Source organism: Nelumbo nucifera, chromosome 2 (genome assembly GCF_055504915.1).
Source record: "Nelumbo nucifera cultivar China Antique chromosome 2, China Antique-T2T, whole genome shotgun sequence".
NCBI classification, from domain to species: domain Eukaryota; kingdom Viridiplantae; phylum Streptophyta; class Magnoliopsida; order Proteales; family Nelumbonaceae; genus Nelumbo; species Nelumbo nucifera.
Window position 1 is genome coordinate 5678509 of NC_142650.1, and position 137481 is coordinate 5815989.

General features: G+C 38.2%; 4 protein-coding genes and 1 long non-coding RNA gene across 6 annotated transcripts; 1 reads left to right on the plus strand and 4 right to left on the minus strand.

Moving 5' to 3' along the window:
* Positions 1 to 9672: 9672 nt before the first annotated feature.
* Positions 9673 to 19026, minus strand: ELP6 (elongator protein 6). 2 transcript variants are annotated; one of them, XM_088898991.1, is made up of 7 exons: positions 18688 to 19026; positions 13732 to 14059; positions 13461 to 13533; positions 12659 to 12870; positions 12404 to 12550; positions 10610 to 10758; positions 9673 to 10444 (listed from the first exon to the last, which is right to left on the minus strand). In XM_088898991.1, the coding sequence occupies exons 2-6, from the start codon at positions 13957 to 13959 to the stop codon at positions 10636 to 10638; spliced, it is 783 nt and encodes a 260-aa protein (XP_088755117.1). In that variant the 5' UTR covers positions 13960 to 14059; positions 18688 to 19026; the 3' UTR covers positions 9673 to 10444; positions 10610 to 10635. The 2 variants fall into 2 exon arrangements, with proteins under 2 accessions (XP_088755117.1, XP_010253457.1); XM_010255155.3 differs by lacking the exon at positions 9673 to 10444 and having other exon boundaries at positions 10481 to 10758; positions 18688 to 19025.
* Positions 19027 to 26043: 7017 nt separating this feature from the next.
* LOC104594719 (two-component response regulator-like PRR37) lies at positions 26044 to 64872 on the minus strand. The gene is made up of 9 exons (XM_010255156.3): positions 64575 to 64872; positions 63654 to 64265; positions 43543 to 43704; positions 43271 to 43404; positions 42802 to 42963; positions 33646 to 33829; positions 33098 to 33548; positions 32198 to 33005; positions 26044 to 26471 (listed from the first exon to the last, which is right to left on the minus strand). The coding sequence occupies exons 2-9, from the start codon at positions 64006 to 64008 to the stop codon at positions 26364 to 26366; spliced, it is 2364 nt and encodes a 787-aa protein (XP_010253458.1). The 5' UTR covers positions 64009 to 64265; positions 64575 to 64872; the 3' UTR covers positions 26044 to 26363.
* Positions 33752 to 42426, plus strand: LOC148801896 (uncharacterized). The gene is made up of 2 exons (XR_016082251.1): positions 33752 to 33886; positions 42312 to 42426. It is a non-coding gene; the product is annotated as an uncharacterized LOC148801896 (long non-coding RNA).
* Positions 64873 to 93850: 28978 nt separating the features above from the next.
* On the minus strand, positions 93851 to 115945 carry LOC104594720 (adenylate kinase 1, chloroplastic). The gene is made up of 4 exons (XM_010255157.3): positions 115485 to 115945; positions 104865 to 105005; positions 104265 to 104537; positions 93851 to 94336 (listed from the first exon to the last, which is right to left on the minus strand). The coding sequence occupies exons 1-4, from the start codon at positions 115800 to 115802 to the stop codon at positions 94193 to 94195; spliced, it is 876 nt and encodes a 291-aa protein (XP_010253459.1). The 5' UTR covers positions 115803 to 115945; the 3' UTR covers positions 93851 to 94192.
* Positions 115946 to 118045: 2100 nt separating this feature from the next.
* On the minus strand, positions 118046 to 129173 carry LOC104594721 (protein TONNEAU 1a-like). Its single transcript, XM_010255158.3, has 8 exons — positions 128951 to 129173; positions 127606 to 127738; positions 125518 to 125606; positions 125272 to 125394; positions 119688 to 119827; positions 119541 to 119566; positions 119300 to 119456; positions 118046 to 118314 (listed from the first exon to the last, which is right to left on the minus strand). Exons 1-8 carry the CDS (start codon positions 129035 to 129037, stop codon positions 118263 to 118265), a joined length of 807 nt encoding a protein of 268 aa, XP_010253460.1. The 5' UTR covers positions 129038 to 129173; the 3' UTR covers positions 118046 to 118262.
* Positions 129174 to 137481: the final 8308 nt, after the last annotated feature.

Here is a 137481-nt window from a genome sequence, read left to right on the forward strand (position 1 = left end):
AAAATAAATAATCTATCTGATGGAGGAAGATTTGACCCGACCCCTTGGCCATGTGACACGTGGAAGCAACCGAGAATGACCTGGTAGAAGCGCCAGCTCGGCACGGCAGCAGGCCCACAAACCCGAGCTCCAAACTAAAGAGTCCTGAGCTCCCTCAAGGAACCTACGACCCGAGCTCCGAACTAAAGAGTCCCGAGCTCCCGGAACCTACGTCCCGAGCTCCGAACTAAAGAGTCCCGATCTCCCTCGAAGAACCTACGACCCGAGCTCTGAACTAAAGAGTCCCGAGCTCCCTCAAGGAACCTATGACCCAAGCTCCGAACTAAAGAGTCTCGAGCTCCCTCAAAGAACCTATGACCCGAGCTCCGAACTAAAGAGTCTCGAGCTCCCTCGAAGAACCTATGACCCGAGCTCCCTCGAAGAATCTACTACTCGAGCTCCAAACTAAAGAGTCCCGAGCTCCCCAAGAAAGGAACCCGAGCTCTCCCTTCGAGGTCCTGAGCCTTGTAGGGAGCACAAAAGGCAAAAGACCCAAACTGCCCACCCAGGGGCAGTTCAGGCCATACTTCTGTCTGAACTCAAGACTTCGCCTCGCACACCACTTCGGCTCCAAGCCGCCTGGCTGAACAACCGTACCTGACGCCCAGGAGACCGTACATGGAGACGGCGCACTTAACTGATTAGGGGACTGACACATGACAACCGCCATCCAACGGCCACCTGCCACCGTCATCCCAGACGAACAGAGGCAGCCCTGGCGACTAGTAGTGGAGGCTATGACACCCGAACTGACGATTGGCAGTGGAGGCTATGACACCCGAACTGACGATTGGCAGTGGAGGCTATGACACCCAAACTGACGATTGGCAGAAGAGATGACACTCGAGCTGGCAGAGGTAATGATGCCCGAACTGGCAAAGGCATGGAAGTGAGTGTACAGGGTGATCATAAAGGGCCCCCATTTCACAAAGAAGAGGGTATGTGATTCTTGCGTTTTCTGGTCTTAGAATTCCTCATTTCCCTTGCCTTCTGAAGAACACTAACTTGAGCTTTGGAGTGTCCCAACCGGGTTCCTCCCTGGAAATCTCCATTTTTTTCCCTGTTTCAGGCACCTCCGATCTCGTCAGAAGCGAGGTAACCGGCAACTAAGACAGACTGGATCGCGCATCATCACTATCAATTTTATATTTGTATCAAAAATTGATTTTTTTACTTAATAAATCTATACAAATAAAAATATTAATAATAAAATAATTATTTTAGTACTTAAAATTCATATAAAATATCATTTTAAATATATTTTTATAAATTATTAATTGATAGTTAAATTTACACTAAATAAAAAATATTTATTATTTATAAAAATAAAAATTTTGTTTACAAAATATTCAAGCATAGAATATTATATTGAATCTATTAAATACACTAATTTAAATTTATATAAAAAATATTATTTCAGAAAAAGTTATTGAAATAAAAGTGTTAATAGTGGAATAATCATTTTAGTAATTAAAAATTATGAATTTGCAATATTATAGGCTTTTAAAAATTTTAATATATAGATATAAAATATTTTAAGTTAACATTATATATTTTATAAATTATCAATTGATACTTTGATTTACATTTAATAACATATTTATTATTTAGAAAAATAAATATATTGTCTATCAAACATTTCAAAATTTAATATTTGGTTGACATTTTTCTGTTAATGTTGAAAAGTAAAAATATTAAAATAGAAAATAATTGATATAGTAATTAAAATATAATAACATTTGCTTTTGTATTGGAATTAAATAGAATATAACATAATAATGGTTTTATGCATGCGTTAATTTGTAAAGATTTATATAATATGAGTCATAGACTCCTGATTCATGGATTATCAATAACGTTGTATAATATCCATGCATTCTATAATATTAATTGTAATATATTTGTTTATATATACTATTAAAATATACATTTCTTATGTATTTATATCTTATTTGTGGCTATTTTGACCTTTAAGCTAGTGTAATTGATGTATTTACAAAATTTGTATCTATTTTCATAGTGTATCCATGTGTTTTTATATCTTTCATTTGTATCCATGCATTTTCAAAGCCTATATGTATCCAAGGTGTCCGATATGATACCCCATACCGATACTTTGATCATTGGTTATAGTTTTCAATGTTTTTTTTTTTTATAATTTCGGTTTTTTTTACATTTTTCTATTTCCTACAATCTATAATTTTTCATGTATTTTTTGTTATTTATTTGCAATTTCTGTGTTTTCTATAATTTTTATTTTTGATTTTGTTTTTCTATTTCTATAGTTTTTATAATTTGAAAATAATGTTTTATTTTATTTGCAATTTTTATAATTTTTTATATTTTTTAAAATTTCTGTATTTATACGTATTTTATATTTGAGAATATTTTTTTGAACTTTTTTTCTTTTTTTTCGTGTCTAATTATTAAAATATATGTATATATTTTATATTTTTCTATGAAAGTTAAAATGATAATATATTAACACCCGTTAGTTTATTTAACATCAAGTTAGTGACACAGTGAATTTTAGATATTTTGAAAAGTTGTGGTGAGTTCAAGAGAAATGCTGAAAACTCAGGGTAAATTTTAGACAATTTCCCAAATTTATAAAGTGAGAAAATCAATAAAACTCCTTTACTCCTGCCAAGCCCCGGTAAGATGTATGCACCTTACCCGAAGCACATACGTAGATTGTTTACGTATGGCTTAATTTAACAATGTGACTCATGCTAGCAGCCTAGTAGAATGTCATTTAAGTGGAGAGAGAGGTTGAAACTTGAAAGGGAATAGGAGAGGCTAGAGAACTCAGCCAACCCACCCCACTATAAAAGGACACATACCATAAATCTAGATATACACCAACCCACATTAACACTACAGCCGCACACCGAGATATGTAAGATGTTTCCGATGTATGGCTGTGGTGTCCCGTGAGTAAGATATCCGGACGGACTCTGGAAAGCAGTATAAGTATTTCAGTTTTCATCAACAAGCGGTTGGACTTTGGATTTAACTATTTTGGAAGATAAAGATGTGGCAAGCAAACGCAATTAAATATTAAATTAATTCATTTGCGGGTGACTTCCAATCAACCAGACCGGGCAGCGGGCACACAACCATTTTGTCCACCGGTTCCACGGTCAAACAGTCTGACCATCCATTTCGAATGAACGGCCCGTTTTGATTTAAAAGAATAAAAAAATAATTAAAATACAAAATGACAAAAAACCATTGTCCAAATCAATGGGTCGCTGACCAAATCAACAGTTTTGGGTGATATGAAACCAATTACTTGACCTGTTCTTGGGTCAACTGGTCCAAGCATCCAATCTGGTCCAGTTTTCAAAACCATGCTTCCAATCGCTCCATACCTGCCTGGGCCATTCCTAATGGTGAAACTCACAATTTATGAGCTCAGAACCAAGGGGCAACTTATTGCAATATGGGCCATGGTTTTCAAAATCAGACTCGAAAATCCAAGAACCATCAGGTAGCCAATTCCGTTTCACCCTAAAAGGCTAAAACCACTTTTTGGCCAAAAACCATTGATTTGATCAGCAACCAGCTGACCTGGGCAGTCGAACTGTCAAACTGTTGACCCAAACAACAAATTTTGGCCATTTTTTATTTTTATTTTTTAAGTCAGAATGGGCCACCCATTCGAACCAGACAGTCAGATCGTTCAACCCGGGAACTGGTCCTGTCTGGTCCGGTTTTAAAAACCTTAATATGGACGATGAGAGGCTATGGTGGTATACTATTCTATTATAATGAAACCGCCTGGAGAGAACATAGAACATAAATGGTGAATTGGTGATCAGGGTCGCGGTACTTTTTGGACCATCGTTATAATAGAGTCAGCAATGCTAATACTTGTTCCTGAAGTTGATGTTAGTGACTTGAGTCTGCGGAGGCTTGGGCGATCAAAGAAGCACTCCTGTTGAACCTGGAGCCTGAGGGGGCTTAAAGGACAGAATATTATTACTTTATTAGGACTGCGTTCTGTGTGGGGGGATTCGGGGTTAGATTGCTCCTTTGGAAATGCAGATGCAAGATGCTTTGTGAAAAGACAACCTGAGTAGCATTATCAGATGCTTTAGTGAAAATACATCACAGCATAAAGGTCGTTTGATAGCTGGTGAACTGAATTGGTTATTGATTTGCCCTTTATTTTTGGTAGAAATATTGATTTGTCCTTTAGTGCATAAAATAGCTGCTGAACTGAATTGGTTATTGATTTGTCCTTTATTTTTGGTAGAAATATTGATTTGTCCTTCAGTGCATAAAATAGCTGCTGAACTGAAATGCGTTGACTGCATGCATCAAGCTGTCTAGCCAACGCACTGTAATGTCACAACTCGGGGTGACAAGGTCGAGTCCCCCACTGCTTACAGGGATGGGGGCTCTCCTTCCTGTAAGGCATAAGTTATGTTGAAGAAAATGAATTCTAGTTCCTTTAGTAGAATAAGCGAATGGCATTTTGACCCATAAACTGATAAACAAGGGAAACAAACAAAACAGCATGGATGACCAAGACAACAAAGTCTTCACTCTCCCTACTACAATGTCCAGTATTGACCAAAATACCCTTGAACAGATTTTACTTGAGTGTCATTCTTGGTATTTTGATCAGCGTCTGTTTCAACTATCAAGTATTAACCATGGACAGGTTTTAATCGACATCAATATTCAGTAGTACAAGGAATTGTTGCGGAAGCAAAATTAACTTTTCTAAAGTGTTCCTAACTAGGATTTCAAGCATTTATTGGTAAGGTCAGTCATCATCAGTTGAAAAAGAAACTTTTGGGTGCCCTTAAGTTGCCAAATGGCTTCTTGGTTGTCTAAACTACTGTATATATCTTTGAGAAACTTAATGGGGTAGGCCAAATTGTCAAACAGCCTCCTAAGGCCTGCTTTTAACAATTGGATTGGTTTCAACCAGTATCACAAACAGGGTTCATAACATAGCCTAAAATGTTTCTATTACCTCTTATATATATATATATATATATATGAGACTTTTTTTTTATAAATGATACATATATATAAGAGACTTTTACACCTATTATTTGTAGAATCCAAACTTTTACCTCCATTAACCCTTTTACATTTGTCCTACTCCCTTTCATGCCCCTCACTTTCTGTTCTAATCCCAGTTCTCAATTTAACCAGCAACATTGTGTCATCATACAAGAGTTACTTTTTGTCATCAGATTGGAATTACTAATACCCACCCAAACCCCATTTTGTATTGACACAAGTTCCTATATGACAAGAAGCGTTTAACCAGAATGGTTGAGAAGGAAGTGTGGTGAGATACCGCTCACCTCGGAAGCCCCTTCGAGGGTGGCTTAACCTCCTGAAACAGAAAATGGAGAGGAAGAAGAGAAGGGAAGGTAGGAAAAGAGGGATTCAGTGAGAGAAAAAACAGGGGATATTCATTCATTCCTTCTTTAAAAGAGTATGGCCTTATATATCTGGCCTACAGGTGTAATCATAGAGGGAATATCCTCTGATTGGCAGAATAACTAACTGATAACAAACTCTGGGAAATATCATGGAGGGAATATCTTCTGTCGACAGAATCACCCTCTCTGTGTGTAACTAATTCTGAGGCTCTGTCGCCTGTCTTTTCTTCTTCCTTGAGTACTGCTGATGGGTAGTGGCCTGCTCGGTTTGGGGAAGGTATTTGGGTCCCAACAATTCCTCCCTCCTTAGCATTGACCTTGCCCTCAAGGTCTAGGTTCAGGAACCTTTCATTCAGCCTTAGATAAGGTTCCCAAGTGGCATCTTCTGGGGGCAGCCCGGCCCATTCTACTTTGGCTTCTGGTACAACCTGCCCACCTCGTCGGACCCATCGAAAATCCACAATTTTGATGGGCTCTATGTAAATGTCCCCTTCTTCAGTGAATTGGGGTAAGCTAGATGAGATAGGAGTATGATTTCCCATAGCCTTCTTGAGAAGAGAGATGTGAAACACTGGATGAAGCTTCGAGGTAGTAGGGAGGTCCAATCTGTAAGCAACAAGGCCCACTCTTTCCAGCACCTTGTAGGGCCCATAATACCTGGGAGCTAGCTTGTGCCAAGCCCGTCTTACCACTAAGACCTGGCGGTAAGGTTGGAGCTTAAGGTAGACAAAATCACCCACCTGAAACTCTAATGGGCGGTGGTGAGAGTCATAGCTGATCTTCATTCGTTGTTGGGCCTTTGTCAAATTGGCCTTGAGCAGTCTAAGAATCTCGTCTCTTTCCAGTAGGCGAGTCTCTACTTCTGCCACCTTGGACAACCCATATTCATAGGGTAATATGGGAGGGGGTTCTCTGCCATATAGGGCCTTGAAAGGTGCCATCCCTGCAATTGACTGATAAGTTGAGTTGTACCAATATTCTGCCCACGGAAGCCAGTGAGCCCATTGTCTAGGCTTCTCCCCTATGAAGCATCTAAGGTAGGCTTCTAAGCATCGATTAATGACTTCAGTCTGTCCATCAGTTTGCGGGTGATAGCTGGTGGATGGGTGTAGTCGGGTTCCTTGCAATCTAAAGTACTCCTTCCAAAATGAACTTAGGAAGGCAGGGTCACGGTCCGAGACAATGAATCTTGGTGTTCCATGCAGTTTCGCCACGTCCCGTATGAAAATGTCGGCCACCATTGCTGCAGTGTAAGGGTGAGGCAAAGCAGAGAAATGGCTATACTTGGTGAGGCGGTCAACCACTACCATGATGACCTCTTTTCCTGCAGAACGAGGGAGTCCCGTGATGAAATCCATGGAGAGGTCTTCCCACACTTGCTCTGGAATCTTGAGGGGTTGTAGAAGGCCCGCAGGTGACTGTGAGGAGTATTTCTGTTGTTGGCAAGTTGGGCATTCTGATACATAGTGCAACACATCCTTGCGCATTCCTACCCAATGGTAGTGGCTGCTGAGTCTTTTTAGGGTCCGTAGCACCCCTGAATGTCCTCCCAATGCGGAATCATGAAACAACCTTAGCAGTTCAATTTTGTGGGTGGAATTTGGAGCAACCACAAACCTACCCTTGAAGAAAAGATCAGGCCCCACAATTTGGTAACCCGGAACCTGAGAAGGGTCACTTTTCCACCTTTCCCTAATGTCTTGCAGCTGTGGATCAGATCTGACTTCTTACCGTATAGCTTCAAATAAGGGAAAACTGGGCTGAGAGCAGGTTAGTTGGGTCAGCTCTTCTACCTGCGATAAGGCATCAGCTACTCTGTTGGCAGGTCCAGGTTTATACTCGATGTGGTAGTCGAATCCCATTAGTTTACTAAGCCATTTTTGCTGCTCCGGGGTGTGCACCCTTCGTTCTGCTATGCACTTCAAACTTCTTTGGTCTGTCCTTATGATAAATTGGCGTCCCAATAGGTATGCACGCCATTTCTGTACTGCCATTACCACGGCCATCATTTCCTTGACATAGGTGGACTGATTTTGGTAAGCTGCTGAGAGAGCTTTGCTGAAATAAGCAATGGGTTGCCCCTTCTGCATCAGAACGGCCCCCACTCCGACACCCGATGCATCACACTCTATCTCGAAGGGTTGAGAGAAATCCGGAAGAGTGAGGACTGGAGAGCTAGAAACTGCTGTCTTCAAGTCTTCAAAGGCCCGTTGGGCATCATCAGCCTACCCAAAGGAATCCTTCTTTAACAGGCGTGTTAGAGGGGCGGCCATAAGCCCATACCCCTTAGAGAAGCGCCTATAATAACCGGTAAGCCCAAGAAAACCCCTGAGAGCCTTTACAGTGGTGGGCTTGGGCCATTTTTGGATGGCACCTATCTTTTCTGGGTCTGCCATGACCTGGCCTGCAGCAACCACATGGCCTAAGTACTGAATCTGTCTTTGTCCAAAGGAGCACTTTGCCAATTTAGCATGCAACTGGTGCTCTCTTAGAATTGTGAGGGTAAGTTTAAGATGTTTCATATGGGTGCCCCAATCCTTGCTGTAAACCAAGATGTCATCGAAAAATACCAGAATAAATTGCCTTAAGAAAGGCCTGAAGATGTCATTCATGAGGGCCTGAAAGGTGGAGGGGGCGTTGGTAAGACCAAACGGCATAACTAGAAACTCATAATGGCCATCGTGGGTCCTAAAGGCTGTCTTGTGGATATCAACCTGGTGAACCCGGATCTGATGATACCCGGACCGTAGGTCCAGTTTGGAGAACACTTGTGCTTCCTCTAACTCGTCCAGCAGTTCATCAATGAGAGGTATTGGGAACTTGTCCTTCATTGTAATCTGATTCAGGGCCCGGTAATCTACGCAAAACCGCCAACTACCATCCTTCTTCTTCACTAGGAGTACGGGGGATGAAAACGGGCTGGTGCTGGTCTGTATATGCCCCTTGTCCAGTAGCTCTTTTGCTGCCTTCTCAATTTCCAGCTTTTGGAAATAAGGGTATCTCTATGGCCTCACATTGGCTGGTTTGGATTCGGGTAAGAGGGGTATCTGATGGTCATGGGCCTGGGGTGGAGGTAACTGGTTTGGTTCCTTGAATATGTCACCAAACTGATCGAGGATCGATCTTAGGCTCTGGTGTTGGGCTTCAGTAGGTTGGTCACAGTCCTGATTGTTTAAAATTGGAACTGTGGGCAGAATGCCTAAATACATAAACAAGGGTTGTCCAGTATCCTTGGAGGCCCGTATTATAGAGGCTAAGGTATCACCTCGGGGACTAGGGGGCCGCACCCCTTGCAAATGGCAGGTCTGTCCATTTTGGCAAAAATCCATTGTCATTCTGGCCCAATCACACAGTGCAGGACCTAGGCCACGTAACCAATGGATTCCCAAAATAATATCAGCCCCCGAGAATTCCAATGGGTGGAGATCTACCACGAAATTATGGCCCTGTACAAGGATCCTTTCCTTCTTACATACACCATCACACAACATATGATTCCCATTAGCCACATGGATTGAAAAGAGAGGAGTGGGGTGTATAGTCATACCTAGTTGCTTTGCCAAACGGCAAGTGATGAAATTCAAAGTAGAGCCACTGTCAATCAAAACCATCACAGATCGGCCACCCAATCTTCCTTCTACTCACATGGACTGAAGAGGGTTGAGGCCCATGAGAGCATGTAGAGAGATCTCGACTCCAACCGGTTCTGGTTCGCCTGATATCAGCTCACAGTCTTCGAGGTGCTCTGGTTCTGTCCCCTCCGGTTCTCCCTCTGTTTGAAGGAGAAATACTCGCCGGACCCGACACTTATGGCCCGGCCCAAACTTATCATCACAGTTGTAACAGAGGCCCTTCTCGCGTCGGACCTGCATCTCAGCCCACAAGAGGCGCTTGAAAGGCACAGTGGGCCTGAGCAAAATAGGCGTCGGCCCCTGTTGGCTGACTGGTCTCGCCGGACTGTTGTTGGGAGGCGAGGTTAGAGATGACCACCTTGAGATCCCTGAGTTCGTTCAGTACTTGGTGGAACCCAATCTCAAGTTGGTCGACTCTGTCTCCCATGGTAGAGGATCTTGTCTGCGGCATAGCTGGTCTACAACCTTGCTCTGATACCAACTTGGTGAGATACCGCTCACCTCGGAAGCCCCTTCGAGGGTGGCTTAACCTCCTGAAACAGAAAATGGAGAGGAAGAAGAGAAGGGAAGGTAGGAAAAGAGGGATTCAGTGAGAGAGAAAACAGGGGATATTCATTCATTCCTTCTTTAAAAGAGTATGGCCTAATATATCTGGCCTACAGGTGTAATCATAGAGGGAATATCCTCTGATTGGCAGAATAACTAACTGATAACAAACTCTGGGAAATATCATGGAGGGAATATCTTCTGTCGACAGAATCACCCTCTCAGTGTGTAACTAATTCTGAGGCTCTGTCGCCTGTCCCTGAGGCTCTGTCGCCTGTCTTTTCTGCTTCCTTGAGTACTGCTGATGGGTAGTGGCCTGCTCCACTCCCTGTGTTGGGTTTGGGGAAGGTATTTGGGTCCCAACAAAGTGCAAGTACAGAAGAACTGGGGTTGTTCTTTTTGGGGGAGAGGACTTTTGATTGAAAGGTATTTATGGAGTTATAAGAAAGAGAAAGAAGCAGATATTCTAAAAGTAATTTTGAAGAGGGTGCTAGTGGTAGTTTCGGATGGTTCAAAAATCAGATTTTTTTTTTATAAAAATTAATATATCTAAATAGGGAGCTTATTCTTTAGGAAGGTTGGTTGGTCAGGATGTTTAGATGAGTGAAATTGGGATATCGTAACATGGATACTTGTGGATTCTATCATGTTCCTGGATTATATATGGGATTCACAAAATCATGGATTACTAGTTCCCATCACTTTGTGAATTTGAGAAGTAGACCTCCTTAACATCTTCATATTTTAGAAAGATGCCATTTGTTGCCTACGCATTTGAAAAGGAAATGCAGATGAGCAAGTAATAAGGATCAAAACCTGCTCAACATGTTCAAAGAAAACGAGATAAGTATGTAGAAAATCAGTAAATGTTCTCACCTTACTTGGCACTTGGAAACCCCCGGATACTATGACCATTGTACATTTACATAGGTGTAAGCTTTCTTATCAAGAAAATATATATAGGAACGAGATCACTCATACCTCTAGTTTCAAATTGTCAAGCTTCATTAAGACTGGCTACCAGGATAAAAGTACTCAACACTGTTTTCCTTGACCTTGAAATGGAAATTTCTTAACTTGGTTCTCAAAGTACCATTTTCATCAATAATTCCCTTGTTCACAACCATCAACTGCAACATACAAGGAGGAAAATAGGAATTAGTAGATTGAAGGGAAAGATTTGTGTTGATGTTAACACCCTAAAAAAACGCAAATCTGTAGTTGGATGCAACTTGAAGTGATGGGTGAAAGAATATTTCACTGATCATAGCATGACAATCAGTGAAACATATTTTCAAATTTCAAGTCACTTAGATTTTAGGTTCTCCGGTAAAGAGTGTTTCATTGGTTATTGATAAAAAAGAATATTTCATTGATCAAACAATTAAAAAGTTAGATAGTTCACATCAACAAATTCAAACCTGGTTGTATTTTTTTTATAGTAAAAATAAAATTCATTAAAAAGAAAAAACGATTACAACCTGGAGAGGTGTGGAGGGAACACCTCCAAATAAAACTAAGGACCAACAATCTCCCAAACACTTTCTTTGAAAACTTTACACCCATATCCATCACATCAACCCCACAAAACTCTTACTAAACCAAACACCCCAAAAGAAACATAAAACTAAAACCCAAAATTTGAAACTGTCACATTAACATACAGACAAAATCCAGGGTCCAAAAACATAACAACCACAGCTACGCAATTCCCCTCCCCTTTCACCCACAACTTGAACCTCTGAGTAAGATGCACTGCAGCTTGAAGGCAACAAAACAGAAGAAAACTCCCACCTCCCCCCGTCAGACCCAAGCCTTCTACATCCTCAAACAGAACCTCCTTCCCGAAATTATTCAAATTTAGTTGTATGACAGATAGTTCAGATCAACAAATTCAGATTTGATTGTATGATCCAGTGTAAATATCCCTTAGACTAATTACTAGAGCAACTCAGTATCAGATGTCAAATTTCTTGATCAAGAAATGCTTTTTCTTCCAAATTGTAGAAAGCAAAAGACAAAGATGATGTGATGAAAACATATGGGGCACCAATAACCAGAGCATAGTTGTCAAGGCGTCGCCTAGGCGCCCTTGGCTGGGCGCCTCACCCAAACGCCTTGACTTTTAGCAACTAGGCGCCCTTCTAGGCGACAAAAATGACAAGGTGGGTGCCTTTTATAATATCATTTATATTGCTGTATCTTATTAATGCATGTGCTAATATATTTTATTATATGCTATATATATCAATTATACTTTGTTTTAATGTTTTACTATTGAAATTTAAAAGATCAAAGGGTTTTGAGAAGAGAAAAAGAAAGAATAGAAGAATATTCTTTTTTCTATTCTCTCTCTCTAATTAAATAAAGCTGAAACTCCATCCTTGTTTTTTTTTCTATTTTACTTTCCATTTTGAATATTTATCATATAAAGTTAATAACCTTCTTTAGCTACTAATTAATATGAATTTGCTCTATTAAATACTTATTATAGTAGCATTATTTTTGAAAAAGAAAGAAATTAATATATGTAAAAGTTTTGTATCTTTTAGATGTGATGATTTGCCACATTTTTAGAGGAAATTTAATGTTCTTAATAAAGAGAATTGTTATTTCCTCGATTAACATACATGCTGAATGGGTATATAAAACTAGGAAACTAGCCAAAAGTAAGTTTTTTTTTTATATTATAATTTTTTATCACCTAGGGCCAGTGTGGGCCAGTGTGGCCCAGAATTGTCTAGACGCCTTGAAAACTATGAACCAGAGTGATACCTGTCCATGCACATCAGAAGCCAAACCAGTTGCTAGAGGCTCTGCTTTTATCACAATGTCTGCAATATATTCCATTTCCAGAATAAGTGTAGGTCCTGTCAAGCTTGAATAAATGTCCTCATGATTTAGTACAACTAGTGAGCAGCCCTAATACAAGAAGAAAGTAAAGAAAAATAGAGTTATGAAAAGGAATCAGATGCAATACAAAATTAAAGTGCTACAAAGAACTAATAGAAAGTTGTCCATGAGTCTTACAGGTCCTAAGGTGAGAGTGTGACAGTAATGCAGAAAGTCTAAGACATGATTTGAAGAACCATGAGCAGCAACCTCCATAAGAGATATATCATCTATCATAATTGTAATAGGATTCTTGCTTTGATCAGGTAATGCATCAGTTTCTATAGTTTTTTGGATCTTCCCATACAATTCAAGCAGTTGACCTTCAATGATTTTTCCTCCATCTCCATCTAATCATGAATCCAGTGGAAAAAGAATTACTGTTATGTAATGAACTAATGCAATAAATATATCCGACTAAAAAATAATGCAATAAATATATTCACGTTATTCTAAGATGACAATTAGGGCTGGATATGAATTTAGGAAGATAAGTAGTTCCGTTTTTCAGCTAATATTCACTTGATTGGTTATTTTGCAAGAAGCCAAGTTGGTTACAAGTTGTTTTCTCATGCGTAGATGGAACATCTAAAGAACAAGAAAATGTGGAACTCCACCAATCTATGGGATTGGAAGATTGCTGACATAGACAGAAGTGCTTGTTTTATTGCTTATGTTGCAAGCTCAAACACCATTGATGGTGGTACTCATTATGCTACGACTTGAAGGACCATGTGCTATGTTCAGACTAACAACTTTGATACTTGGTTGTTTCACATTGTTTTTTTTTTTTTTTGATAAATTAGTTGTTTCACATTGTGTACCAAAATCTGCAGATAATTAAAAGTTGATGATTGCTAGTATTCATTGGAATTACAACAATATATAAAAAATGTGATGTAGATGCCAAGGAATGACCAATTTTACTTTGTTTCCTCACCTAGACAGCCCAGCTTAAGCATGTCGAAGAAAAATAATCTGTTATTGTCTCTCTGTGCAACCAAGTTGCAACCCTGTTTAGAAGAAACATATGAATAATTTAACAAGAATCGTGAATTGAGAAGATCATTCAGTGTCTCTAGAGCATATGAATCCTATTACATAAGTCATAAAAAAAAAATAAGTTATGCCACTAATGAGTTAACAATTAATATGTTTGACACTATGCCCCCCAAAAAAATTATGATAGAACCAAGATCGAAGCATCTTACAAGTTTTCTTAAGATGCGGTCATAATGAGAAAATGGTTGTGCGAGGGCAACAAAGAGCACGATACCAGAGCAGTTGAGGGAGAGAGCATGTTTCATGAGGTGGTGAAGAACAAATGAGCCACTGGTCTCAACACTGTCCTCAATGAGCACAACTCGACCTGAAGGTGAAACCCTAGCTTTGCTATTAAATCCCAAAGCTTCGTCGAGCAGATTTGAATGGTTATCCATGTTTCTACTGTTCAGTGATGATGGCAAATTTGAGGTTTTCCAAAAATGGCCTAATGGTTTCTAAGTTTGAACTTTGAACTCAAGCATCAATTTCCTGCTCCTGGAAATGAAAACACTGAAACTTGTCAGTGTTTAAAAGCAAACAGTACCAAACATCTGGGCAGAGTTGAATCAATTTTGATTTGGTTGGGTTTGTTCAAATCTGACCCAAATGACAATAAACCATAAAAGCTGGGTGGGGTTCCAAGAAGGTGCTTTGGTTGAGCACTTAACTATAGGGATTTGTTTGTTTACAATTTGCTTAAGTTGCATATACGTTTGGTAAAATGTGCTAGCTATTGAAAAGCCCAATAGAATGTCTTATTTCACAAAATGCCCCTGTTGAACTCTCATATTATTTGCGATTGGTTATTGTTACCTGGTTTTTTTCAGTGACTGGTTGGAAAAGAAAAACCCTAATAGAATTTAGATCAAATAACCCAATTCCATAGTTGTCAAGGCGACAAGGCGCCCTTTGAGACTCACCTCGCCTAATCGCCTAACAGTTTTTTGCTTCCTACTATAAAATACTTTTTTATTCATTCTTTTTTGAGATTATAATTATAAAATAGACATTATTAGACTAAAATAATCATTTTGTGTGTTTATATACTAATTTCTTTTTATTATTTTCTTATTTATTAGGGTTTAATCAACACAAACATTGCTAAATGCTGTATTGAACCCTCAAAGACTTAAAAACCTGAACCAATAAGTAAGGAAGAACTAAAAATTTTATCTAATCAGCACATTTTCCTCTTCCATATATTCTTTTTTTTTTTGAGAAAAGTTAACAATTTTATTGAAGAAAGGAGATGTACACAAGAGTGTGTACAAATACAAAAGAGGGGCGAGACCCCTGAGAATTACACAGGAGGGCAGGAATCACAGTACAGAGACTCTAGAATAACTCCTAATTTTGCTAGACCATCTGCCATTACATTTAGTTCCCTTGGGATCCAGGTTAGAGAAACATTCAAAGGAGCCAGGAGGTCCCTTGCCTCTGATAGGAAGTGACCAAGTCTCCAAGGTCCAGTTTCCTGTTGCTCCAACCATCTTATAGTATTGGCTGAGTCACCTTCAATTGAGAAGCTTTGGATACCCACTTTGCTGACTAGGTGAATCCCTGTTAGAACTGCTAACACTTCTGCCTTTGTTGAGTCAGCTATCCCAATCGGATCACTATAAACCCAGCATGTGTGGCCATTCTCATCTCTTAGAATTCTTCCAATGCCGGCAGCTCCGGGGTTACCATAAGCACTTTTCCACCACGGGTTCCCAAAAGCTTGAAGTTTTTGGGTTACCTCCTAGTGGCATGCCCAAATAAGAAAGGGGGAGATTTTCCACTCGACAATTCAGAGTTTCCTTGAAACTTTCCATCTCTTCTTCTTCTACTACTACTACCAATACTTTTTATTTTCTTCTTTTCCTATAACAAAAATAAGGGTTCAGCCCCTATATTTTTTGAATTTATTTTCCTTCTTCCTTTTCTTCTCATGAATATGTTGATTTTCTATACTTTAATATGAAATTTATACTTTTCTTATGAAAATCATGAATAATTATTAAAGAAATATAGTTATGGTACCTAGGGAACTACCCTAGGATCTATGTTTTTAACATAAAAAATCCATCGCCTAGGCGCCCCCCAGTCGCCTAGCCTCACCTTGGCGCCTTGAAAACTATGCCCAATTCATGATGATTCATCTATAAATCATCATCGTCTAAACCTTATCCAACTATGGATTTGGCTAAATGAATTCTGTTTCACCATTCCCTTCTATTTAGTGCCATATACATTGTTAAATGATTCATCTATAAATGTGGTCTTAAAGAAGAGTAGTTGTGGTGGCCTGGAAGGTAGTCAAAAAAGGAAATTAAACAGCAGGACATGATATATCATTCAGGTTGATTACTTGATTATGGTGGAAACTTTGCTTTTATTTTCAGTGTGGCTTTGTAATATAATTATAAGATAGGTTATGCAAATTGTAATACAATTAAGTGGGTGTAAGCGTGTAAAGAAATGATCCATTTCTCCTCTCAGATCTTTTTCTTTTTGTGTTTGTGTGTGTGTATTTTGTTTTCCAATAAAAAAGTTGGCATAAACTTTAAGTAGAGGGAAAAAAGAAGCAAATTGACATCAGGGCAATTTATTGATAATATATTTGTTTTAGGAAATTCACGGAATAACTGCTGAGCACTTATTGGTACTAACAAATAATACCACATTATCCACCTGTAGTACCATGTATCATAACAAAATAAAGATCTATGTATAAAGAAGAGAAACAAAAAGAAATAGGGATAAAAATGATTCATTTGAGAAGTCCTTAAAGCACTCTGTAAGTACAACATAGAACTCTCCCAGATGGACACTAATTCGAAAATCGTATGAACCCCTTCAACAATAGTTTGGCTTTTAGATTTGCTACTTACCCATAAATTTGACCAGCATCCCAAAATACATTAGTATATACATGTTTATGTTGAGAGGTAGGAAGAAACTAGCGTCATTGTATACTTAATCTACATTTTTAATCCTCTAGTAATTGTTGAAATGGATAGCTTCTACATCAAACTACATTGACTTTATCATCATAGATTTAAAGGTAGAAGATTTTTCAAATCTGTCTGTGTAAGAGGGAATATTTAGGAGAAGATTGTTGTTAGAAGTGTTATGAAATGGGTCACTGATGGGTTGGTGAGTTGATGCTCCCAAGCCCAACCTGCCCAAACCTCCCTAATTGCCACCTCTACTAGTCCTCACCATGAGATTAGGATAGTTAAGCTCGTCACTATGAGATTATTGTTAGACATACATCACATACAACAAAATTCACTCATGCAAAGAATAAAGAAAAAAAAAAGGTTTTTTGCTGAAAAATCCTTCATGTGGCATGTTTTGTTGTAAGCCGATTTCCCATTCTTACACAAACATCAACTCAAATCAACTACTGGTCCCAACTATAATGGAGCATTCTTATATGAACATAAAATAGGAAGAAAAAAAGAATTAAGTTTTTTGCTGAAAATCTAGAAATTCTCACCACCTATGAGATGAGAGATCTAAAGGATAAAGAACTGGATTGGAGATGTGATTAAACAAGACTGGCATGGAGGGAAAAGAAAGAGAGAGAAGAATCCATCTGGCAACCTGAACTAAACCCACAACAATAGTTGTTATCTGATTCCACAACTATTTTGGGCAGGTTCATCCTTTTTGCTAAACAAGCCCATTTTGGTTTGCTTCCGCTTGGATTGGAGAGGAAACCTGGATCAAATGAGTTTATCCAACCTGATTGTGACCATGGCAGCATGGACATGGGATGTAATTTTGTTTTTTGCTGAAATTGGTGTGTTCTGAGTAAAGGGGTTGAACTGACAAATTCTGACACGTGGCAGCATAGAAGCATATTGGATATTGTTTTGTTTAATTGATGATTCATGGGTGAATGAGTTAGCCCAACCTGCTTTGGTCTTGTGGCTGCATGTAATTGCTTGCTTTAGATAAGCACTAAGCAGGCCAGTGTGGGTGGGTGGGTAAGCGTGAGGGTCAGGGTGGGTTGTTACCCACAGCCCACTGACAAGAAATTAATATGGTCACTAGTGGGTTGTGGGTCATTAATGGGTGGGCTGGCGCTAGGGGTGGTGTTCGCCATCCAGCCTGGTGCGGTTTTGAAAAGATCTTGGACCAAACCATTACAATATGGTCTGAGAAACCATTTTGGCATGGGAACCAACCATTTTGATATGGTTTCGTGCAACTTCTTTTCTAATACGGTTTCCAGTGGGAACACTTACAAAATCTTATAGCTTGGATTTTTTTTTTTACAAGAGATAGAATCAGAAAGTCATTTTAGTCAGCTGAATCTTATTGCTGTGTTTGGTATAATAGAAAATAATTAAAAAATTGTGGGTTAAGAACTTTACCTCATTTTTTCTGTTTCTCTTTTATCTACCAACCCAAACATAGCCTAAGGTGTCCTATACTGCTATAATCCTATATTTCTAATACTGAAGTCTTCTATGCTGAAATTATGATTATGACCTGAGACCTGACCCATCTTACTTCTTTTAATTTTTAAACTATGGTTTCCTAATCAGTTCAAGTACGGAATTTCCCTATACAAAATGCTGGATTTCTGCAAATCATTCACCATCACCAAGCAGAAGACCCTCTGGATTGAATATATGTTTAATCTTATGGTTCACATCAATGCTGTTTTCCCACCTTGTATTGATAAGGATCATTACCCAATTGAGTATTGATGGTTTTACTCAATTAATAGAATATTAGCAATTCGATGTTTTTTTCAATCTAACTGTGAGTCAGTGTTAGCAATTTTTGCATTTAAAATAGTTCACATGTAAATGAAAATTGACTTGGCCAGGAGTCAAAGGAGTATTGCTTAGACCTGGGTCATATCTAAAGCGGCATTCAAGACGGCTAGTAGGGGAGAGCGAAAGAAGAAAACTCCGTGTTTGGAGAAATCTCTGTTAATTGAATCATGAATTGAAGTCTATGTTCAGTCAAGGAACTAAAAACTACTCTTATTTTGCAGAAAAAAAAAGGAGTGAAGTCTCTGTGTTTGGAAAACCAGATATGGCGCGACTTGACTACAATTCATCTTATTCTACAGCAAAAAAAAAAAGGAAACCGAATAAAACCAGTAGCTCGGATGTCACCTGAAATCGTGCTAGAGCATGTGTCTCAATATCTGGGATTCTGGGTTCAACAACGATGGAGGACAGGAGGACTGGAGAGACAGAAGGCGAGGCGGAGAGCCGATGCAGAGTTGCAGATCGTGTAGTGAATGGACGAGACAATGGTGCCAGCTTCTGGGTTCGGGCCGTTCCGCGATGACGGAGGAATAGCCGGAGTCCGGAGAGGTGAGTGATGAGTGGTGACTGGTGAGCCACTTTAGACTTTAGAGTTCGAGTTCGACAGTATGTTTTAGGGCTTCGACGATTGAGAAACGAATTAGGATTTGCTCCTAACAGAGCGAAATCCACACAACGCGTCTCACGGGACCAACCTCACATCACATTAGCCGCGCATTGGGAGCATCTCCCATGAGTTAAATGTGTAATATTACTTGTTTTTATTTTAATAAAATACTAACACATTAATTATTCAATAATACTTTAATTTTAAAAATAATAAACAAAATAATAAAAAATTCATAAAATAATATATTATTCATAAAATATAATAATAAAATAGTAAAATACTCATAAATTAATAATAAATACTAAGATGTTAATTATTAAATAATAATAATAATAATAATAAAGTATTAATAAAATAATAATTATATATTCACAAAAATCTCCCCTTAACTTTTTGACAATCATAAAAACCTCTCCTATAGTTTCACTTTAGCAAAAACTTCTCGCTATTTTTAAAAAATTTGACAAAAACCTCTCTTCCATCAATAATCATGACGAAAAATGTTAAACCAATGATCAAATCTTTCCAAAAACCTATTTTACCCTTTTGCATATTAATTTGTACATGTTTTTATTAAAATACGCCTGTCGACATATTGTCATCTTTCCCTTTCCCATTTACACATGTTTGTTGACATATTATCTAACAGTTGGAGTTCTGATCTTTGCCTTGGAAAACCGGTGCTGAGGTCTCTCTCGAACTCTGCCACCACTGGCAATGCATTGTTGGTGCTCGAGAGTTCATGCAAGAACTATCTTAGCCTATGGAGCTGTGATCACTCATCAAAGCCCAAGGTTGACTTCGAAGATTGTCAATGTGTTGGGAAGATTTGCATGGTTGATGTTATTTGCTTCTTTGTAAAGAGAACCTTGTGTGTCATTCTTCTGCGCTTAAATCCCTGATCTCTGTTCTTCCCAAAGCCGTAGGGATTGTGAGGCATGTTGAGTCACATTTAAGATTAAAAAAAAAAACATTAGCCTCTATTCAGACTTGAATATATATTTTTCCACGTCAGAAATTTGTAGGGTGTACTTCTTTGACTGATTGTTTTTTTCGCTACTTAATATATATATATATATATATATATATATATATATATATTCATGAAAATCCTCTGCCAATGGCCAATTCTTTTCAACTAAAATTTCATTTGTTTTTCCTTCGTTCCGGATTGCTTCATGAATTTTGTTCTACCATTTTATTGATCTTCTCATATCAAAATTTGTCACTTATCATAAATGCAGACACGTCTATTTCTTGAGATTTATTTATAATTAAATATCTCTCTCTTTTCTTTTTTACTTTTACTATCAAACTTGTAAAAATTTCCAAGTAAAATAATCAAACAATTAATTTCTGTTCTTCGTTTTTCTCATTTTTCAGCTTATTAGATGTGATTCTTCTCATTCTCGAAGGAGCCCAGAACCAGATCGTTCCAATAGAGAAGCATCAGCAATAATTCAAGGAAAAAGCTCCTCCAGAAATCTTCGTTCGGTACTCCACAACGGTCGGGAGTTCTGCTGGCAGATACCATTAGAAGTATCTTTTGCTCTTTCTTTATATTTTTCAAGCCAAGCCACCAAGAAGATTCCTATAATGGCTAGAGACTGGAATTGATAAACTTTTGAAAATATAGGTGCTCGGAAAAGAATAATTCTGAATCGCCTTAACGGTATCCAAAAGTTCCTCGAGTCAACACCTTTTTTGATAAAACCAAGAGTGGCTACACTTATGGTACCAAAATATAGTGGATAGGTAAGGGGGACCTTAATACACGATTTTTTCATTTGACTACCATCCGGTAAGGGTGTTCATGAAAAACCGAAAAAACAAATCGAATTGAGAAAATCGAACTGCAAAATGTGGTTAAATGAATCGATCGGTTTGGAATTTTTGAAAAACCAAATGATCGATTTGGTTTTCGGTTAACCCTATAAAAAAACCGACGGTTAACCGAACCGACTGGTATATATATTTATATGTATATTTTATAAATATTTTAAATATATGTCACATATTTTCTATGTATTTTATATTATATTTATAATGATCTATTTACAAATATATTATATATTTTTAAAATATTTATAATATATTATATATCATTTATTATTTATAATATTATATTCTATAATATATATTATAAATATAAAAAACTAAAAAACTGAATCGATAAAAAATCGAAACCGATGAACCGGTTGACTGATGGTACTAGTTTGATTTCGATTTGACAAAATGAAAAAACCGACACTAACAGTTCGATTTACAAAAAGAAACTATAATTCAGTTAACCGAATCATGAACACGCCTACCATCCGGCACAGGACTTCTTACCGATAGGAAGGGTTATCGTCTCCGATGAATAATGCGCTCCTTACAAAGAGTGCCTGGAGTCTAATGAGCAATCAAGATTCTCTCGGCCCAAACTCTAATGGGGAAATATGGGAGTCTAATGACCAATCTGAAATACATCATCTGTCCAAAGGATTGAATTGATTAAAAGGATAGGGGATGGTCAAAGCTAATTACATATCTTTGGGAAGACAAATGGGTCAGTACCACTCCTCTTTCATTGTTGCGTCTGCCGGGCCCATTGAACTCTAAATAGTCCTACGGTCCTACCCGAGTCCTTGACTGTATCTTCAATTAACCCTTGGAACATACAAGCAGAGTCCATTCTTCTCGAAAATGTGTCTCAAGCTGCTGCTACCCATCTCCCTACAACATTCAGCGAGATCAAGACTAGAAGCATAGCCCCGAGAGGACCATGTGAAAGTTGGGAGCAAAAATGAAAACTCACAAATTAACTGGATGGCCCACAACATGTGAAAGTTGTTCATAAAAAAAAAAGAAAATACATGTGGAAAAATATTATCAACGAGTCAACTAGAGTACTTACGTGGACCTTTTATCTCATCCACGTGGAGAGATGATCAAACGAATACTGACCATCCATCAAATAAAGATAATCTGAATGTGCCACGTGGCCCCTTTCAGATGATTTTTGCCTACGAACCACTTTTTAAATGAAGTCTTCCCAAGTCATACAACTGCTAGATGAGCAGATGTTAAAAAAAGCTTAAGCTCTGTTTGCAATAAAACATGCGTATCGGGCCTAGAGATTTAATTTTAACAGATATTAATCACTAGTCCGACAAGCTAATGATTGATTGGAATAAAAAAAAGGAGAAATTTTCATGCGATTTAAGACCGTCAATTATGTATATCAGGTGACCTCATATGGGATTTAAAACTTTTGAAAATGTTAAAATTATCATCTTTTTTTTCAAGAAAATGAAACAAAACTCAAACCCAAACTCTTTACAGTTTATTTTTTAAAACCCAAACTTCTATCAAAGTCCAGATCTGCTATATTTATCAAAAAAAAAAAACTATCTATGCTGCAAACTTATAAAGAAGCAAATGGAAAGAACACAGATGAGAAATAGTTCATCTTAGAACGTAGAAGACAAATTTGACTGTTTTTCAAAAAAAAAAAAAAAGAATTTTGAACCATAGAATTCAATTACACATATTTGAAGCACTTTGAATCTGGGCCCCCTTCCTCCTCTTTCTTGGACGATTTCGCATTTCTGTGGGGTCACACTACAGATGGCTGCCGGTCGCGAACAGGCAAAACCGGCGACGTTGCCTCTGTTTGATCAAATGGAAAGAACACAGATGAGAAATAGTTCATCTTAGAACGTAGAAGACATATTTGACTGTTTTTCAAAAAAAAAAAAAAGAATTTTGAACCATAGAATTCAATTACACATATTTGAAGCACTTTGAATCTGGGCCCCCTTCCTCCTCTTTCTTGGACGATTTCGCATTTCTGTGGGGTCACACTACAGATGGCTGCCGGTCGCGAACAGGCAAAACCGGCGACGTTGCCTCTGTTTGATTATAGGTGAAGAAAGAAGAGTTATTTCTCTCTCTCTCTCATATCTCTAGTTCTACTCAAGAAAAATAGAGATTTTTGCTGCACATATCTTCGTCTCCAAGCTCTGAAAATCTCTACAGATTCATGCATCTAATCAATCTTCCTCTGTTATCATCATCACCATTATGGGATTATCTCAGCGATAGCTAGGTCTTGGAAGTCGAATTTGTTCATCTAAGAGGTATCGAGCCAGTTCTTGTCTATCTACTCTTGTTTCCAATCTCCGATAAGTTCTGGTTGAATTAGCTGATCCCGATGCATTATAAATTTGGATTTGTTCTAAAACCTTCAATACGGTACAAATTATTCTATATGTGTTGAATTTCCGCTTTACAGAGTTGAATTGTTGTTGAAATTCTTCTTTTGGTTAATTATTTTGCTTTTGAGCTTTAAAGGATGCATCTTCATTGGATTTTTTTTCTTAGATTTTTCCCCTCTTGGACTGTTGATTGGAATTGCACGAACGCCAGTTGCCGGTGACGGAGAAGACAACCAAGAGAACTAGTCATTTCTCAATACCTGACCCCCCATTTCTCCCCCAATCCCCATCAGAACGCCCAAAACACAACAGAACCGATAAATGTGACAGAGTACATCCTGAAAAACCAAGAACAGGTTGGAGAATGGGCAATTAAGTACAGACAAGAAACAAATCAAGTTCTATATAATCCTGCTGGGGAGAATGACCAGATCAGAATTTTATAGCTCCAAAGTATAAGGGAAATGCATCTGACCGTGAATTAATGACAAATTCACGGGTAGGATGTGGTTTATAGGGGGAGAGGGCTAATAGTAGAGGGCTGGAATTCAGAATTCTCTGTGTATCCGTACTTGTCCGTTCCTGTTGTTGCATCATCCTTATCTTGTCAAGTTCACAGAAAAATGTTTTCCAACATATTAAAAAATTAGAAAAAAAAGAATCCCAAAACCAAGAACTTACCTTAAAAAAATTCTAACGGCGGCAAATTCTCTTGTTCTGGCAATATTTTTCCAAATAGATGGAGAATATCATTATCTTTTTCTGGCATCATATTCCACTTATCAACACCGACGGGGAGAATTGATCTTCATTACCATCTCTACCAGCACCGGAACGGCCAAAGTGTGGGTCCTCAGCTCCGCAGCTCCCTTTGAGACCGTAGATAGCAATTCCAGTGCAGCTAGTGCCCGCTCTGCCGCCGATCCTTCTAGCTCAGTCACTGTTTCCACCACCTCTGCAACCGCTCCCACCTTTACAGCTAAGTGGTGATTGCATTCTGTCAGGCGTAATGTCAGTAGAACTTTTGTTGCAGGATTGGCACCTGCTAGGTCTTTCGGAAATCTTATCACCCCATTCATTACCGACGGCGGGCAGGTGGTGTCTCGGCTTCCACCTGCTGGGACTCTCACTGTTACATTGAAGATCTGGTTCTCATATTGACGTGAGAATTTGAATGCCAATGGCTGAACGACAATCCATATGCCTACAGGAGCAAGCACAGTGGCTGTGTACTTTGCACTTCTACAGGGCTATTGTCGACGTTGGTGACTGTCCTTCAATACACAGCCTCTGACGGTTTCTTCCGGTCACGAACGGGAAATAGAATGCTAGGGCAGTTGAAGTCATTTCTGCCACTTGATGGAGTGTACAGACTGTTGTTTACAGGCAAAGAAGCAGTGCAGCATTGCATAACTTATTAAAAAAGAAGGTTGATAAAAAAAATTAGATAAGACTGGAAGGGCATTTATGTCTTTTCCCATGATACTTAACGGTGAATTAAATTGTCACAAAATAAAAGTTTGGATATTAGATTATCACATTTTAAAGTTCGGGTGTACAGTGTATTTATCAGGAATTTTTCCTAAAAATAAAAAAAAGCTTTCAATCAGAATATTTAAAAAAGCTGAAGCTCTGTTTGGGAATAGTGCAGATACAAATATGTAGAGTGCATTTTGATTCATGCAAATTTTGCTCACTTTGGATGAAAATCTGTAGAGGCTGTCGCTTTCGGTATATAAATGCATTCTTATTTCTGATTTCTTAGTTCTTACAGAGCTGAATCAGAATATGTATAAAGAATGAACCGACATTTGCATCTTCCCAAACGGAGCCTTATGAAAAAGGGCTAACCGTACTGTTAATTATTATCTGAAAATTGCCAACTAAGCTGCCACATGGAAGATAACAGATGGCTGGCTCAAAATAGCACTTTCGATTTATACGCTCGTTCGTTGACGGATCCTTAAAAAGAAACAGTAAATAAACACTACACTTGATCCGTATAAAAGCGCACTGCCCACTCTCCACCTAATGATTTTAAGGATAACTTGACGACACGGCTACAATTCTTTTTCTTTTTCAAAAATCAAAACACAAAACTGCTGCTTTCTTCCTTTCACTTCTTCTCGGTTTGCTTCTTTACGGAGACAATCGATTGAAAGTTCTTAGAGATTTCTGATTCTCTCGCAACGGTCAGTTTCTCTATTTTCTATTCGTTTGGCATAAGCTCCGCCTGCTATTCGCAAGGTTTGCATCATCTTATCTTTGTTTTTTTTTTTCCTTCTCTGTTTTCTTCTTCTTCTTCTTTCTTTTCATTAATTGCTTTTTCTGTTCAGTTCACGAGTCATTTAATGCAAGTGATCTGTCCTGATGTCCTATTTTGGATGCTCACGAATGAATGATGTGATAGACCTGAATAGTTTATATATATATTTTTTCGTTTTGATAACTAAATTTAATTACCTTAACCTGAAAGAGCAAATATATTAGAGTCCAAAGCACCAGATGACCAGCCATCGAGTCATTAACTCAGCCTGTGTGGCCCTATGACTGTATCAGTTAAAAAAAGCTTCGCCTCTTGGACGGTTATATGAGCTGCTTGCCAGATTGCACGCGGCTCATAGAAACAACCATTTCAGATCAAATGGCTTTGACCATCTGATATATTTTTCGACTTCCAAAGAGTAAGCTTTCACAACCAGACATATCCACTTGTATCTGTTAGCATGCAGTATGTCCAAATGAGGCGGTAAAATTCAAATCAAATGACAAGAAATTTATCATACCCATATATGACTAAGTATCGTCTGTTATAAAAACCAGCTACCAAAAATCTTAAAACAAAAAGACTAAAATCATGTAAGTGTCCTATCAAAAGAACGGGGGAAGTATGAGTCAGAACCACTAAGGTTTGAATGAAATAGAAACGACAAACTTCAATTATTCTACATGATAAGTTTTCCTTTTTCAAGGATGATGGAAGTCCATGCTGTGCTGGTTTATCAAATTTCACAAACCATACAATACAGTCCAATGTGTCTTTCACCTTCAGTTTTCACATCAAGGTCTTGCTTTTTGCACTCACTATAATTTAGCTACAAATTGTTCTCACACCCACGCATCCCCCAGCAGAAATCCTCCCTACATACACTGCTAGTGCTAATCTCATGTAAATAATTCCACATACACCACAAGGTTCAGGGGGATGGTTAGCAGTTCGTATCCTGATTTGTGTTTCCAAACGCTGCCTGCCGTACAAATTGCCCTCGAACTCGCGGTCTCTGTTCAGCCAATCTTTTCCTGCTTTGATATCGTACCTGATAACCAATGTACAAAAGAGTTCCACCTGATTCTTGTTTTTTAAATAGTAGATATAAACAATCACAAAGGGAAGATAGAAAAACCATGTGAAAGCATAGAATGCAAATCACTAGTTCTGGAATATGATTTAGCCGACTTTGGCCATACCAAATTGATGGCTGCATGAACTTTTCAAAGGTAGCAAAGTAAATGAAAATATTAGCTGTGCCAGCTCTGTGGTGGGTGATCAAGGTTGGATCAGACATACCTAAACCAAACCTGAAACCAGGCTACATTGTAAAGGGAAGTTGATCATTTTTAAACCAATGCAGAGTTTTCATATCTATTCCTATCATACAAAATCCATGGTGATTCTTGATATATTCATGTGGGCAGACATGAAAATAGGAATATTTTGCAGTGTAACCCATTATGTAAAATCTCAGTAGGCTTGTGCACTGTTGTTCGTTGTTCTTTCTAACTCATGAATCTCTAAGTTGTGAAAATTGAGTACCAATGCTTTTTAATAACTTAACAGTTGGAGTTGATAGGGAACTAAGAAATCAAATGATATCATTTTATTTTTCCATTGTGCTTGAGTGTAGCATGTAAATGGAGTCATTATGGGAATGTTAATAAAATAGGAATGAGACAACTCAAGATTCAGGGCCATTGGTTTGTGTGATGTTAAAACTTTGGGTAACAAACATGAGAATCTCAATTGTAGTCTGAGAGTGGCCACTTTGTGCAAAAAATGCCAACAGCTAAGTCCATATCCAGTCAACCCTCAAAGATCCTGAATGGCTCGGGCTAGGGATGATCAAGGTTGGGCCTGGGTTGGGCTTGCCCCCTAATACAGGGGTCTTCATACAAGCTTGGGCTTGGCTCTAAGCCGGACTGGGCTTTGAGGCTGACCATCCCTAATTGAAAGATGGGAAATTTCATCAATGCTGAAAAGAAGACAAGGGAGAGGTTCCCTCGATACAACCTCATTGGATCTAACAAACAAAGCAAAACAGCATTACAGCATTTCAGATAACAAAGCAAAGTTTTCATCCCATATGATGCTGCCCCAATGAATTTAGAAATGGTTATACTTTAAAACCCCCCAAAAGACTGTTAATAGATGCCCACTTCCACCAATATTCTTTCACCTTTACCACAGTTTCTTGACTAGCATGGCTTGATTCTGAAAGGACCTGTCATTCCTTTCTTTCCAAACTGACCAGCATATTGCCCTAGGCACCTTGCTCCAAAGGACCTTGCCCCTCTTTGACAAACCTTCCATTTTCCAAGAAGAAAAATTAATGTCTCTACATCTGGAGGTCCTACCCATGTAACATCAAACAGGTTAAACATGAGACCAAACTGCATAAAATAGCCTGCAATGTAGTAATGTGTGGTGTACATTCTCCGCTGCCATTTCACACAAACAACAATAGTTGACAACATACATTCCTTTGGATTGCAAGACATTAGTAGTTTGAATCCTGCCTTTAATAGCTAGCCATAGGAAGAAGATTATTTTGGATGGTATCTTCGACTTCCAAATCCAGGCCCACCCAACTCTCTGGTCAGAGAGTGCAGCCAAGCACCTGAACATTGATTTCACTGTGATAGCAAGAAGCAGTGCTGAAGCTGAATATAGGGCCATGGCTCATACTACATGTGAACTAGTGTAAGCTGGACTTGGAAAAGGCTTATGACTTGGTGGACTGGGAGTTCTTGAGGAAAGTTTTAACCAAATTCGGGTTTGGGGCTAGATGGTGTAAGTGGATCATGGGCTGTGTCCGGAATTGTCATTATTCAGTGCTAGTGAATGGGACAGTGGTAGATTTCTTTCCAGCCAGTAGGGGTATAAGACAAGGAGACCCCCTTTCTCCTTTCTTGTTCATTTTAATTGCGGAGGTTTTGGGGAAATTGATTCACAGAACAGATTCTAGGGGGCTCATTAGAGGCTGGAGGGTTGGGAGGATGGAAACCCCCCTCACACATTTACAGTTTGCTGATGACACAATTCTGTTTTGTGAAGGTGGTAATGTGAGGTTTATCAGGAATTTAAAGTCGGTGATACAACTGTTTGAGCAACTGTCCAACTTGAAGGTTAACCTTGGGAAAAGCTGTGTAGTGGGGGTGAATTTGGAGGAGGGAGAGATCAGGGAGAGTGCTGAAGTGCTGGGGTGTGAAGTCACGGGGTGGCCTCTGAACTATTTAGGATTACCATTAGGTGATAATCCCAAGAGAGAGAGCTTCTGGAACCCGGTGATGGAAAGGTTTGAAAATAGATTGGTATCCTGGAAAAAGAATTACCTCTCTCTTGGCGGGAGAATTACATTAATTAAGGCCACGCTTGCTAACTTACCCATCTTCTTCATGTCGGTGTTTAAAATCCCAGTGAAGATTGCTAATAGATTAGAGAAGTTAATGAGAGATTTCCTGTGGGAGCCGGGAGAAGAGAAGAGGGATCATAGAGTTAGCTGGGAAATAGTGTGCAGGAGTAAGTCGTGTGGTGGTTTGGGGCTTGGGAGTATTAGGAGAAGGAATATGACTCTGCTGGGAAAGTGTTTGTGGAGGTTTCCTATGGAGAAGGAGAAGCTATGGGCTAGAATAGTGGCAAGTATTCATGGGCTGGAGCACAACGGATGGGACGCTGGAATCAGAGCTAGGATCACAAGCAATTCTCCTTGGAAAGCCATTCATGACCTGCTACCAGTTTTCATTCCTAATATCAGGTATGACTTGAACTCCGGTAATTTCATAAAATTTTGGGAACAAACCTGGGTGGGGAGCGCCCCTCTAAAGGATCAGTTTCCGTCTTTGTACCCTCTTTCTGATTTGAAAAATGAGCCGATCTCGTCTTTCACCACCCCGTCCTCTTCCACTTCTGGGATTGGGTGGAACTTGGGTCTAAGAAGGGATTTGAGGGATTTAGACTTCGACTATATTTCGAGCCTTCTTGCAATTCTTGATAACGTTGTCTTAGACCCCACTAGAGCGGATTCTAGAATTTGGACACCTAACCCCAATGGCATTTTCTCTTGTGCTTCTTTCTTCAAAGTCTTAAGTTAGTCCACCAGTCCAACCCTGTCCCCTTTTCCTATTGGTGAGGTTTAGTGCAGAGCTATACCTCCTAGGGTTGGTAGTTTTTGTTGGGAAGCCTATCTGGAAAGAATCAACACTGGTGATCTACTCCAAAAGAAGAGACCCAATACTTGCTTGTCACCTCAGTGGTGTGTTCTGTGCAAAGCAGATGGGGAGACTGGTTTTCACCTAATGGTGTTGTGCCACTTCGCGAGGTTGTTGTGGGATTGGGCTTTCTCCTTGTTTGGATGCAGCTGGAATCCCCCATCAGACATGCAAGGCCTTTTCGCCCCCTCCTTCTTCAGGTGGCGGTTAAAAAGGGGAAGGACAATGTGGAGAAGACTAAGGGCTGCAATATGTTGGACACTGTGGGAAGAAAGGAACTCCAGGATATTCTCAGAAACTCAGAGAGGGACAACAGATTTGAGGACTATCATACAGTTTAGGGCGATACAGTGGCTGAAATCTCTGGAAATATTCACAGATTACACTGTGGATGACATGTTGAGGAAGTGGGGTGAAATTGCAAGTTGCACACAGACCAAGTCAGTACTGAGTGTGGCTTGGACCCCCCCACCTAGTGGATTCTTGAAATTAAACTTTGATGGATGCAGTAGGGGAAACCCGAGACAATCAGTGATCGGGGGTGTTTTTAGAGATGAAAATGGGGTCATCTCTGCTATGTTCTCAGGCTCAATTGGAGTGGGTGACTCCCTTAGAGCTGAGATATGTGCAGTTATGGAAGGAGCCCGGAAAGCTAAGGAATTGAACATTAAGAAACTTATAATTGAAGGGGATTCAGAGGTGGTGATAGGGTGGCTGACCAAAGAACAAAATGATCTTTGGAAGTATAACAATGAGAAGAGGAAATTCAAATGGCTGGTGCGGGAGATGGAAGTTAAGACATGTTGGATTAAGAGATCAGCTAATTCCCTAGCTAACGGTTTAGCAAAACAAGGGGCAGAAAGGGATTCCTTGTTTTGGGCTAAGTTGTAATGTTAGTGTCCTTGTATCTTTGTATTTTCTTCTTTCCTTTCTTGAAGTTCTTTGTGACTCTTGGAAGATAAGTGTGTTTGTCTTCCACTTGTAAATTTTCTACTGATGAATTAATGAAAGTGTTATTGATCAAAAAAAAAAAAAAGTGTAGCTAAAAAATCTTTTGTAGGAGATGGGGTTCTCAGTTGATAGACCCATGAGGTTGTACTGTGATAACCAAGCTGTAGTCCACATATCTTCTAATCCAGTATTTCACGAAAGAACAAAACATATTGAAGTTGACTGCCACTTTGTAAGAGAAAAGGTGATCAATGGAATGATAAATACAATTCATATGAGTTCAGGAAATTAGTGGGTAGATTTGTTTACAAAAGGGTAGAGTCGGGGAAGAGTGGATTACATGTGTAACAAGCAGGGACTATATGATAAAGACTCTCCAGCTTGAGGGGAGTGCTAGAATCGACAGTACAAGGGTAGTTTGGTCATTTGTCTATTTAATTAAGGTTGAGTTGTCTATTTTGTCTAGGTTTAAGTTGTGTGTCCCATATTTAATGAGGGACAGATTTGTCTTTTGTAATCTAATACAAAGAGATAAATATAAGGTGGGTCGGCTGAGAGGGTGAGACTTTTCCTTCCTTCTTAGACCAAACCTTTTCTTCTTCTCCTCTCTTCTTCTTCTTCTTCTTACTTATCTCAGACCAAGGACTGAACTAGTGTTAATCGAATCATTCACACATGCATACATGCATATATGCATATCTTTTTTTAATAAACTATACATATATGCATACATGCATGCATATACACACATGTATATCAATTTTTAGTGGGGGCTAATTTACCAACCCAAGCCCGGATCGGATCCAAGCTCAACTTGGGTGTATCAAATTTTAGTGTGGGTTGGGCTCGGGCTGAATAGTTCGGGGTTGATCTCGGGCTCGGGCTTTAAGCCCAATTCTTAGGGTTAGGCCAGGAGCTAAAACCCTGCCCAGCCTGACCAACTTGCACCCATACTCCGTATGTCCAAATTGGGCTTCAAGCTTTATCTAAGAGCTGGGCTCAGGGTCAGGCCTGGGCATTTTCTGTTAAAAAGAGGCAAAGGCCAACCTGAACTTGGCCCAATCTAGCCCATGAACAAGTCTAGTTCTCAGGTACTTGAAGAAACATCTAGGAAGAGGTATTCTCTTCTCTAAGCATGGATACATGGAAACTGAAATTTACATTGATGCAAATTGGGCCGGATCCACGATCATTATAGGTCTTCCTAAGTTATTGTACTTCTATTGAGGGTAACTTGCTGACATGGAGAAGCAAAAGACAGTCTGTTGTGGCCAGATCTAGTGCTGAAGCTGAATATTGTGCCATAGTACATGGTGTAGATGACTTAGAGGGTAACTTGCTAACTAAAGATTTCAAGATACTATTTCTTATTTTTCATTTATAGTTTGGTAATGCCTCCATCTTATGACTTATACTCATCCTGTGACCATTTTAAGATATGATGTTTGCTCTCTTGGTGAGTATTAGTAGGCAATAAATGACTTGAGGATTCAATGCTTTAGAGCAGGATCTGTGTAGTTTACACAATATAGTGGGGATAAGACAACTGAATTGATTTGTTGTTGCCATGTCATAAATGTAAATTTGCATCTGCAAGGATGGTTACCTTCTTTTCAAAGCATCTTTCTTTCCTCTTCTGGCGGAATTTGGTCAAGGCAGCAACTCTTTGTGCAAAGCGGTTCTGATCCACTCCACTCCCAGTCCCGCTACCAACACTATCACCAGCTCCTTTCTTTCCAGATACCCTATTATCATTTTCCACATTCATCACACAAGTGTTTACAGCAGTGCTGCTCCCATTCTGCCCATTGCTACCATGGTTGCTTCCTGAAGCATTTCCATTCAGGCTGTAGTTCCCAACATTGCCTTCAGTTGGACCACCAAACACATTGGACGACCCACACAGTGGAGCATCTGCTGCCATATTATTTAATGACAGATCATCATGCTCTGGTACTGGCTGCTTTTGCTTGACATTGTGGACATGGTGGTGATGGTGGTGGTAGTGGTGATGGTGGTGCTGGACTTGAACCTGCTGGACTGAGCCTTTCGATTGAGGTAGCTCAACATCCCAAGTTGCATTATCGGCCTTGTTGGATATGTCTTGCTGAGATGGACATATGCATGCATTCTGCATGGGATGAAGGACAGAGGGGTGCAGACATTTGGCTGTTGATGTGGATGCTAATTTTTCAACAACAGCTTTTGGCTTGGTGAAGATGCTTTTTGTGGTTGAGCCCATATCATTGTTGCTTCTACTTCCATTGGACTGCTGATTGGGAGGGCTATTTGACTGAGATTGAATATTGTACACTGAACCTGTTTTCACTGCATCTGAACTATTGTCAGGTGGAACAGAACAACTTCCTATATTCCCAGTGGGAGCCTGATTAGCAGTAGAAGCAGTGTTATACCTACAGAGCAACATACAAATAGCAAGTTTATTTACGATTCCACTTACAACATGGAAATTAAGTAATTTCATGTCAACTGGTTCTCTCCATACCTTGAGAATGCTGAAAGATCTGAATGTTTCAAAACATTGCGATCATCATGGGCAGTTGTCCCAACATCTCCAACTCCTCTTAGCCTCTTTAGACTCAACTCTAGTGATGGTAATCCTTTAGCATCAGAGATCCTCTTATCTTTGATTTGTGTTATTTTGGAGAGGTCATTTGGAGCCTCAGATTCTCCTATTTCCACCTGACTATCATTACAACTAGCTATCGTACCTAGATCAGGAGCTTGGAACTTCAGTTCGTTAATTGGCTTCTCAGTGTTGAATTCCGGCTTTCCTTTATCTAATTGTTTGCTGTCATTCTTGTGGTTTGGTTCAGATGATTTGTCCAGCTTTGTGCACGTTAGGTTGGTGGAAACTTTCTCGTTTGGATATTTAAGTTGTAAATCAGGATTTGTAGGTACTCCAATCTCTAAGTCCTTGCCCATTGCAATACTATCTGAAGAATGAAATTACATTTCATATAAGAATAGTACAATTCAATGACAACCACTTGCACATAAAGCCACAGATCAATAAATACAACCAAAGTATACCAAGTTGTTCATCTTCTTTTTGGGATTCAATTGTTGCAGTTACAGGCAGCCACTCATTTCCATATTCTTCAGGCTTTGGATGGATAACCTGGGCACAAGTGCTATCTGGAGGATCAGCTACTTGATCCCATGGTGACATTGGTGGTGGACTGTCAACTTCTACTGCCTGCTTTGTCCAGGAGCTCTGCAAAATGAGATAGCAATATTCTCAACTGTGCTAGTTTTATTTATTTTTTAATTGGTAAGGTATTGCATTATATTGATGTGATTATCAGGCTTATCAGCATATACTCATGTGGTTGGACACCATGACATTCCTGCCATCACTAGGAAGAATGAAGAGTAGTTACACACTTGTACTGCATTTTTTTTTTCTTGTATGTATTTCTCTTATGATTCTTGTACTTTATGTGCTTATTCTTTGGTCCCTTGGAAGGGCCTTTTTGTAATTGTACATAATTTGGCCCTAGTAATATATTGGCCTTAGGGCTGGGGTCATTCGCTAATTCAGTTTGAAACACATGTACAATATGTGTTATTTTCCCTTGTTTTCTTCTGCCCATTGACTAGAAGGAATAACCTAGAACTGTCTAGTTTTCACATTGAAAATCTACTACAACTCTGTTTCATCTTCTGGACCATTGCTGGTTTGTTGGAGAACCTAAGATCATATTGATTTCAGGCCCGGACATTAAAAAATTACAGGTGCAGGTTCTGTCCACACAGAATGCTGCATCATTTAGTTTGGGAAATCAAGAGTATCAAGAGTAAGGGGAGTATTTAAGGATCATGAGGAGTAGAGAAATCAATATTCTTAGGGCCATACAACAAAGGAATTCCATAGAGGCTGAATTTCTGGCAATAATGCAAGGATTAGATTTAGGAAGGCCACTGGGATTCAGAATTTTTATTGTTGAAGGTAACTATGGAAAAGTAATAGGTTACCTGAACCAAGACATTCTGGTTCTTTGGAGACATAGACACTTGATGAGAGAAGGAATAAACATAGAAAGGGAGCTGAGAACAACATTCACTTGGGTGCATGGGTCAGTAAATGGGATGGCTGACATATTAGCAAGATAGGGGACTAGTAGCTTGTCATTGTTTCTGGTAAATACATATACAAGGGGGAGAATGATGTAATATAGAGAGGGATTTAATGAATTAGTGGGTAAAAGGGTACCTCCCTTTACCTATTGTAAGCATTTTTCAAAATTAATAAAATGTTGATCAGTTACCAATAAAATAAGTTATTTGGAGAAGTAAAAAACAGTTGTGACTAGGTCTCGTGTAGAAGCAGAATACCAAGTGATGGAACAGAGTATCTAAGCTTCTGTGAATGAAGCATGTGTTGTTTGACTTTGGGAGTTCGTTTTTACTTATCTTTATTGTTTACTCTTTGAATTTTTACTATTTAGTCTTCACTCTTTATTGTTTACTCTTTGAATTGTTAAATGTTCTCACTTTTTCATTTTATATTTGGAATTTTAAGGTTAATTCCTTTAATTTTGGCATATTTCATGTATTTATTCTTTATTTTTAAATTTTAATTATTTTTTGGGATGACCCAAATTGACCCATGGGTCAACCTTAATCCGAACATTTAGGGTTAGGGTCTAGCATTTGGCAACCCAACCCGAAATTCAACCCGACCCAAAATCAACCCAAAGTGTCTTGACCAAACCCGAACCCGACCCACCCAACCCAAATGCCAGGCCTAAGAAAAAGAGTCCACCGTAATCTCTCTCCAGCCCCAATCACTTTTATTAAACCTGAATAGAAACATTGGGGGAATTACATGAATACCCTTAATAGGACTACTTATAAACTTACAAAAAAAAGATTAATAAGCCCATGAGTATAACACTGAGCATAGATGTCAATCATGCCTAGCTTGCTTGCATATTGCTGCAATTTAGCTTTAGGAATTCCCTTGGTAAGTAAATCAGCTAGTTGCTCTTCAGATAAAGGGTAGGCAAACTTCCATAGTTGCCACCCTCTCTCTAATTCCAACAACCATAGTACAATGCCTAGATGTAAACAAGACAAGGTAGGAAGTTGTCATCACTGCATCACCCCAAAATCTCACTAGAACATGGGAAGCAAAAAGGATGCTCTTGGCTACTTCAACAACATGTCGATTCTTTCTCCATGCTACCCCATTCTGTTATGGAGTACGAGGACAAGAACTTTGATGTATAACCCTAAACTTCTCAAAGTATGAAACAAGATCCTTCTCAAAATATTCCTTAGCATTATCTAATCGGAATATCTTGATGCGGGTATCAAATTGGGTAAGCACAAATTCATGAATCTTTTTTACAAATTTGGGTACTTTAGCACAAGAACACATAAGATAAAGTCAAGTGTAACGAGAAAAATCATCAATAAACAGAACAATATTTATAACCACCCATGCAAGGTAAACGGTATGGGCCCCACACGTCAGAGTGAACAATATGAAAAGGAACTGTAGTTCTTTTATTACTTGCAGAATAAGAGTTTCTACAATGCTTTGACAACTCGCATGACTTACAATGTAGACTTGACAAAGTTTCTTTAAATAAAGCTGGAAACAAAAGACTCAACAAAGAAAAAGAAATATGACCCAAACGAGAATGATATAACATAATACGACTAACTGACTCTGACACATTTGAACCAAAAGCTGCTCTCGGAGGTGATACTGGACTTTGTCCAGGCATGCCCAACAGGTATATCCCATTCACCTCATGGCCACTCCAAGTCACCTTCTAAGAGTCTATGTCCTAAAAAACACAATAAGAAGGGAAAAGTGTCACACTGCAATTCAAAGATTTTGTCAAATTACTAACTAAAAGCAAATTAGTGTTTAATTCAGGAACATGAAGAACTGAGGATAAGGTAAGGGTGTCTGAAGATTTGATGTTTCCCTTGCCAGAGATAGGAACAAGAGAGCCATTAACAAGGGTGATCTTATCTCAGCCAGATAAAAGTTGGTAAGTAGAAAATAAATGGAACACGACAAATGAAGAGGGAATTGTCTCTAATGAAGTAGCTACTGTAGCAGTAGACTCCAGGCGACTAATCATTCGTCCATACGTCTCACCACTATGCCTCTGTTCACTCTGTGAGGAGATGGCTACATTTGCATTTCCACCTTTCACATTCTCATTCCTTTTTCCATTGTTTGTATTCTCGAGTCTGGTAGGTATAAGCTTTGGATGTAGCTTCCAACAGGTGTCTTTAATATGTTTAGACTTCTTATAGTATTCATAAACAACATCTTTCTTCCCAATACTGACGTTCGACTTCATCCCGACATTAGCATAGTGATTCATCTGTGGCTCTATAGACTAAACTTTTCTTGCTCTCCTCACTACTCACCATAGCATAAGCCTGAGATAAAGTCGCTTCATACTTCACCAAAACATTCTGTCTCAATGTCATACCCCGGGTTGAGTCTGATAAGGAACTCAAAAACCTGATTTCTTTCCACTAGCTTCCTATTTATCTTAGATTGTACACCCCCAAACCACAGTCTCCATCAAATCAATCTCCTACCAAAGAGATTTTAGCATGGAGAAGTAAATAGCTAAGGGCTTCTCCCCCTATCTTAGATTATTAACATCATTCTTTAATTTGTAAGCCTGGGCAACATTCAATTTTTAGAAATAGGTCTCCGTGACATTGTCCCACACCTCCTTTGTAGTTTCCATCCAAAAGTATGTTGGCTAATATGTGGCTGCCTAGAATTCACTAACCAACCAACTACTATGTAATTCTCCTGCATCCACCTCTCATAGGTAGGTCATCCTCCCCTAGTTTCTTCTTGCTCTGGGTGATATAACCCTATTTCCCTCTACTACACACATGTATCTTAATAGACTGAGACCAGGCTAAATAATTGGTCCCGTCCAGCTTCACAGTGGTCACTACCCCAAAAAGATTCTCCATTAAGCCCCTATGTCCAAACCCAGAATCTATGGGATATTTGGTTTCTCCTCCAGTTTGCTCCATTGAGTTAAATGAAGACCAAAATAAGTCTCAACTGAACAAGAATTGCTATACCAAGCAAAAAACTACTCTTCAAACAGCCAAATCTAGAGTTCCACAGGACCCGCTCGAAGGAGAGAAGAGGAGAAAGTTCAACCGCTCCGACCAGAGGTTCTAGAACTCCGCCCAACTCAAATCACCCTTAATGAAAACCAAAAGGCTACCCTTTGATCTCCAAGCGCTAGCTTCAAAGTGTCTCTAGGACCTGTAACTAGTTTTCTCTAGATGTCTACGGTTTTCGGGAAAAAACTCCAAGAACCTGCCTTAGGCTTCAACCAGGAATGAAAAACTTCACAAAACCTCTCCAAAAACCCTCCCAACTGGACTACATAAGCTGCTCCCTAATCAGCTGATCAATTCTCCATATATAGTGTATAGGCAAGGAGAGAAAAAAGAAAAGAAGGTGATAACCTTGTCTGTACCAAGTTGTAAATCACACCTGCAATACTCTTAATTAAAAAAAAAAGAAACAGGAGAAAAGAATGAAATTGAAGAAAGAAGTGATGGAAGAAAAGGAAGAAGAAGAGAGAGTTGTTCTAAACCTCTCTTCAGCCCCCAATGTTCTCTTTTATTTTTGTTGTAAAAAATAAGGACAATTACATGAGTGCCCGTAGTAGGGTGTCCATCACTAAAGACAACAACAAAAAACAAGAAAACAGGCCCACAACTAAGGCCCACTACCTACTAACACAAGTCATAAACATAACTTAAAGAAAAACAAAGAAACTAAGGCTCATTTGGCCCATAATCTCTACAGATCTGAAGCTCCAGAATTTATAATCCAAGGGATTCTACGATTAACTGAGGTAGTTGCATGGTTGGAATATACCTAAATGTGCAAACATAGTGTAAGTTGAATTTCCTAAAGCTGTGTTTGGTTGCAATAAAAATAAATTTGCACTGATGCAAAACTATGGCAGTGTAAATGATTCGAGTGTAAATCCTGACCTATTTTTGTTTCAAATTTTAGCTTATTTTGTTTGATTGCATTAGAAATGAAGTAAATTAAGACATGAAAGAGAATCCAAAACAAAATTAAATGAGAATTTGCACTTTTTTTTTTCATTTACACTCCCATGCATTTGTACCAAACACAGCCTAAAGGATTAGAAACTATTGCAAATGTGCTCTCAAGGTGATTAATCATCCTCCCATGCTTCTCAAATTCTGCCTTTACTGTTGCCAACTACTCAATAGTAGTTTTCTCCTCATTAGAACCCTTGCCACTATCGAGAACCATGGCTGCATTGGCATTCCCAATCTTTCCATTTCTAGCTTTCTTACTATTATTAGGATTCCTAAGATGAGCCAGCAAAAGGTGTGGGTGTAACTTCCAACAAGTATCCTTCGTGTGCTTTGGCTTTTTGCAATATTCACATTTAACATCTGTTTTTATTTTTTTCCTCAGCTCCCTTGGTTTCACATTAGCAAAGTGTTTAACTGGAACTACACCCTAAACATGAACATGACTTCTGCTTTTCTCACTACTCACCATAGAATAAGCATGAGTGAGGGATATATCATCTTTTTTCCAATATGTTTTGTCTAGTAATATCATATTCTAAATTCAGCCCTGTGCTGTAACAAATTCGAACACCCTATTTCTTTCCACTAGTTTTCTATATGTTTCAACATCTTTTGTACTCTCCCAACCAACTTTCTCCATTAAATCAATCTCTTACCACTATACCTGTTCATGGGTTGGGTAGCCTGACGGGCAGTCGGGCTTGGTCATAATTTTAGGCATGCGGGCTCGGGCTTAGGCCTAAAGCACCGGGCCTGACTTTTTTTTCGGGCCGGGCTTGGGCTTTCTAAAAAAAGCCCGACCCTAGCCCGACTTGATACTATATATTAAATAATAAAAATATATTTTATTTAATAAAAAATATATATACAATATGTTTTCTTTGTTCTTCTTCTCTTTTTTTCCAAGTAATAGTGAGATGTTTATTATTTTTGAGTTTTGAAGGTTTTTAATATAAACAAAACACTTTTTTATGGAATAAAAATGAAAAAAAAAATTGTTTTCAAATTTCTGGTTGGGCTCGGGCCTGAGTGTATTTTGTTGATACATATACAAACTCCAGCCGGGCCCGGCCCATAAACAAGTCTACTTGCCACAGAGGTTTCAACATTGAATAATAAATCGCTACGGGTCTTTCTCCCTGTCTTAATTATTTACATCATTTTTCAACTCATATGCCCTAGCCACATTCAATTTTTGGGAGTACGTCCTTGCAACATTATCCCAAATCTCCTTTGCAAAATTTACCCACATGTAATGTTGGTTGATATGAGGGCTACATTGAGTTCACCAACCAACCAATGATAATATAGTTTTCTTGCATCCATCTCTTGTGGGAGGGAACATCTTCCTTAGGCTCCTTCTTACTGCTAGAGATATATCCTCACTTTAGTACAAACTTACACTCTCACTGACTATGACTAGGCCAAATAATTGGTCCATCAAGCTTCACTATGGTCACAACTAGCAGAGTATGGAAGTTTTCAGAACCTATCCAAACTTTGATCTTTGCTTGATCTCTACTTCAGAGTGTTCCATTACTTCCAAACTTCAAGGAATAGTTTTCAGATAGCAAATAAAGGGAACTGAAATTGATAACAACAAATACTGACCTCAATAGGAACCCTAACAATGATTGCACCTTAATCGATAACCTGGGAGAAACCTATTCTACTTGTAGGACCTCTAGAAACCTGTTCTACTTGGATCACTCTCTATAAGGATAAAAAAAACTCCTTTCAATCCTTGAGCACCAGGTTGGAACCCCCTCTGTGACTCTTAATTCAAAAATCTCCAGTTAGCTAGGGTTTCGGGCAGAAACTACAAGAACTGTCTTGGATAGTAATCCGATCGACTCTTTTCTCCTGAAATCCTCTACCAGCAGAGCTGAATATCTTCTTTAATCAATCAACCATTCAGTTCTCCATATACAATGTGTATGGGATTAAAAAGAAAAGAAAAAAGAGTAGTTGTACTGTTCTAACTCTAATACCAAGAGGAAAACTAACCAACTCTAGATTCTTTGTTTAATGAATGAAAACCACCAAAAGAAAGAGCATCAGTGCAAGAGAAGAAGAGAAGAGAGAAAGAGAAAGAGAAAGAGAAGAGTCAACTGTACTCTATCTCCAGCCCCAATTACTTTTATTAAACCTGATTAGAAACATTGGAGGAATTACATGAATACCCTTTGTAGTGAGAATGGGCCAAATGGGCCTTAGTTATTGTTTTTTTTTCTTTAATTATTTCTTTAGTGCTGGCTGCCCTGTTAAGGGCATCCAAGTAATTGTACTTAATTTTAGAATTAAGTTAATAAAACAGATCAAGGGGGCTAGAGGAGATAGGTTCGAACTCTTCTTTTCTCTCTTCCCTTCTCTTCTTCTTCCACAATCTACTGCCTAAATTAAGCCCCATCCGGCCCAATATTTCTACATAACTTTTTTTTCACGCACACACATACAAAACACAATTCATTTAAATACATATACTTATTTCTTTATATGTTAGAGTGCAATTCATTTCTTTGATAGACAATTTATATATTCCTTTCTATTACATATCTTTTTAATAAGAATCCTATAATATTGAAAAGTTATATTGTATTTTGTTTTAAATTTCTAAGCTTCTCTACCTAAATTAAATAATCTTTGTACTTAATTTATTCATATATTTATATATTTTACTTCTTTATTTTTAATCTTTATACATTTTAGGTTAGAATTTATTTCTTTCATAGACAAATTATATATTTAGTTATTTACTTCTTTATCACACACACACACACACACACACTGATACACATTAATATAGATCTTGTGTTTTTTAATTATTCATATATTTTATTTTACATTTATGACGTTTTTACTAAATTTACATATATTCTACTCTATCATTCCATATAAAATAATTTATAATTTTTTCATCATATACAACTTTTATTGGAACTAAATGCCTTGTAAATGAGAGTGGATAAAAAGAGTTTGAAAATTTTGCAAACTTTTATAATTTCTATTTTATTTATTTTATATTTTCTAATTTAAAGAAAGGTGGGTTAACATATGAATGAAGATGATATTCTCACATGTGAGATTAAGACAGAGTGGCACATTAGGATTATTATATTTAGTAAGAGAAAAGCAAATAGACATTTTTCGGTTAAAAAGGTTATTATGACAGTTTTTTTTTTTAATTTCAATTGTCTTTTTTTAATTGTAACCAACCAAATAGAGTTTTATTGAACAATAGACAGCATCATATATCAATATTTTCTTTTTTCAGAATTTTAGTGTTGTCTAGATGAGGGCATGAGGCATATACCTCACCAAATTAGGCATGAGGCGGTGAGCGTAAGCCTCTCTCTATGTTCAAAAGGCATCAAGGTGAGGTGCTTTGGCTCATCACTTTGGTGACTTTTAAAACCATGGTTAGCATATGGCATGTACGATAACCTATGCAGGAACACCTGCCCATTCAAAGAATCATCAACTTTCACAATTATTCAATCACTCCTCCACATAAAAATCAATGTACAGATGTACCGTTTCTGTTTCTAATTAAATCACTCCAACCAAATAAGGTTTCTGGGCAATTAAACCTTAAACACTTACAGGGAGTTGATGCGGTGGTATCTAAAGTTCAAACGAAAATGCAACACCACAGTACCAAGAAGACCTTGGTACGGAATGATTCACCTTCCCTCTGAGGATATGCTGAAATCCATGTGAGTTTCCATTCCCTAATACTCATCTCTATCTAATGCTGTCTACTCATTATTTTTTGATAGCAAGATGTTTTTATCATTGCAAGCAATCAGCTATCTGTTGGCTATAAAAAAAATTAACTAAACATATGACCCAATCTCTGAAATCTAATAACTCTAGCTTTCAATAATATGAAAGCTCTGTATGCCTATATAAGCTCTTTCCTCTTTCCACATACTTGTTATATATTTTTGTTGTTTTCTATTGATAAAAATTCCATGAATTACCTATAAGAATAGTACACAAACCATCTGTAAGATATGGATAAGGTCAGCTAAAACTGAGGCATGCAAACAATATCCAACATCAATGTAGAAAATAGTCAGTAGTCCAACATACTTGCGTGGCACTCCCGTTGTCACTTCCATCCCTAATTTTCAAGCCAATACTCTCATTATCATCTTCATCGTTGCTGCCAGTGTTGTTATCAGATTCTTCAGCACTCCTTGACTTGAAAGATTTTTGAGTCTGTATACCACTCTCACTGCCACTACCACTAGACTGAGGAAAAGATGAGATATTAATGCAAGAAAAAAGAGCAAAAGCTAACATTAGTTCTGGACTCAAAATAGTAATTGATGAAGAAAGGATAAAAGTAAAATCTGTGAAATGTAGGTAATGTTTCACTAACTGAAATTTTGACATAAAGATGTAAGATAAAGTGTACTGCTACTCAATAAGATAAATTTATAGATAAACATGTCCATCCACACCTCTACACCAATACCAGCATTTGTCCATGATCAAATGTCCATCAATGGTTCATGATATAGAGAAATAACTGAAGAAGATAAATATAGCAACTCACACTGTGACATCTCCTCCAAACATGTTGCCAGAGATTTTTAAGCTCATTCTTTCGAATAGGCTTCACTAAAAAGTCAACTGCACCCTTTGATAAACACTTAAAGACTAAGCCCATAGAATCATGAGATGACATCACTGCATGGAAAGCTCATCAGTAGTACTAGTAGTAATGGTTGTTATTGAAAGTATCGATTTTGGAAGAGATTAAAAAGAACAGAAACCATTTTTTAAATTAGAAATGAAAAAAAAATGATATCTCTGATAAGTACTTACTAATCACAGGAATATTCTTGCAAGTCTTGTGACTCATAATCTTGCAGAGAAGACCAATGCCAGATAAACAAGGCATTACTACCTCAGTTAAGACAAGATCAATGTGATTTGTCAGATCTTCTAAGATTTTCCAAGCTTGTAGACCATTTGCAGCTGTTATTACTGCATACACCCAAATGAACATAAAAGGATGAAGAAGAAATTAGATAAAAGCATGATTTCTTGATTTTTCCTATTATTTCTTATATTTATTTAATGAAGATAACCGACTTCTGTAAGAAAAAATTAATAGCAACTTGATATTACAATTATGTTGATATTTTCATAGTTTCAGTAAATAATGCAAGCTTAAAAGGCATTATTTTATTTCTTTTGTAGCCACTGCCTACTAAGGGCATATTTTTACTTAATATAAAACCTAATGGGGCCATAAATAGGCCTCACAGTTTCACCTCTCTCTCTCTCTCTACAGATCTGATTTCTTCTTATTTCTTTCATGATTCAACACAAAATAAATAGAATAATTGCTGTTCTGGTTTCTAAGTTGGTACTAGAGCAGAGTTCTTCCATTCTTCTCTATGCCTAGACCCATACACTAGTAAGATCAGCAGTGTGTACGGGGTTTAGAGTTGCTGATCTGTTTAGCATTGATCGCCTGGTTTTGAGGAAGACTTTTGGAGAAAATAATGGCCAGATTTCATGCCTAGAAGGAATTTCTAGAGAAATCTGCCCAAAAATCAAGATAAAACCAAAGGTTTGGAGTTGCTGCTAGTTGGCTAATCAGGACTGTAATCAGTCCAATTCTTGATGTGAATTTAATGAGAATAAGTAACAGAAAAGAAGAAGAAGAAGAAGAAGAAGAGAATAGAGAGAAGATAGAGATGAGAGAAAGAGTGTGGGTTGACCAGAGTTGCTGCCCCACTCAACTATTTATATCAACATCAAAAAATAAGGCAGCAATTACACTAATGCCCCTATTGCTTACATAAGCAAATAACTAACAAAACTAACGTCACTAACAGCAACCTAACAACAAATATAAAGCAACAAACAAGTAACAGCAGCAGTTGGGACATTTATCAAAAAAAAAACAGCAGCAGTTGGGACCACAATAAAATAACTGACAGCAATATAACAGCACTGATTATTGCTCTACATCTCTACACTCCCCCTTAAGTTGGGAATAGATATTTATCATTCCCAACTTGCATAAATCTGTTTCCAACTTGGTCCTTGTAACTGCCTTGGTGAAGAGATCAACAAGCTGCATATTGGATGCAATATATGGAAGACACACTTCTTGAGAGGAACTCTCTCATTGATAAAGTGTCGATCCTCCTCAATATGTTTAGTTTTGTCATGCCGTACCGGATTGCTAATAGCAGCCTGATTATCACAATACAACATCAAGGGCTTATCATAAGCAATTCTCAATTCCTCAAACAAGGACCTCAACCATTATACTTGAGCCACACCATGTGCCATAGATCTGTATTCTGCTTCAGCACTAGAATGAGCTATAACATTTTGTTTCTTGCTCCTCCAAGAGACAAGATTCCCTCCTACAAAGGCACAATACCCAGAAGTAGACCTCTTGTCATCAACACACCCAACCCAATCAGCATCTATATAGACTTCTATCTTCATGTGACCATTATTTCTAAAGAGTATGCCTCTGCTTGGACATCTCTTCAGGTAAGCACGAATCCTCTCAATTGCAAGAAAGTGAGTGGTTCTGGGGAAATGCATATACTGGTAGGCTAACTACACTGACCGCATAAGAAATGTTTGGTCGTGTGAGGCAAATATAAAGCAATTTCCCAACCAAACGTTGAAACACAACCTTGTCTTCAAGGGGCTTTCCACCTTCGGTCCTTATCTTGTGGCTTTGTTCAATGGGTGTGTCAACATGTTTAACACTTAGCTTCCAAGTTTCTTCTAGAAGATCAAGAGCATACTTCTTTTGGGAGACAAAAATCCCATGTTTGGACCGGGATACTTTAATACCCAAGAAATAACGTAGTTCTCCCAAGTCTTTGACTTCAAATTCTTGGTGAAGCAGTTGCTTAAGAGAGTTAATCTCACGGGTATCACTCCTTGTCACCAATAATATCATCCATATAGACAGCAAGTAGAGTCAAAAAGGAGTTTGTTTTCTTAATGAAAAGAGTGTGATCTGATTGGGCTTGGACATAGCAAAATTTTCCAAGAGCTAGTCTAAATCTATCAAACCATGCTCCTGGAAACTGTTTCAGTCCATATAAGGCTTTATTCAACAAACAAACCTTCTTCCATGCTTATGTACTATAGAATCTAGGAGTTACACATCCTCTTGCAAATTACCATTGAGTAAGGCATTTTTAACATTCATTTGGAACTACGGCCACGAGAAATTTGCTGCAATAGACAATAAGACTCTAATAATGTTCATCTTGGCTATTGGTGCAGAAGTATCCAAGTAGTCTGTGCCACAAGTATATGTAAACCCCTTTGCAACTAATCTGGCCTTATACCTTTCAACAGAGCCATCAACATTATGTTTCATTGTAAACACCCATCTACACCCAACCGGATTCTTCCCCTTTTGGTTTATCAACTAACCCCCATGTATTGTTTTTGAGAAGGACATCCATTTCTACTTTCATGGCATCTTTCCACTCAGGTATTGACGAAGCTTCTTGCACTGTCCTGTGATGGGAATAGCAGAAATAGATGCCAAAAAGGACTTATAGGAAGGAGAAAAATGATCATAAGTCAGAAATTGAGAAATACAATGTGTTATAGATGAAGTACAACGACGCTTCCCTTTGCGGACTCAAATTGGAATATCAAGATCATCCAAAGGAGGAGAAGGCTCAATAAAGGGAGGCATCTCATTAAGCTTAGAGATGGGAGGTATCTCATCTGTAGTGGGATGCAAAGGAGTTGTGGTACTAGGATCTGGAGCCGCAGAGGAGACTGAAGTTGGCCTGGACTATTGAGGACCGAAATCAACTTGTCTCCACCACCTGTGAAACACCCTCAAATCCCTTACACTTATGATAACCCTCCTCACTACACTCCCCTTCAGCGATTGGGATGAGTAATGAAATTTCTGATGTGGGTGAACCCATTTCACTACTCTCCCCCTGAGAAGAAACTCTATGATAGTAGGGAACATCCTCAAAGAAGGTGGCATCCATAGAAATAAACCGTTTCCCAGAAATAGGTTCATAGCAATAATATCCCTTTTGATTTTGTGCATACCCAAGAAAGATGCATTTGGAAGCTTTAGGATCAAACTTCGAACAATGAGGCCCAAGAATCTGAACAAAACAAGTATGTCCAAAGGTTTTAAGGGGAATAGTGAACAAGTTCTTATCGGGATATAAAAGGTTGAATGGAATTTTCATATCTAGGACCCGTAAAGGAACCTAGTTGATGAGATACACAGTTGTATAGATAGCATCCCCCTAGAAACGTATAGGAACATTGGAGTTTAGCATGATGCTTCTAGCTACCTCCAACATATGCCTATTCTTCCTCTTAGCAACTCCACTTTCTTGAGGTGTACAGGGAGAAGATCTCTAATGAATAACTCCATGGTCCAGGAAATATGAGGCCAAAGGTTTTGCAAAATACTCATAGGCATTATCTGATATGAAAATTTTGATTTTGACTCCAAACTAGGTCAAAACCATCTGATGGAAATTCCAAGTTAGGGTAGGGACCTCATCTCGAGAGTGCATAAGATAAACCCATGAGAAGCGAGTATAGACATCAACAAACAACAAAAAGCATCGGTATCCCCCCGTAGCAATGATGTGATATGGTCCCCAAACATTAGTATGCACAATTTCAAAAAGAACAGTACTTCTTTTATTGCTCAAAGAATAGGTTGTTCTACAATGCTTTGCAAGTTCACAACTCTCACATTTTAAACTTGACATTTGGACTGACTCAAACAAACTAGGAAACAAACTCCTTAGAGACCTAAAAGACAGATAACCTAACTGATTATGCCAAAGCATAGTCTAACTCACAAACTAAGAAACAAAAGACCTTCTAACTTCTTTATCTTCCCAATCAGGTAGATTCCATTTGTCTCACGACTAAGCCCAATCACCTTCATTGTCTCCAGATCCTAAAAAACACACCGATCAGGGAAAAAAGTCAATGAACGGTTTTGATTTTTAGTGATGCTACTAACTAACAATAGATTAGTACTAAGTTTAGAAACATGCAAAACTAAGGACAATGATATGACATCCGATAGTCTAATGTCTCCCTTCCCAAAGATGGGAACAAGGGATCCATCAGCAATAGATACTCCGCCTCTGCCAAAGGATAAGCAATAAGTGGTAAACAGAGAAGATAAGCCTATCATGTGGTCAAATACACCTGAATCTATGACCCAACAAGATCCACTGTAACTTGGGCCTAAAACATGATATGTTGATGCCTTTTGTACCTGAATGAACAAATGCTTAAGTAGGAGTAGCAGATGTAACCGGTGGCTGAGATGAGGGGGCTGAAGTGCCAACTTCACTTTCTAATCGAGTCAGAGCAGCTAAAGTGTCTAGGGATGTAGCTCTTGTGTTGGATCAGGATGCACCATCAGTAGTAATAGCCACATTGGCATTCCCCTTTTTGTTTCTGAGCTTTGCTGGAATTAAATGTGGATATAACTTCCAACAAGTGTACCTGGTATGCTTCGGCTTCTTACAATGGTCACAAACAAACTCCTTATCCTCCTTTATGTCCCTTTCCTTGTCACCCCCAAATTTTTGTTTCACAGCTACTAGAGTTGATTCCATAGGCTGAAACTACAACATAACCTTTCTCCTACTTTCTTCACTATTCACTAGAGAATAGGCCTAAGATAAGGTCACACTCTCCCTAGTGAGTAGTTGTTGTCTCACAATATCATACTCTGAATTCAGACCAACTAGGAATTCAAAAACTCTATTGGTCTCAACCTGTTTTCTATAGGTTTTTGCATCCTTCTAACTTTCCCACTTACTAGTTTCTAAGTGATCAATTTCATGCCATAAAGATATCAAAGTGGAGAAGTAAACTGAGACTGGCTTCTCCCCTTGCTTGAGATTATTTAGTTCACATTTCAGTTCATAGGCCCTGGGCTTCTCCTTCATCACTTCCCAAATCTCCTTAGTTGTTTTTGCCCACAAGTAATTTCAGCTAATATGAGGCTGCATAGAGTTACACAACCAAGTCATGACCAAATAGTTCTCCTGAACCTATTTGGCATATGAAGGGTCTTCCTTGGCTGGTTTCTTTACATCCCCATTCACATAACCTAACTTCCCTTTGCCCCCAATTGCCATCATGGCTAATTGAGCCCATTCCAAGTAATTAGAACCATCAAATTTAACAATGGTAATCTGAAAACTGTTTTCTGCCATGTTTCCAGCCCCCAAAACACCTTACCCTTTAGTCTTAAACTCGTCTCCTGCCATTTCTATAAGAGGATTATCAGAAGAAACCAGTTCCCAGCAAGAAAAAAAAACCCAAAAGAGAAACTTTTGTGCTAGAACAGATCTGGTAATCACCCAGAAAAAAGTTTGGAAGCTGAAACTAGACAGAAAATAGTTCGGAATGCTGAAACTGATCTAAGAATCACACAGAACATTGTTAACAGTCAGGTCTGATCATAGGGTTAAAAGAAAAAACCCTAGAGAAAACTCTAAGAAAACACAAAACTCAGTCGCTCCTTCTAGATAGGTCGCAATCAGGTCTGATCCTAGGGTTAAGAAAAACCCTAGAGAAAACTCTGAGGAAACAGAAAAAAACCTCAACCGATCCTTCTAGATAGGTCTGATCTATCTCTGATTGGTGTTGATCTCAAGGAAAAATAAGAACTTACCCAGAAAAAACTGATCACCATTTCCAATCCCAATCTGAACCCTAATCTTGATCTTTCTTGTTCTTCTCTGATTCTTCCTGATTTCAGGCACTCTCCAAGCCTCTACAAATCCTTGGACAACTGCTAAACCCTCCCAATAACCTCCAAGAATCAGCCGATGGACAGATCTTGCTAAATTTCCAGCCCTAGGAAGTTCTCATGCAGTCAGCTGGATTAGACACACATGAGAAACCCTAGATTGGCTCTGATACCAAGTTGGTTAATCAGGACTGTAATCAGTCCAACTTTGAGCACACTTAACTTCCCTGAAGATTTGACCAAGTGAAAGAGGCTTGTAACAAGGTGGGTTCTCTTAGTTCTAGGGATTCAATCAAGGAGTTGAAGTGTCTCATACTTGTTCTTATGGACTGGTTGGGGTTGTTTGTCTCATTTGTGTACTTTACCAAATTTATGTCCCCTTCCAAACACCATGGTCCCTCCCATAGGCCCCTAACTGCAGCTAGCTCTTCCCAGAAGGTATCCCTTTCTCTATATGAGTTAGGGCCATGCACATTGGTCAGCACCCATTCCCTTCCATCATTCATCCTCTTGGCTTTTACTGATACTGTGTATTGTCCTACCAACTCCTCCTAACAATCTACTTCCTCGTTCTTCCAAATTGTAAGGATACCACCCGAGGCGTCCCAAGATGGGGCAAAAGATCAACTTAGATCCCTACTACTCCAGATACTTCTTATCCATCTCCCATCCAAATCCGAAAGTTTTGCTTCCTAGAGCATGACTATTACTGGTCTCTCTATTTTTATCACATTTCTGATGATTCTCCTCTTCTTTGGCACTCCCTAACCCTCTTACATTCCAACAAAGAATCTTCGTTCCACTCTTTTGTCTAGACCCTTTCCTATTCCCAAGTCCTAGTCTCCTCCCTTTTTCTCCCTGAGATTGCCACCTATTTTGGAGATAATAGAAGTGTCTACTAAGTACAACACCCTTTTCTCTTTTGTCCCAAAACTGCTATAGGGTTAATGATTCGGGGTTGTACTGTGTAGTTGTGACTGGGGGCCTGGTATTGACAAAACTACTACTATTTAAATGCCATTGTTGTAACAATTAGAAGTGTATGGGTTGGGTTGTTCTGTAACTTTCTGTTGTCACCTAATGAGGGGCAATAATGTCTTTTTAACTAAGTAAATTGTTAATAGGGCTGGACAGAATAGAGAGAATCTGCCACCCATTCTTCTATTCCTCTTTCTTTTTCCAATTTTCTTTTTTCTTTCTCTTGCAGATTCATGTTCATGGTAGCATAGCCAATTTCAACCCTAGGACCTGTGGGTTATGGGCCCACAGCAAAACCTGTCTTGATCTCTTCTTTCTTATTCTTAAAATTCTCTTTTTCTGTTTTGGGAAAATTGCAGATAGTTACCCTATACTTTGGGGGTAGTGACACTAAAAGGCCTGAACTTTAAGTGCAACATTTTAGTACCCTGAATTTGGGAAATATGCACTCAAGTCCAACTCTGTTAAAGTGGTGTTATGGTGAGGATGAATTTACAAAAATGACCATATTTGAATCCTCCTTTTTCACTGTTCATCTTCTTTAACCTTTGGATTTCAGACGCAAACTAGTTGCCAATGAGCCTACACTTCCACGGTGGATGGCAAAGACTCGTAAGGAATGACAAGTGAGTTCGTGTTGATTTTATAAAATAGAAACAATGGATGCCGACAAACAATGAATCCAGGACCGTCGGGGTTGCAAATTGTATTCAGGGATAGAGACATATACTGCAAAGCCACACAGGCACTACAGATAATGGGAACTCCCTACTAGCTGAGCTCTTAGCTCTGTTCAATGGATAACGGCTGGAAGCAAATAGGGAATGGAGGTCATTAAATAGATGAAGGTGACTGTCAAGTGGTGATTAGTTGGTTTAACACAAAGATAGAGGGCCCTAGGAACCTATGGCATCATTTAAGAGAAGCTATGACCTTGGCTTCCAATCTAAATTGCTCATTTCCAATGTCTGCTATCATTTTTTTTTCCTGACCAATACTGTCTGGCTAACAATTTAGTGGATAGTCTAGCAAGGATGAGAGTAAGTAGGATGGAATTGGAGCTGGATATTCTGGGTCCATGGGCAACAATTGTAACTTAAGGTGCTGGTTTCCTGTTGGTGTTATCAGATGTTAGCTATTTGTATGTCACCCAGCTCCAAACTTTAATAAATGAATACAATGTGAATATTTCTCTGTTTCTCTTGAAGCCTTTCTATCATCTATATTATTTTGAAGGATAAAGAAGATTTTTTTCATTAAAATAAAATAAAGATACATTGCAGATCTGTTGGTTGTCAAGCTGACACACCAAAACAGAAAAAGAACTTATACGGAAAATAAATCCACATTACAAGGTTGACGATCAAGAACACTCGAGAAATTCTCTAACAAATCAGATCTGTTGACTTGGTTAAAATCTGGAAGGGCTATAACCCAATCTGTTACAAGTTTATCCACTGCTGCTACCAAAAGATCAATGTTCTTTGACTTACCAAAATATAGATTCCATGGTCCATCTCCTAGGCATAAAACCAAACTGATTCTCAGATATATTTGTTCCATGTCGTAATATTTGTTCAATTATTCTCCCCCAAAGTTTTGCAGTGTTGCCTATAAGTTTAATCCTATGATAATAATTGCAACTTTGTATATAGTTTTTTTCAATATAAGGTTTGTTGAGTTATGTGGCTAGGAAACAAGTGTTGCATATCTTTATGTAAGAGGGCAATTATGGAGTTGTACATTTAATTATAAATTCTAATCAAAATGCTAAGCAGCCCATAATATTGAACTTGCTCTTAAACATCTTGTTCTCTTGTCTCCTCTCCCTTTAGGAACAAGGTAAGGTTCGGCACAAGAGAGAATTCACTTAACTGGCTTCTCTCAACTTCTGCCCTCTTATTTTATTTATATAATGAGTAAATTACAAAACTACCCTTAATTAAATAAAGAGAAATAAATCTGCTGCATAATACTTCTAACACTCTCCTCAAGCCGGAGCATTAATGTCATAAAGCTCCAGCTTGTTAGTTGTTACAAATGTAGTCCATTCTAAGCAACTCAACCCTTTGGTGAAGAGACCAGCTAACTGATCTTCTGACCTCATATTAGGTGTGACAATGTTGCCACTTACTACTTTCTCCCTCACAAAATGGCAATCCACATCAATGTGCTTGGTTCTCTCATGAAATGCTAGGTTGGAAGAAATATGGACAGTACTTGGGTTATCACAAAACAACTTGTTTGGACTCATGATAAACACTTCTATATCCTAAAGATGTTTCAGCCACATCAATTCACAAGTAATATGCGCCATGGTCATGTACACAACTTCAGCACTACTTTTTTTTATCAATAACAAAACTTTCATTAATCAAACAGGACAATTAATTACACAGAGGGGGAAATAAACTCTCTTAACTCCCCAGCAGAGGCAAAACTCTCTTAACTCCCCAGCAGGCAAGAGCCCCCAAAGTGAGAAAAACCAGAATTACTGAGACCAAAATATAGATTCCCTGACCACCCCTTGCTTGGCTAACCCATCAGCAAACGAGTTAGCAGATCTCTTCACCCAACTGAACTTTATTTCCATGTCCTTAACCAGCCATCTGAATTTTCTCCTTTCACTATTGTAGTTCCATAAACCAACATTGTCTTCTTGCAGCCACCCTACCACCACCTCTGAATCCCCTTCAATTGCAAGCCTTCTAATGTTCATATCCTTTGCTCTTTGGGCACCTTCCAAGACTACAAAAATCTCAGCCCTGAGAGAGTCACCAACCTCAATTGGGCCTGAGAACAGAACTGAAATAGTCCCATTCTCATCCCTAAATACACCCCCAATGCCTGACAGCCAAGGATCCCCTCTACTACTACCATCAAAGTTCAGCTTTATAAATCCAGTGGGGGGAGGGGTCCAAGACAGACTTAGACCCGTTTTGACATGGGCACAGCTAGCAATCTCTCTCCATTTTCTCAGCAGATCATCCACAATAAAACCTGTGAATAGGTCCAAGGATTTCAGCCAGTGAACGACCCTAATGTGAATCACCTCTATCAAATTTTCAACACACCTCTCTCTTTCAGAGAAAAGTCTTGAGTTCCTTTCTTCCCAAATTGACCAGCACAAATTCCTTGTCCCTTGCTAAAACTTTCCTTGTTCCTAAACTTACTGCTAACTTTATTTTAGTTGGTCAACTAGTTAATGAAGGTCACATTCTAACATTTTCCTCTGATAGTTGTTTGATTCAAGATCAGTGCACTAGGAAGGGGCGTAGGATGGGCCGCTTGTTTGCGTTGGAGTTTGAGAAATCACAATCAGCATCATCCTCTGCTTAATTTAGCTTTTCTACATTGACTCATGTTTTGAGTTAGAGAAACTATGCCTGGGATTTGTGGCACAAACATTTGGGTCACCCAAATTCTGAAAAACTTAAATATTTATTTGAGTCTGGTTTTATTAAAACTAAAATTCCATCTATGAAATCCTTTGATACATCTTGTGTTTCTTGTTGTTTGAGTAAAAGTCGTATTTTACCATTCACTCACCGAGTTGAACATGCTACTTCACCTTTTGAAATTACTCATAGTGATGTTTGGACTTCCTTTGTTGTTTCCTCAAATGGGATACAAGTATTTTGTGTTATTCATTGATGATTGTACCAGGTACACTTGGATCTACTTTCTCAAACACAAATCAAAAGTTTTTCCAAATTCCAACCTTTCGGTTGTTTCATAACATGGTTCGAGTTTAGTTTCAAGCGAATGTGCAGACCTTACGCTCAGACTCGGGGGGAGAATACAGTGACGGAGAATTTCTAGTTTATCTGAAACATCATGGCATACAAGTCCAACGATGTTGTCCAGACACTCCTCAACAAAATGGTGTGGTAGAAAGAAAGAATGGCCACATTCTTAGTGTTGTAAGGACTCTTCTAGAGTTGCATGCACCTCCCACATTCTGGGTAGAGGTTGCTAGCACAGCAGTGTACCTGATCAATTGTATCCCATCTTCTGTTCTTGCTAACATATCTCCTCACCAGAAGATGTTTGGATTCTCCCCCCCTAGATCTTTCCCATCTTCATGTCTTTGGGTGTCTATGCTTTGTTCATCTTCCTCCTCGTGAACGTTCAAAGCTTTCAACTCAATCTGCATGTATGCTTTTATGGGATATAACCCTAACCACAAGAGATTCTTTTGTCATGATCCCTTGGCGCGTCATATTTGTATTTCTCGAAATGTGATTTTTCTTGAGCATATCTCCTTTTTTTTCAAGAATTGCCAAGTTATTTGCACCCTTTGTTTCAATTTTGCATGATTTTGAATCACGGGATACCCCGTCGTCCACTGCTAAGAAGGATATTCTCGTCTTCTCTCGCAAGCGGGTTCATGGTCTAGCTCCTACGCCTACAAAAACCACTGATGTTCCATATTACTGTAGTTTTTATTGTATTGTATCTCTTATTTTATTATTTTCTCTTCAGCCCTACAAGGCCTCTCTGTAAATTCCCTAATATTTGTTGCCCTATAAGGGCCTCTATAAATCCTCTAATTTCATTATCTATATAAAGGACCCTTGGGGTAAGGTCGAAGTATCCATTTCTTCACCCCAGAATTTTGTATTCTTCTCTGGGTTTGTTGGCATCAAATGTCACCTGAAAAATGAAGAATAAAAGAGGCTCTGCACATCCACAAGGGGGTTCCACCCAAGCCCAAAGAGGGAAAAGGCCCATTTCCAAATAGTTTTCACAAACCAGCAAAAAATCAAAAGGTGAAAACCAATCTCCCCATCAGCTTTATAGAGAATACACCTATGAGGGGATAAACATGTCTTGGGTCTCTTTCTTTGAAGCAGATCACTAGTTTTGATTCTATTCAAAAATGATTCCCAACAAAAACTCCCAACCCTAGGAGGAATTGGCTTGCACCAGATCTCTTTAACAGGGAAAGATAAGCCTACGGAGTTGTTTGGCTGAGTCAAGCCTTCAACACTACTTCTTGCAACAACACTCTACTTTTTCTTTTCCAAATAATGAGATTCCCACCTAGGAAAGTGCAATGACCAGTAGTGGATCTCCTATCTATTGAGGATCCTGCCCAATCTGCGTTTGAAAACCTTTCCAGTGATAACTCTCCCCCTTTCTTATATAGCAAGTCACAATCTAGAGCACCTTTTGAGTAGCACAACACTTCAACAATTCCTTCCCAATGATTGGTCATGAGATTCTACATGAATTGACTTAGAATTCCCACATTGAAGAATATATCTGGTTTGCTAATAGTTTAAATGAGCTTTCCTACTAATGTCCTATACCTACCAAGATCATCTAGTAACTCCCCTTGATTGTCAGTCATATGTTTTAAGATAAATAAAGAAGAAAATATATTCCAGAAGAGAGAGAATACAAAAAAGGTGACCAGAAATCACCAACCACCAAAAAAGAAAAAAAAAAGAACCCAAGAAACAACCAAAATCTTTATTTTTTTGAAAAGTAAAATAAAAATTTCATTAAAATAAAAAAGAAGATTACATAAGGAAGGTGATAAGATATCACCCGAGAGAAAACATGACTACTAACTCAGAAACTCCACCAACTACAAGATTTAAAATTAAAAGAAGACTTCAACATGATCATTAGCAATCCTATCAGAACCAAGGCCCTAATCTTCCCCTTCAAAAAGCTCCTCCTGACCATTGCCATCTTCATTCCACCTCCCACCTCTGTTTATCTTCTCCTTCTGGGTTTCTTCTCTCTTCTTCCTCTAAAACTCTTCAAAGGCTTTCCTAGCAAATTCCTCTCCATCCCAAAAAAATAGACCTACGCTTTTTGCCAACCTCTACATCTGTTTTAGCCGCTTCCTCAATGGAGAAACTTCCTGAATTCACCACCTTCCTCGTTGTCATCTTTGAAAGACTTCTGCTCCTTCTCTTGTAGACCTTCTTGTATTTCTTGGTAGGTCCAGTCCAAATCAAACCACCTTTCAGCCGAGGGAAAATTTTTGTTACGTGAATGGTGTGAGAGTATCTTACTCCCGGTGTGATAATTTTTTTCCAGCTAGTAGGGGAATCAGACAAGGGGACTCACTTTCACCCTTCCTTTTTACCTTGGCAGCTGATGTGTTTAGTCGAATTATCACTAGGGCTGATAGGGAAGATGTGATAAGGAGTTGGAGAGTAGGCACAAACCGAATTCCAGTCACTCACCTTCAGTTTGCAGATGACTTGATGATCTTCTGTGAGGGAGGCTTCGGTGAGAAGGCGGAAAATTTGAAAGAATTGATTACAGTTTTTGAAGGAATCTCTAATTTGAAAATCAATCTAGGGAAAAGCTACATAGCAAATTTAGTTTTTGAGGAGGTTGAGGCGATTGCAGGCTGTCTTGAGTGCTCCATTTCCTCCTGGCCTTTGTCTTACTTAGGGCTTCCGTTGGGAGCAAACCCTAGGGAGAGTAGGTTCTGGACCCCAATCTTGGAGAAGTTAGAAAAGAGATTAGCTGTGTGGAAGAAAAATTATATCTCTTTGGGTGGGAGGATCACTTAGATAAAAGCTACCCTCATGAATCTATCTACCTATTATCTCTTTGTCTTTAGGGTACCGTCTAGGGAAGCGAAGAAGTTTGAAAAATTGATGAGAGATTTTCTGTGGGAACTGGGAGAAAGTAAAAAAGACCATTTAAGTTGTGGGTAGAAGCAAAGAGGAGGGAGGATTAGGGCTCGGGAATGTGCTTAAAAAGAACTCAGCTCTGTTAGGGAAGTGGTTGTGGAGATGGCCTTTGGAGCGGGATAGACTCTGGCACAAAGTAGTGACAAGTATTCATGGATGTTCAAAGAGTGGTTGGGATGTTGGTGCATCAAGGAGGGCTAACCTAGCCACACCTTAGAAAGCAATTCACAAAATTCTTCCGCAGTTCCTCAACTGTGTCAAGTATGATGCTTGTTCAGGTAATTCTATTCGGTTTTGGGAGGACATTTGGGTTGGAGATCTCCCTTTGAAAGACATTTTTCCTTCGTTATACCTATTTCCTTGTATAAAAATGAGGTTATCTCAAAATTCCTTCCATCAAATTTATTCTTACCAGCTTTGTCTTGGGATTTTGGTTTCCGTAGAGGGTTAAGGGATGAGGAAATTGAGTGTTTGTCTACTCTTCTATGTCTCCTTGATAAGGTTTGGCTGGATCCCTCGAAACCTGATAAAAGGATTTGGGCCATTCACCCCAATGGGTCTTTTTCTTGTGGCTCCTTTTTCAAGTTCCTTTGCCAATCTCCCTCTCAACAAAGTTTCCCTTCCAAAGAAGTCTGGTGTAGGCCAGTCCCCCCCCCCCCCAAGGTTATGGCTTTGTGCTAGGAAGTGTGGCATGGTAAAGTAAACACAATGGATAACCTACAAAAGAGAAGACCCATCCTTTGTATTTCACCAAACTAGTGCATTCTTTGCAGATCCCATGGTGAGGATTGTAAACATCTATTTTTATCTTGTAGTATAACTGCAGAGCTCTGGGCTTGGCTTCTATCTTGTAGTTGGGATATGCCAGCAGAAGTAAGCACAATCTTTAACCCTTCTTTCTTCTCTTGGCCCCATAAAAGAGGAAGGAAAATGTGGAGATGCTCGCGAGCAGCATTGTTATGGACAGTATGGGAAGAAAGAAATGCCAGAATCTTCCAAGAAAAAGGAAGAATCAGTCAAGCCTTAAAGAACTGCATTATGTCCAGGTCATTACATTGGTTAAAGACTCTAGAATTATTTAACCATTTCACTTTTACTGATTGTTGGAAGGATTGGAAGTTGATAGCAAGTTGTTCCTCCTACAAAGGAAGGGTAGTGGCTAGCTGGGTCCCCCCTCCTCTTGGTTCTTTGAAGCTGAATTTTGATGGGAGTAGCCAGGGTAACCCGGGTCCCTCTGGGATGGGAGGTGTACTAAGGAATGAGGCTGGAGAGGTTGTCTTAATCTACTCTAGCCCTTTAGGAGTTGGGAACTCTACCCGGGAAGAACTGTTAGCTGCAATACAAGGAATACTTCTTGCAAAAGAAGTGGGCGTGGAGTAGCTTCTAATTGAAGGAGACTCTAAGACAGTGGTGGACTGGTTAAATAATCCGGAGGATGTCACTTGGCGCTACAAAAATGAGTTAAAGAAATTCAAATGGCTGACAAGAAATATGTCTATAACAATACAATGGGTTGGGAGATCAACTAATGCTTTTGTTGATGTTTTGGCAAAACAAGGGATAAATAGGGAAACATTGTTCTGGGCACAATTGTAACTATTGTTTTAATTTAAAGATTCATGTTTTCTCTGTTGTAATTTGTGTATTTGCTGTTTGGAGAGGCTGCTCCTCACGCCTCTAAGGGGATTTTCTTGTATCTATTCATTATTTTAATGGAATTGATGTTATTTATCAAAAAAATAATAATAAAACATAATGTATTATAACTTTAATATTTAAAAAATCTGAATAAACATAATGTATTATAACTTTGTTGATGTCCAACTGTATGTTGTCTTCTCTCTTGAATCAGTAAGACTGAAGGATGATTTGGGGTTTGCCCTTCTCCTCTATTTATAGCCTTAAAGAGAGGTTCTCCTAATCCCATTAGGAGTTTCCTAATCCAAATCTTGTATTTGGATCTGGACTCTCTTTAAGAAATAAAGACAATCCCTTATCTTATTTGCAGATAAAGGTCAGCCCTCCTAATCCAATTAGGAGTTTCCTGATCCAAATCTCTATTTGGATATGGACTCTCTGAGTGGATAGGGATAATCCCTTATCCTATCTACTGATCTAAATCCCAGAACCGCCCCTCTTTAATTAATCTCATTAAGCCAGTTCGAATTGGGCTTTAGGCCCATTAAGTCCATGTGCTCACTTATCCTCCAAACTGCTGCCCAATTGGATATCCTTGTATGGCATGGGACCCAAACATTGATCTACACATTAGCCACATGGGTTCAGCCCAACCTCTGTTACAAGTCCTGGCCGAATTCACTGTAGGAGACAGTGAACCCCTGATCTCATCACCATGGGCTCTTAATGGGCCCAACATTTACATTAAATGGTCCCTAGGTCAAGCCACCTTATAAAAACCCAAAGACTGTGGGCAAATGCAAGATTAGCCCATCAGGTATTACCCTCAATGGTCTTACACTTAACCTCTCAGCTCATAATGATCAAACACTACCCGACAAGAGAGGACCTCTCCCTCGGCTGCAAGGTACGGTGTTGCACTCTCTACTCACATGAATCCCGGGAATTAAAACATTTTGCAAACATTTTGAAACCATAATATATATATGTATATCTCTATATAAATATATTTTGCAAAACAAATTTCAACGGTTGAAATCGACTGCCGACAATTTTGGTTTCCATCAGAGAGAGTGCATCCCCGATCATTCACTTTGTCCGACAAAGGGACTGATCCTGTCACTATGATCACCCACTCAGATGAATTCTCAGACTGTCCCAACATACCCAGGTTTTGACCCCATCTAAGGATCTCACTGATTGGCACATCAAAGACAACCCAATCCGACACCTAGTGCAATATCATAATCGAGTCTAGGGGCCAGGTGTAACATTCCAATTTTGCCCATATATCTCTAAGGTCCAGGGCAATACTGGAATTCTGGTCCGATTCAAGGTTTCAAGAAAACCCACACTGCATGTTCCTCAGGTCTCACCTTGGCAGCTGAGACAAGCCACCCCAACCAACTTGGCGGCACATCAGTGTCAGCCTTGGCAGGATAAATCTCCCCAGATCTATCCAACGACTGTGAAGATTCTAAACTAACACGAGTCTCATATGTGTCCAGTTTAAGGGTATTACACAAAAACACACCATAATAACATGAATCAAATATATACTTTATTCATTTACATTAAATGTCATAATGTACATCATTCTGATTGGAGCTAAGGGCATACACTGTCTAACACTACCATCAAGTTTCAGTTGCTCATAGGGTCTGGCACAAACTTGCTTTGTGGTTCTATGGTCCATTTAAAATCTTGGAGAGGATTGGGCCCATGGCCTATCAGTTGGAGCTACCTCCTACATCCAAGCTCCATCTCGTTTTTCACATATCACTCCTCAAGAAGGCTTTGGGCACACACACTACCATTATCCCCTCCCTTAGTTCATAGATGAAGGAGACTTAGATACAGAGTCCACTCGCATTGTGGACTTTCGCTAGGTGCACCGGGACCATCGAGTCATTCCAAAAGCAAAGGTTGAGTAGGTAGGACTCCTCACTGATGATGCCACATGGTAGCCTCATATGGATCTACAAAAAAAGGTTCCCCAACCTGGACCTTGAGGGCAAGGTCAATCTCATGGGGGGAAGAACTGTTAGGACTTCACCCACACCCATTATGGACAGTCCAGGATTAGCAGCACATCCAAATTTGGAGCAAGAAGCTGACCTGGTCCCTGGGTGACTCAGTAGTTTGTTAGGAGGCAAAGAGGTTCGGGTGCCACCACAGTAGATCTTGTGTTAGAGGTGGTTGCAACAGCCACTGAGAGATTAGCATTACCATGATTGTGGTGTTTTGTAATAAGTGGCTAGTGAATTATTTCCCCATCTCTCTCTCTCTCTCTTCTTCTTCTTCTTCATTTTCTTCTTCCTTCCTTGTTCCTCCCTTCCCTATGCCCTTCCATTTCAGGAGGTAGACTCACCCTCGAAGGGACTCCTGAGGTAGGCAGCTCCTACCAACATCTCGATGAAGGCCCTCACAAGGGTGGCTCCTTAGTAGGGGAATAAAGCCTTTTGTTTAAGGCAAAGAATGTTGATCCTCAATCCTTATATTCAAATTTCATGAAAGGGGAAAAGGGATGTAGAAAGGGAAGACCAAGACTTCCTATCAAGTAGAAATGGCCCCAGGGAACTGATCAATCTAGGAATCCTTGGTGTCAGTTCTTGGAGACAACAACAACAAATCCAGTAGAGGCCATCCCTTTCCTAAAAATGTGTGACAGGTAATTCACCTAAACAAGGATGTCTCAAGAATCATCCATGGATAGCTTCAAGAAGGACTGGTGAATGATTGTACAGGATTGGTGGTGGACAATTTAAGAACTTATATTGTGAGTTGTGATAAAAATGATAGACGAGGAAAAGAAGAATAGTGAGAAATGAAGGTAATCCTTTTCCCAAAAAAAATGGCAGACACAGATTTGAAGGGAGGAACAGAAACAGAAGAATAGTGAGAAAGAAAGAGGTAGAGTTGGGGATTCAACAGAAAGAACATGAAGAATAGGCTAATGAATCAGGCAATGAACACCAAAAGAGGAGCAAACGATAGCTGATGAATTTTTTAAAAAGTGTGCAAAGCTTAGCTGATTATCAATGTTTCAGAAAACATGAGGCAATAAACTCCTAAAGAGAAACAGAGACTGATGATCAATTTTTCAAGAAGTGTGTGAAGGTTTTAGCTGATTAGCAATATTTCAAAAAGCGTGAAGCTTAAAGAAAATGTCATGATGTTCAAGTTTAAAGTATAATGTACATCTTTTACATCTTGAGGAGCCTTGTGTTTAAAAAAAATGTTTTTCATACATTAGTTGAAGGAGGGTCCTCACTGTAAGAAGTTAAGATCTAATTAGAGATCAATTCTGAGATTTAAAGGTATGTGCATTTTTAATTTTTATGAATATTTAAGGTTTTCAACACCCATTTCAGGTTTTAAGTTGCACTCATAGTCTAGAAGGATTTGTAAGAAAGCTCTTGCTCTTTGTAGTCCTTGTTTATACAATGAGTAATTCATTTATATGGTCTCCTTGTATAAAGTGCAGTCCTTTTTCCATAGTTCCAAACTTTCTCATTTTGATTCATATTTTTCTTGAACTGTTGAGATTTCATAAGGCTTACCACCTTAGAAAATATTAGCACCTCAAATCATGCCTTCATGTTTTAAAGCATGGGTAATGATAATCAAGAATTCATAGTACATTTTAGAAAAATCGGTTCACAAGAAAAGGGAAAAGAAGGTGGTTGATGCAAGTGCAAGTAAGGCCCATGAAAATCTTTGACAGACTAGACAAGAAAGGCCCATGAGTAGGCAAAAGAAAGAGGAAAAGAAAGTGGTTGATGTAAGTGCAAGAAAGGAGACAGGTTGCAAAAAAAAAAAAAAATACTACAAAGCTATGGTTCTTTTCCATGGTATAAAGTAAGGCCCATGAATATCTTTGATGGACTAAAACAAGGGGACTATGTGAATAGGGGGGAGGAGATGAAGGGACCAATCTAGTAGTAGAGAGGATGAGGTCATCAAAGAGGTGATTTGGTCATTAGAATGGAAAAGTGTGGGTTATTCAAGCAAAAGGGAGAAATAAAGGGTGACAAGATCAGCAAAAGAGTTCTTCTACTAGGAGGAGGAGTGGCCAGAGTGTTAACCACTTGTGCTCTTGATTGAGCTGAGGCTAATAGCTTTCCAAAGAGGATTGATTAAAATATTTGGGCTGTGCTATGGCTTCCGTTTTTGCATTGAATTTGATGTAAGGTGCATCAACTTAGAGTATCAAGTGTTAGAGAATGGTGGTGTTTACATGGCTTTGTTGGGGTAAATGTTGGCTGGGCTAAGAGTTCTCTAGTTTGTGTACATGGGAAAGGGGCTTATTAAGGGTTTCCAATGTTGTCATGTCCCTCTTTTATTTTATTTATGTTTTCTTCTCTTTCTGGCCCTGTTTGGCTTTGTAAACATCCTGTAAGGTGTACATACTTTGCTCCTTGATAAGTAATCAATACTGTATAAAATTCACATCTGAAGATCAAATATGAATATTGTAGAGAAAGGGGACCTATATGTAAAGAAAAATCTACCTCATTGTCAACTAAATAATAAATAACAGAAGCAACTAACAGGTCCTGAAGAAGCCAATTAGCACTAAATTATAGGCCACATCAAAATAACTGCACAAATCATTCTACTCACATCGCTAGAGATATCCAAAATATTCAAATTCAAACAAGTAGTTTAAGTTTCAAATAAGGAAACCATAAACTTCAACCAGACAGGGAAAGAGAAAGACAAATTATTTATGAAATAGCTATAAGGCTATGCACCATGTCAACACCCATTTGTTGATGAAGAACATGATACATGTCATCATCTCCAGTCAAATAAAAATGTAAATTGAAGTTGCAGACCAATTACAAATAGCACTCCCATTTTTATCTGAACAGTGAGCCACAAACCTTCATAACTGCAATTCCTAAGCAGAGCAGTGACTACATGGCGTGTTGAATCATCATTTTCCACAAGCAGAACCTTCAGTGACCTAAGAGGAAGAAATCTCTCCCAACGAACCACCGGCCCTTGAGACTGCTGCTGCAGTCTCTGTGGAGCAGCCTGGGCCTGGTTTGCCCCTTCACGTTCATCATTTACATTTTCAGCAACCCCATCAATCCGAGACTCATCGTCCTCCGATAGACCATGCCCTTCACCCACTACTCCATCTCTAACTTCCTTGTGCTCATCTCGGATATGGTGATTTAGTTCCACCAACCCTCTGTTTCCAGCACCAACATTGTTCACAGGAACACTCCCCATCAATCAGATTCAAAAAGACCAATTATGAGGAACGAACATAATAGAATCGTTGAGAAATCCTCCTTCAATCCAGAAAAGAACTTGTACATTCCGTTTTCTTCAAGAAACCACTATCTGCAAAGACAAACTTTCAACCCATCCTAGACTTCAAAAACCGTTGAAAGACAAAGCAGATCCAGGATGAAATCTGAAAATCCAGCTCCAACTGTATTAATTTCCTCCAAAAAAGACTGAAGTCTCTAGAACCTTCTCTCACCCTGTGACACCAGATAAGTGTATCAGACAAATTACTATGTTCAAACCCTCGTATATATGCTCAAAAGTCAAATTAGAAAGAGAAGTTGTGCACGTAGAATGTACAGTATTCCAAGAACATCGATTTAAAACGTTTTATAAGGAAACCAAGAACCTTTAAGGAACCCATTAAAGGAGCAATATTTTTATAACTTTTAACAACAAAACAATAAAAATCCAAAAGAATAATCAGTAAATATATCGCCGAAACAAAGATACAATTCAAATCTCTGGTAAAATCCAGAGAAATAAGATTAAATTGAAGGAGATACCTTAGAACCTCCATTAATAGAAAGCAGGGCACTCATCGGCGAGTTTGATCGTGCAGGGGAAAAAAAAACAGATATTCAGAACGGCAAGATCAGTAATGGAAATACATCAAAGTGCTCCAATCCACACGATTCTCAGATCGAAAGCTGGTCTGAAGACCTTTGTTAGGGTTTTGCTTTCCATTTTCTTTTTTTTCCCCTTCTTCTTCTTCCTTTTTAATTTTAATGTTACAGAGCTTGACTGGTCGGAGAACAGTGAAGAAGCTAAGGTGAGAGAAACATATCCACGACATTCACAAAGATATTAAGATTTATTGCAAGGTGGCTGACGTGGAGAAAATGGAGGTTTGCAGTGTTCGCGTCGAGCCGCGCTGGACGCCACCTCACTCTATATGGAAGACATCGATGCCATGAGATCTTCTGAGTTGGAAAAAATCTAAAGCCGGAAGCTCAAAACCTTCTACCGCATCTTAATTGATCTTCCGGATCTGGCACGAGACACGTGGCTCTATGCACGATCAGCTAAAGGTTTGATCGAGGATGTGAGAAGATGCCTCGAGGCCCTAAAGCTGAAAACGTCGTTTTCGCAAGCGTCGACTGGTCGGTAAAAACAAACGATTGGCTAACGGGGTTTGCTTGTGGAATGGCATAATTACCCCCAATTTAACTTTTTCCTCCCGAACAAATCCCAGCTTCCGAAAAATATCTGCCTCACACGGTAAGGCACCATGTGGCGGCATATTACGGATGATAGACCTTCACTCACTTGTGCATACCCTAGTATAACAACCAATCAATCCAGACTGTCCAACCTATGGATTATGTCTTTACACCGTTGAAAATCAAATAGAGACTTGATGATCTAATGTGCTGCAAAGCATAATAGAGAATCTGGTGCAACTTATTCTTTCAAATTCAAAGTCGAAATTAGAGAGGGGGAAAGAAGAGAATGTGGAGGCGGGCGACCTTATTCATTTAACCAAACGTAAGGTCTAAAGAACATGCTTTTGCGCTATATACCACCGCAACATAACTGCAATCCGTACTAGCCCGTTACAGTACCAAAGTAAAATTACGGAGTGTTCGGAAATATAAATGATACTTTGTTGATGTATAAGTTATCATTTTAGGCTCTATTGGGACGAGTTGAGGAGTGTAAATACAAATATGTTCAGTGCAAATACTAAAACAAAATCAAAATCTAATTTTATCCGACCTCTATCATTTATATATATATATATATATTTTTTTTCTTTTTTTTCTGATTTTTCTATTTTTTGTGTGAATTTCTTTTTTTTTCACTTTTTAAAGACCCTTTTGGAGGTTTTTGATTTGCCTACACATGTCTAAAGAGTCATGCAAATTAATTTTCCTATACATGTCTCAGGGGCGATTACTTTATTTTAGTATGTATTTGGTTCTGTGTGATTTTCTCATTTTAAGAAGTTTCATTTTGGGGCTTCCCCCAATGGGTATGCATTTATTGGCACTTTTGTTGATGTGGTGCCTAATAGTGCTTATGTGTCATAAATGTCCTCATTAATTGTTTTTCTCAGTTTTGTAGCTACATCAAATATCAATGGAACCAAATACATACTTAATGAGGTGTCTTTCAACAACATTTCCCACTAATGCGCCTTTTCATTCCACTAAGGGGGCGTCAAAAATCCTAATTTTTTTTTTCAGATTTATGTGGGGACCAGGGAAATTTTATTTTTTTGGGTATCATTTACCCGAATAAGTGATACCCATCTCTTAGGTGGGTAAATAACTTTCCCACCTTGGGGGAAAGTTGCCAAAACTTGAAAGTGACAAAAATGCCTCTTGTAAATAATGAATTTTTATGGATAAATGGGCATTGCCTTATTTATATAGGAAATAAAAGACCATAGGTAAATGCACTTACCTGGGTAAATATTTCCTAAGAAATAATTACCTGGATAAGTGCATTTACCCGGATAAATAACTTACCGAAATGCAAACGAGGCCTAAGTGTCTCAACATCTCAGCCATCCCATTGTGATATACAGGTTTGTTTTCTAATGCTTATCTCCCACTCTTGGAGGGGCATTTATCTTCTAAAGTGATTTATCATTGCAGCAGACTATTCTGTAATAAAGAAGAAACAATGAGACCTCTAACAAAGAAAAAGGAGAAGAGCTTAGTTTGGAAAGAATAGAAATACAAATATAGACAGTATAAATACTCACAAAATAGTTCAAAATACAAGAACCAAGGTAACAATGGTGTGTTTTTCTTTTACCTTATATGCATCTATGTTATTCATTAAAACAGTTGATTCTTTCTGTTAATTTGTTACACGCTTCAGTTGCATAGATCAGGGCCAAGTGTCCACTGATGTCAACACAACATGAAGACAAAAGCATAACGGTTTGGATGGTCTTTGCCTCTCTAGCTAGTCTACTTATCGGTGTTAGGAGAGAGAGAGATGCTTTTATAAGACCAGCCCGCATCCATAGGGCAGTTTTAGATGCCAAAGCATGGAGTTTTAGTGGCATGAAATCGTTGTTATGTTGAGACAGATCAAAATTATTTTGAATAGTTTCTGTTCATTTTGCCATTTTCATGTCAAAATTTGGATTTTGGGAGACATTATGGCTTTCATAGTGTGTTCACATGCCAAAGGGTGTGAGGTATTGGTTGCCCAAACCCAATGCTATCAACTACTCTAATTAACCGGGTCGTTGTATGACCTATTTTACCGCGCAAGTGAACAAGATGAACCATTCGGGTTGTCTTTGACCCGTTTTTTCGAAAACACTGTTCATAGATCCGAACCGTGTGATACACTAGTCAAACAACCTGTGTTAGATTAATTTATGTATGACATAGATTGAATAATAATAATAATAATAATAATGATGATGATGATGATGATGATGATGATGATGATAACAACAATAACAATAATAATAATAATAATAATAATAATAATAATAATAATAATTTGAAAATAATGACACTTAACTCTTGAATTTTGTTTTGGGATAGAGACCCCTTAAACTTTTGGATTCCAGTAAGTTGCCATCACTCATTGCATAATGTTAGATAACTTTATTGAATACTCTCCAAACTACCCTTATTTTATGGGGTTAACTTTGGTTGTTGGAGCCTCAACAACATAGGCCGTTGAGACAGATTCTAAGCTGGGCACATTTTGGACAAGTCACCTATTCATGTCCATGTTTTGGATTTTAGTAAAAATATATTAATATGCAATTACTAATTCACCCATACTCATGGTAACATGGAATTCCCAAAAATTCTCTAAACAGCATAGGCTGTTGGCCCCCAAAAACTAAAGTTTTTTTCTCTTTTATGGGACCATTTTGCCATTTTAAGTTGGGTTTTTATAAAATACTAACCCTCGCATTTTTCTCTCGACTTTTCCAATGGAGTTCATATTGAAAAGACCTTTATAATGATAGAATGATTGGTTTGTCAATGTTTTGAGAGCTATTTATGCTTTAGAATGGTTATGGTCTTTTTATATATATATATATATATATATATATATATATATATATATTTGTTGTTGTTAGCCTAGAATCTCAAATGGGCAATTTAATAATTTTACTTTCACCATCAACCCTACCAAGCTAGAATCTAGAAGTTCATGGATGTCTTTGTTGCAAAATAAAGTTTGGGGAGCTAAGTGTTACCACCTCCCAAGTACAGGGCAATCTGGAATTTATCCCTTTTTATTCTTTTCATAGAAAGATCCTATATAGGAATATGTTACTAAGGATAAAAAATGTTTTCCATTATCAAATGGAATAAAAGAGAACTATTTAGATTCCAAAGTTGAATAACCAGATTATTGTACATATAAGAGATCATGCTTTATTGCTTTTCTCATTCATCGTCTTTTCTCTTGTCATGTTTCATTGACTTTCATGTATGGTGTCTAGTACTAAATTGGCTTCTACATTTTGATGATGTGTTGTATTTACTTACCAGCAAGCAAACTGGTGTAAATGCATGGGGTTGAATAGAAATTTGTTTAAGTTTAGATTGGCAAATTTAGGTTGTTATATGATTTAGTTCTAGGCCAGGGTCCATGTTCAAGGTTGGTACTTAACCCCATCAAACCCATCTAATTTATACCCATGTTTTATTAGAGAGAATTACATGAAGGTGTTCAGGGATATCTAAGAGGAAATGAGGGATTTAATGGGGGAAGGGAAATATTACAAACACTGAATAGAGATCAAATCAATCCCCCACAACATCACACAGCATATTCCCAATACACGACAGGGATATGTTGTGGGACGTTGTAGGGGGCTGATTTGAACACCACCATCTCCAAGTGCCATTCATTTCAAGTGTTATGATGTATATATTGACGTGTCTTCACTCTTTATTGAAACCATCCATACTACACACAGCGAAAAGGATTAGTTTTTTTTCTTCCCAATTAGGCTAAATCTTGCCTCCATCCAAGATTAATTAGGGTAGTGTTTGATTTTAGTTTAAAAAAAATAAAAAAGAAATACCTCTTCCTTTTCCTATTACAAGTGCTTATGAAACTTTGTGCGGGGGGACCAACTTGGGCTGGCAGACTGTATATTAAGGCTGCATTTGGCATTTCTTATTTTAAAGGATTTATATATTTTTTAATTAAAAAATCAGCATTTATAAAAATATTTTAACAATAAAAAGGGGACAAGTCCTTAAATTAAATTTTAAAGCTTAATTGTTTTAATAGAACAACGGCTTTATCTTTTCAGAATTTATTACATATTGGCGTTTCTTGCCAACACTTCTATACTTTATAAAATAAAGAATCTACAATTGCTGGAATCTTATATACGTTGGGATGATCTTAAAAATGGCATAATAGAGTTAAAGCAGCAGAGTTCGGAATTTCGGATTTGTTTTTTATTTGCTATTGTGACAGTTGTTTTTGTTTTCAAAAACAGGGTTATGATTTCCTCCTCACATCACGTTGTATGTTTCCAATGCACACCTGTAAATACTGTGAGTTGGATGTGAAGAGGCTTTTGTTAACAAAATCTAGATTCAAACCGAAAGTTGTGAACACGCCTCAATTGTTGCTGCAGGTTAAAGTCAATATTTTTTTCTTTAATAAAAGGAAATTTATTACTTTCAGGCTGAAAGTTGATGGAGGGTGATTTGGCCCGACCTCGTAGCATGGGGATACGTGGACATGACTTGGCATAAGTGACAACTCAGCGTGACAGCCTGGTCATAACTCGGCATAACGAACTCGCTGGAGCCCGGTCGGACAACTCGGTGGATGTGGCAACTCGCCGGGAAATAACACCCAGCTTACTCCGAATTCTCTCTAAGGGTGGAGCGCCCCGAGCTCTCTCCAAGCAAGGAGTCCCGAGCTCTCTCCAAGCAAGGAGTCCCGAGCTCCTCTTAAGACCTGAGCTCCTCCCAATGAGCCCCGAGCTCTTCCTTCCAGAGAAGGGAATACCCCGACCTGCGGCTAGGTATCCCGAAGTGGAAACACTTCGGATCAGCACCATTAACACTCCTGTCCATACTTGACTAAAGCCCGCTTCAAGCGTAAGCACCTCGGCGCACCCCAGCACCTTGGTGTAAGGCAACTCGGTGCGAAGTAGTTCGGCAACCTGCAAGAAATAATTGCCTGACAATAGTACTTGCCGAATCTGGAAGCTGCACCCACGTCCCTCGTCAGGCGGTGTTGTGCCTGCCATTTCTGAAAGATGTGGCATGCCTGACAGGTCCGTACCTTGCAACAACTGCCTGCACCCGCCACCTCAGCTCTGGCAGTAACGACTGCGGCAGAGGCATTAACGCCTGATTTGATAGAACTCCGATATAAAAAGATCCCGATCCCCAAGGAGCAAAGGTACTGAACTTGCGCCATCTGCACTCTTAACTCTCTCTCTTTGCATTCTCTACAGTTCTCTCAATTCTCTCAGAGTTCTAACTTAAGCATCGGAGTGTTCCTGCCGGGTGAGCTCCCCGGGAATTCTTCACCTCCCTCTTCTTCTCAGGTACTGTCTGTCGCCAGCTAGGAGGGCGATTGGCAACAAACATTACAATGATTTATACTAGGACAATGGGGTTTAGCATGCCTTAATAAAAGGGAAAATCTATGATGCAGGAAAGATATGGTATTGAAGGAGTTTTGATCAACCAAAATTCATCCATGAATTTTGATAAATAACACCTGATTGCTATCAAATTAATTACGATTGATTGGTCAAATTCGAATGGATGTCATAATTGGGGTTTTGAATAAGACGACCTTTTCATTTTTCATTTTTTTTCTTTTTCATATTGAATAAGTAATAAGAACGAGAGGTGTCAAGCTTTTTAGCATCCTGGCATTGAGCTATTTTTCCACAAGACCTCCCCTACAATATTGTCACCGCAGTAGAGTTTAACCACCAAGTTCGGGATGGATTGGTGTAGTTCCTCTACGCCCAGGACACCAGAATATCAAACCATGAATGAAGAAGGGAATGAGAGAAAAACATATTGGCTAGTAATTGTGAGGCCCCAATTCTTAACTGGAGGGGACACCATAGGCCTCTGCCCTTTCATCCTTGGATAGATAGAGAGGGAGGGCAGAGCTTTTGGTTTTTTCATGCTGTCAAAGAGTTGAACAATGCAATGATTTTTTTCGTATTGTCAAAGAGTTGAACAATGAAAATAGATGGTGAATGCCTGATTGAATTGATCGGGTCATGCAGGAACAAGGTTCAAGTCTATCGGTCTGTTAGGATGCCTCAGCTGCATACATCATTGCACTTCCACTTGACACCTATAATAAATATATAAATTTGATTTATATGTTATTCAAATTGGAATTGGATCATATCCATTGGATATCTAAAGGATTTGATTGGAAGTTGGATTATACTCAGACATTAAATAGTATAAATAAAGTATATTAAAAATGGTCAAAATATTATACATTATTAATAAAATTATTTAAAAATGACTTTAATATAATATTTTTATGAACAAAATTAATTGAAAAATACTTATATAAAACTTGAACCTATGACAAAATAGTGAAAAATACAATATTCAAACCAACTTCAATGAGAAATATAATATAAATTTTAAGTATATATGAATATATCAGATCATTTTTAATAGGACCGAATTACCGTTTACAGCACTATTTTGATCAACTAGTTTTGGCATGAAGTGATCAAGTGAATTTATTTCAGGATGTATATATTGTGATACACTTGGTATTTGTATGGATATGATGCAACCTCGATATATGCTAATACACACATATATAATATTAAATTCATGAATCCAATTATTATAAATAAAGTATAAATGCATAAAGACAATATATTTTAATGAAGAATGAATTATGGAGACATACTTTAGAGATGTTTGAAAAGAATAAAATATTGGTCACTCGATACTCAAAATATGGCATCAATAATGACCAATACTCCATATCTTTTACTCTTTTTATATTTTTTAAGTATTAGAAGATGGAATCTATCATTCTAAAGTTTCACTTAGAATTTAGAACTTTTAAAACATTACCGTATCAATTCATCATCAACACTTTACATAGGAGTGGACTGGAGCAGTGGAGACAGGGCCAATCCACAGTCTCCCATGTGATGAATGGTATGGCTTGGTAGCATCATCACTTCACATGCAATACGAGAAACAGGTGTGAAGCATATGCAAAAGATTTAGGTTTTGTTCTTCGAGACTGGTATAAAATAAACATGTTCATATCCTTAGTGTCGTTTGAATAGATTTTACAGCCTTGTATTGAGAATATCTTCATACTTTATGTCATGGGAATTGGGAAGATATTCCAGGCCTATTCATATCATTAGTCCGAAGTCAGCTTCAATTAGTGCAACGCCCATTTGTCGTTTGAATAGATTTTACAGCCTGCCTTATATTGGGAATATCTCCATACTTTATGTCATGAGAATTGGCAAGATATTCCAGGCCTTGCATTGAGTGAAGTCGAGCTCATTGCTTTGATGTTAAAATTGAAAAGGTTAGCAGGCGGAGTGCCTGAGGGCGAGAGTAAAGCCTAGATTTTTCATTTTTTTGGTAAAATTAACTTTTTATATCTCAGTGGACAGTGCGCCACAGTGGGAACGGCACAACGCGAGCCCTGATAACATGCGAACTCAGAGTTTTAAATTCTTTTAAGCAACAAATAAATAAATGCATAGTTGATACATTGAAATTGCAAAGTTCCAGTAATATTTATGTCTCATTTATAATGAAAAACTTTATTTTTCACTAGTTTTTGTATGAGAGAAACACTGCTAAAAACAAAAAAAAAAAATCTATTTGTCTCTTGTTTTCTGTAAATCAAACAGGACCTCAAGAATTAACGGTACTGGCAAACAGGAAAACATGCAATGCAATTGAAATGGTTAAGGGTAAAAAACTTAAATACACCCTACGTTTCCATAATTTGACTTAAATGTATCCTGAATTTTTTAAAAAAGACTTGAATATATCTTATTGGACTTAAAGTACCCTCCTCCATCAATGAAAAAATTATATATAATTCATTTAAATATTTTAAAATCCTATTATACCATTTTAGACATAAAACATGAGGAAAATAAGGTGGAAAAACAAAAAGAAGAGCGTGGGAGGAGAGAAGAGAATAAAAGAATACTGAATAATGGTAAAAAAATAGTAGTGAGGTGCACTTCGTTTCCCTTGATTTAGGAATCCTTGATACATAAATATTTCGAAGAACAAGAAAAAATGGCTGGAGTTAGAAACAAGATGGAGTCACAGATAAAAATGAACAAAATTTCAATCGTTCTCTCCTTGTGTGAGCATGGCCACATTTCTTTGTTTATTTTGGCATTTTTTTTACCCATATGTCCGTTGTCCACATGAGTTCGGAAAAATTCAGAGTATATTTTAAAATTTTGAAGAAAAAAAATGAAAACTTAATTCTTTTTTTCTCAGGGCAGTTTAAGTCAATTTATGAAACTAAAGGTATGCTGAAGTCTTTTTACCCATGATTAAATATGAGGCGTTTTTATATGGGGTTCAAGAAAACAAATTTGTGTCCTTTTCATCCCTAATCTATATATGTTTTGTTCTTTTTTGATGTATAAGCTAGGGCGGTTACAGGTCGTTGCCCTAGCATTATCATTATTGTTGTAGAGAAACGTTACTTCTTGTTCAGCCTCACAAACTTTGTCGAACTATTAATAACTTTATGACAGCTATCAGGATCATTGGAGCATGGTTTTTAAAATCGAACCGGTCAGGGGTCCAGTTAGAACCTGAACGGCTGGCCCATTCTAACAAAAAATTTAAAATTAAAAAAAAATGATCAAAATTGTTCGAACAATTAACCGACTGGTTCAGCGATTTGCTGACCAAAATTAACGGTTTTAGGGAAAAACGGAACTGGTCAGGTTTTCAAAACCATGCATTGAAGCCACCATGGTTCAGTTTGAGATGAAACTAAAAGCTCATTTTGGTAGGAGTATAGATACTTATAAAATAATATAAAATAAAAGGTCTTGTGCTCTATATATTTGTATTTATACTCTTTCCAAATGGAACCAAAGTCTCAATTTGGAAAGAATACAAATACAAATGATGTTCAGTGCAAAATTTTCTATACTATATTTCTAAACTTTATATTTAGATAATACATATTTGTATGTGTAGCAATGTACTAAGCCAACACCATGAGACCGAATCTACCCCCCCCCCTCCCCAACATTTCACAGCACATCCCTGCCGTATATTGAGAACATCTCCTGATGATAATACCAAGAATGATGATTTTATCATTTGGAGATATTTCCAATACATAACAGGAATGTGCTGTGGGATGTTATGAGGGACAATCTTGTGGGGGGCTGATTTGAACTCTTAACACCATGTAGAGATGTAGCAGTACAAAGGAAGATTTGCAAGCAAATTATTTGAGATAATCATTTTTGTATAGACCATGTCTATATTTATATGGAAGGGAACCAAGCAGTAGACTGGCTTGCATACCACTACATTTTTCTTTAGAACTCTTTGGATTTCTCTTTTGCTAGACTTTGTTAACTTTATCGATCCTTTCATTGTACAAAAAAGAAAATCGATAGTTCTTCATAAACTTTCAGGCCAAATTTAAGCGATTTTGATTTCAATTGAAATTCGAAAATCTCCAAAGCTTTTTGAACTTTAGGTGAAATTAGTCTGCAGACAGCTTTGGGTCATTCACCTTCTTTCAAACTTTTATACTAGAACGAACCAACTGATATATCAACTGAACCCGTACAAAATATTAACAAGGTTAATAACATATGGCGCAGCAGATACTCATATCATCCAGATATCCAGTCACGATATACCAACTCTGGAATGTGAACTGGATGCGCTTTTCCGATGGATAAAGTTTTTTACTTTTTATATTTTTTTCCACATATGTTCATGGGTTACACAACAGCCCAACAGCGGATAGAGCAGACAGGACAGGCCGACAGAACGATGGATATTGAAAATGAACCATCCAGCTTTTACACAGCCCAAAAGCGTGGAGCTAGCTGGCGTGGATTAAGCTATTTGCCGAATATTTGGTAGATCGGACCTACTTCAAGTTTGAGTTTTTAATTAAAAGAGTTCAGTTTCAATCAGTGCAAGATCCGTTCAAATACTCTTTATTCTTTACGGCTTTGCATTGGAAATATCTCGATACTTATATATTTTATTTTATAGGGAAATATTTTCAATGCAAGGTTGAAAGAGGCTGTTCGAACAGTGTGAACATAGATTTGCATTGACCGAAGCCGATCTCTGTCGAAAGAGTTAAAATTGTTGTTCCTATCTAAAATATTTTAAGTTCTATTCAGTGCTTTTACTAGAAATGTTTGGAGTTTATTAATACTAATTTTTTATAAAATAATTCATTATTTCTCCAAAAAATTCATTTTTAATATTTTTTTCTTGAAGTTCTCATTTTTAATATTAAATGCAGGTACCATAGCCACTTTTTCATGAAACTTCAAATTTGATATTTTCATCATAAATGCCAGCACCAATCCAATGGGTACATTTTTTTCAGTGGAAGTGGTAATATGATGTGCTGTGATGTGGCAAGACAAATTTTCAAAAAAATTTATTGATAAACCCAAATGTTTCTAGTAGAAACAAGGATACCAAACACAACCTTAATAAATTGGCATATAACAGTTATATGAAATTGTTTATAGTTTGAACATACATATTTTAAAAATGCATGTTTGAGAGATTGTTTGTAGAAGCATCAAGCTGATGTTTCTTGTTCAAGGGGGTGAAGTCTAATCATTATAGCTAAAATTGACTTTTAAATTTGATGTTACTGATGCAGCGCGATCCGAACACTCCTATCTGGCGGAAACCTGTCTCCTACCTGGCGACGGACGGTACCTGAGAAGAAGAGGGAGGTGAGGAATTCCCGGGGAGCTCGCCCGGTGGGAACATTCTGATGCTTAAGTTAGAACTCTAAGAGAACTGTAGAGAATGCAAAGAGAGAGCTAAGAGTGCAGATGGCGCCAATTCAGTACATTTGCTCCTTGGGGATCGGGGTCCTTTTATATTGGACTTCTGTCAAATCAAGCGTAACTGTCTCTGCCGTAGTCGTTACTACTAGAGCTGAGGTGGCGGGTGCAGGCAACCGTTGCAGGGTACGAACCTGTCAGGCGTGCCATATCTTTCAGAAATGGCAGGCACGACGCCGCCTGATGAGGGACGTGGGCACAACCTCTAGATTCGACATGTACTATTGTCAGGCAGATCTTTCCTGCAGGTTGCCGAGCTACTTTGCACCGAACTACCTTGGGCCGAGCTACCTTACACTGAGGTGCTGGGGGTGCTTATGCTTGAGGCGGGCCTTAGTCAAGTATGGACAGGAGTGTTAATGGTGCGGACCCGAAGTGTTTCCACTTCGGGATACTTAGACGTAGGTTGGGGTGTTCCCTTCTTAGGAAGAGCTCGGGGCTCAATGGGAGGAGCTCGGGTCCCCCCACTGAGGGGGGAGCTCGGTTCGCTCCACCCTTGGAGAGAATTCGGGGTGAACTGGACGTTATTTCGCGGCGAGTTGCCTCGTCCACTGAGCTGTCCGGCGGGGCTCCGGTGAATTTGTTACACCGAGTTATGGCCAGACTGTCATGCTGAGTTGTCACTTATGTCAGGTCATGTCCACGTGTCCCCATGCTACAAGATCAGGCAAAATCACCTTCCGTCAGTTACAACACATCTTTCTTTTAGCAAGTATTTGTTTTGGGTAATAATAACAATGATACCGGAAATAACTTTAAGTAGGTTCTATTGTTGCGGCATTACTAATTAAGGTGGTGTTTGTTAATGTGACTCAAATCCAAGATAACATGAATTGTTTGATTTTTATCTCTATCACATTGTTTTGAGCATTCTTTAAAGGGTTCAGTTTGGTCCACATTATATTGGTGCATATCAATCAATACGTCTTAAAGGGTTCAGTTTGGTCCACATTCTTTAAAGGGTTCAGGTCAAACCCTTATAGCAAGTATTTTAGGGTTTGACCTGTTCAAGGGGTTGATAGGTCTTAAACCAACACCCTAAATAGGTTTGAAAAAATATGTAAAAACGGCCAAAGATACAGATCACTACACCCCATTCAGCATATCAACCTGTATCAATATTTAAAGCTTGATTTCGTAGATTGAATTGAACTAAGATGGATGTAATTGATTTTCTATGATTTTACAATAAATTATTAAAATACTTAATTCAAGGTTTTGTAAAACAAAATATCCACAACATCCATGTCATAATACAAAACACTTTGAAGAGGATGTGGTGTTTTTCAACCATGCCATAGTGGGGCCTAGTGGATTGAAATAATTCACATTTTATTGAGCCACAATATCAAATATAGCCTAAAGATGCTAAGCCTCAAAATAATTGTCTATATGAGTCCGGATGTAGTAGGCACGTTAGGTAAATGAGCACGTAATGTAATTATGTGTCTACATCTTCTAGGTGAGTTTGGTATTTATTATGTACCATTGTTGTTTCTATGAGACATTCATCGACTGGCTTCAAGCTGTTGACGAAGATTTTTCTTTTGTGCATGTTCGTAGGCAGGGGGACTTTTTGGCCCACCATCTAGCTAAGGTGGCTGCCAATCGTTTGTCCATCAATTCGAGTGTGAAGAAATTGTATTCCCCTTAATGCAAATCTATTTTTGACCAAAAAAAAAATTCTAGCAGTCCCAAATCATAGTATTTATCAACCCAAAACGTTTCAAGTAAAGACAACATTGATGTTAAATAATACTATGATTTGCTTTGAAATCCCGTTTGGAAAGAAGAGATGCAAGATGACTCGACATTGTCTTTGATGGAACATTAATGATGGCGAGAGACGAGAGGATGAATTGGAATTTGATAAATTAGAATACAATTAGATCTATTGGTTTTAAAACCGGATTGGACCAGATGGCTGGACCAATTGATCTGGGAACTGGTCAGGTAATCAATTCTGTTTCATTTTAAAGTTATTTTTGAGTTAAAAACTGTTGATTTGGTTAATGACCTATTGACACAGGCAGTTAAACTGTCAACCCAAACAATGATTTTTGACCAATTTTTATTTTTTTTTAAATCAAAATAGGCTATTCATTCGAACTAGACGATCGATCCTTTCGATCCAAGAACCAGTCCCAAAATGGTTCCGTATCCAATCCGATTTTTTAAAGCCTTGACTAGATCAATAGAAATTGTAGTCTCCAGGTTCTGAACACAAAGTCTTACAGGAAAGAAGTATTGGGAATTGCAATTTGGATATGCTTGAAATGGAATTGGGGCTCAATTTTAGAGGTCTATTTTTTTTTTCTTGAACGATGATATTTATATCTAGGTGTAGTTAAAAATTGCCAGCTTTGCTCAAAAAAGTTTTAAATTTGCTATCACGAAAAGAAATTTTAAAACGATGACATTCGATGTACATGTCCAAAGAAACCTAACAAAGAAAAAGTATCATTATTAATTAAGACAATAAAAACATACGAGATAAATTTATACGATTTCACTAATAAGACTCAGTTTGAGATATTAATATGTAAAAACCTTCTATACTGTATTTCTAAACCTGATATATTTTTTTCAGGTTTTCATTCAAAAATATTCTTGAACCCTTGTACACTTCCCCCAGTTTCACTAGCACAATATGCTCTTACCCCATTTGGTCCTTCGTAAAGCACTCTTTTCCTTTTATCAAAATCATATAATTGAGATGGATTTCTTGAAAGCTAAAACTGTGCAAACACTCTGAGGCACGCATCTAACCATACATCATTAATATATATGTACAGGAATATTCCTGCTGTGTTAGTACTGGATGCCCTGTTTGAGTGTTCACACAGATTTTGCTTTTAGGAGATTTGAGCCCCAAATAATCACATGTGGTTTTTATCGTTGTTATCTTTCTAGTGAGAGAGAGAGAGGGGAGGGGGAGATAGAGAGAGATTGAAAGTCTAATAAAGAACCATCAAGCAAAAACTATGGCAGCATAACACTATGAAGTGATCAATTTCTGATGACCGAGTAATTTAGATGGTCACTTGGTGTCCTTTTAAGGTTGTATTCGCATTTCTTATTTTAAGCATGGTTTTCAAAATTGGATTGAACAGGACGGTCAGGCCAAAAAAACCATTGATTTGGTCGGTGAAACAACGACCCAGACAATTTTTTTTTTTTTTTTTTTTCTGTCAGAGTGGGCTGCCCCTTCAAACCGGACAATCGGACCATGCATCTGACTCAGGAGTCAGATCCAGAATGATTCCCTATCCAGTCCGGTTTTAAAAACCTTAATTTTAAGGACTTATCTCCTTAAAATTCCTAATGCAGTCTAAATATGGAAGCTTGGGACCAAACCTGCATAATTGCAGGCTCTATGTGGAGAGGTCAGTGGAACTTATGGTGCTCCCTGCTTTGTCCCCACCCTTTAATCTCTGTAACTTGTAATTTGTAATACCAAAAAAAAAACAATGTAGATACCAGTCGACTATTTGTCCAATCACCAAAGAGATATCAGGAATCCTTAAAAAAACAACAAAGAGATATCAGGTGTCATCAAACCCTTGAGACAAGAACTAAGACTTCATTTGTAAGCTTTTTGCCTTTTTCTTTTGAGGTTTGGGCTGTGAGAAGCAAACATGAGCATTTTTTATCATTTAATAAGAGTTGCTCTTAAAAAGTACAAATCCTTAAGCTTATTCAAACAACAAACACAACCTAAATCAACTAAAATGTATTGTAATGGCTTTAAGTATTCTGAAAACATCTTCAATATGACATCTTTTACTCATTTTCCAAGTTTTCTTTAACTTGGATCTCAATTTGTCTTTCTTTAAAATATTGTAAAAGTCATCTTTTTATCAGACTTCTCAATCCAAAATTGAAAGCTTTATTGTTTGTTGTTACCGAAACCCAAAAAAAAAACTATTCGAACCAATTTCACCTGTCAACAACAATACAACCTTTATCTTCATTGTTTTACTCCTTGACATCATAGAGTTTAAATGACCCCATTAATTTAAAACCAACTAGACTAGGGGCATGTGATATGCACAATAAATGTACAAATAAATATATAAGTTGAATTATGTAATTAAATTAAACTTTTGACCTACACCAAAATCAACACAAGTATTCACTTTATATCAGTATGTTTTTTGATAAATATTCCTAACATTTTTTTTTAGTATTTTTCTGTATTTTTATTATATATTTTATTCAATTGACTTTCTACTTTTAGTTTTTTTTTTGGCAAATTTCAATATCTTTGTATTTTCTTCTTTTTCTTATCATTCATGGTCATGGGGAGATGTTCCCAATACAGTGTGGATGTGGTTGTAAGGGCAGTGTGAGTTGTGCTTTGTGAGGAACAATTCCAATTTGTACTTGTATGCTTTATTTATACTCCCAATGCAAGGCTCCAAGGGACTATGTAAACGGCATACCCACAAGAACTCTACCCAATACAATTACTGGGAACATGTGCCCACAAGAACTCTACCCATAACACACGAGTCCAGTCCCCTGCCCATGAGAACACTGTTCATATTTATCACAGTTACACATAGAAAACATCTCATCATTTGCATAGTACTATGTAGGGGAAGATATTCCCAATTTACAGGTAGGCATGGGCAGAATTATTGTCGGCAAAAGATCTAAAGTCATAATACACAACCTCTATACATGAGATATTGCTTCATATATAAATTTATAATTATATTATATTATATGGATAGACGTGGACAAAATTCTTATGGGCAGGAGATCTGTACTCTTTTGTGAACAATGAAGCCGATCTCATTTCGAGTACCGTAAAAAAGACGTCACTTCCGCTTTTGGGTGGCTACTCACACTCGCTGCCGAGTAAGATGTAACAACGAGATATTCCCAATGTGGTTTCCTTTTCTTGTCTTTAGCTTTTGGATAGATTTATGTTGTAAATAACATACAATACAAGTACATATATGTTGCTTCTGCTGAACTTTTAGTAAGGTTATACGGAAAGGTGCGTTACCTCCTGTACACGCGTTCAGGTGTCCTGTCCTCGTCAATGGATTCCAGTGGGAGCAGAACAGGAGACGATGGTGACTAGTTGTTCCAGCTTTGCCAGTTTTTATTACTTACCTTTGCATCTTCCTTTTGTTTGTGGCATTGGCAATATTGATATCTCGTCTTCGTTCTCATCCGGCCTCCGAAGCTTTATCTTTCTGGCGTCAGACAATCATTCTCTGTTTGGCCTCTGTTTGTGGTTATCACTTGCCAGACAGAGATTCCTTCACCTTTATTACTCTCTTTGAATCTCTTCGCCTACACTTTATTCGTTTTATTTTTCTCTTTTCTGGGTCCCAAACGCTCTGAGCTATGCGTACCAGACAATTGGAATTAAACTCATCAGCTGCTAGTATCCCTAATTTCTACTCCAGGTGATAACTGATAAATAGAAATATGCATATTTAAAGGTAAAATTGATGTGTTCAGACGCACAGGTTTGGAATTTTCAGAGAATACTTCTGGAAGATAAGGATTTGCTATTTTCTTAGGCGACACGCTGAAAAAGGGGATAAAAGACTCGTCTGGTTCCACTACTCGACCTAATCGATCTACGTTTCAAATTCCAGCCACAAATGCATGGTCTTCTCTTTTTCGAGTTCTTCATTGCCTTTCGCTTCTTAAAGCATTCATGAATGAAATATTGACATGTAGGCTGTGTTTGGAATTGGTGTAAAACGTCATCCGTGTAAAAGAACCTTGAAAATAACTGTTGTTTTTTAAAAAATACAATATATGAAGAATATAAAGTTTTATATCAATAAAATCGAGATAATTGAAGTTTTTACTTTATACTTGATAGTGTAAAACTAAACTTGGAGTGGAGTTTTATGTTGACCATGATTACACTATCCTTCCAAACATGGATAATATCAAACCATTGTAAACTTTTACACTGTTCTTGATTTATACCGATTCCAAACACAGCCCTAACATGTGTTATAAGTTCAATGTTGTGGTTGCAAATACAAGTGAATAGAGAGGGGTAATTATTGAGATAGGATTAGTTGAATGCTTTACCTGTGTAGAAGGCTCTGGAACCAATACCAATGTTTCACACTAGTCATAAAATACTTAGGATCCACAATTATTCAACTTTTCAGTGTGAATCCTTGTATTTTATCACTTGTGTGCAACGTTCAAAATTTCGAAACTTATTGTATCGGGGGCTTCCCGATATGCCCCTTACTAATTATCCTATAAAATTTTCTTTCTATCATTTGATTGTTGAGAAAAATTCTAATCTATTAAAGTATAATTCTATTAGCATGTAGGAAAAATTCTATTAATCAAAAGTGTGATTCTATTAATATTCTCATAACCCTTCTAAGGATTGATTTCTATGTTAAAAGAAGGTTGAACAAACCCAATGTTCTTCACAGGAGTGATTTCTATTAATATTCTTCACAGCTTACCAGACCAAATAATACCAAATTTCTATTAATATTCTATTAATAAGGCCTAAAAATGATTTAGGGTAAAACTATGCTACTAGGACATAATAATACCAAAAAAGCTTTGATCAATCAAAAGCCCCTATGAAATTTTGTAAATACCACATGATTGATTACAACTTTTATGATATCGGTTGATTGATCACAAGTTTTTCTGGTATGACAGTATCATAGTGGAACCCACATTTTTAAATGCATTTAACTTAATGATCAAATTTAAATGGGCTAGACTATGATACTAGAAAGGCATGATATTGAAAAACTTACAACTAATTAACCGGCATCATAAAATTGATAATCAATCAAGTGATATTTATCAAAATCCACTAAGGCTTTGATTGGTCAAAGTTCTTTCAATATCACATATCTTTTCAGCATCATAGCCCAATTTAAATACAAACATGGACATTATACAGTAAAGATTTACTAGGCTGCTGCTAATGGGGGTGTCAATGGACCGGTTTTGGGTTGGATTCCGTTCAAATCAAAATCCATTCGGATGGATTCGACGGACCAATAAGACATATTGAATTTGGATGGACTGGACAGACCAATATGACATATTGGATTGGACCTGATCCATCCATAATGAATTTATATTGGATTGAACCAATATCTAGTCCATTGATAAAAGATAAGAACATAGGTATCAATGGACCAGGTTTGAGTTGAAACCAATCTAAATTAATAGGAACTTTAACAGATTGGACAGTCCTTAAACCGGTCCAAAATATTCATTGGACTAGATTGGACCAGGTCCATTTGTAATGGACTCACATTAGACCAAATCCAGTCCAATTGACACCCATAGCTGCTAACTAGGTTGGGAGTTTAAGTGTATTATGAACCCCAATTGGGAAAGCTCAGCATTCCCTTGTAACTGTGCATTAGTAATATCTCGAATAAAATATACAAATACGGAAATATTCTCAATACACAGTTACAAAAGACTGTAAAGACGATTTTGTGAGGACGGAATCTGAATTCCCTCCTCCCCTACAATGAATTTAATACAGACACTGTGTTTCAAATAAAAAAATCAGTTGAGGTGATGTATTGAATTTACTGCAATTGCTGGTATGTTCACGTTTTCTTTATTGAGGGGTCCCAACTCACAAAGGGAGTGTTGTGACTATCATCACAGCATATGCGAAATCTTGATTTCGGGTCATTTGTTATTAGTTGTTTTTATGGGCACAGACAGGGTGCACGTGAGTCCCAGAGAGCAAGCAGGGTGCACTTTAGACCCACCGGCCATACCATTTGATCCTACACCTCCTAAAAAAATGGAAGGGGGGGGGAGGCATTTGTTATTGGGCTATTGGGTTCATAGTTTGTGCACTTGACATAATGAATTGCGTTAGAATGGCTAGGGCTGTTAATAAGAAGACCCAATCCGATTAAACCGACCAATTGGACTGATCCAATCTGAGTTGGCCGGGTTTTCTTTTGCACCGGTTGACTTCAGATTATAAATAATTATAAACCGATGATTCGGTTTGGTTTCAGTTTTTATGTGTGAAAACCGAACCGACTTTCTACTTAGTAGTTACAACCTACTTAGTTCCTAATTAATTAAGTTGTCTCTATCCTAATTATAACCTACTTAACTAAGTTGTCTTTCAAACTCTGCTCCCTCCACAACTGGATCCATGGAGGGGCCACAAAACATTAAGGAAATGTTGGTTTCCTTTGGGAATGTAGAACCAGAAATGAACACTTGAACAGCAATTAAGTCACCACTAAGTAGAGCCGAAACCGACCCAAACTGATTCAAACTAATCAGGTCGGTTTCGATTTCAATTTCAGGTAACCCGACCAGGTCGGGCCGGTTGAAAAAAACATCAATAAACCGACCCAACCCAACCCATGAACAGCCCTAAGGATGGCAACAGCCAACAAGAAAATAATTGCATCCTCCTCTACCCCTTCAAAACGCCTCCTCCTCCAACACCCACCCAACAAAGAAAAAAATATCTATATATAGAAGACAAGATTATTATAATTGATGGACACATTTACGGCATATGGATTATTAGCATGATTGTGAATTTTGCAAAACGCCACCGGCAAATGCATATAATGATAACATTTGCAAGTAGAATCGTTTGCATTTACCAAAACGCGCTTGTTTGTATGGTAGTGAAAGTGGGGATTCTTTTAGTCTCCATTATCCAAGTAGATCTGGCAAAAAGTTGATTCAACCCGTGAATCCAATTCAACCCAATCTGAAAAAAAATAGGGTTAATGTCTCATATCTAACCACCTGAATTTGAGAATGACCTGACCTGACCCAATCTGAAAATTTGGGTTGGATTGGGTCATGGGGTCAATCCATTGACCCAATTGTCAAGTCTAATTGAGACTATTTATATATTATTAGAAGTTTTCATTCTTTAATGTTTATTATTTAGCCTTTATTCTTTATCATTTACTCTTTGAATTGTTGAATGTTCAAGTTTTATATTTTATGTTTAGAATTTTAAGGTTAATTCCTTTAGTTTTGGCATTTTTTTCATATATTTTCTTTATTTTTTAAAGGGAAAGTCTATGATAGGGAAAAGATATGGTATAGGAAGAGTTTTGACCAATCAAAACCCACCCATGAATTTTGATAAATAACACCTGATAGGCTACCATGTTTACAATTCCAATGGACAGGTCAGAAGTTTTTCAGATATCATATATTTTTCATATCATAGTTAAACCCATTTTTTAAAACTTCAATTATTTTTAGGGATGATCCAAATTGAGCCATGTGTCAACCTTAACTTGAACATTTAGGGTTAAGATCTAGCATTTACCATTCAATCCGAAGGGTCTTGACCCAATTTGAATCCAATCCACCCAACCCAATTGCTAGGTCTATCTCCAAGTTTTAGTAGGGTCGGGTCATCCTTTGGTTAGGAATAGAAAAGCAACACATTCTATACCTGATTGCTACTTGTGAGAAGTGAGAACAATACGAGCGTTCAGCTCTCCTACCCACAGAATTCTACTCACATCTATCCGTAGGACATTACAGCGCACATTGGGAACATCTGATGCCCTGTGGGTAGGTGTATGTACGTGAGAACTCTTATTCATGACATGCCATACTTCTGCCACATGAAAGCATGGTATAACCGATTCCAGCCTTCTATCAATTACAATGGGCTATGTGACCCAATAAGGATTATCATGGGCTCGGTCGGGTCAGGCATCTGGGCTTGTTTGTATAGCTTAATAAAATTATGTTTTATTACAAACAAGTTGTTAACTTACTGGACCGGGTTATGCGGGCCTGGACCTAGGCCTAAATGACCAACCCTATCACACAATCATGAGTTACACACCAGATCCGTTGGAGTAACTGTACAACAAAATTTGTATTGGCTCCCCACAAAGTACGCCTCATAGCAGTGCTATAGGGAGTTCAGATCTGCTCCTTATATTGCGCGTCTCACACCAACCTCACGGATCGTTTCAACCGTGCATCTGAAACATTTTCAATCCCATACACGGCTAAAACGTGCTGTGTGGGTTGGTGTGAGGAGCATATCCGAATTCTGCTATACGGCAGTGCGACATATTCAGACTCAGTTGATGGTCAGATGATTGATTACTTGTATCCCTAGCGTGACATGCTTTGTGGTAATTACACGTGCATCCACTCTGTCCCCCATCCTAATGGAGGCCCCCCTATAATGTATGCTGTAGAATACCAAATATCAAGTTGATGTTTTAAAGTTTTATAATTACTCGGATCTGCTCCTCCCATTAACCCCACAGCAGATTGCAGCTGTACATTGGGAAATATTTATGTGGTCATTTATGGGGAGATGTTCTCAATGTATGAGATTAAGGGTGCAAATTGATTGGATTATGATGTGATCTTATTTAGTCGAATTTGGATCATTTCTGTTCAGATTTTTAGATCAGATGATAGGATCCGATCAGAAATCGGATCAGATTTGGATCATCCCTATCCGATCCAATATATATTATATACTTTTAATATAAATATATATAATGCATATATATGTTATTTATTTATTTATAAATATATTTTTTATATTATATTTTTATAAATTTGTTATACAATTTATTTTTTTATAAAAAACATGTATATATGATGAAAATAATTAAAAAAATATTTGTATTTTTGTTTTTACATTAGTATATTTTAATTTTTTTAATAATTTATTAATTAAAAAAAAAGTCGGATTGGATCAGATCCAATTTACCGGTAAGATTAAGATACAAATCATGTCATATAAAATCTAATCAGATTCGTTTATACTTATATACCTTGATTCGAATCCAACCCAATCCGTTTGCATCCCTACAAGGGACATCATACATACATATTTTTTGATTGGCAGTTTTCGAAACAACAATTGCCAAACGATATGATTTTGCTGATGTAGCAATTTTTTTGTTTTGAGACCAATCTAGTAAGCACATCCTTATGAGCAAACCTAGTAAACACTCGATAAATACATCTGGGCAGAGATAGAGAGAGAGAAAGAGCCCATAAAAAATAAATAAATACATCTAGGCAAACATTCCTTGATTCCAGTATGGTATTTTTTAGATTATACAACTGAACTGTTCAATATGCCTCATGAATTTGACTCCATGGGTCCAACTTTTTACGAAACCGGATTCAATCAGTGCAAGCCCCATTCGAACAGTCTTTAGTCTTGACAGTAAATGCCTGTCAATGGTCCAACCTTGAGAAGTTGAAAAAGGGGTAAATTACAAACCCCCTATACTATAGGGTTTGTGACAAAGACCCCCTATACTTTGTTTTGCGATAAAGACCCCCCTGTACTATGACCATGAGACAAAGATCCCTCTTGACTGTTACGTCAGATGACGGAATGCGTTAAATTATCAAAACACCTCACTAAACTTTTTCTATTTTCTATTTTTTTTTGCCCTTTTTTCTCTTGAAACTATTTAACCTATTATTTTCCCATTCTTCTCTTCTTTTCCCCTCCCTCACCGTCCTCTCTCATTCTTTCTCTCTTCCAACTCTTGCTTAAAAATTTTTACAAGTTAGTTCTGATTATCGCACAAATCAATCAACCCCACTTACAAGTTACCCGAGTACTTCTCCACTCGCCAACAACGTCAAGACAAAAGAGAAGGTCAGGGGAGATTTGTCGGTTCAGATTTGTAGAAAATCAGAGCAACAGTGGGCTCAAACCCTTTTAGACTTTGGAGGATTACATATTTTACTTTGATAATAAGATCCCATGATTTTCTTTTTTTGGTGAAATCCACATGGGTTTGTTGTGGGTTCTTGTTTGCTTCCAAATGGGAATGGGAACTGATGAGAGCGGATTTGGACCTCCAATGACATCATGACACATGGCATCTTGGAATAGCTAGTTGACACATAAACACCACCTAAGCAATGATTTGGAGTCCTAGATCGTGGTTTCTCTTCGCCCAGACCTGGCGACCTGCCTTCACCGCCAACTTGGCGACTTCAACCACAACTTAGGTCGGCTAGAAGCACCTCATCCAGGGCCGACCTGCACCACCTCGTCATTGGTTGAAGTGACCTCGACGCAAGGAGTGACCTCCCTCGAGGGCGTGCTGGCTTGATTGAGGTCCAAGTGGCGACCTGCGAGACGTGCTCGCCGATAAATTCGGCATGCATATCCCGACACTCCCACGATTCTTTGAAGTTTGCCCACGTACCGAACGTTCTGGAGGGTGGTCAATGTGCATGATGTTTACCTCCAAAGATTTCAAACCGGTTAGGCACGATCTCCCGAAAATCTCAGATGCAGTGCGTGAGGCCCACACTGAATAATGCATATATAAAGGCACCAACCCCAAAGACCCATGGGGGAGGAGAAAAAAGAGAGGTACGCGTGATTACTCTACTCTCTAGCATTCAATCTCTCAAGCATTCAGCTCGCATTCACAGCATACTTACTGATTTAAGCATCAGAGCGACCTCGCCGAGTTATCTACCCCGGGTTCTCTGATATATTGTTTTGCAGACCGATCCAGCTCGCTGTCTACTTGGAGTCCGAATCGCCCTCCAGGTAGGAGTAATTAGATCGCGCACCATCAATTGGCGTCGTCTGTGGGAAACGCTACAAGAAGTTAAGTTCTCACTTTCTAAAAAGCTAAGTCCTCATCTTCTAGAAAGCGAAGATCTCGTCTTTTAAAAAATTTAAGTTTTCACTCTCTAATTTTCATTTTTTTTATGAACTAAAAAGCATTTTTGAGTAGCACCAACATCCAGAACAAATATCAATTATTGGGGGGCAAGAACATCTGTGATGGACCTTGAGAACTCCCTTGTGACAATCAGACAAATTCAGACCGAACTCAACATTCCCAGCCCTAGATAAATATACCGCTACCGCATGTGAACACCCCTCTCCCCGCAGTAGAGCCATCAGTGGTTCCCGCCGGGATTGAAGCGTAGCAGTTCTATGAGATGAAACATGAATTTCCATATCTGAGCATGGGAGAAGCCCGATGTAGACAACAACAGAACATCCTCAACTCATCCTCAACAGCAGTCAGCCAGGACGAGGCCTCATCAGCCCTGTTTTGCGAGGTCGCCTCTAGAAGATGAGCTCTTCGTGGCTTCCGTGGGAGTTGGCAGCCAACGGACTGCACGGAAGCCCTTGCAGGTCGAGCCTTCCAAGGCTCCCGTGCGAGCTGGTGACCTAAAGTCAGTAGTGTTGCCCCCGTAGGTTGAGCTCCCAGTGGCTTTTTGTAGGAGTGGATGACCGGCGTCACTAACGAGGTTGATGCAGTGTAGCTGTGGCCCTGAACTGCCGACTCGCGCCGACAACAACATTATGCCCTCACAAGGGGGGCAGAACATGTACGTTGTGGTCTCGCAAGCACTCACCCAAGAAGATAATCCCACAGGATGACATAGAAGCAGCCATATGAGAAGTTACTATAGAATGACCATCCGCTTAGGTAGAAAGGTCAAGTCGCACGTCGGCTAAATAAGGATAAGGAGAGTGGACCACGAGTCGCTCCCAGAGCCCAAGGGCTAAGGTGTCGAGCTGATAAAAGACCTTGGCACCACATGAGACCCAATTGCCTCTTTGGCATGGGCAACTAAAAAAGTAGCTTGTGCGTAGGTAGGATGGGCACATACCCTACAATGTCTGTTCACTTCAACATACATTGAGATCGGTGTGCATACAATTTGGCACATTGGGGTAATCCACACTTAGAAAATTTCTACACAATGGAGTGAAGGACAAAATACAACACCTATTCGGCATACCAGTTCGGTACCATGACAAACACAAACTTGGCTGATCTCTTCACAGTTGACCTCTACCTCGGTTTTAGGTTCCGCGTCGAACTCACTGGCTACTCTTTTGAGAACTAGTTCAAGTGACACTGCGTCGAAGTATACCTAGGTGGAACGACCTAATAAAGTAGTCACGTAGTTAGAACCCCCCTTGAGGACAGCATGGAAAGCTTCGCTCTCGAGGTAAGGGTCGGGTTGCAGAACCCCTTGGCGGTTGCATCTCTAATAAGGTAGATGTCCTCGGGGTACCTGCTTCACCTCTCCTCGAGAGGATGAGTTCGCTCTCGTGCCCCAAGAATCAAGACAGTGAGGTCCTACATAAGGCAGCAAACACTCAAACTATTCTGATCTGAGAAGTAAATCAGACCAACGCTTGCGACTACGAACTAATCGAACCAGTCATATTGGGCCAAAAGGAGCAATCTCCTCCCTTTGCCGAGCTACTTTCATCTCTGGGGTGGGGGGCAATTGATGAGGGCAGATTTGGCCCTCCAATGACATCATGACACATGGCATCTTGGAACAGCTAGTTGACACATAGACACCACCTAAGCAATGACTTGGAGTCGCAAATCATAGTTTCTCTTCGCCCAGACCTGGCGACCTGCCTTCACCGCCAACCTGGCGACTTCGACCACAACTTAGGTCGGCTAGAAGCACCTCGTCCAGGGCCGACCTACACCACCTCGTCACTGGTCGAAGTGACCTCGACGCAAGGAGTGACCTCCCTTGAGGGCGTGCCAGCTTGACTAAGGTCCAGGTGGCGACCTGCGAGACATGCTCACCGACAAATTCGGCATGCATATCCCGACACTCCCACGATTCTTGGAAGTTGGCCCACGTACCGAACATTCTGGAGGGTGGTCAACGTGCATGATGTTTACCTCCAAGGATTTCAGACCGGTTAGGCACGATCTCCCAAAAATCTTGGATGCGGTGCATGAGGCCCACACAAAATAATGCCTATATAAGGGCACCAACCCCAAAGACCCATGGGGAGGAGAAAAAAGAGAGGTACGCGTGATTACTCTACTCTCTAGCACTCAAGCTCTCAAGCATTCAACTTGCATTTACAGCATATTTACTGACTTAAGCATCAAAGCGACCTCGCCGGGTTAGCTACCCCAGGTTCTCTGATAGATTGTTTTGTAGACCGATCTAGCTTGGTGTCTACTTGGAGTCCGGATCGCCCTCCAACTAGGAGTAGTCAGATCGCGTACCATCAAGAACTCAAACGATGAAGACCTAGAGAACATGGACCATTCATGTACAAATGTAATTAAACAGAGAAGGACAAAATAATTTTTTTTCCATTTCTGGTTCGTAATGCATGAGTTGCTTATACGAGTATGCATCAGATCACATATATAGCATCCTTGGCTCATTTATCTTGGGTTTGGTCCGCTCTGGAAACTAATTTATTGATAGCGAGATCACCTCGGTTTGGGTTTGTTATGAAATGGAACTCAGCCTCTGCACCAGAGAAAAAGGGGAAGGGAAAGAAGAGAGATCGGGGGAGAGAGAGAGAGGGAGGACTTCGGAAGCCTGTCGCTGTTGTTGTTCGTGTATCGTGAAGTTGGGGAAGATAAACAGTATTTTTCTTCCAAGGATAGTATGGGGATTAAAAATATTGTAACGGTAAATTTCAACGGAAGACTAACGGAAGGGGGTCTGTCTCACGGTCATAGTGCAGGGGGGTCTTTGCCACAGACCCCATAGTACAGAGGGGTCTTTGTAATTTACCCTTGAAAAAGTACTACCCACAAACTCTCCCACATTCCTACCCATAGGACATTACAGGCGCCCATTGAGAATAGTTCCCTTGCCATTCATGGAGTGACAGCAACAGTGTTTTGTGCGTAGATAAGTTAGAAAAGTTTGCGAGTAGGAGATCTGGACTGATATAGATCTGCTCTGGAGAACACATAAATAGCCGATCTCTAAATACCCCATCTTACCCAAAAAAAAAAAAAAAATCAATAGAACTTTAGACAGTTCCAGACCCGGTACGCCAAAATTTGATGGAAAATGACACTTGGAGAATCGGTTCTCAAAGCCTCAAGGGAGAAAAGTATTAGAACCCTGAAACGAACTCCAGATGAAACCAAAGGGATCCGAAATATGAAAATAATGCATGTGAGCCAACAATCAATACAATCATACTGGCTCTCTTGTCTTGTAGTTGCTCTACAGAATTCTTTGTTTTAGGCCTTGGAGGCATTGAAACTAATCTCAGGTCTCAATTTAGATTTCATCCGATTGCAGTGAGCTGATGTCAAACACCCCCCGCTGCTCAATTTCCTATGTTAACAGAGGTAACAAGGTGGCGCACATCCTTGCTGGGTTGCCTGGGCAAGTGGTTTCTCTCATCAGAACCTCTGCATGGTCGAATCCTCCAGCCTTTCTTGTTACACACTTGCTTTCTACCGGCAGTACTTGATTCCTGATTGCATCTATTGAGCAGTTAATGAAAGTGCCTATTGGCGTAAAAAATAAAATGAACCGTAATTTAATTTACTGCAAACTTTATGTAACAACGTTACACTCTTCTCAAAGGTGGATTTAGAGCCACCACTTGGTTGACGTTTTAAATCACTTTGATCATTAATAGCTCTCACATGTCGTTTGTCAATTTATCAAATCAATGAAGTTAGAAAAACCTAGAAACAATTGGTGCTTTCAATCAAAATGATCTCTGCTATCGAAACCAATGGTTTCTTGCTTGTCTTTTTAATTAAAAGATTTTTGTAAACCCTGAGCCTGAGCCAGTAAGGTGTGTCATGTATGTACAAGAAAGCAGAAGCTTCAAGTAGCCCCAACGTGGTAACGTCACCTCAGAAGCGCCGCTCGATGGAATGCCAGAAGGTTCATGCTTGCGTTGAGCTGTTTAACGGTAATCGTTGTAGGGGTGTCAATTGGACTGGATTTGATCCAATCCGATCCAATCCAGTCCAATGAAAATTTTGGACAGGTCCAATTCAATGTCTAAACCATCCAATATATTCAAATTCATTTTGATTTAGATTGATTTCAACCCAAACTTGGTCTATTGACACCCATATTCTTATCTTATCAATGGACCAGATATTAGCTTAATCCAACATAAAATTATTACGGACAGATCAGGTCCAATCCAATCTAATAAATATTTTAAACTGGACTGGTCCAATCTAATGTCTTGTTGGTCCGTCCAATCCATCCAAATTGATTTTGGACTGGACGAGGTCCAATCCAAGACCGGTCTATTGACACCCTTAATCGTTGAGGCCTAGCAGCTGAACGAGGGATCAAGCAATCTTTGATGAATGATGAGTACTTTTGTCAAGGAAAAATGCCGAAGGCACTAAACAAATGTAATTGATTAAAAAGAGGCGGGGAAAAAAGTAACATTCTCGTCATGTATTCATGTATGAACTTTTTATAGGGCAAAACACAGTAAACAGGGCGAAAGTTACAGAAAAAGGCTTGACATGAGAGCCAATCAAGTGGCGGAATGACAGCCAACCGGGATCTTTATTTTTACCAAACAGCATTTGGCTTTATTCTTTGTCTCTCAAAATCCATGAAAGCTGATAATCATGGCAATGATACATGGAAAACCCTCCCCGTGCCATTCCTAAAACTTCCCTCTTCCCATCAGAAAGCAACATGAACACAACAAAGAAGCAGCATTGAAAACGTATTGCTCTGTATTGAAATCTACCAATTCCCCACAACCTGAATCTCTATTGTTAAGTAACTGCACCAGGTGAGAAGAAATCTGGCTTATCTATCAAAATAAAAGAAAAAAAATGAAGAAGAAATCTGGCCTAGTTATCACCAGAGAGTAAAATCGCATTGTCATATACAGTGGCGTTATATTAAGCCATACGTCTGCCGTTCAATTGAGAAATGAGAACAATTTGAGTTGTGCACTTCAACAAGCACTTCTTATGAGGTCAATCTGGTCCGCATCAAAAATTTAAGCAAAATTAAATCAGAAAACCTAGTTTTAACATTTGAAAATTATTTCACAGAGGTCATTCTTTGAAAGCTGAGTCAATTCTAAACACTCAAGAATGAAATTGTGTTTCACTCCCCAAATAATACAACACCATGCCTTTTCTGATACCCATCCCCAAGAGCCCAACTTGACAACTTCCCTCATTAAATAGGCAACTAGAATTCAAAGTTTTATTTCAGTAAAAATATTCATTTGTCAAAACCACCGTGCATGTAAATCTCATACATGCAAAGAATGACCTACTTACCTTGAAAATACATTATCTTGCTAGTTGCTATAATAACTCACGCTGCTGCAGACTGCTTATCATCATGGTCATCAAGATTCAGAGCTTGCAGCAGCTTTGGCCAGGATTCTGGAATCCCTCCTGGTAGATCAAACTCCATCAACTTTCCTCGGCTGCGGTAGAACCCCTCCACAGGCTGGCTCTGCAGGAACAAGACAATTTAGATTTATGAATTACCATACCGATGCCATGTTTTTATCATCGTCATGGTGGCAACAAGAGCATATAAGATTTTCACAATAAACAGTAGTTTTTTTTTTCCTTGCATTCCCCAAAGCATAACCCACCCACCCTGGTGAAGGCAGGAATCAATCCCAAGCTGGTGCAGTAGTACAACATAACTCTTGAGCTAATAGAATGGTGGAGGAAAATCAGGATGAAGATGATGAATTGGAAAAAAGGAAGCTGGATTCACGAAAAAGAAGTCAACTTCACTTTTTAATTGCTTTGTTATCACGTTGGCATGGTGTGTGGCTGCCACTAAACAGCCATAAGGGAGCCAAAACTACTATTAAGCTGGAACTGCTAAGGGAGTGGCTAGGGGCCATTACTTGGTGTAATGGCTCATGCTTGCAAGTGTGAGAACACAGGTTCTGGTCTGAGAGCAGCCACTTTGTGCCAGGACTATGCCCAGTCTACCCCTTCCAAGACCCCAGATAGCTGGGAACAACATTGGGTAATGGCCTTTTTTTTGCCAATGGAATGGCTATTATTTTTAGGGAGTTGGTAATATAAAGATAATCCTGATATTATTTTTTATCTATGAAACTTAACTCCCCAAGGCTAAGGAAGGAGTAATTTGTAATTGAATTTACATACATCTGTTGATGGTTGCTTTCTTTTGTTTATGGTTACCTAAATCACAATTCTACATCTCATTCTTGGATTAGCTAATTGGGCTGCTAAGTTCGATATGTCTTGGTTGATAAATGGAGATTTGAATAAGAATTCTGTTTTGTATTGTTCGACACTGAATTGATTATTTTTCATTGCATATATCTTCAGGTATCTCTCATCTGGTCAATAAATTTCATCTATTTGATTCTAAATTTGTAGGTGGTAGAATTATCTGGTCCGATAATAGGATTGATAGGGGTTGTATTAGAAGGTTAGACAGGGCCCTAGATTCTCAAACTTGGCTTCGAACGTCTCCAAAGACTACTGTCACCGTCCAGGGAAAAAAGGACTCCGACTATATTCCTATATATTTTGATACCCAACTCAATAGTATTTTGGCCCAAATACTATCTGTTCATGAGGGTTGGTTCTTGAGGGGTTTGTCGAGGAGAGGTAAGGTTGTTTGGGAGGTGGTGCCAGCAGTTGTAGTGTGGTCAATTTGGACAGAAAGGAACAGGAGGATCTTTGAAGACAAATTCAGTTCAGAAGAGGAAGTTTTAAAGAGCATTTGGGGAAGGCTATTCTCATGGGTGGCGACTCATAAGCTGTTAAAAAATTGTCCTTACAGATCCTTTTTTGAGTACAGCACTCTTTTTGTATGAGTTATAAATAGTGGTTTTTGGGGATGTATAAAGATTTTTTTTCTACCTTGCTCAGTGCCTTATTGGGCAAGTCATAACTATTTGTGGCCCAAAGATGGTCACTTCCACTAAATGTGGCTTATAGAGTCTAGTTGTCAGCAATTAGTCCGGCAACACTTGATTTTGCATATTATTTAAAATGAATTGATTGAAGAGGGACCTGAAGTCCTGAAATAAAAATTTGTTTGGGAATTATATTAACTGAAATCCAACTTATTGATTCTCAACTCCTAAAGATGGGGAATGCTGAACCAACAGTTTTGAAATATGAACCACTACACAGAGGAATGTTCTTTTGCAAATAAGGAGAGCTAATCTATAGGTAGGGCTGTCAACAGATCAGGTCTGGATCGGGACAGGGTATAACCGGTCCTGAACCAACAAGAAATGTCAAGGTCCTGGAACCAAACCAGACCCTAGGGTCTGTAACTTTAGACCCAGAACCAAACCAATCGATTCTCAGGTCCATCAGGTCTGACCCAATGGACATGATTATAATAAACTTGTTGGATATATATGGTTCGGGACGGGTCTGAGTTGGTTCAGGACAGAGTAGAACCAGAAATGATACAATTGGTACAGTCCCATCAGATCCAACCCATTGACAACCTTATCTATAGGCAAAAATCACAGGAAATATGGTTAAAGGAAGAGGACTGAAATACAGAATATTTTTCATTTGGTCCAGCCCCTTTCAAAAAACCTACTATCTCAAATTAAAATATATAAACATAACATGTAAAACATATTTAAAATGAAAATTTAAAAATAAAGCAAACATAACATATAAAACATATGCAAGCATGTAAACCATTAATCTCTTTATTTTTTTTCCCAATTGCATTACTTCAAATAGATAATATGATAAACATTATGCATTCCTCTGATTCTACGAGCCGCCTTTGTACCAAGCCCCTCAAGGCAAGCCCAAACAAGTCCACATCAGGGTCTTAACAATTCTATAAAAAAGGTTTTATAACTTTAAGTGTCTTTCAAAAATATCCTTTATTAGGATGAATGAATGAGCAACATTAACAAATAAGGGCGAAACAGAAAGAAAAAAGCACAAATTTTCAAAAGGCGTGTGCCTAGGCTGAAGCGCAACACACCAGGGGTGCACCTTTTGAAAGTGTTGCACCTGGGACCTATGCAAGGCACATGCACCTCGATTGTGCACCTAGGTGTGCCTCAAGTGTGCCTTTTAAATCACTGGTCAGGGTTAAGGGTTTTCTCCAAGTTGGACTTAAAATCTAACTACCACCAGATTGTCTTTATTAGGGGTGGCCACGAGTCGAGCTTCTCACGAGCTATTCGAACTCGGCTTCTGAAAAGCTCGGCTCGGCTCGGTTTAAACCGAGCTTCAAGCCGAGCTCAAGCCTAATATATAGGCTCGTTTGCTAATCGAGCTGAGCTCGAGCCCAGTGAAGCTCGGCTTGTGAGACTCCCGAGCCTAGTATAATAAATAAATATATAAACATATATAATAAATAATTTTTATTATAAAATAATATTTTATATATAATATTTTTATTTTTTATGTATAATGGTAAATAATTTTTATAATTCTTAATTTTTTGTATGTAAAATAAAAAATATATATTTTATATGTATACTTTTTATTTTTTAGAAAAAACTTGGCTTGAAATCGAGCTCGAACTTGCGAGCTTTGAACTGAGCCAAGCTCAAGCTCAAATCTCTAGCTTGAATCGAGCTCGAGCCTAACACAGTTTCAGTGAGCAAAGCTCGAATAGCCAAGTATTTGGCTCAGCTCAGCTCGAATCCACCCCTAGTCTTTATAAATGGTTGGTGATATACGAGTTGTCCAATGCCCCTAGCACATTTATGTGTGCCATGATAGAGGTATTACAGCCCTTTTTGAACTCATTTGTTGCAGTTCATTTCGATGGCATTCTGATTAACAGACATAATAAAGAAGAACACTTAGATCACTTATGCCAAGCCTTGGAGACTCTTCACAAAGAAAGGCTCTTTATTAACCTTAAGAAGTGTTCATTCTTATGTGACAAGGTAGTATTTCCGGAGTAAATTGTTTCAGTTGAGAAACTACAACTGGATCCTGGAAAGGTGAAGGCTATTACTGAATGTCCTACACCACAATCTTTTGGAGATAAATGCAGTTTCCAAGGATTGGCCTCTTTCCATAGGAGGTTTATTCGGATTTAGCAACATTATGAACCTCATTACTCAATGCTTGAAGTCAGAGACATTTTCATGGACTGGGGCGCCTTCCAAAGAATTAAAAAAGCCATGCCAGAAGCTCCTCTCCTAGTATTACCAGATTTTGAAAAGGTCTTTGTTGTGAAGTGTGATGCTTCTCATGTAGGAACTGGTGCAGTCCTTAGACAAGAGGCCCACTAGCTGTTTTAGTGAGAAGTTATCAGAATGTAAAACGAGATACTCTACATATGACTTGGAGTTCCATGCTTTGGTAAGAGCTCTACAACATTGGTGACACTACCAAGTACACCGAGAGTTGTGGTATATTCTGATCATCATGCCCTTAGATATCAAAGTTCACAAAAGAAGCCCCGTCCTAGACATGCCAAGTGGAGCTCTTATCTGCAAGAGTTCTCTTTCTCTTTGAGACACAAGTCAGGTAAGTCAAATGTGGTAGTTGATGCTTTGAGCCAAAGATCTGTTCTACTGTCAAGTTTGAAGGCACAAACAATTGGGCTTGAAGAACTGAGAACACAACACAGCAGTGACCCCTCTTTTAACCAAATATTGAAGGAATTGGATGACCCAATCACCCAACTAACAGGAAGGCTTCTCGCTTTGTTATGATTGAAGGTTATTTATTTAAGGTAAATCAACTAGGTATTCCCAAAGGGTCACTATGGAAACAAATCATAAGAGAGCTGCATGAATGAGGGTTAGGAGGTCATTTCGATAGAGATAAGACTATGGGCCTGTTCGTTTGCTCTGAAGTCTGACATCTGAAAGTGCAATAATTACCTTAAAAGGTATATTGGTATTGATGAACTTTTCTTTCCTTTGAACTCTAAATGTAGAGAATGTTGTTCTGAATTCTGAAAATTATCAAATATCCATTTTGACCCCATACATGAGAGTTTTTGTTTATCTTTTTGGGGGTATCATTGGAAAACAAAAAGTTGTATGATTGCACTTTAAGAGAGATAAGAGATAAGAGGAAACGAAAAACCACTTTTCTCTTAAAGTTGAAAGATTCCTCTTAAGAGATAAGAGCTAAGAGGAAACAAACAGGCCCTATGGCTATGGTGGCTGATCACTATTTCTGGCCTCGTATGTACTGAGACATAGACAAATTAATGAGATATTGCAGAGTTTGTCAATTGGCTAAGGGGCAATTACAAAATACAGGTTTGTACATGCCATTACCAGTGCTAGAATCACCAATGGGTACATCTAAGCATGGACTGTGCTAGGATCGCCAAAGACAGCAAGGGGACATAGTTTTTGTTGTGGTTGATCGATTTTCAAAGATGGCACACTTTATCCAATGTTCTAAGACAATCAATGCTAATCATGTAGCAGATTTGATCTTCAAAGAAATTGCCCGGTTGCATGGGGTGCCAACATCTATAGTTTCCAACTGTAATGTGAAGTGTGTTGGTCATTGTTGGAGATCACTTTGGAAGTTTGGAAATCCAACTGGATTATTGCACATGTGCCATCCCCAAACTAATGGTGCAAAGCTTGTTAATAGAAGTTAGGGTAATATGCTAAGGAGCATTGTGGGAGAACATGTGAAGATATGGGACCAGGTTCTCCACCAAGCCAAGTTTGCTTATAATAACTTAATTAATCGTGTCATTAAAATGACACTGTTTGAGGCTGCATATGGGTATAAACCACAACATGTTTTGGATCTTATTCCATTACCGCAAGAGGCTCGGATGAGTGAAGATGGTGAGGCTTTTTTCTGAACACAAAGAAGAATCACACGCAGGTGTATTGAGAAAAAAAAGATTTCCAAATACAGCAAATTGAATTCAAAGAAGTTCAGGCCACGCAAAATACTGAAGAAGATCAGCAACAATGCCTATGTTATAGATCTACCAGATCACTTGCAAATTAGTCCAATCTCTAATGTTGCAAATTTGTCTTCTTATGAAGGATTTGATGGAGATGAAGTTGTAGTATTTGGACTCAAGCTACTGTCAAAGAAACCACCTGAAGTTATTGAAAACATCCTAGATGCTAAGGAGGTTTGATTGATCCTGTTGAGGAAATCAGTTACCAAAGGGTCTTGGTGAAATGGCTAGGAAAGCCAACAGCAAAGAGCACATGGATTGCAGAAGAGGAACTGAAACAACCTGATCCGGCAATGTATGCAGGATTCCAGCAAGTATACTCATCAAGGCCGAGTTCTTCTCACCCCAGGAGATTGGTGCAGGAGCATGAAGAACAATACAACCCATAGTACTGTAGCATCACTGTTTTTTTTTATAAATAATTTGAGATTTTATTAAAACTTCAGGTAATAAGCTGTAGCAACACTGCTCATGGGTTACTGTTATTGTTCACGGAGATTGTAACTAATGGGTCTTTTGTTATTTTTGTTTTCTATGAAGGTCTTTTCTTTTCGAAAAAGGTAAAGTAAATTCATTGATAGAAATCAGAATCATACAAAGAAACTCCTAGAAGAGAGCAAAGGCTGAGAACAGCCTCTCAGCTTACATTACAACTCAAATATACTAATAGATCTTAACTGAGACCCCAAGACCCTAGGCTGGAAGCCTTTATTGTTGTTTGTTGCTTGGGATGCAAGTTTCTTTAATATGGCTTGTAAGGAAAGCTTCTTAGTTATTAGCTTATATAAAGAAAAACGCAGATCTGTAAAGGGACTTTTGGCTTATTTACAATCCATATTATCAATTTGAAAGGCTTGTTACAGGCCTTACAACTTGTTCCTTGTACTGATCATCCTCATTCTCTAAGTTTATCTCTTCCCCTACTCTCCCCAAGTCCCTGCAATCAGCTTGCCTCAAGGGGCCCTTACAGAAGCAGAGGGCCCAACCTCCCATGGTTAGGAATGAAAGATGTTTAACATCTTCATAACTACTTGAGAGGAAATGCAACGAAGAGAAAAATAAACAACTTGAAACTTTCACATGCTTGAATTGTTGAGTACTTGAAGCACTTTGGTATGATTCACATATATTTGCTTTCACTTCCCCATTTACATATGGTTACTCTTTTAAGGGCTGAAATGTTGGCTCTAATTCAAGGATTAAAATTGATGGTTACTCTGTTATATCTTCCTTTGGATCATGACAAAACTGTGCTCTTTCTTCCTAAGAAAATGACACTTCCTACATTTTCTAGATAGAATGATAAGTAGGGATGGCGATGGGACAGATTCTGGGAGGGATTGTAAATTCTAGACCCTCACCACCTCCCCAAAACTCCCAAATCGTAACCCCCAAGCCACAGTGGATTGGTTTTTCAAAATTCAAACCCCCCTTGGACATGAAAATGCAAAACCTTCCCCAATGCTATCCCCTCACATTTAATGGTGGGGTGAGTCGAGTCCAGAACACACATCTTTTTTTTATCAATAACAGAAATAATTCATTGGTACGGAAGCAAATCAACCTGCATCTAATTTCTTGCTATGTATAAGCAATAAACAAACAAAATAACAAGAACAAACATCAAAATGTCCAATTATTTGACTGAAACATGTAGAAAAAACACATAAACTATCAATTATCAAAACATTATTCCTGGCCCAAAATTCATTTCTTCAAATGAGAAAAAAAAAACTGTCAAGGTGGGTACCCACTAGGTAAGATGGAAATTGCCATCCCTAATGATAAGAAGATTGTCCATAAAACCAAAATAGAGCTTCATAAATATGCTCCCTCAATGACATTAAATCCCACAAGAAACATTTGGCTCTTTCTAAAGCTTGTAGAACATACAATAACTGTAGAGAACACTGATGTGGGCCCCACGGCTGTGGTCCCCACTGTGTTCGTATGACAGCATGTGTAACCTTTGTTAGTCATGTCAGTGTTAGTTGGTAGTTATCTTAGACAGCTTGTTATTTCAGTTTGTTATTTATTTCAGTCTTTTATTTGTTTTATTTGCCATGTAAGTATCAAGGGCAGTTCTGTCCTTTCCTACATGTAGTGAACATAACCTATAAATATTAAGAGAGTGGTGGCGGCAGACTCATTCAATCTGTCCCTCCTTTCAAAACCCTTGTGTACTTCTGCTTCTCCTTTCTTCTTCCTCTTCCTTCTATTTTTCTCAATCCGAAATCAGTTGGAATTCAAGACTGATTGTAGTCTTGATCGACTACTTGGTATCAGAACCTATCTAGGGTTTCTCATGTGAGTCTAGTCCAGCCGACCACATGAGAACTATCTAGGGCTGGAAGCTTACAAAGGACTGTTCGTTGGCTGATTCTTGGAGGTTACCAGAAAAGTTTAGCAGCTGTTCGAAGACTTGTCGCGGCTTGCAGAGTGTTTTGGTAATCAGGAAGAATCAGAGGAGGTTAGGGTTCAGGCTACGATTGAAGGTAGCGATCAGAATTCTCTGGGTAAGTCTTTATTTTTCCCTTGAGATTGCTGTCAGTCAAGATAGGTTGGACCTATTTAGGAGGAGAGCAGCCGAACCCTCCTATTTTCTCTCAAAGGTGATCAGTTTTTTTTTTAGGGTTTGTCATTAACCCTACGGCTAGACTTGACTGTGAATTCTCTTGGAAAGTGCGGCTGATCACTGTTTATGTTCTCACAAGAGTCTTCCTAACCCTACGATTGAAACCCTAATTCTGCCTCAGCTCTACAGAGTGCCTTCTAAGTGAGTTTCAGACCTGGTTTTGGCTTCTGAGCCTGTTTTGAGAGTGAGAACTGTTATCAGACTGCATATATTCTGATTGCCGATTGGTTTCAGATCAAATCTGAACTGATTTCATACAGTTTTCTGATTGTGATCGATTGCTTCAGTGCTGTTTTCTAGTGTGGAAACCCTAATAGTTCTTAACTATTGATTCTTGACCAAGAATGGAGTTCAAAAATCAGGGAGAAGGTGTTTGGGAACAGCAGTTCTAGTAGTATGTCTGAGACTGCGTTTCTGATTACAACTGTGAGATTTGATGGATCCAATTACTTGGAATGGGCCCAATCAGCCATGATGGCTATTGGGGGAAGGGGAAAACTTAGCTATCTATTGGGAAATGTGAAAGAGACTTCCAAGGAGGACCCAATGTATACCAAGTGGGTTTAGGAGAACTACTTGGTTATGACATGACTGTGCAACTTGATGCAGCCACATATCAGCCGAAATTACTTGTGGGCAAAGACAGCCGTGGGGCCCACATCAGTGTTCTCTACAATAACCAAGACTTGAATTGAAACCACCCTCAAACCTACTCTAGGGTTTCTATATGAAACCCACAAACATCAAAATAATGTCACCTTAGTATTACCTAAAGTAATAGTTCATTGATTCAACCTTAGCTAAGTTGAGATCATTTTGCCCTTTAAAAAGGTTAAAATCATTTGTAGAACATAAAAGCATACCCCTTAGTTGCCACTAACAATACCATATGCAATAACTCCCCAATGCCTATAGCATTAAACTACTCAACGTCCAAGAAAAAAAATAGATTTTAGGATTTGCTTTACTTTTGCACTTTCCTTTTACTTCTTTTCCTATAAATGAATCAAATAATGTGTAAACATGCTCCAAACAAAACCAAACTTGAGATTTGAACCAAATTAGGTAAAAGTATATGATGGAACAGTGATGCAACAAAAATATCAAACCAAAAGAAAACAACAACAAAATGTGATAAAAACTTTTTTTGAAAAAGATGGTAACTTTATTAAAGAAAAAGAGGGTACATAAGAAGATATACACAGAAATTACAACTCAAGAGTTAAGTAGGAAGAGAACTATCACTGAAAAAGACATCCCTGTGAACACCAGCTTTAGCTAGACCATCCGCATCAGTGTTTAGCTCCCTAGGGATCCAACCCAGCTGTGCATTTAGTTTGAGAAGGATATCCCTTGCTTCAGTCAAAAAATGAGCTAAAGCCCATGGCCCACTGCCATGGTGACAAAACTTGAGGTGAGACAGCACAAATTGAAGTTGAAATGAAGAACACCCCGCTCTTTAGGGCTGAAATCACTACTTCAGTGGATAGTATATGCCTTTAGGGTTTTGATTACAGTAAAAGATCCCTCTACAAACAAGACAAGGCTTATAGTTGCCTCTCCAAGTAAAGTGACGCCCTACACCCAATTTGACCAAAATACCCCTACTTAAGTGACTCACATGACAACTTAAAAATAAAAGACTATGACACTAACAACCAACTGCTGAGTTGGGTCATACATGGGCCCCACATGCTCCTGCATCAATAAGCCTTGGTACTAAGATATGGCAAAACAGATTACTTTCACACCCATGGGTTTGTTTTCATATAATATCTTAAATTATATAATTCAAGCTAAGGTATAGTTCCATAATAACAATAATAGAAAAAGACAGTATTCTGTCAATATAGAACATACCATTTCATTGTATACACGGAGCCGCTCTTTTACAACTTCTTCTGTATCATCAGATCGAGTGATGAGCTTCGATGCACACCTTGGAGGTGGAAGAAGTGGAGCCATGTACATCCCAGGGCTCCCATTCTCACCCTTGATGTCAATGGAGGCAACATTGAAGTTTCCTCCACACTGGCTGCAAATCCTTCTTCCTAGGCATTTCTCAAGCAATACATCTTCACGAAGCTTTAGGTTAATCACCAAGTCAATATCGGTCACTTCTTCCAATATTTCCTACAAATAGAATAAAGAAAATAAAGAAAATATAATTGCATGACCACCCAACCCCGGGGGCTAGGTAATCTGTTCAGGTCATTCAATCAAGTTTGTTACTCCATAAAAGTTGAATTTGGCCTAGAGTACACATAGATGGAAAGCATCAAATTATGAGCATTTTAATTACCTCACATCTTTTATCCTAAAACAAACCCAATAACATGCTTTAGTCTAGAGAACAAACAAAAATACTCCAACAATATTGTTCTTATGAAGATTATTTATCTTACAAGTACTCCACCAATATTTAAAGTGATTATTGAATATCATCATAATAGTGCTCACCGCTTGTCTTATTGTTCTTGGAAAACCATCAAGAATAAATCCTGATTCACCCTTTGCTTCTCCAGCTTCAAGCCTTTGAGACAATAATCTTATTATAATTTCGTCAGACACTAACTTGCCTTGGTTTACAATCTCTGCAAGCTGTCGAAGACAACAAAGAAGACGGATAAATGCATAAAGAGGATAATATTAAAACAAAATATTAGTTTACTCAAAGAACCAACTACATAATAGTTAATCATTATTAGACTGGAAAATGAAACAAGATAAAACCTGAACCTACCACAATCTTCCAGCAAAGACAGTACTATTCATAGAATAACAATCATGGCACAAGATGGGAGGAACATAACCTGGTTAAAATTAACTTTTAAATCAACCTGCCCAAAGAATAAGAAGCTTATCTGTTACAACCTTCCAGTTGGACCAAAGAAAGGATTGTAAATAGGACAGCTACCATCCCCTAAACAGGTTCATTCCAGACATAACATCCCAACCCCATGTGACTTTCATTTGGGACAATCAATGTCATCAGTTGTAGGAAATATTTGAGTAATACTTTATGGAGAGTACAATGTGAGCCATGCACAAACCTAAACCTGACAAATCCAACTAAATCCTTGACGTCAGTTTGACTATCATTTTAGAACCCTTTAGGCTGAAAAATACCAATACAATCTTATGTCGGTTTGGCTTTGGGATGAGGCTGTGGACAATCCCAAGCCTGGCAATGTTAACAAAGTATTTAGCTTAATAATTCAGAAAAGAATCTTCCTCCTGGTTCAATAAACAGTGTTAAGATCAAATTGTACAAATAAACCACCAAAAACTAACACCAGCTCTTGCAGTCAGGTTGTATGAAACAAATAAGAGAAGAGTACATGAGAGTGAACTTTTATGCCATTAGGCCCATTACAAAAAGAAATATATTCATATACTAGTTATTCTTGCCTAGGACAATGAAATCCATTAGTATTGTGAAGGGAATAATGTTAACAACATGGAGTAAGCATACTGTTTTCTTTTCTTACAGAAATGAACACATTGCAAACTGAAAAAAAAGAGGACTAATTATCTTATAGCTTTATTACTAAATGAAAATGAACTATAAGGACTTGAACCCATATGAGAGGGCATGATAATAACGAAACATGATATTACACATCACAAAATCAGAAAGGAAGCAAAAAAATATTGAGCAAACAGAGATCAGAATCAAAGCTCCAATTTGATAAAGCCAACTTCTGATAGATATAACTTTGTAACCTTTATCAATTACGAACATTAAAAGAATGCTATCCATATTCATTCTTTATTTTTCATTATTTAAGGGTTCCACCTATATTCATTCTTCTTTCTTAACCAAAATATGGACTCCACCCACATTGTATCTTTCTCTTTTTCCTTCACCAAAACAGGGGCCCTCTCTCCATTCCATTTCTTTCTTTCTTTCTCAGAAAAACAGAGGTTCCAACCCCTATTTCCCTTTTTCTCATTCTTCTTTTCCTTTTCATCCCCTTTGTCTTCCAAATGGATGTCCATAATAGTCCCACCCACTGCATTTCTTCTTATATTAGTTTTTTTTTTTTATAGAAAATGATAATGAAAATTTTATTAAATAAAGAACTAAGTATTCATCATGCAATTCCCTACAAAGAGGCGCAAGGTGCAGCCTCCAAATTACATCATAAAGCTTACAATTGAGCCCAAAAGAGGTAATTCCTATGTACTCCTTGTTTAGCTAGAAGGTCTGCCAGCCCATTTGCCGATCTTCTTTCCCATTGAACTGTGACTGAAATATTTGAAGTCAGCCACTTAAATCTTCTCAAAGCCCCCTGTACGGCCAGGCTGCCATCTCTGGTTCTTTTAGCCATCCAATAACCAATTTGGAATCACCTTCAATCATTAAATGTTCCACTGCCAACTCTCTTGCATATTCTGCTCCTTGTAACACAGCTTGGAGTTTTGCATTTACAGAGTCTCCCCACCCTATAGGACCAGAAAATAGAGCTACAATCTGACCCTTATCATTTCTGAAGACTCCCCCTATTCCAGATGGCCCCAAGTTGCCCAAACTACTGCCATCAAAATTTAGTTTAATGACGCCTGCATCAGGAGGCTTCCAATCCACCACCGGCTTGCTTCTGATTGCGTAACTTTTAGCTAGTTGTTCCCAATTTCTCCTTATGTCGTCGAAAGTGTAGGTGGAAAACAGATCCAAGGATTTTACCAAACTTATGGCCCTACATAAGATACTTTCTAACACGCATGTTTGATCCCTCTCCTTGTCATTAAAGATTCTAGCATTTCGTTCCTCCCACACAGTCCACACCAAAGCAGCTCTAACACACCTCCACAAAACTCTTCCTCTTCTCTTTGGCCACCTGAAAGTTGTAGGATCAAAAAGATTGCAAATCGGCACTGGTTCTGTCCACCTGCACCCAAAAAGATCAAAAAGCTTTTCCCAAAGGCCTACAATAAAAGGGCAAGTGATTAGTATATGGTAGCAACTTTCCTCGTTAGCTTTGCATAGGGTGCACCAAGTTAGGAGAGATACAAAGACTAGGTCTTCTTTTTTGCAAAACATCCAAAGTGTTGATTTTCCTAAGGGAGACTTCCCAATAAAGGGCTCCAACTTTAGAAGGGACAGGTTTGGACCAAACTTCCTTGTTATGAAAAGGTTGAGGCAATGGAGAGGAGCACAAGGAAGCAAAGAAGGAGGCACAAGAAAAGGAACCCGAAGGTAATGGCTTCCAAATACAAGAGTCTACAAAAGGAGGGTCCAAGCAAACAACATAGATGTAAATCAGTCCTCTAATATCAAGATTAAATTTAGTGATTAGCATAATAGAACATATCTGAATAACTGTATAAAAGAGGAAGATGGCGAAGAGAAGAGGTAAGAGAAGAAGAAGTCGAATAATCACCCTTCTCCTCTAACCCTATTTTTTATTAATCTCTAAAAAATTTATGATGACAAGTATACCCTTAAGTGGGCGGCCAGCATGGCAGTTACATAAAGAAAGTAAAATAAGAACAAATAACAGGCCCATCAACATAAAATAAAAGATAAAATAAAGGATATCACATGAGAGGCTGTTAGGGCCCATTCGACCCAGTCTCTTTACACTCCCCCTCAAGCTGAGCATAGATGTCAATCATGCCCAGCTTGCTTATATAGTGTGTCAATTTCCCCCTGGGAACTCCCTTGGTCAAGATATCAGCCAGTTGCTCTTCTGATGTGATAAATGGTAAACAAACTTCTCCTGAAAAGACTCTTTCCCTTATGAAATGCCTATCAACCTCAATGTGCTTAGTTCTGTCATGCTGAACAGGATTATGTGCAATGTTGATAGCAGCTTGGTTGTCACAATAGAGCATCATTGGTTTTTCATAGTCCACACCCAACTCTAGAAGGGATCATAGCCATAGTAATTCTGACACACCATGAGCCATTGCCCTGTATTCTGCTTCAGCTGAAAATCTAGCAACTATTGATTGTTTCTTACTCCTCCAAGAAACAATATTCCCAGCAACAAGAGCACAATAACCAGAGGTGGACCTTCTGTCATCAATACATCCTGCCCAATCTCGTAAAGGCTTCCAACTTCATGTGACAACGCTTAGCAAATAGAATACCTTTCCCTGGAGTACCTTTCAAGTAGCAAACCCTTTCTACAGCAGCTAGATGAGTATCTTTGGGAGAATGCATAAACTGACTGAAAACACTTACTACATAGGAAATATCTGGCCAAGTCATGCAAAGGTATAACAACTTCCCAAGCAGTCTCTGCAACACTCCTTTATCAGACAAAGGTGCACCATCTGTGGCAGAAAGCCTATGATTAGGATCGATGGGAGTGGAGATAGGTTTAGCTCCAAGTTTACCACTTTCAGCAAGAAGATCAAGGACATATTTGCGTTGAGATATGAACATACCATCCTTAGATCAAGCAACTTCAATGCCCAAAAAATACCGAAGATCTCCCGAATCTTTGATGTCAAATTCAGAGTTGAGAAATGCTTTCAGTTTGCTGGCCTTTTCAATGTCATTACCCGTGACCACAATATCATCAACATAAACAATCAAGAAGGTCACCAGAGAGTCATCTCTCTTCAAGAACAGTGTATGATCAGATTGTGTTTGAATGTAGCCAAAGGAGACAAGAGCAGCCTGAAATCTCTCAAACCAGGCCCGAGGAGATTGTTTGAGACCATAAAGGGATTTGTGTAGTTTACACACCTTGCCTTTCATTTCTTTCCCATACACTCCTGGAGGTAGAGACATATAGACTTCTTCATGCAGTTCTCCATTCAAGAAGGCATTCTTAACATCAAACTAGTGTAGGGGCCAGTCAAAAGTAGCTGCTAGAGAAAGTAAAACCCTGACTAAAGTCATCTTAGCTACAGGAGCAAATGTCTCCAGATAGTCAATGCCATACATTTGGGTGTAACCCTTAGCAACCAACCGAGCCTTAAACCTCTCAACAGAGCCATCAGAGTGATATTTAATAGTAAACACCCATTTACAACCCACTGGTTCCTTTCCTTCCAGTAAGTCCACAATGTCCCAGGTATAATTCTTATGCAGTGCATCAAGTTCAGTCATCATAGCATCCCTCCATTCAGCTTGAGATAAAGCTTTCGGTACAAACCTGGGTATCACATGGGAAGAAACAGAGGCAAGAAAAGAGTAGTAGAAAGGGGAGAGAAGGTTGTAAGATAAGTGTTTGGATATACAATGGGATGTACACTTTCGCTTGCCTCAAGGTCTGGAACAGTCAGAGATGGGTCAGTAGAGGGCTGACCTGTTTCTTCAGTAATGATGGGAGTGGCAAGATGCTCTTCTGAAGTAGTGGAAACAACCTACACATGTCTGAATCTCCGCCTTTGGTACCACCTCTAGAGAGCAGGAGAAGAAGCAGGAGGGGGAGCAGGGACATCAGGGGTAGGTCCAGTGGAAGAGGTGGACACCCCATGATCGAACTCACAAGAAATGGGAAGCGGAACAGCTGGAGACAAAGCAAAGTACTCGTCAGATTTCTCCCCCTCAGAAGGAATACTAAAGAAGGGAGTCAACTCTGCAAAGGTGACATCCCGAGATACAAAGCGGGTGCCACGAACCGAATCAAAACAGCAATAACCCTTCTGTGTGGAAGCATATCCCAGAAACACACACTTATGAGCCTTCAATTCAAACTTGTGCCTTTGGTGACTATGACTATGCACATAGCAAGTACACCCAAACACACGGAGAGGAAGAGAAAAGAGATCCTCATCCGGGAAGAGAAGACTAAAAGGGGTTTTAAAGCCAAGGACCCGGGAGGGCATACGGTTGATCAGAAATGTAGCAGTAAGAACAGCATCTCCCCAAAACATTATAGGGACATGGGATGCAAATAAAAGGGATCTGGCAACCTCAACCACATGCATGTTCTTTCTTTCTACCACCCCGTTTTGTTGTGGAGTGTAGGAACAAGAACTTCAATGAATAACCCCAAAGGTTTCAAGATAGGTGGAGAGGGTTCTCTCAAAATACTCCTTAGCATTGTCAGAGCAGAATATTTTGATACAGGTATTAAACTGGGTGAGGATGAGTTCATGAAAATTTTTCACAATAGTTGGTACTTCATCCCTGGATTTCATGAGATAAATCCAAGTGTAACGTGAGTAATCATCAATGAAAAGGATAAAGTACCTGTAACCCCCCATGGTTGGCATGTGATATGGCCCCCACACATCAGAGTGAACAATATGGAAAGGAGAAAAAGATCTTTTATTGCTAATTGAATAGGAATGTCTACAATGCTTTGCCAGCTCACATGATTCACAATGAAGACTCGATAAAGACACTCCTTTAAATATATCTGGGAACAGATGACTCAAAGCAGAAAATGACAAGTGACCAAACCGAAAATGACATAATAAAATTTTGTTAACAGACTCTGACACGACTGACTCTAAGGCAACTCCATGAGGTGGTCCCAAAGCTTAATCTGGTGTGTCCAGCAAGTATATTCCGTTCGCCTCATGGCCACTCCCAATCATCCTCTGAGACTGCAGATCCTGAAAAACACAATGAGTGGGAAAGAAAGTTATGTTGCAATTCATTGACTTTGTTAAGCTACTAACAGATAAGAGGTTTGTGTTAAGCTTAGGGACATGAAGAACAGAAGATAAGAACAAGGTGTCAGAGGTCTTTATATCACCTTTACCAGAGATGGGGGCAAGGGACCCATCGACAAGGGATATTTTCTCTTTCCCAGAGAGGAGGTGATATGAGCAAAACAGGTTAGATAGGCTGGTCATATAATCTGATGCACCGGAATCAATAATCCAAGGGATTTTACGATTAACTGAAGCTGACGCATGATTCGCAGAAGCACGAGTACCTGAGTGAGCAAAAGCCAATGAAGATGATGTACTGTTGGAAGGGTGAGTTGAAGAAACCGTAGCTTCCACGTGATTTAGGAGCCGCCCATACTTCTCAAAATCTAGCTTCATTGCAGCCAACTGCTTAATAGTTGATTTTTCTTCGCTTTCCTTACTTACCCCTTCAAGCACTGTAGCAGCATTAGCAGTCTTGGATTTTCCCACCTGACTGCCCTTCTTAGGGTTATTATTGTTCTTAAATCTATCAGGAAGAAGTTCAGGATGAAGCTTCCAGCAGGTGTCCTTTGTATGTCGTGATTTCTTGCAATATTCACACAACTGCTCTCTTTTCTCAGTAGGGCCCTTCAGTTTCATTCCCGCATGTGCAAAATGTTCTATAGATGGACTCTACAGCTGCACCTGCCGCCTACTCTCCTCACTACTTATCATAGCATATGCCTGTGAAAGGGTAACCTCATCCCTGGCCAAAATGTTCTGTCTGATAATATCAAACTCAGGGTTGAGTCCAGTGAGAAACTCAAACACCCTATTTCTCTCCACTAGCTTTCTATACATTTCAGCATCCTTTTTACTCTCCCATACCACTGTTTCCATAACATCAACTTCCTACCATAGGGACTTTAGTATAGAGTAGTAGATTGCCACACTCTTCTCCCCCTGTCTCAGGTTCTTCACATCACTTTTCAATTTGTATGCTTTGGCTACATTCAGTTTCTGTGAATAGGTCTCAGTTACACTGCCCCATATCTCCTTAGCCGAAGACATCCAGAGATAGTGTTGGCTTATATGAGGTTGCATAGAGTTGACTAACCATCCTATAACAGTATAGTTCTCTTGCATCCATCTTTCAAATTCAAGGTCTGTCTCTTCGGGTTTCACCTTGCTGCCTGTGAGATACCCGAGTTTTCCTCTACTACAAACATAGATTTTTATAGGCTGGGCCCAAGCAAGATAGTTCGTTCCATCTAGCTTAATTGTGGTAACACCCGTCAAAATGAAATCTACTGGAAAAGGTCCAGAAGCTGGCACCTGCTTGAACTCACTTCCGTATGTCTCCATTAATCAAACGGAAATCAAAGAACAGAAAATTTTGACTATATAAACTTACTTGAAGTCAAACCAGAACTTGGGTGCTTGAAAAACTAGGGTTTTGCTCCGTCCAGCCGATGGGCGAGAGAGAGAAGACACTGTCGCACCTACCAGAGTAACCCAAACTCTTCCAAACTTGAACCGCCCTCCTTTAGCAGTCACAAGACACCTTCCAAGCACAGAGCGCCACACCCAAGCTTCACCTTTCTTGGTAACTCGAAAATCTCCAGTCAGCTAGGGTTTTGGGCAACAGCAAAACAACATCACTTCTTGGCAAAATCTGGCCAGAACTAAACTCTCCAAACCCTTCTACCAACTAGGCAAGTGATTCTCTATACTATAGACAACCTATCTCTCCATACACTCTCTAGATTTTAGAGTGTACAGGAACAAAGAAAAAGAAGAAAGAGGAACTGAACCTGGCTCTGATACCAAGATGTAAATCAGTCCTCTAATATCAAGATTAAATTTAGTGATTAGCAGAATAGAACAGAAGAGAAGTCAAATAATCACCCTTCTCCTCTAACCCTATTTTTTAATAATCTCTAAAAAATTGATGATGACGAGTATACCCTTAAGTGGGCGGCCAGCATGGCAATTACATAAAGAAAGTAAAATAAGAACAAAAAACAGGCCTATTAAGTGAGGCCCATCAACATAAAATAAAAGATAAAATAAAGGATATCACATGAGAGGCTGTTAGGGCCCATTCGGCCCAGTCTCTTTACAAAAATCAATACTTTTGAGGAGCAAAGCAGCCTGGTCAAGCTCAGAATCTCTCAAACCTCTTCTAAAACCCAGATTCCAGTTTATGCCAGAAGAAAAGGATGATGATACAAACCTTTGAATTGGCTCGTTTTTAAAACACGAGATGGAATACAAGGAGGAAAAGAGGTCCTTAAGGGCACAGTCACCAATCCAAACATCCTCCCAAAACAAAACCCTATCTCCAATACTAACATCATACCTGATCAGGTTCAGGAAAACGGGAAGAATACTATGAATAGCCTTCCATGGGGATTTTAGCGTAGCACGCCGAGATACACCAGCATCCCATCCATTGTCTACAACACCATGCACACTCCTTACCACTTTATGCCAAAGTCTCTCCCTTTCTAGAGGCCACCTCCATAGCCATTTACCTAATAATGCTGTATTTTTCTTCCTTAGATTGCCTAATCCCAATCCCCCCTGCTCCTTCCTCCTACACACTATTTCCCACCTAACCACATGATCCTTCCTCCCTTCCCCTGACTCCCACAAGAAATCCCTCATGACTTTCTCTACCTTCAAAATCACCTTTTGTGGCATTCTAAAGACAGATAGAAGGTAAGTTGGCAAGTTCGCAAGAGTAGCTCTAATTAAAGTGATCCGACCTCCAAGGGAAATATAGTTTCTCTTCCAAACAGCCAGCTTCTTTGTGCATTTTTCTACGATCGAATTCCAAAATCTTCCTTCTCTTGGATTATCTCCTAGAAGCATACCCAAGTACTTCAAGGGCCAGCTAGATGTAAGGCAACCTAAGGACTCTGCTACTTCACTCAATTCCTCCATCTCCAAATTTACCCCCACTACACAACTCTTTTCAAAATTGACCTTCATCTTCGACATGCATTCAAGCAACTTTATTACTCCTTTCAAGTTTCTAGCCTTTGAGGGATCTCCAGACTCACAAAAAATGATTGTGTCATCCGCAAGTTGCAAGTGTGACACCACAATATCCTCTCTTCCTACCCTCTATCCTCTAAACATATCCAACCCATCAGCTCTCGAAATGAGCCTACTAAATACATTGGCTACCAAGGTGAAAAGGAAAGGAGAAAGAGGATCCCCTTGTCTCAACCCTCTAGAGGCTGGAAAGAAGTTTCTAACCACTCCGTTAACTAAAACTGAAAAATGGCAAGTTTTTAAACAAGCCTCAATCCAGCCACACCATTTCTCTCCAAACCCAAAATTCCTCGGGGCTTCCAACAGAAAGACCAATCGACCATGTCATACGCTTTCTCCAAGTCTAGTTTACATACAAAACCTTTCTTCCCCCTTCTCTTGAAGTCCTCAACACATTCATTTGCTATCAAGATTTGATCTATGATCTGTCTACCTTGAATAAAGGCCCCTTGTGATTGGCTTATTAAAGTTGGCAAGGCTGATTTTAACCTTAACGACAACACTTTGGCCAAAATTTTATAAATGCTAATCACTAGACTGATGGGTCTAAAGTCTTTCAGTTGAACAGCCTCTCCCTTTTTAGGGATCAAAGCCAGGAAGGTGGAGTTAATCTCTGGACTTATAAAGTGAGTCTCCACAAACTCCTCAAATACTGCCAATAGATCTAACTTGATGATATCCCAACAATCCTGAAAGAAAGCCTTAGTGAAACCGTCAGGTCCAGGAGTTTTAGATCTTTCGGTTGAATAGCCTCTCCCTTCTTATACTAGTATTTTACTAATGTAAACTACTTATTCCAATTGTGTCATGCTGAAAACATTTAAACATGGTTTCTTTTTTATTTTTCCGTGGAGGGGAAGAACTTAGAGGTTTGTATTTTGGTAATTGGTGATAATGCTTCCAGCTTGGAACTCGGAAGATGTTTGTAGTTTTGATTAAGTTCTTTTGAGATTTTGTATAATGTTATCACCTATGATTTTTCATGGTTGGTTATTATTTTGGTTGTAGCATTTAAAACAGATTGAACACGCTTGAAATGCATATTTGTGACTTCTGTAATAATTTCTCACTTGACTTCAATGAGGCCAGAGCCTAATTGTCGCCTCACGCCTCGCTGTTTTTTGGGGATCTATCGCCTCGAGAAAAGAATCCATGTTTGGCAACACCGAGACCAATAACGAGGAAACCAACTCATGAATCATGATGATTTCGGTTGACTCGGGGGACGATAATGACGATGTGAGCTTAATTCATTTAATCAACAAATATCAATTAATACTTGCACTGTTTTTGCTTAACATTTTTCTTTTCCAGCTCTCAATAAAGTTTACGACGATTGATCTAATGATTTACGTCATTACGTGGACAGATCTCATTCGTTTATGCTACCGAAAAAGAAACCAAATTAGAACATGAATAGGAAGAAATTAACAGCCAGACCAAAATGAACAATATGAAACCCTAACCAACCTGTTGGGAGAGAGGACCGGAGGAAGATAGCTCCTCTCGAACGAGATCCCCGGTGGCGATGTGAGGGACACCGAGAAGGTTGGAGAGGCGACTGGCGTAGGTACCCTTTCCGACGCCGGGGCAGCCGAGGAAGACCCACTGAACGTTTCTGTCTTTGGGATCTCGACGGAAAGAGAGGGGCTTGTGAGGGAGAGAAGAAGGAACACGGAGGTCAGATTCGGAAAAGACGGCCGAAGATAAGCTCCTCACGTAGGCAGCCATAGATGACAACGATGAACCTCTTGCTCTCGCTCTGAGCAGGCGGTTTGCGGCCGCCATGGCAGAACAGATAGTTGTTGCAGTTACAAACTGAAAGAGAGAAGAAGAGAATGCAACAAACAATTTCTGAGACTCTCTCTCCCTCTCTTGCACAGACACGGGGGGCGGGTCGGCGGTTTTTAATGGCACATAGTAAGTTCAATGGACTGACTTTCTTTCGGTCTTGCTTTTTTTTCAATTTTTTAAAAAATTATTGGGAGAATGACTAATCAGCCCAGATCAAAATTTTATAGCCTCATAGTACAGGGAGAATGCATCTCACCGTGAATTGATATCAAATTCACGGGCAGGATGTAGTTTATAAGGGGAGAAGGCTAGTAGTAGGGACTGGAATTCAGAATTCTGCATCTAGTGTTTCCGTATTTTTTCGAAAAGTATTTTAAATTAAAACTTAATAAAATATAAACGAGAAAACATGGTGATGGTGGTGGGATTGGCTCCCCTCTGGCTGGGGAATTTAACGTTTTTAAATGAGCCACGATCCTCTCAAAAACTTAAAAGTAAAAACACGAATACATTGAAGATTGGATAGGCTTGGTCCGACCGGTCACGGTGGAGAGTGGAGACGACATCAGATTCAGTCATTCAGACATGAAAAGGCAAAAGCAAAACCTTTGCTTGCTTTCTTCAGTTGTAGGGCTGTCAGAGTAACGGTGTGTGTCCTCAACTGATTGGCCAGGCCATGTCAATTTTTATATAGCGGGTGAGACGGTCGTGGCTCCCATTTTTTTTGGGATTTAAGATGTTGAAGGTCAGAACCGTGATGCTAGCATCGACCAATAAATAGAAGAAAAAAGAGCACGAGGATATTCCATTAGGAATCGGATCAAGTTCAATGGACTTTTTATAGTAATGAATAGGAGGTCACTTGTATGCATCTTGATTCTCAAGGAACGACATGAGATGAGAGTGAGACATCTTGATTGATTGATTCCCAAAAAGTCTAGAGGTTTGTTATACACATATTCCAAATGAAATTTTTAATGATTTAGAGCTTTAAATTTAGGAAGATTTCCAGACTTTCGTGCATTTTTACCAAAAACATATAAAAGCACGGGGTTTTTATAATTCAATCCACCCTTAGGGTGGAGCTATGATTTATAGGGGTGGAGGAGGGTGAACTGACCAAAAACATATAAAAACACGGGGTTTTTATAGTTTAATCTACCCTTAGGGTGGAGCTATGATTTATAGGGGTGGAGGAGGGTGAACTGAATCTGTTTGTGGATTGATGCCAAATTTACAAACTAGATACAGTTTATAGGGGCTACTAGTAGTTAGGAAAGAGCTACAATTCAGATTTTTGAGATGAATTACAGTCCATTTATCCCTAAAAAACCCATCCGTACACGGCCAAGTTTGTCTTAAAATTGCATGTTCCTAAAAACACTTTCTATGCCCATTAGGAGTTAGGAACTAGGGCTCAATCAACAATTCAACATAGAAAGCTCCTACTTGCCAAAGTGCCAAGGCCAAAAGTTGGAAGACACTTGCCAAGATAAGTATATTTATAGGTGTTCCCTTATTTCCAAATTGTATAATGACAATTTTATCCAGAACAAACAATGATATTATTGAAAATACAATTATTCGAATAAATTAAGCTACTGAACAAACAATGATATTATTGAAAATACTATTATTCAAATAAATTAAGCTACTCTGAAATCGTTCTTTTCTAGAAGATAACTCACCAACTTACTAACCCCCACTTCCTGAAAAATGAAAAAACCCCTTAACATGCATTTGTTTAGAGAGTCCTCATAAAATTTCTTCTTCTTGAATGACATCAATTTCTTGTGACCAAGAAAATGATACTAAAAATAGAACAATAGGTTGGAACCAATTACATGTGTATGCGTGTGTTTTGATGCAGTCCTTGTTAGACTAAACGTAACGTAACATCTGGCATTATACGTCAATGGCCATGCGCATCATTACACCAATTATAGATGCCAACCAAAGGAGCGTTACATTGAAAAGTGCACATTTTTCATGCGCGGACACTGATGAGAAAGACTTCAGATCTGCGCCCCAGAAGGGGGGGCACCCCAGTGTCCTACAGTACATCTCCGCCGTCTATTGGAACCATCTCCCGATGATGACATCATCAAGACTGATACGGGAGATGTTCCCAATGCACGGCGGAGATGTGCTGTGGGACACTGTGGGGCGTAGATGTGAACTCAGAAAGGTGGGTTGGAGGATCGTAACACCAATTACAGTAACCAAACAATGGAAGATAAAAACGTCAGCAATAGCGAGATCTTAACAAACATTATATGAAGAAATCAAACGGGGCTTCACACAAGCATTTATACGTTGAAACAAAGAGCACGAGAGAAACAGAAAACTCGACCAATTACTAAAATCACGGAATATAATCATACATGACCTGGTTTTTTTCACCTTTTCGATAAAAACAAACATTTAGAAACTACAAATACAGTAACCATTTGACTAGATATGTTCTGATTTGCCATCATCATCTGTGATTCCATCCCCGGCATGCCTGCACGGAAGAACCAACAAAAAGTGAGATTTTAACAAGGAGCAACCATTCACTTTGTTCTATCTATCTATCATATTCCCAGTTCCACCTTCCCCCCATCCAAATATATTGGTCAAAGCATACCCAATTTCTATGCCATGTAATATTGGCATTTCAGAATGAGTGCAATGTCCATGTCAGGCAGATACCTTGCCGTATCCAATATGCCAAGTAGTTATCATGTAACAAAGAGGACAACATGACACGTGGAAACGAGATCTGATCTAAAAACACGTTCCAAATTTCAGCCCATCCGAAATTTAGTTGGTTGTGGAAAGTGGAAACCATGGCCAATAGGACGGCAGGAAACACACGCCCTCCCCCCACAGAAAAAAAAAAAAAGGATTTGCTGGTTCAGATTGCCTTGAACCTGTTCCTGCAATCTAAGTTAGGGTTACTGGGTTTTATTGGGAATCAGATTCTCAGAATCTATTTTACCTGGATACGGCAAGGACATAGTTGAACACACGTGCATTAACATTTTTCCAGTTAGGTGGGCCCTCATCTTCCAGTCAAGGTAGGATGCACACATATGAGGTACAAACAAGGTTCAAACTTCAAATTCAAAGTATCATATGATAGGCAAATAAGGTTCGAGGTATCGGTGTTTCATGGTGTATCATATCGTATTTTTGGTTTCCAATATGCCATGTAAAGGGGTTTGCCAGATTTTAATAGTTTTGTATGTTGAAGGACAGTTGAACATGATGCCCCCCTGTCAAGACCCGACACAGACAATCACTCACCCAATTAAAAAAGAAATTGATTTTTGGACCTTTTGGTGATTAGCAATTTGCCTAAAAGATTAACAAAAATTTGAAAGACGTGTTATTTTGTAATAAAAGAAAAGCTTTATATAAAAGGAATATAAAAGTTGGTGATGAAGGTAATTTTGTATAAAACAAAAGAGAAAGAGAATGAATACAACAGCTTGTGAAAGGCATACCGCCATGATGTTGTTAGATTCCGTGCTTTTCTATCCAACTGGATATTTTCCAAGGCACTGGAAGCTCGAATTACATCCTCGGAAAGATCATCATTATCATATCTCCAGTTGTATTCATCTTTCCTATACCCAGTCACAGTGGAACCTATTCTCCGATCTGGAACACTAGGAAGCCTCAAGAAAGACAATTTGTAACCAAAATACAACAGAACAAGAAAATTCTCCATCATCCATTACTTACCAGAGGTCTGGGAGACAGGATTTGGCCTAGCATACAAGTGAATGAAACATATCAATAAGAGTGAAATTTAGAGAGAGGAGCAACAATAAGAAATATTTTCAGGTTCATAAAAATGAAATTATTATGAACGGAAAACTTCTTCACTACCTTACAAGTGGTGGTAATCCTCCGGCAACAGATGATGATGAGGATGAGGATCTTCGGATGTTCCTGGACTCTAAATTTGATAAGGACTCTGTTTCTGGACTAATTATTCTCCTTCCAGTAGCCCTTGCTTGAGATAAGTTCTGCAGGCACATGATTCAGAAGTCTGTACACATACCACTAAACAACTAATAATGTATTGAACAAGGCATAAATACATATACTGAACATTTCTAATATGCAAGAAACACTTGGTGCAAAGAAGACAAAGCAGTTTAATCAAACACCTCATGTTAAAGAAATACACATCAAGCTAAAAACTACAATGCCGAGAACTTGTTATGCTGATTACAAGTATGACAAAGCAGAATTGCATGCATCTGGACACATTTAAGAACCTGACTTTGTTCTGTGATTATGTTTATTTATTGCATATACAAGATACCTAAAACAAGAATGTGAAGGTGTAGTCATAAAAAAGATATAATCATACTTTATAATCTTATGCCACATAAGTCAAGGGGTGAGTTAAAAATCTAAATTTTTTGCCATCATCCTTTATAATCTTATGTCATTTGTTATAAATAAATGACAAAAAAGAGTATTTATCAAAAAGGAAAAAGGAATAGGAAGAAAGAAAAACTTTCCACCAATAATGAATAGGTGAGTTTCAGTGCTGGATGTTGACATTTTTTTTTTTTGAAAAGGTAAGGTAAAGTTTTGTTAATCATAGGAAAGCAAACAAACTGCTCACTGTACAGAGAAAAGTACAACTGATGACAGTTTTAAGAAACCTCAAAAAAATTAACAGCCACACAAGAAGCCAGAATATTCCCCTTGAATAGCAAGTTGGAGATCAGCCACCCTCTGAGATCATCAACAATTAAATTTATCACCCTTTCAACCTGAAGCTGCTTCTGATAAAAAAATCCTTCTGTTTCTTTCCCTCCAAATCGACCACAGCACTGCTAGAGGAATTGCTTTCCACAGAATCCTTCCCTTTCCATTCATGACCCCCCCCCCCGAACTTTCCAACCTTCTAACAGGGCCTTTACTGAATTAGGCAAGCAGGTAGAGCAGTGAATTGCCTTGAGAAAGTGGGCCCAGATTGTTGAAGAAAATTCACAATGAAGAAACAGGTGGTTTGAAGTTACTTCCCCCCTCCCACACAACATACAGGTTACATCTGGTAGCACTACTCCTTTTCTAACCAGCATAACTTTCAACATGTTCAACATTAGCAGATAAATTCCAAGGATTCATGTACCAGCAAGTCTGATAGGAACAGACTTTTTTTATTAGTAAAAAGAAATTTTATTAAAAAAGAAAAAAAACAATTACAACCTAGGACGGTGTTGAGAGAACACACAAAGAGCTAATAAACTACAGGCATCCAAATCCCAAACAAAAGGCCCCCAAACAACTAACACCCCAACCAGCCCAAAAGAAAACAGCAAAAACCAGCAACCAATACAAGAAGCAAGCACTAGAACAAACCAGCTGAGCCTGGGAACCAACATAGAGCAGCCATGGACATCCAATCCTCACCCTCTCACCTGCATCGAAACCCACATCTTCCTTCACTCTTCCTCAGCGAAAACTGACTCCTATCTTTCACCTTCCTCCCAATTCTCACAATCTCATGAATCTCACCCCCTTCCCCAATTGATCTAAAAACACATTCAAAATCTCAGCCCATCCGAAATTTAATTCGTTGTGGAAAGTGGAAACCATGCTAATCCAATTGAGTTTGATCCATCACAAGATTTATCTGTCACTGCCAAATAGTTGTCAAGGCGACGCCTAGGCTTGTAGACGCTTTTTGGGTCTCGCATCGCCCAAACACCATATGATATGATATGATATGATATATAACCTATTTTAAGTTTTGTATATTTAATATTTTGTAATATTCTAAGTCTATAAAAGCATAGACATGATGTACTGAATCATTATTTTTATTTACTTCATAAGACAATAAGTTTTTATATAAATTTTTGAACAAAAACAAGGGCTCCACCCCTCCTCCTTTCTCTTCCACAGTTCCACTTCTTCGTTGAATAAAAAATATTAGAGGACTAGAAGTCTAGAACACTTTTTTCTTTTTTTCTAAACAAAAACACTCCTTCTGGAACAAAAAACAGGGGTCTGCCCCTTCGTTTTCTTTTTTTGGAAAAAAGATTCATCTTCATCATTTTTTGAACTAAAACAGGGGCTCCGCCCCCTTCTTGTCCATGATTTGTGAGGTTTTTATTTCATGTCGCCCTTCTGTTACTTCTATTGCAATGGTGAAAATAGGGGTTGATCCCCTTTTTGTTCCTTTTTTTTTTTGACATTAAGCGACACCTAGGCAACCAGGTGACTAAGCGCTCTCCTGTCACCTAGGTTCGCCTTGACGTCTTGAAAACTATGCTGCGCCAATAGAATGTATCACTCAAATGCAAAGACTTTTTTGCCCTTCGACCTAACGAGTTCTCAGAACGGTAACATCATGATCAATCACTTTGATATACTATGAATGAGGTTACCATTGGATTGTATTTACAACATACTCTGTATGTTGAGAGGCTAAAAGTGATACTATGCTTTTGAGGATGTCCAATAAAGGATCCAAACCCATAGACAAGAGAGTGCTACAACCAATAAGTTGACTTGCATGGCTAGGAATCCCAGTTGGACTAGGAATCTAGCAATGGAATCCCAGTGAGGGTAGGATTCCTGTATTAGTCTCAAGGGAACGCCACGGAGATAAATATGAGAGAACTCCTAGTTGAACTGGAATTCCTAGAGAGGAGTCCAAGTTGCACTAGGATTCTAGTATTATGTTCTGAGATGACTCTAGGATATTGGAAGAGTCCTTGTGGCACTAGGACTCAAAGGAAAGTTTCCTAGGGCTTGTCTTGCAGTATCCTGATTGAATTGGAAATCCCCAGTATACTAGGGTTTTTTATTGGAAACGGTAACTTTCATCAAGGATATCAAACAAACATCTTACACAAAGAGTGTTGACCCCAAACAACATCAAGAATTACATTACAGTACTAGGGTTATCATATGCTAGCTAGCATGTACTTTAACTCCTATGCATTTTCACTCCTCAATCATTTAATGAAATCACTGTTATTGATCAAAAGAAATATGCTAGCATGTACTCTGAAAGTGTTTTTGAGCAAGTAGGTGATCTTCAAGTGGTTTCCCTGTTTGAGCAAAAATCTTGGATAAATACTGTTTTGATGGTGATTGGTTCAAACAATAACATGTGTGGTTTTCCAAGCAGATTCTGACACTGTTGTAGGCAACCCAAAACCATCTAGAATTGGGGGAGTAATAGGAGATGAGAATGGGAGATTACTTGCAACGTATTCAAGTCCAACAGGGGAAGGAGATTCCATCCAGGCAGAGCTATTGGCAACAGTGTTTGGGGAGAAAAATGCTAAGGAAGTTGGAGTTGACAGATTGAAGTTGAGGTGATTCTAAAGTAAATACCAGCTGGCTAATGAAAAGTAGCAAAGTGAACTAGAGCTATAGAAATTAAATTAGATGACATTAAATGGGTACAAAGATTAGTCAACAGCTTCGCTAATGGGCTAGCAAGGAGTCAACCAGGCAACCACCCTAGACAAGGTATAGAGAGACTCTAGAAAAGCTAGTCATGGCACCCAATAGAAAGCGGAACAAATTGCTTCAACCGGTGCCCAACAGATCTCGACTAGAGTGATGAAAAGGCAATCGACCAAGGTAGGAATTGCAACAAGGTGAGTTCAGGGAGGGTTTTGTAAATTCTAGTCTTCTAAACCCTCACTGTCTCCAAACCTCCCAACCCGTACCCTCCCCAAAACCCGCAATGGGTTGGATTTTCAAAATCCAAGCCCTCCCTATTTTTATGGGTTGGACAGGCAGGGTCCGAAACTTGCATCTAATTTTCTATTATATACAAGCAAAACATGAATAAACATCAAAATTTCCGATTGTGTGATTGAAACATGTAGAAAACACATGAACTATCAATTATCCTTTACATAAAATTCAAACCATATTGCATAAATTCATATGCCGTGCATGGAAATGGCAACGGGGTGGGTTCGGGGCAGGGATCATACTCCCCATCCCCAACCCCGAGTTTTAAATTAATCTTCATCCCCAACCCCGATCCCAGTCGGGAAAAAAATTTAGCATCCATCCCTAGTCCCTTACGAAGACGGGTTCCCCATTGGGAACCTGAATCAATGAATTTTTAATTAGAAGTTTGTTTTTGAAAAAATATTTATTTAAAATAAAGGAAAATTTAAAATGTAAATAATATTTTAAACATATTTTGGTATATAATATAAATAATATTATGCATTTAATATAATATATGTACACATACTTAATATAGAATCGAGGTTAGGTTGGAGCAAGGACTTCACTCCCTGTCCCCATCCCCAATCTGGTATCCTTATTTATCCCCATCCCCGCCCCTATCCCAACCAAGACAGACTCCATCCCCGTCCCCGCCAGATCAAGGAGGCCAAGTACTTGACAGGGATGAGGAAAACTTCCATCACTAGCCTTAGAACAACAAAGTCTAATTTTATAAGCATTAGGGGTATTTTGGTAAATTCAATGTACACCTTAGGAAGGTCAAATTCAGCCTAATACCATACCCTAGCACAACCTGAGACTCTGAACCCCAAACTTAAGGCTAATCCAACCTACCCTCAACCCTAACCCAACAAAACCCAACCCAAAGTTGACTTGTGGTTGGGTTGGGCTCACATCCTCTTAAAATCTCTCAAATTCCCTTGGTCTTTGAGTAAGAGACCTAAACTCAACTTTAATTACCATATATTTACCATATTTTTTATTGGCATTTGCTTGTTTGATTTTTTTTATCAATTCTTTTTTGTACAAAAGTGAAAAAAAAGAATGTTTTTAATGATTAGAATATATTATGACTTAAGAATTATGATAGATCTCCTATTGAAAGTCAAAAACATGAAATCAGCAATTATAAAACATAAAATTATGGAGCAAAAATCACTAATGACACTCGTTAGGGTTAGAGCTTAAGAGTTAGGATAATTGAATTATGATAATATGTAGCAGGACTATAATGGTATAATACATGTGTATATTAGTAATAGAAGAGCCGGGTTCAGGTTAGGTCAAGTTGTCCACAGGGGGGATAGCTTTAGACCACTCATCCATTCACCAATGGTAGCTTGTCTGCCAGTCCTAAGCCCAGATAAAGTACAAGAATTGTGTATGGTTAACAGTTTAACAGTCAAATAAAAACTTTTAGCCTATCCAATATGAGTATGAATCATGTGAGACACTTCCTGCAATGAGAAAAAGTTTAACAGAAAACATGGCCCTTGATAAAGCAAATGGGAGGGACAAATGTCATGAGGCAAACTTCAAATAGTTAGAGTTAAGGCAGAGTTGAATTGACTTGAGTTTTAGAAAGCCAAAATGCTAAGGCAATCAGAAGTGAATGATTTACACACTAACAGGACCATATTGTAACTATTATTTTTCTTCTCATGTACAATGTCTAAATCCATGGTAGAAGACCAAGTATTAAGGATGACATCTAGTATCAAACCTCATACTTCAAGTACCCCTCAAGAACATCGAGAAGTAAAGGGCCATTCTCTCCATTCCTGTTAAAATCATATCCATTCTTGCTACAAAAATCCTTCAACTCAGCTTTCCAAAAACCCTTTTGCTGCAAAAAACAAAGAAAAAAGAATGTATAAACAAGATATAAAATGTCACAAAAAAATAACACGTCTCAAGTGAGACCTGAAAATTAATATGTTATTTGAAATACAAAGAATTATATGATTACCATATTACATTCAGGCAGATAAACTTTTAGAGTGTGACCCAGTTGTGCCCAGTCCAGGTATTCACATATAAGTGCTGTTAGTAGCCTTCCTGCATGTAGATATCAAAGTTCAAACATTGATAAAAAAAATATCAAAGTTAGATCAATAAAATGAAAGTTATGGACGGAAATAAAACAAAAGAAAGTGTAACTATTTTAGCATCATATATAAATAGATACAAGTACAAACTCAAATATTTAGAAAGACAATGAAGGTACATTTTAAAATCCTATGTTGTCATCCAAGATGCAATCCTCTGACACGTTGCAGATGACACCATTATGTTTTTGAAATATCAAGAAATTAGGCTGCTAATTGACAAGAAATGTTAAAAAGTCCTTGAATGATTCTCAATACATTATCATCCCGCCGTCTTAATTTGCCTCCATTAGAGATATTAGTGGGCCTTGCCCCTAAAGCTGTGGAGGTTTAATGTTTGTGTCCCTTCTAATACCTGTTTTCATTTTTTTTTAATAATCATGAAAGAAGACACCCTTATCATAGGGGTGATTATGGGCTGGGCCAGCCCGGTCCTGAGCTGGGTTTTGCACCTACAATAAGGGTTCAGGTTCAGCCTGATTCCAATCCTATAACTTTTATGTATAAAATATTAAATGTATATAAGAATTTATATTTATGTATACAAAATTTGTTTTAGGCATTATATAATATAAAATATTATATATAAATACATAATTATGTATAAATAACATGTATATGAATATGTGCAGGAACAGGGCAGACCTGAAGTATTGGGCCCAGGCCCAGGCCCAGGCCCAGGCCCAGGCCAGGTCTGAAGACCCTGAACACAAGCCTAGTCCCAAGCCCAGAATTGTCGGGTCAGGCCAGGCGGAAAATGATCACCCCTAAGGAGGAGGAAGAGGAGGCAGTGGTAGTAGTGATGGAATTCTACATTTCCATCCTAGGGGAAAGCCTGTAAGAGATCAGGTTGGCCTTTGAAATATCGTGTCGTGGTCTCCCTTTATGAGGAAATCCAACACAAAAGAAGCCTCAAGAATTACAACCCAACTGTCATCCAAAGATTTATTACATATATAAATCTCTCTGGAGAGTGAGATCATTCATTAGATACACCTTTACCAATTAATATACATACTAAAGCTTCCACAAAGGTGATAAAGAAGATGAAAAATGCCATGGACCTACAAAAACAAATGGGGACTATGACTAATTCACAAAATGGAAGATGGTATGCAAATATAAGGAGGAATAAGGTATAGGTTTAAGTATATGTCAAATGGAGTGAGAAACCATGCCTACTTGGGAGATGACTGGAGAGTAATAGGACTGATGTAATACTGATTCAATGTTAGCTGCTTGTAGGATAGGTAGAAGTTGGGTAATGGAGTGAATAAAACATGGAGGACTATAATTTTTTGGAGGTTAGTTGAGAGGTAATCATTTCAAGTGTTCTGGTCATAGCCTCATAGGCAAGGTTCAAAGTATTTTATGTTTTACACAAAATAAATAAAAAATAAATAAAACAAAAATACAAAGGCGCATGGTTTTAACTTTCAAGTACCGATACACCTCTGCTGATACACAGAGACAAAGGTATATCGATACTTTGAACCTTGCTCATAGATCGAGTTTCATTTGGTGTGGCCGTGTGGGTAAGGTTTGGATCAGTTATTTTGTTTTTTGGATGTGATATCTTTTCACCGCTCAGTTGTATTCTGTCTCCTTTTATTTTTAATGAAAATTATTTCTTTTTATCGATGAAAATATGCATAGCAAGAACCAATGAAATAGTAATATTTGTTCTAGTCATTATCACCAACCAGAGAAATCTAGTGACAAGAACAAATATGAATGTATCATATTCTAGCATAATATCCTCCTATTAAAAACAGGGGGGAAACAGTGCCTCCATAGGCATGCAAAAAAAAAAATCAAGTGTCCAGATCTGAATGGTTCAAGATTCAAACAATACAGAGTCTTCCAAAATCAATATCTAGCAACTTATGAATATTTGAATTGAAAACAAGCAGATAATTTTATGTACAGAATAGATCTTATGAAGGAACCTGAAGGAGATGCATGAAGTTGCTTTGCACGGTCATTGCAGCTACCCAGTAATGCAGGTGGGACACCATCTTCATTTTCAACTGCCCGATCTTCCTCTTCAATGGCCTCAAATACACTAGCCCTAAGCTCAGCCTATAAAAAAAGTCAGATGAAACTAAAATCCAGAACAGGAGGGTCTTCAACAACTATTCGTCATGAGATTGAGAAATATAAAACATGACAATGAAAGAGGGAAAACAGAGATGCCCATTCATAGCAACAGGTTTACATGAGTTATTTAATAAGTAAGCCTGCTTGAAGTAAAACAGGAAATTTTTCTAAACAGCAATGTAATACTTCTACCAAAAACCAATTCTTAATTTAGTCAAGTTCAAAATTGTATGGAATTTCTTAATGAGAATAATAAAGAATAAGCATACTTTATTTCATTTACTGTTATTCATATGTCCTTCTATTAGACAGTAAGTCTATGCTAATATCAACTGAGAACAGCGTAAGGGAATTCAAAAGGTATACTATATTCATAATCAATGAAAACAACATTTCTAATAAAACTTAAATTCTTCTTTTATTAAGCATGAACATTTTATTATAAACCTTTTGGTTCTCCTGTGCACAATCCTTTTTTGAGTTCTCTCTTTGAGTATTTGACATCACAGATTTTCCATTTCCATACATACATTTCAATTAGGTTTCGAAAGCAGAAATTCTTGGATTCGAGCTTTTTTATTAAAGAAACATTTACTTCTTTTCAAAAAGATTCTACACTCTTCTGTTTATGAATCACTAGACCAAAACCCACCAAGAAGGTGAAGCGGGAACTAAAACGAGGAAGGAAGAAAAGAAGGAAAGAAATAAAACAAGTCGATAAGGCATTTTTTATGTTCAACGACTCTTGTCATTCCCATACTAACCCAATCTACACTTGCATGCTCTCACCATGAATTTGCAATGACAAATACAATTGCCATAAATTCCCGTCGTGAGAAAGCGTTCCTGTAAACTCGCCCAACGTCAAAAATAATAACCTAACTTTTCATTGTTGCAATCTTGAAAGAATCCCGTTCAGTATTCTTAACCCTTGCAACCAGAATAAGATCGCAATGTATGGGTAGAAAAAACCCTAGACCAACTATCCATTGACTCAGCCACCTAAGCTTCCTAGTATAATTCCATCTAAAGCAAACCCTCCCCTCTTTTCACCCGTCAAGCCTTCAAATAACTGCCGAACATCAGAAGATCTTGGACGGAAGCAAGAAGAAACAAAATAAAGAAAATGAGGAACAAGCAGAATTGATAACACAAATAAATAAAGCGGATACTAAAAGGGGTTTTCGAAGATACTCTGATCTTGGCGAGAACACCTTTCTTCTCTAGGGTTCGAGTGACAAGTGTTTTGAGATCCATCATCTCCCTGGTGTAGTCGTCCATTTCTTAGCTTGTTGGCTTGCTTCTGTGTGGTTTCCACGCACCAGAAGCCCTTCCGTTCTTCGGACTGGTACGAGGGAAATGCCACGGCAAGTGGAGTGACGACGGAAGAGAGGGGTTTTATTTAACAGAAGCCAGCTGGAAGGGATTTGAAAAGGAAAGTTAATATTTTGGTGATTTGTGCCTCTGTGAAGGAAAGATGGATGGTGATTTGTGAATTGTGAATTGTGAGTCGGTGGATGTTGGTCTGACCCCGTTGGCCGTTGGCTAGGCACCGATCATGCATTGGACCATGTTGTTGGGTTCCCGACACGAGCCATTGGATAGACCGCATGCGCAAATATGCCTGCCGGCTAGCTAGCTAGTGAGGTCTCCGGCTGTTTGTAACAGAGACAAGGGATCGAATCCCGCCTTTCAGTGGTCAACCGGATCTGCTCCTCGTAAAACGCGTCTCACACCGACCTAACAGCATGTCCTGATCGTACACCGTAAACATCTCCCGTACGTGTGGCTAAGAATTTTTATTGAAGTATATTGCACTCCACGTGAAAAATCTGAAATTACAACCCCCGTACTCTATTAGTCGGTCCTCAATAAACCGCATCCTATTCATGAATTTGGCATTGAAAGATAAGGGTCTATAGGCTCTAGCTCGGTTCAAGCCAGAACTTTGAGCTTTAGTTCGGCTCGGATAAAAAATTTATAAGTTCAAGCTATGTTAGGCTCAGCTCGAGTTTGATTTTGAGAAAAAATATTTTATAAAAATAAAAATTATATATAAAAATACTTTTTATTTGATATTTAAAAAAATAAGATTTATAATAATTAATAATTATAATATTTTTTATTATATATATATATGTATATAATCAAGCCGGCTTACGAGTCGAGCTCCATTAGGCTCGAGCTCAGCTCGCTTCATAATCGAGCTAATTAATTAGGCTCAAGTTCAAACTCAAACTTGGTTGAAACCAAGCCGAGCTCGAACAACTCGTGAAAAGCTCGGCTTGTTGCTGCCCCTATCGATACATAGTCAAAATTCATCCCACCTATACGATGGGGTTAAGAATTATGGTGTGGGTTGAACAGTCATTTCCCATTTATTTACTGGAGCTATTCAATGGATTTCTAGAGAGCCCAAAGCCTAATCGATAGGTTCAACATTGTTTAGAGCCTAGAGCTTTCTGAAACTCTTTCATACAAATTCCTCTATGGCATCTCTCTCTCTCTCTCTCTCTCTCTCTCTATATATATATTAAAATTGCTCCTGCCATGTCAACATAGCTCTCTTTTGAGAGAAGCTATTTATCTATTTTTTGTATTTTCTTTTATTTTTAAAAATATAAAATAATAATCATTTCTTATCTTGATTAGATTAAACAACCAATGAGATGCACTTTTCCAAAACCTAAATAATCTCTTCTCCTAAAATTTCTCCAAAACTACCTCCCCCACTTTCTCCAAAATTATCACTAATTCCTATTTATCTTCTAAATTATCTATAATTCGTATTTATCTCCAAAATTATCTTTAATTTAGTAGAGAGTTTCTCTCCTAAATTATCTCTAATTCCTATTTATCCTCTCCCCTACTTTTTATCTATATCTATCTAAATAAAGTTTGGATTAAAAAATATAAGAATTATTTAAATATTCTAACGAAATTACACAATAACTTTAAAATATTTATTAAAAATAAAAATATATATATTTTTACAAAATATATCACAAAATTATGTACTAACAATTTAAATTATATTTTTCGGATTATTAATTTAAATAATTTTCAAATATTTAATAATATGTAATAGATTTAAATAAATAAAATTCAAATAACAACAAAATTTTAATATTTTATAGATTATTTAAATAGTTATCATAACTAGATTTTAAATAGTTAAAACAACAAAATTGTGTAATAAATTTAAAAAATTCTTGAAAGTAGAAAAATAATTATAACATAATATTGAAATTAATAATAATTTAATATTTTTATATAATATTGTAAATAACTAATTTCACTTATATCAAGTAATAATTCAAGAAACTAACTTTCAAAAACATTAACATTTATTAATAATAAATTTAAACTCTTAATCTGTATTTATTATATAATTATATATACTAAAATTAATATTTATTGTATTTTAATAATTATTTATAGTTTTTTGTGATAAATGTATTTTCAATGATTATATATATATTTTTTTGTTATTTAATAGAAAACTTTCAATAATTATTGGAGACTAAACTACTATTATTGAATTTTTTAAATTTAATTTATTGTACTTATTGTATTTTTGTTATAACTTATTGATTAATTAATATTTATTAGATATTAAACTATTATTTGAGATTATACTATCTATTTACTAAGTTAGTATATTTTTAGTACTTATTGTATTTTTCATTATCAATATATTTTCAATAATTACGTGTTTTCGCTATAAATTTTTAATAATTATTGGAGATTAAATTATTGTTATTTATTGGAGATAAAACTATTAATTTAGTTAAAATTATGATTGTTCATGAGTTGGTTCGAACTGGTCGTAGGCTATTTGGCCAACAAATTGACATGGTCAGGTTGGGGAGTTGGTCAGCTAAAGCTGACTATAGGGGTGAGCAAAAAAAAAAAAAACCGGAAAAACCGACCAAAACCGAACCTGAAAAATTGGTTAACCGAACCGGCCGGTTCGGTTTTGGTTCTATGATTTTAAAAAACCGAAGGCAACAATTCAGTTTCAGTTAACCAATTTAAAAAGTCGGCGATTAATCGAACCGACTGATATACATGTTTTTGTATATATATTTTTATATATTTATGTATATTATATGTATTTTATATTATAAATTAATAAATACACATTATATATGATGGAGGGTGATTTGACCCCACCTATGGAACGGTGACACATGGACACTGAATCAGCACAAGCGACAGCTCAGCGTTGTAACCTGGTACGACCAAGTGACGGGCCGACAAAGCAGCTCGCTACGTTGTAGCTCGCGAAAGGATTTCGCCGTGTCGCGAACCCAGGCTCCCCGAGCTACCTTTGAAGAGATACTCCGAGGCAACTTTAGCTCGCGAGCTAAAGCTATTAGCTCGTCCGAGCTCCCAAGCAGACAAGTCATTCCGATGACCAATTCCACTAAGGGTAATCCTGGAGTGTTCCAAGCTCGCTACAAAATAGCTTGCGATTGAGCCGCACGAGCACTCTCCAGGAAGCTTATGACTGACAAACCGTACCGGTCAGACTGCGCCATATCCCTTACTAACGGCGCAGTCCTAGTCCTTTCGGCAGTCTGCGTCCACGTCTTTCAGCAGGCAAAGGCATGCCTGCCACTTTGGAAACGTGTCACTCACCTGAGCGAGACGTACGCCACAACGGCCACCTGCGTAGCCCTGGCAGGTAACGGCTGTGGCAGGAGCCCAGTGGCGGTTATGCCTGACCTGATGTGAGTGTCTCTATAAAAGCCCTCAGGGCATAAGAGAAACGGCTTCCATAAACCTTTAATCTCTCAAGTACAGTGAGAACGCGCTATCTGCACTCTTAGCCTTCGTCTCCTTCATAGTACTAACTTAAGCATCGGAGTGTCCCCACCGGATTAACTCCCCGGGGATTCTTATTCTTCCTCATCTCAAGTACCTTCCAAGAGCCACGTGAGTGCCAGGTAGGAGTGATCAGATCGCGCTACATCTATATATATATATATAATTTAAATATAATATTTTATATATATTTATAATAAATATTATAAAGTCAAACAAATTGAAAAACCGATGAATCGAGTCATCAGTTAACTGACTAGTTTCGGTTCGGTTCCGGTTACTGGTTTTCCAAAAATCGGTACTACCATTTCGGTCCAAAAAAAGACCCACGGTTTGGTTACCCAAACCGTGAGCACTCCTAGCCGACTGACCTTTTGTAAAAACCGACCCACTCAAGTTGTATAAGTTTTGATCAGTTTTCACAAAAGGCCAATCGGTTCAAAAGATTTAAACTTAAAAATTAAATTAAATTTAAAAAATTACAGGGCAATTGTAGGTACATGGTAGTCACTTAAACCATCAAAACAGATGAGGTGTCAAACTAATACCATGCGAATGCCTGTAATGAGTCCATAACTCTTTGCACATATGCGATGAGTTCATAACTCATCACACATTTGTGATGAACTCATAGCTAAAATAGGTTGTGATGAATTTTGGACCCGCGCGGACTTGCGATGAGTTTAAATCCATTTCAGAACCGTGATGGACTCCAGACCTATGTGGGCTTGCGATGAGTTTAAAGTCATCACATAATCACAATGAACCCAGAATCACCGCAAATCATAAACAAATAATAGAAACATATGCATCGTTAAATAATGCGCGTGACGAGACACCCCATGAGCCAAATGAAAGTGCACAAGCTAAATTGTGACGTCACCCATGCTACGTCTTTCCAAAATGGTTACGAAAGGAAGTAGCACACGTGTATTATGAGAATCCTCACATGAAATAAAAGTTTGTCATTGAGATATCTCATAAAACACATGGCAAAACCCTAACAGTGTTCCCTAACAATTAACACAAAACCCGATATTCCCTTTCCTAATGGGAACCAAACACTTTTAGCTCATTCCTTTCGGGACCTTGAGATTTCTCCCTATAAATATGGGCCAATTTCGTAACGAGATAATCATTCTATCACCTCATTTGCCCAAGCCTTTTGCCTACCTCCTACACTTGACTTTCTTGTCTTTTAAGGAGACTCTTGTACATAACCTAACCACTTCACTCACAACAACTATTAAAAAAATAAATTTATAAATTAGATTTACGAAATAAAACATTTTAGAATAAGAAATATGGGAAATTTATCACCTTTTCATATTAAAAACTACATTTAAAAAATTGATCAAACTTAGTCGAATTGGAAATTTTTTGAACCAAAGCAGGTCGAGTTGATCAGGTTGGTCGGTTTCATAAGTTTTATGAATAAACTAACTGAATTAATTATTGTTATTTTTCGTATTATAAAAAATTTATTAAAAATAGTATATAAAATATGGATAATTATTAATTATCTAAAAAGTTAAAAATATAAAACAATTGTATACTCTTATGTGTTTATATTAGGGTCATTTACTAGAACACACCTTATAGTTTTACATATTTACTTAAACCTACCTTATAGTTTTCATTTTACTAAAATATCGCATATATTTTACAATTTATTTACTTAGCCAATAGAGTGGTTGATCGTGTCTTATTAAGGGCAAAAGGGTATTTTTATTTATATTTTCTTTTGATTAAAATTATTTAAATGAATATTAGGGTCAACACTGTCATTTTCTACTATCATCTAATGGAAGATTAATTTAATCAATTGCAAATTATAAGTGGTGCTTTAGTAAAATGCTAACTATAGGGTCAATTTTCAGTAAATCCATGAAATTATAAGGATATTTTAGTAAATGACCCTTTCCATTATTTATCTTTTGCTTAATAAATCATGTACATCACACGGGTCCCTCTAAGATAATTATTAATAAAACTAAATTTATTAAAAACTATTTGTTCATATTCAATTAACAATAATTATTTTTTATAAATCAACATTAAATGAAAAAGATTAAATCTTTTAGATTTTTCCATACATCGACAGGCCTCTGCAAGTGAACTAAAATAAGGCTTCATTCCACATGGCCTGCCCCGCACGTGAAGATCCCCTTTCCTTAATGTTGAGGAACCAAACGAGAACTCGGCTTCTGTCGGGGAACAGCCTTTAGGGTCTTGCATTGGGAATATCTCCCTATGAAATAGGGTGCGTAAGTATGGAGATATTCCTGGCACAAGGTTGAAAAGGTCGTTCGAGCGGTGTTCGAACGTGACGAAAGCCGATCTCACCAAAAGGTTCCATTTCCTCAATGTCTGTAGGGGATTGCCTGCCCTTACCACTCATTTTGGTTTTTCGATTACCAATCTTTAAATGAGCTGTTCAGTTTTTGGTCTGAACCCCATTATTGTCAAGATGCCTATTCCTGTAGTCATGGATTCAGTTAATAAATGGTAATGGGAAAGAACTACAAAAATTGTCAAGAAGACCTTGCATAAAATGAATTGTAGCAAAGACTTAGATGAAATCCTGCATACGAGTTGGGCGAAGGGGTTATGAGTTTCAACTAATCCGGACTATAAGAAACCAGCCCATATGCCAGTATCAATTTTTAATTTCAATGTCGTAGATATTGTGATTTATTCACACAAACATAATGTGATTGGATTATTGAGCAAAAACTTTAATATATTTATAAAAAAGAAGTAACCGAAATAAATTTATAAAAGATAAACCTTATTAAACTCATGTTCATTCGCCTTTACCTCGTTACATCTATAAAGGCCTATTGTCTAAAATTGTATAAATCAAACAAAATATGCAGTAATTTTTGTCTGTCACACTGAATAATACTTGAAATCTTTTGACCTACCAGATTGAAATTCAGGTTATATATAAAAGATAGTCTTGCACTCAATTCCATGTTAGCTAGCCTGTCGATTGGTTCAAGAGCTTTATTGATCATGCAGCAGCTCCTAACTGCGACTTCTCTCAACTTCACCAGTTATGATCAGAGACGACCAAGCCAGTCAACCACCACAACCCTTTCTTGTTCTATTGATTAGCCTCTTTTATAATTTTTCTTCCTCACGCTTAGATTTAGGGGTTTTCGGAATGCCACCATCTCTATTAGAGCCTACAACTCAATAGATAGTCTGCAAAAGGGAGAGAATGCAAAATCAGAAAAGAAAGAGAAAGTATGAAAGCACGATCCATTAGAGTGAATGTTCTCATTGCCGCTTGAGAAGTGCTGCAACCATTTGCATTCACTACAATCCTCATTAATAACACATGCATTAATTAGGATAACCAACAAAAAACAATTTACTGTAAGAGCAATCCCTCAGTAACCAAAATTAAAAAATCCAAAGGAAAGCACATGGGGTTCCTAGAGCCTAAGGCATGAGGTTGAAAGAAGGTACACACCTGAACTAATATTATCAGGTTGAAGGCAAACTAGTAATGGATCCAGTTACAACGTGGTTATATCAAGAGCAAGAAACCAAAAATTAAATATACATGGGAGGGAAATAAAATAAAAAAAACATTACCTGCAGAGTGTTCATTTGTTATTGGACAGTAGCCTGGTCCACACGCCAGAATTTGCAGCAAATCCCATGTACCCAATATTCTGTTAATGGAGTTTTTGTTTTACATGCTATTCAAACAGAAAAAAGAAACATGTAGGCATGTAATGATAAAAAAGACATTTTATACGATCATGTCACATGCAAATTCTAATGAAATACAATTACACCAGCAATTAGAAAAAGTAAAAAATTACATAATGTTGTGAATTTATTGCAAATGCTAGTATATTTGCATGTTATTGAAAGGTCTCCGGATTGTCTTGCAACCATGGTCGCAAGAAATGCTTGTTTGCGGTGATAAAGAAGTTGTAGAACTTATTTTAACAGTTAGGCCATGTTTTGGAGTGCTTTAAAACACTTATTTGCATTTGGCACACAAAATTTTCAGTGTTTATTTTAAAAAATAAGCATTTATTTTATATCGGGCGATTGGTGGTCTTTTTCTCCAATAAGCACTTAAATAAGTAATTGCAACTCTTTTGTCGTTCATTTTCTTTTAAATTTTCAAAATATCCAATCCAAAGTGAATGAATAAAAGTACTTTCATAAAAGTACTTTTATAAAAAATGCTTTCATGTAAAAGTACTTTTATGAAAATGCTTTTGTAAAAGTAATTTTATAAAAGTGCTTTTTGTAAAATTGTTTTTGTAAAAGGGAATAATTGGTATTCTAAAAATTCATTGGGGACAATTATGGGAGAAAAAAATTGAATAAGTGCTTATTGTATGAACACTTAAAAAAAGCTGGAAATTTGGGCTTAAAAAATAAACCCTTATTTTTAAAATAAGCACTTATTCCAAGCTTATTTTCCAAACACCAATAAGTGCTTAATGGTGTGGTCTCCTTCTAAATAAGCACTCCCAAACATGGCCTTAGTAGCAAAACTTTTTTAGCTCAGTAACTAAAATCTATACTATTTTAAAAAGTACGAATAACCTCAACAATATTTATGGAATTTTCTAAGGACAACATTTACCCCTTTATATTTAAATTTATTGATAAAAATGAGGGCAAATAGGGTAATTTGAATTTGATATTAAATGAGTTGAAAATGAGTAATTTTAAGATATTTAATGCATTCAATCCCCTTTCATTAAATCTAACTTTTAAGGTATTAACTTGCATTCACCTTCATTTAATCATATATTTAAGCCATTTTTGTTTCTTCTCATCATTAAATTAATACATAATAAACTAATAATTCCAATAACACAAAAACTTATACTTTTAAATTTACCTAAAAAATAGTG

Excerpts from the sequence above, each read along its gene's own strand:
- LOC104594719 (XM_010255156.3), bottom strand. The coding sequence starts at position 64,008 with ATGGGGAGTGTTCCTGTGAACAATGTTGGTGCTGGAAACAGAGGGTTG. Across the intron at positions 43,405-43,542 it reads CAAGAATATTCCTGTGATTA|TGATGTCATCTCATGATTCT; the intron begins GTAAGTACTTAT and ends CTTTCCATGCAG. Across the intron at positions 33,006-33,097 it reads GATCTTTCAGCATTCTCAAG|GTATAACACTGCTTCTACTG; the intron begins GTATGGAGAGAA and ends GTTGCTCTGTAG.
- LOC104594720 (XM_010255157.3), bottom strand. The coding sequence starts at position 115,802 with ATGGCGGCCGCAAACCGCCTGCTCAGAGCGAGAGCAAGAGGTTCATCG. Across the intron at positions 104,538-104,864 it reads CAAGAACAATAAGACAAGCG|GAAATATTGGAAGAAGTGAC; the intron begins GTGAGCACTATT and ends TTCTATTTGTAG. Across the intron at positions 94,337-104,264 it reads TCCGTGTATACAATGAAATG|AGCCAGCCTGTGGAGGGGTT; the intron begins GTATGTTCTATA and ends TTGTTCCTGCAG.
- LOC104594721 (XM_010255158.3), bottom strand. The coding sequence starts at position 129,037 with ATGGACGACTACACCAGGGAGATGATGGATCTCAAAACACTTGTCACT. Across the intron at positions 127,739-128,950 it reads GTGTTCTCGCCAAGATCAGA|GCTGAGCTTAGGGCTAGTGT; the intron begins GTATCTTCGAAA and ends CTTTTTTTATAG. Across the intron at positions 119,457-119,540 it reads TCCTGTCTCCCAGACCTCTG|ATCGGAGAATAGGTTCCACT; the intron begins GTAAGTAATGGA and ends CTAGTGTTCCAG.
- ELP6 (XM_088898991.1), bottom strand. The coding sequence starts at position 13,959 with ATGGATAACCATTCAAATCTGCTCGACGAAGCTTTGGGATTTAATAGC. Across the intron at positions 12,551-12,658 it reads ACACTCTCACCTTAGGACCT|GGCTGCTCACTAGTTGTACT; the intron begins GTAAGACTCATG and ends TTCTTGTATTAG. Across the intron at positions 10,759-12,403 it reads CTTCTGATGTGCATGGACAG|TTGATGGTTGTGAACAAGGG; the intron begins GTATCACTCTGG and ends TGTATGTTGCAG.